Source organism: Onychostruthus taczanowskii, unplaced genomic scaffold, assembly GCF_017590055.1.
Source record: "Onychostruthus taczanowskii isolate IOZ18803 unplaced genomic scaffold, ASM1759005v1 scaffold36, whole genome shotgun sequence".
Lineage (NCBI taxonomy): Eukaryota > Metazoa > Chordata > Aves > Passeriformes > Passeridae > Onychostruthus > Onychostruthus taczanowskii.
The window spans coordinates 92,753-221,450 of NW_024501015.1; the positions used below are offsets into that span (position 1 = coordinate 92,753).

Below are 128,698 nucleotides of genomic sequence, written 5' to 3' on the forward strand. Positions count from 1 at the left end.
GGAAGCAGCTGGACTTCACAGCTGGGACACAGCAGTGAGTCAGGAAAATCTGGGCTTTGGGCTGCTGCCTTCACCCTTCCTGCCTTCATTTAGCAATCTGAGCATCTCGGTATGCAGTGATTTCTTATAAAGAGATATCATATCTCCTTGTGTAGGTGGGTTGGATTTAGATTGCACAGAAGAAATGGAAGTACAGATGACATTGTTGCCCTTTTTGGGAAGTGCTTTTTGGCACTGATCTTTTTACAGCAGCTCCTATTGTATGCTAAGTGAAACAGGATTGTGAAACACAGGTGAGCTCTCTAACATATACCATAGTTTGAATTCATGGTGACACAGACCTGGATCACCAGCTTTTCCACAGGAAAAAAAGAAAATGGGAGGAAGATATTCTGGCACCATAGCCTTATACTGTGTGGTGGTTTTAGAGGAAGACCCCTTCAAAAAGAGGATATACCCTTTAATAAATCATATGTTATCTTTTCAGAGAAATAGAGAAAGGGCACCAAAGCAATGGAGTGTGTTTCCAAGATGATTGCCTAACTTGACTTTCCACCTCATGGTGTGAAAAAAATATAGGAATAAGATTCATCCCCAAGAAAGACATTGTGAGGATAAGATACTATCCAAAAGTTCTCTCCCATGTGATTCCCTTAAGTGGTGCTGCAGAGCAATGAATGGTACCTGAGTACCAACTCATAACATGAGTTAAAAGAGTTTTTCAGAATTTTAGCCTGTCCTGCTCTCATTTTAGGAAAGGTTAATTTTGCCAAACCCTTCAGATGAATGTACAGTGGTTTTGTTTTCACTGTTTGATGTTACACAACAGTTCTGAAGACCCCAGCCAGAAGCAAATGTCAAATCTCTAACTCAATGTGAAGCTATAAAACTCATTAGAACTTCCACCCCCGCAACACCCTACCCTGATTTTATAACCCAAGATTCAGACAATAGGCAGCAGGTAAACAGGAAAGGGAACCTAAGTAAAATAAAGAGCCTAAATAAAACCTAAATATAACTAAATAGCAGAAAAGGGAAAGGTGACACACAATGACATTGAGGCAGCTGTGATTACATGACCAAGTCACAGCATAAACCTGGCTAATTGCAAGCTGTTTCTGGATCCTTTGTGTGACAGACAGCATGAAAAGGTAGAATTTGGTGAAGACAAAATGATGTTGTCATGAATTTGAAATAGTGTAATATGCAAAAAATGAGGTCTCTTATTTACTGGATATATTCATAGATCTACTGCAAGTCCATGAAACTCAAGCTGAGATTTGCAATGTCATTGTTATCAGTCATCGTGAACAATCACTTTCCTTGCTGCTGTATTTCTCTTTCAAGCCTCATTGCTCAGCACTCTGGTATTTTCTGAAATTAAAATGGGCAATGCAGGTGGGCTTTTCTCCTGAAAATTCTGCTGACAAACCCTGGTGACATCTTAGAACACCCTGCTGGTGTTGGGCCACTGACAAACCATGAGCCAAGAAACTGTCTGTGGGAAGTGTCGGCATTCCCTACAGATGAAATTAGAGGCATGAGTTAAATTCAGCTTCACAAGCACTAGGCATGCATAGTCACAGATGTAGCGAAGTCAGGCGCCTGGCTCAGGCCCTGTTTCTAATCTGCCTGAGCAACACAGTTTCCAACTGAGACTGCCAGAGGTCATCCGAGGACCACCATGACTTCACTGGTGTCTCTCCTGGGGATGGCTGTGCACGCAAGCTCCAAGCTGCACGTAGCTTCTCTTACGAGTCTGCTCTGAAAAGTAACCCCTTCTTCAGGGCTGGTTACAACACAGGTCACAGCTCACCATGTGTTAAGGAAAGATCTATGCCAAACCAGAAAAGTATGGCAGTAATCCTTCCTGTACCACATTGCTTATTCCCTATTCATCTCCTTCCCCCGCTCTTTTGCCTCCTCTCCAGCAGCAGCACAGGCATGAACCAGATCTGGAAACTGTTTTATCTGAAATCCATATTTCACCATGTATTTCTCTTTGTTGTGGGCTTACGGTTGGTTGAACACAAATCAAAATCCAGTCTAAGAAAAATTTAATAGGCTATTCACCAGTCTACCGACTTACTTGCACTGCCATTCCTTTGCTTTGATCCAAAGATATGACACTGCTCCCCAAAACTTCAACACGAACTGCAAGAAAATACCAAACAAACAAACAAAAAAACCCTGACCAACTCTATACAGACTTTTGTCTTATAGGTAGTTTGGAATCCATGTCCCTGTGTGGTTCCTCTCTGTCACACAAGGCTGCTATATTCCATATATCTCACAGGTTTGCTGATGGAAGTGGCTGTTCATAAATCCAGAAAAACATGCCAGATGGGAAGGGGAAGACTGACAAGCCAACTCAGAGGCTTCTGGAGGGTGACATGGAGGTGAGTGTATATGAGCTGTCCTGAGTAGCTCTAGTCTTTTATTTCACAATTTGATGTGAGGGTCAAATCTTTGAGGTCTTTCCTAATCATGACAACTATACCTGTAGAATGAGTTTGTGGTCCATCTGGGGAAGGACACTGGCAAAAGGGCACAACAGCAAAGCAGCAGGTCATAAGACTCAGAGGTAAAAGGGACAGTGGTGAGTTCAGGCTCCCAGTCAGCTCCTGGTCTTGCCCTGAGGGCAGATCACCCACACTCCTGGGCAAGAGTCTCACCTTCTCATCTGTGAGGTTTGTGAGACTGTGCCAAGGAGAGTGCTCATGGCTCTTACTGCCAGAGCTACCACATCAGCCTGAGCATCAGCATGGAGAAGAGCAAAGGAAGCAACTTGTCTTCAGAAATCCAGTCAACATGAGTTGTAAAAACCATGGCATATGGCCACATGGCTGTAATTTGAGCTTTTGAAAATCTCTCCCTACTAGTTCATTAATTCTCAAACACACCAGGAACATTAGGGAATGGAGAATCCCAGACTCCTCAGACAACCAAAGACTCTGAATGCAGCCAAGAAGAATTATATTTTCTTGAGATATTTTCAGTTCTTGAATGTTGTGTAACTTTCATCTATCCTTACCATGTATTAGTACTGTGAATGGCAGAAAGAGAAGAGAAACATTTGACATTTTACAGAGCAAAACCCAGCTATACTAGACTAATGACAGCAAAGATGTTTCCTCAGTTGAAATAGGACCTGAGGTCCTTACACAAGCTTGACAGGATGTTTAACTTTGCTTTGACAGTAATGTTCCCTGTAATTTTATTCTGAAATAAGCCAGCAGTTTTAACTGCCTTATGTTTTCCTCTTTAGGCAATTTATCTTCAGGCAAAATGACTGCAAACACACAGAGGGCAAGCATTTATTTGCAGTCTCACTCATTTTAGAGCCTCATGAGGTCCCATGACTTTATTGAGAATTCCAACATGTGTTATTAAAGCTGTAACATCTTTGGAGTCCTTAAAGTGGACTAGACTTCCACTAATAGTAATACTACTGATAATTATAATAAAGAAGCAATTGTCAAACCTTGTGTCCATAGATTAGTGCTATTGTATCCTCCTGATAAGGCTCATGCTGTGAAACCACCTGCAAGACACAACAGAAGTGGACAAATGGGATGAGCTGACTGAGTTCCCTTCTTTCAGAGGCTGAGAAACAAAGCAGAAAGGTGGTGAGAAGAAAGGAGGCTCCAGTGGAGAGGGAAAAACAGAGGTGAGGATCCTCTCACTCTTCCCATCTCTAGGCAGGCTCACCCCGACAGCCTCTTTGGCAGCTCCGCACACCCCAGCACCCAGACTGGTGCAGCAGCCTGCACTTCCACTGCCCTTCTCTCCTAAGGCATGGGTGGGTATTTTCTTCCCATCTTGGAGCAGTAGTAAAAAGAGCATTTCTTTATCTAACTTGCATGGTAGCTCCTTGCATGTTACTTGCATCTTCAAGTCCAAAGGAGGAGGCAATGAAATTCTTTTTCAAGGTAAGACCCATTCAGTGCAGGGCCTGAAGCCGGTCTTTTGTGCAGAGTGAGGGTCAGAGGGATATGTTGTCGCAAATCAAAGAAATACCAGGAAGTGTTTCCAGTAAACTTGCCTGAAATGACTGAAAATGGATGAAAGATAAAGCAGTTTAAAATGGGAAAGATTTAGCTTCTCCACATGCCAAGATCTTTTCTAAAGTTACGTAAGCAGCCAGGACAAAATGAGAATAGTTTGACTGAATTGTTTGACAGAGTTTTATCTTTTCTTTAAATTTCATTTTTAAAAATATGTATTAATTGACATTTAATGTTTATATATGTGTATATATGTGTGTATATATAAATATATATATATATATAAAATAAACAAACCTTGTTCTCTAAAACCATTTATACAAAAAAACTAGTAAGTCTGTTTCAGTTTTTTTCTTTTTAGGATTTAGGCCTGGAAACTGTGTTTTCTTTTGTCAGAAGACTTAGAAAACAATTCACATTCCAAAAGCAGCGACAAATTACAGCTTATCCTGTTTTTTTAAAAAAAAATATGAAGAAAACATGGCAAAAATAAGTTACCAACACAAATCACTAATTGCCAGATAAGAGCCATAGGCTGGTAACATTATTGTGGAGTCTGTATAAAGGATGCCATGAAAAATGCAGTATTATGTGGCTCATTTAGTTTACAGCTGTTCTGCATTCTTATCAAGCAGTATCCTGTGTCAAAGAATGACAGTTTTAATTTCCTTTGCTGGTTGCCCTGTTTAGATCACTTTGACGCAGATTATTGCTTTTACAAGAACATAGTCCAGCTGGAGGGCAAACATATCTCCTAATAATTTTTCTTTCTTTTTTTTCTCTGCTGCTCCTTCACTGTGTGCAGCAGCAGTGCAAAGCCAAGTTGTTTAACTTGGGTTTGTAATAGCTAATTTGATATTTTTAGACATTCAGGTGTGAAGTTTGGACCTTAAATTACAGGGCTGTGATACTAGCTCAATCCAGAGAAAAGGATTTCATAAGGTAATAAATGAAATGGTGACTGGATTAAGCAGTATCAAAGAAACATTTAAAGCACAAATACAATTTCAATTAATTTTAGGCATATATTTCACCTACTGTGTGTATTTAATTGCTGTCTTGAAGTAGAAGTTTCCCTGACCTTAGGCCTATGCTTCCAACCCTGGTAACTACATTGAAGCAACTGGTACTACTTTTATAACACCTGTCAACCAGAAATCTAGGCAGCAAAGCTGACCAAACAGCTGTAGCACTCATTTCAACTTCCACATCTGGCAATGGCCTGCTCAACTGGCCCCCTTTCACAATGGGATTTTGGTATAAAACTTCTTCCCTCTGTGCCATCTCAGACCTGACAGTCCTGAAAAGGCCCTGTGCAGCCAGGTTCCAAGATCTACACTGTCCCCTGCCTTCCTGTGCAGGAAGAGTGTCCTGCATCCTTCCTGCATGACAGTGCTTCCCCTGAGAAGTGTTTCTCTAAGGCAAAAGAAAGGACCAACCTGCCAGAGACCACTGGTGTTTTACCAACAGTATTGTTTTTCCAACAATAAAGACTTTAATGTCTCCAGTGTAAGCATGAGGCAACACAACAGAAGCGGGAGGTGACACAACGGAGGATTCACCTGGCACTTGGGGTGATGTAACCATGTCTCTGCTGGGGTGCATAAGAAAGGCAGGTCCCAGCGCTGTGTTCCAAACCTAACGCTGTGTATTCCAGTACTGAGCCTGGGCTAAGGGTCCTTGCTACACTGTGTCCTTGGAAAGCTGTGGGTACCAGCTGTATTTGGCACAACTGGTCAGAAAAACAAAGAAATGCTGTGGCAGTGCATGACAAAGGAGGTAAATAGAGATCTGGCTCTGGGTAATTACAAGGTAGGATCCAAAGTTATCACTCGGTGCAGTTAAATTGGCTCAACAGAATTACAGAATTATAGAATCAATTTAGTTGGAAAAGACCCTGATATCATCATGTTCAGCCTATAACCAAACACCACCATGTCAACTAGACCATGACACGGAGTGCCACACCTCCAGGGACAGTGACTCCACCATCTTCCTGAGCAACCCACTCCAATGCCCAATCACTCTATGTGAAGAAATTCTTCCTAATTTCCAACCTAAACCTCCCCTACTGCAGCTTAAGACCGTGTCCTCTCCTCCTGTCACCGGTTACCTGGGAGAAGAGGCCAACCCTCATCTGGCTGCAATCACCTTTCAGGCACTTGTAGAGAGTGATAAGGTCACCCCTGAGTTTCCTTTTCTCCAGGCTAAACAATCCTAGCTCCCTCAGCTGCTCTTCATAGGACTTGTGCTCCAGAGCTCTCACCAGTTTTGTTGCCCTTCTCTGGACAAGCTCCAGCCAAAAAACCTCCTTCTTGAAGGGCGCAGAACCGAACACAGGACTTCAGGTGTGGCCTCACCAGTGCCAAGTACAGAGGGACAATCGCTGCCCCGGTCGTGCTGGTCACTCCGTTGCTGACACACACCAGGATGCCATTGGCCTTCTTGGTCACCTGGCCACACACTGGCTCTTGCTCAGCTTCTGTCAGCCAGCACCCCGAGGTCCTTTTCTGCTGGGACACTTTCCAACCATTCTGCCCCCAGCTTGTAAGAACTTCATGCCCAGGATTTCCTATTCCTTAGGCAGGTTGGCCAGGATTTGCTTGCTCTGATTTATGTGCCAGAAACTTTACTAAATATCTAATGCTTCATCATTGCTACTGAATTGTGACTAAAACCATGCTCAGGCACTGAATCTCATATTCACATTATTAAAGTCTCTCACCTTCCAAACTAGATTGGGCACTCACAAACTACCTCTTAGGAGTGGCCATGGATTGGTCTTAACTCCCAAATCATGCCTAAAAACTGTTTTGGAGAGTGATATTTGTCTTAGGCCGAAGTGGGGACACGTATATTCTGATAACACAGAAGTCTGAGTGTCCTTGTCCAGGGACACCCCCGGCAGCCTCCAGTACCTTCACCAGTAGAGATACAGCTCGCCATTGATTAATTTCATTCATTTTCTTTCCCTCAGTACTTAAATCTCTCCTTCTCCTGAGCAATATTGGCCTCTCCCTACAGTGAGTGAACATCAGGAATACAACTGCCATTGTAGAAATTTATCCCTTCTTGTCAGATGTGCCTGAGGTCCCTGAGATCCATCCACCATACAGTCCACAAGAGGCTGGTGGTGCTGCCAATGACTGATTCTTCATATAGTTCTTGAGCTAAACCTGTCCCTGTCCCTGTGACCTCTCTTACAAACAGCTCCACAGTCACTTCCCATCCTTTGCTGCCTCCATACACACTAAGTTCAAATGAAACCCCTCCCTCTCTCTTCTTCTCTGTAGTGCTCCAGCCATGACCCTTACCTCCTGAGGTGGCACTGGCAGTCAGGTTCAGCACTGGATTCAAGTTGCTGAAGAGGAGACCTTGGTATCCTGGAGACACCACAGCTTTCTTTCCACTGTTTTTTGGGTGTGCTGCAGTAGCACTGCCTTCAAGTGACATTGCATCCTCCACTGAGACAGACAAGCCACAGCCAGACTGTCCACCAGAAAAGGTGGATCAGGTAAGGAAAAGTCTTTGAGATCCAAAACAGGAGACAGGCACAGAAACCACACTGCAAGAGATACATCCAAACGTGTGACTGAGTGCTCCTAAAGCTGAAAGGAGATATTAGAAGGCACAGTAGCAAAGATGTATTCAAGAGGCGATTCTCACAGACCAGAGAGTTTAGAAGGGGCTGCAGAGCAAATTTTCAGCCACTCAGAGTATCAATCCTACTCACTATAGCTGTGGTGAGAAAGACAGTGTGTCCTGAGAGGAAACATGCAATATAAAGACATTGTCAGAGGCACATATCTACAGCTGATTGAGGTAATTGCTTTTGAGACAGTTACTCCTTTTCGGCTGTAATGGAAAAGGGAAACTTGAGTATAAGAGAAGTGAACGAAAATATGTGAGAATCCCTCTTCCATACAAGCACAGACACATTTCAGTTTTCACTTGGCCTCTCTCACCAAGTGATCACATTTCTCTGTTGTCACATCCTCGGGTGCCAGGCAATACATTCAAAAGTGGGTGATGTGTTCCCCAGAATGACGTGATGCTTTTCCCAGCATGACACATCTTCCTTCAGCAAATGAGCCACGGAAGTCCTTGAGTCACTGGGGAGAAACCTGTCTATCCGCTGTTGTCTGCCTCTGGGCAATGAATGCAGAGCACTTCCAAACAATTAGAAATGTTTGTTTTTGTTTTTTTTTTCCCTGGGGAGATTTCTGTTTCAATTCTCAGAAGTGTGTCCCTGCCTATGGCTGTTCTGGGAGAGCAGAGCAACTGGCACCTCAGCAAGCAGCCCCTGTACATGCTCACACTCAGGTGATGTGTGCAGAGCTCCCAAGGCAGGCTGAGAGCAGCAGTGCTGGTGTGTGTGCTGCCAGCGACCTGCTGAGCCACCCAGCCCCCAGGATGGACACTGAGAGGCAGCACACTGCAGGGCAACAGGAGATTGAGAGCTGTGCCCTGGCTCTCGGTGTAAGGCTGAAACTATGCAAAATCTGAGAAAAGCTGAGGGAGAGGATGTAGAACCATACATATCTTGCATATACAGCTGTCCTGCACCTCACAGAGGCCAAGACTTGCTTGCCTGTACAAGGAGAATTGCATCATGAGTCAATGAAGGTTTATACTTATATTTTGGGTCCAGAGTTTAGGATAAGCTGAGCCTTAGCACCTCTTTACCACGAAAAATTACAGTTGTAGCTCAATCCTATTACCAAAAACACATTAAATTTTTCCTTTCAGATACAAAAAAATGCATTGAATAAGATAGCCTTTCACATAAAAATATCCTTTAAATTACTCATGTTTTCATGTTTGTATGTTTATTTTTTACCTGATACTTCAATGTTAAAAAAAAAAAAGTCATTAAAAAAATTCCTGGGCCTCAAATTATAATATTTCTATTTCCATTTAGCTCAGAAAAGCATCAGACTAGTCCCTGCACATGTGTTCCTGTGTTAGTGGCACATCTAATGGACTAAAAGCCAAATTGCCTGCATTTATTTCATTTGAAACTGGTAGAAAACTGAGTTACAAACAAGCAATGGATTTTTCCTGCTGGTCTCAGGAATGGATGGGCCTGAAGAAACAATTGCCTCTTTTCCTAGAGATGGTCCTACCAGCTCATATAGCCTTACTGGAGAAGATGAGGAGTTAGGGAGAGAGGACTGAGTAAAATTGTTGTTGCTGTCTCTGTCTCGGCTAGAGCCCCATCTTTTGCAAGCTCTGTAATTCCATGATGCAAAATAAAGGCCAGACCAATCTTCTTCCCCACTTAATTTCACTTTCTAAATTATTTAGGAGGGGCTGAACTACTGGACTTACCAAGCAAATTCAATTTTGCAGAACTCTTTAGCAAATCTGAGCATCTCCTGACTTTGTCTCTCTCCTTTCCTTTAATTCTCTTTTGATTCTTTCCTTTTCCTTCCACTCCTTTTCTATACCTGAATTCTGCCTCAGCTGTACTCTGTTTTATTGAAATATTAGATTTTTTTTCAGCTCTCCTCACCTCTTTTTTTTCATTACTTGGCCATTCTCTGCTCTCCAGTAAAATACTCTGCACTTTGTGGAACCTATATTGAGGCCTTTTGCTTCTTCCTCATGTGCTGTGGAAGGTATCTGGGAACTTTTTTGTTCTAATGCAGCATGGGATCATTCAGGTAGGAGGCACCCCTGGAGGCCAGCTAGGCCATCTCATTACTGAAATATCTATTTTGAAGCATGGTCAAGATGCAAAATGTCTTATCCAATCAAGTTTCACACACCTCCAAAGATGGAGATTCAGCAGCCTCTGGGCACTTTTGCCAGTGCTTGACCAGTCCCACTGTGTAACACTTTTCTGGTAAGAAAATTTGTTCCATGACTAGGAAGCACTTTCCTACTTGAAAAAGACATATTTCTGTTCAAGGCTAGATTAGTCCCATCAAATTGTTGGCATCCTCTCTGGTACACTGCTAATAAGAAGCAGTCTTTGTCCCATCTGAGGCTTTCTTTCACTAGACTAAACACAGTATCCACGTCCCACTTCCTTTCCAGCACAAAGCCCTCCATCCCTCTGACCACTATTGGCATCCTTCAGTTATAGTTCATGTTTGAAAGTTCATTGCTCTATGTTTGACATAGAGCAATCAGAAGCATATGCAAAACTGAAGTGAAATCTCACAAATGTCTTTGAATTAAAGCAGTAAAATTCTCCCTTTTCTACTGGATATAGCTCACCAGACTACTCTAAGGTCACCTTAGCAGCACACCTGCTATAGACACCAGCATCCTTCCCTTCCACAGTTATTTCCATAAAGTATATTTGCTGCCATTAGAGCACCCAGCTCATGAATTCCTTCCTCACCATCTGCTTATTAACACTCAGCAGTGCTCTCTCCCTTTCAGCCAGCTCCATGCACACCTAATTCCTGCTTCTCCCTGCTCCCTCCACACTGCATCTCACAATACTCCACAAAAAGGCTTAATTCCAATTTCCAGGAAGGAAACATGTTTTCTTTGTGTAGGAAATAGTTTCTCAGTGAGTGTATTGGGTCGACACAATCTAACATTGCAAAGTCATGTTCCATCTTATCCACCTCCCACCTCTATTTGCCTTTCATTCAAAATTTTCCTGAGAGCTTTGCATACTATTGCAACCAATCACTTAAGGCTGCCTGGGTCACTCCTCTCCCCACATTTTTAACTAAAGGGCCCAGGTTTGCTTTTCTTCATATGTGTATTACCATCCTTACATAAGAGGTCTGAAACTAGGAATACTTGCTACCAGAGCTGTGCTTTCATGTACTAGTCCTTGCCAAATTCAGATGCACACTTTGTCTCACAATAATCCAGGAGTTTTCTGGGGGAAAAAATGATACATTCGCTGCATCTTGAACAACAGAAGTGCCAGAAAGATAATCACAGAATCAGCTGAGTTGGAAGGGAACCCACAGGGCTCATTGAGTTCAAATCCTGGCCCTGCACAGCACCATCCTCAAGAATTACACCATGTGCCTATGGTATTGTTCAAATGCTTCTCAAACTCTCTTAGGTTTGTGCTGTGACCACTTCCCTGGGGAGCCCATTCCAGTGCCCAAACACCCTCTGGGTAAAGAACCTTTTCCTAATATTCCCCCTAAACCTCCCCTGATACAGCTTTGGCCCATTCCTTGTTGCTGGTCACCACAGAGAAGAGATCAGCATCTGCCCCCCTCTTCCCTCATGAGGAAGTTGTAACTGCACTGAGGTCTCCCCTCAGTCTCCTCTTCTCCAGGCTGATCAGCCCAAGTGCCCTCAGCTGCTCCTCAGCTTCCCCACAAGGCCCTGCACCATCTTCACAGCCCTCCTCTGCCTCTCTAACAGTTCAATGTCTTTCTTACATTGTGGCACCCAAAACTGCCCCCAGCACTCGAGGTGAGGCTGCCCCAGCTCAGAGCAGGACAATCCCCTCCATTGCCCGGCTGGGGATGCTGTGCCTGATGTACCCCAGGACAGGGTTGGCCCTCCTGGCTGCCAGGGCACTGCTGAGTCAGATTCACCTTGCCATCAACCAGGACCCCCAGGTCTCTTTCCATGACACTGCTCTCCAGCTTCTCATTCCCCAGACTGTACTTACATCCAGGACTGCCCCATCCCAGGTGCAGAATCTAGCATTTCCCTTGTTGCACTTCATGTGGTTGGTGACTGCTCAGGCCTCTCATTTGTTGAGGTCTCTCTGCAGGGCTTCACTGCCTTTGAAGCTCCTCCCAGTTTTGTATCAGCTGTGAACAGGCAGTCCTGCATCCAGGTCATGAATGAAGACATAGAAGAGAACAGAGCTGAGGGTGGAGCCCTGTGGAACCCCACTAGTGACACGTCCCTGGTCTGATGTTGCCCCATTCCCCACAACCCTTTGTGCCCAACCCATGAGCCACTTGCTCACCCTTCACATGACGTGTTTATCCACCTGTGTGCTGGACATTCCATCCAGAAGGATCCTGTGAGAAACAGTGTGGAAAGATTTACTGAATTCCAAAAGGATTACATCAACTGGCTTCCTTTGATCAACCAGGGGGGTTACCTTGTCATAAAGGAAATTAAGTTTGATAAGAAGGACTTTCCTCTCGTGAAGCTCTGCTGGCTGTGACTGATAATGAAATGATTGAGATCCAAATTTACTTATGATTATCCCAAAAGCATGCAACAAGACACAAACTGTACAATAGTTGGCACTATGTCCATAGCTGTGAAAGCAGGAATTTCTTCAACTACATTTCTATGATTAGAACTTATCTGTTAGGTTATGGAGATCCAAAATGTTGTGATATCTCTGCAGTTTCACTTTGAGTTACTAGTTGGAAAAACAATGATTAGAAGAGGCAAAATTATGAACAAGGAGTTAACCACCAGTAGGAGAGACTTCAATTTCCTTCTAATCCCTTTCTTTGTTGAGACATGATTATCCCCACTGTATTATCCTTTTCAATCACAATTCCCAGCAACATAATTACCAGCACTGCTTTTACAATACCCGTAATGAAAATAGTTTTGCAATATGGAGAATGTCAACAATATGCATTTTGTTGGCATCCCCTCAGTTTTACTGAATACTTCTTGAAGTGGCAAAACTCTATCCTATAATATTTAAAGAATCTCCTTGTAACAATAGATTTTTAAACAAGATGTAATGTAATATTCTACATTTAAACAGTTTCACTTTCTAAGTTCAAATAGAGTTGTGAATGAAATCCCTGATCCTCTGCTCAAAACATACTACAAGCATCTTAATTCTGAAATTTCATCCTAGTAATTTAAACCAGACCTAACTCTTTCACCGGTTTAGTCCTTTACAAAAACTTTATTAAAAAGCACCTAAAGCATCACATGAGAAAAACTGCCAACCTCAACTTCTTTGCAGCTCAATAGTAACAACACTTAGCTTAAAAGCTAAATTTTGTGGATACCACTATTAGTTTAGGAAAAAAACTGTATCCATATCGCATGAATGGTCAAAAATTAAATGTATCAGTACTGTACACTAACAGTGATAAATAAAATGCAGAAGACTGGAAAGTCTTACGTCAGCAGAAAGAAATGACACAAACCATTCATATGTGAATAGTTCTTTGTAAAGGGAATGAACTACATTATTTATGTAAAACAAATTATTTACTATGCCTAAATACGTTGTTATGTGCCAGAATATTGCACAGTTTTTTCTCCTAGTGCTCTATTGCTTAGTCTTCTGAAGTTTTCATTTGTTTTCAGGAAACATTTAACACATTCCTGCCATGTTGCACAAAATTGGCAAGGAAGGTAATTAGATCTGCCAGCTCCTTGTGTGCTGAAGCTGAAGGCTCCAAACAGCATTCCTTAAAAAAGCTTTGTTGGAGGACAAAGGCCCAGTAGCCATGCTCACCTGTCCTTCTGCTGTGTGACCCCATAGCCACCAGCACACAGGCTGGCTCAGGGACATGGGCCTAAGCACCCCTTTAGGCTGGCTCAGGGACATGGGCCTAAGCACCCCTTTAGGCTGGCTCAGGGACATGGGCCTAAGCACCTGTTTGAAGTTCTTCCTCAGCACCTAAGAGTACCCTGTGGAAGGAGCTGGGGAAATCAATCTGCAAACAGGGACACTTCAACAGTCAGGAACAATTCCAGGCCATATGAGTTGCCCAAGGCCTGCTCTGGCTCCTTTCAGAGCCAACACTGAAACTCACCTGGATACCCCATCCCTCTGCCAGAGTTTCCCCACTGCAGAGAGGAGTGTGATCACTGTGCTCTCGGTCTCACAGCAGGGAGAGGAGCTGCTTTGCCTTGGCTTGAGTCTGTAAAACACCACATGGAGTTTTCAGCAGCTTCGCTGTGAATCAGTGAAGGAAACTGGAACCCAAGCAGTAGGAATGCTTTCCCCTCCCAGAGGAAGAACCACCTCTGGCATCGGCTCATTCCTGTTACTCATTACAGCTGACATACAGTACATCTCACTACAGCACAGTTCAGCACAATGCTGTCCATAGAGAGGGTCTCGAACACAGCTGAAGAAATCATGCTCCTTTTTTTACATCAGGAAGAGGACAGCTGTGTCACTGAGGATGACATTACAGACTTCAGGAGCTGTGGTTCAGAAAGTCTGTCCCTGTGGCTTCTGAATCATCAGCTTTGTGGCAGCACTTGGTGCCAATCAGGCCCTGTGGCAATGCTGGCAGTCCCTTACCCGGGACATTTGTGTTTGAGGTGTAATATCATCACCTATCGGGGTACGCTGTCATTTGTCTCTGCCCCAATACGGGAAAAGTGGTTCTGGGTGGCCGCACTTTCAAAGGACGAGTCTGGACTCTCAGGTTTTTCGGTCTTCAATCTTGTTTATTAATTCTTATCTACAATATTTTCTCTTTGCCCAGCCAAGGTCTGTTCAGCAGGACAGCCGAATGCACTCTCCCTGCCTCTCGGGCTGGTGCTATCTTTTATACTAAAAACTACGTATACTATGTTTACAGTTACTTTCCAATACCTATCATCTATGTTACACAGTGACTTTCTACTCTAAACCAATCTGTGAATGCCAACATCATCCTGAACATGGATGCCAGGGAGAAGAAAGAAGAAGGACAGAGCACGCCCAAATCCCTCCATCTTGGAGCCTCTGACCCCCATGTACAGAATCACGAACACCCCTGTACAAAGTCCAGAACACCCCTATACAGTGCTCCAAAATTTTTCCCTTCACCCTGTGATTGCTACTGCTATGCTACTTAAACTTTTGTGACCTGTAATTCTTCATACAAAGCTGGTAATTTGCTCCATGGGTTGAGATCAAATTTCCAGGTGTCTTTGGCTTCCTATCAGGGTCTCTGAGCCCCTGCCAGGGCTTTGAGCCATCCAGGGCGTCCAGAGAGATGTCCTGGGTTCCAACAATCACTGAGCTCCAGAGCAAGGGACATCATGAGCCAGTGGCCCCCTGTAGTGATCACTTACATGTCACCTAATGTCTATTCAATTTGTAAATAGCCACCTCATTAAATATGCCCCATTTTAGCACCAAAAACCCCCATTCTAGATTCTCATTCCTAATTCACTTTGTGGTCAAGAAAAAAATCTCAGCAGCTATCACAGCTTTCCCACAATTTGGACATGCCAGGAGCCACGACTGATTTTTTAAGTCATCCACAGAGAAAAAGAAATATTTTCTATTTCATGTAAATAACTCATGATTTACTAAAAGTATTCCAGGTTACTGAAGGGAAGATGATGAAGGTAATGAAAACTCTTGCTGATATTTCCTTTGCAAGGCTGCAGAGTAGCCTTGGCTTGCAGTAGTGTAAGGATTTCATGTGACCTTGTTGACCTTATTGTTCAGGATAAACTCTTGGTGAGAATGACAAGTTGCAAATGCTGAAGCAAGAAGCAGAAGTGAAAAATACAGTAGCAAAGAGCAGAAAGTAGACAAAATATGTGCACGAGCTGCTCCAAAGGACTTCACTGGTGCTTTGTCAGGAAAATAAATATTATCTGAGGCTATCTGAGAAAATTATATTCCATGGCTTCTTCAGTCCAGGTCAAAGCCTAAAATTTTCTATACTTTTTATAGTGTAATGGTGTTTTAAGACTGAAAGAAAGACTATCACATGCAATACCGCAAAAAGGAATATCCTAGGCAAAAGGAGATTTTGGGGACAACACATTAGGTGAAGCTTAACCTATGTGCAGGGAAGGGGGTTGGGGATACAAAAAATGCATACAATATTAGTAGGGAACTAAGAGCAAACTTCAGAAGTATCAAGGGACTGTGGGATTACAGATTCCTACAGATGTCAGGGGGAGCTATTCAGGGAAAGGCCTGAACAAATTAGAAGTGTTAGAACCTTTTTTCCAAATTAAAAAAAAAAAAAGTAATCTATTTCAAAATGTTTAACAATAAGTATCACTTCTGGCAAGTGGCCACAGAAAATCTATTTCAAAATAAAAAGCTTGTTACTACAGAAAACCTGTGACTTCATTTTTGGAATTATGAAACGTCATGATCCTATCATGTACATTTAATCTTCACACTCTAAGAAGAGTTACTCCAGGCTACATCAAGATTACTACTGCTTAAGAGACCAACTTGAAGGGAGAAGTGGCAGAACAGGCAGAGTGACTTTGTTCCCTGGCAAAGAAGTGTCCTGCATCAATGGCAAGCAAAGGATTTCAAACAGATAACATCTAATAGTTGCAACTAGTAATTCCTCCTTTTCTGATATCATCTGACTTATTTTCCTCCTTGTGGTATAGCAAAAAAAAAAAAAAATAGTGCATCTCTTACTATGCTAGCCTTGGTTTTGATGGTGCTGCTTTTAGAAGAGTTTCCTCAAAGCCTGCTGAGAAGGAGCTCAGGCTCAGGAGAGAGTGAACAAATTATACAGATTTTAAGAGGGAAAGTAGGAGTCATTTCCTACTTTGTCTTTGCTTTTGCATATAAGACAGTGCCAGTTTCATAATTAATTCAATAGAAATGTTGCCATTGACTTCACCCTCATACAGTAATTTTACATTGCCTCTGTGACACTGATCTCACTCTTCTGAGAAGCAGATATTTTCATTACTCCTGTGAACTGATTCTCTGAAATGATTTACAAAAATTTTCTCAATAGAGACACAATAGGGAAACGTGGAGCAAAACATGAAATGTGGAACAAAAAGTAACGGAATTCTAGAAATGTTAAAGGAGCCTTCCAACCATTTTTTCCATCTTCATCATAAGCCAGGAAAGTCAGCTTTGTTTCCCTGATTGTTTGCAGGCTTTTGTTCTCTGTAGACCCAAGAGCACCGGGAGCTCTGGTTAAACCATATGGCCACACATCAATGCTCATTTCAAAAGCTGTGTTTCTAGGGGCTATCAGCTCTTGAAATTTGCTGTCTGAAGGGTCTTGCAACCTCAACACATTGCTTAGCAGAAAAAGTTGACAGTTGTGGACTTACCCATTCAGATAGCATGCACTGACAGTGGTCATGTGGCTGCATGACTCTCTTTGCTCTTTCATCAGGCAAGCGAAGTTCTATCAAAATCAGTGGAGTTATGACAGTTTATAACATGTGCAATAGCTTTCTGTGGGCAAGAGGGTAGAGCTGACCAAAAAGACCAGTAAGGGATTAATAATAATAATAATAATAATAACAACAACAATAACAATTTGTCCTAAGTATTGTCTGGAGTTGAAAGCAGGTGGGGAGACAAAAGTCCTTATGAATTCAAATTGACTTTAGCTACTAGCTTTGTTAATAAAAAGTGATGACCACATCAATGTCTTAAAAGTTTCTCCTTTTTAAATCTGTTTTCAAGAGTGTGCACTGCTTTGGAGGTGTGAGAGATGACATTTATTTTGAGACAAGGTATAACATTTTTCATGCTCAACAAAAATCCACAGTGATTTTTATTCATTTGTTCTTGATACTCTCCCATGAGTCAGGCACTGCAGCTTGCTCCACCATACTGACACAAGTGTTCAGGCAGGCAGGCAGAGTCACTCAGATCACAGACTGGATCCTAATGAAAACTAATAAAATTCCTTTGGTGTCTTATTTTCCAGCTACGTTTCCCCCCCGCCAGTCTGACATAATGGCTCAAACACCAGTGCTGACACACATGGAAGTGGTGAGAAAAAGTGACTCGTGGCAAAAGTCAGACTACAGACTGGCAGCCATATTCTTCCAGTAGCATCCTCCCCACATTTGTACCCATTTGATAGCATGTTCCCACTTCTTAGGAGTTAGCAGAGCTCCTTGAAAGAGTTGTAACTAAATTTGAATAATAAATAAGCCTGGAAGCAGCACACTAATGCATGATTCTGTTTCTGTATCAGCTTATAATAGTTGTCGAACTACATGCTAAATGTTATGCAGGAAGCAGCAGATTTCATTAAATAGTTGTGTGCTGCCCAGGCTGAATGGGAGATTTAATGTGAAATTGGTAACAGCATAGGAGTCTCCATGGAGTCTTCTATATGACTTTAAAAAAAAATAGTAGAACATCACATTTTAGAAAGTAGTTATTTTGCAAAACGTATAAAATATGCAACTTCCCACAAGAAAAATTGCATAGACTATTGCAAACAGATAATGAAAATGAAACACAAAATTTTAATTTACCCTTCCTTTAAAATGCCTGTAATTCTGACCAAGGCCTTTGCTCTCCGTTCATGTTTGCCAGTTGTTCCTGTATTCATAGGGAATAAAGACAGTACCCCTTGATGCCTTCACGTAGGAATGTTTTGAAAGTCTAGGCACTTTCAAAATACTGACAAGTCCAGACAAGGAGTATAAGAAAAAAATAGACCATAGAGATCTCAGTATTTGAGCATTTGTGAGCAACAATGAAAATCTAAGTAAGAGCAGCAGGGAGTGATGGTTGATGATACTGAGATAAAGTAAAAAGGGAGATTTTTAAGAAGTTCCCTCTCCACACCAAAACTGCCATTGTCACATGTACTGCAGCTGTAGAGAAGGGCAGGGTATAGCATCAGCTGTACAGAAGGGCTGGGGGGAAGGGGATGGTTTTGTATCAGAGCAGTTCAGCTTGACCACTTCTGGTTTTTATTTTTAACTTCTGGACTCACACAATTTTAACATCAGCAGGGGAAACTGAGTACATTCTGCATTTTTGACGTGCGATACCAGGGGACTTCTCAGTGAGCAGTGTCTGTCCCCAGCGGGCAGAGCTGTGGTGTTCCCCTGCCAGGCACATACAAAACCTCTGCCAAGGAAGGGGTATGTGAGAGCTGGTGTGTTGCTCTTGAGAAGCTCTTGCACCAGTACAAAAGAAACTCCAGGGAGAGGAGCTTTTTCCCCTCAGGACTCGGGTGTGACTCCCAGGTAGCCAGGACCCTTTGCCAGGGAGGACCTGCAAATCCTCCTCAATTTCACCATAGGAACCACCCAATCCTCCTCAATTTCACCATAGGAACCAGCTCTTCCTTCAAAAAGCAGCCCATGGAGGAAGTGAGGCCTTCACCTCCGCCCAGGCTTACTCAACAGCTCTGGGGTCAGAGTGTCCCTGGAAATCACTTTCTATTTCTGCCCAAGGTCTGAATTTTTTGTACTACATATTTGAGCAAACTTCCCTTGGAATCCACTAAGGTGGCACACAGGCTCCCTGATCCTTTCTTTCTGACCAAAAAGAAAATGGTTCACTTTAAGAGGAGCAATAGAAAAACATCTTGGCCAATATTCTTCTTGGGAGTTGGGAGACTTTCCTGTAAAGGAGTAAATCTGGATTCATGATCCATTTAAATAAGGAAGGGATATGATTCAACATCTCCCACATCCTGGTTGAGCAATCTAAACAAAAAAGCATCAGACCATCTAACTGGCCATCTGAAGGAAAAAATTAGCTGGACCTAGACCACTCAGATCTTCTGGTGATGGGACCAAAGTCTTTATAGATAACCTGGCTCCCCAGGACACTTTTGCTTCAAGAACAGCAGTGTGGGAAGAGTGACTATTACATATCCAGCACAATCTATTAACCCTATTATAGTGTGCAAGCATGTAATTAGAAGGGGCTCCTGCTACGGTCAGTAGGTTCCCTTTCACAAATTCAGTTTAGAATAATAAAGAAGTTTGCTAGAACTCACGCAGAAAGGAAGAAAGACTCAAATACCCCAACATGCAAGGCACTTTCTGAGTAGTGATACTCAGTTTTTCTTAACAAGATGGTGTGACCAAAGTGGCAAACTCCACAGCAGCTTCACTGCTTCACTACAGGATCCTTGAGCTAGAAAACCTTTATGAAAGCACACAACACTAATTGAAGGTGCACTCTGCATTTTGGTTTTCCAGTTACACATTCTGCTAAGAGAAATTTCCAACACATATAAAGTGCTATTGAAAAGTTATCTCCCAAAAGGACTGTACTGAAACTTTGCATCTCATTCTGACAATGGAGTTACAATGTTTTTATCACTTCTGTTCTCACTGCAGAGAGAAACCACTGCTTTCCAGGAAAAAAACATAAAAATTTTGTTAATGACTTGCCTTATGTGTAGGTAATTTGAAAGTCACAAAGGCAATCATCAGGAAAAGCAGAACAAGAACGCAAGAGAATGCACAGTTAAATGTCAAACCAAGTGAGATGATAGTCTGATAATGAGATTATGCGCACAAAAACATTGGGTGTGTACAAGGGTAAGCACAGTTAGATTTACAGATGTCTCATGGATCAACACATGAGCTTTTGTTTAAGAGTGAAACAGATCCTCTTTACTGAGGTGAGCTAGAGTTGGTATGCATTCATGAGTGGGATTATAAACATTGACACCCTTCAGTTTCCTTTGGCGTTGAGCAAGTTCCTTGGAGGGAAAACCCCCCTTTTGAATGCTTTGTAAAACACAATCTACATCTAATGTACCGTGTTAAAAATGGCAAACAATAAAGATAAATATTTACACCATTCAGTACCTCCCATACACTCAGGCTCCTCAGTGTTCTCTTTTCAGCTCTGTCATCTTTTCTGGTGACAGAAATACCTCACTCTTCTTTATCATATAACTTCTTTGAATTTTCATCTTTCATGCTTAGAAAGCAAGCTCAATGGGAAGTGAGAAGTTCCTTAAACACAAGTGGAACTTACAGTCAATTAATTTTTAAAAACAGAGATTTCTTTTAGAAGTACAGCCCTATAATAATTCAAAACACAATGCTGACAAAATGGGATCCCTGTCAAAACAGTGTGTTGTCCTCATGGGTGATGCTCACAAAACAAGTCAGATAACAGCATGCTGCTTGTGAAAGACCCACAGCCCTCAGTATTTCTAACTTGACCAGCCCTCTGTTCTGGTGTCTCAAGCAGCCCTAAAAGGGGCACCATCCACCCCACCAAGCACACTGTGCTGTGATGGAGAGAAAGCAACAGCTGCTTTCCTTCCATGAGAAAAGTTTGTCAAATTGGTTCCTGGTGCCATTTAACAGTGCAGCCACAGCAGCAGAGTGCTCCTAGTGAAAATCTAATTTCACTGTCAGGTGCCACAACATTCCCATTCCAGTATTAAAATGCCTGCAATAATTTTGACTTGAAGGACATGTACATTAGATGTGTCTTGCAGCATTCAGATATTTCCCAAGAACCATTATATTTAGGACCTCTTTCACCTAGGACTGCATGGCTGGAAGTTGTCTGCTGGAAGTTGTCTAGAGAAGACCATAGCATTATTTAGCTTTTTGAAGTTAATCAGATAAAGCTGAAAACCAGGATATAATTTAAAGGTAAGTAAAAAATTTTTCCTCTAAACATCTGATCTAGCTTAAGGCAAAGAAATTCATGGTACTTGCATATGATGCACTCAAGAAAAAAAAATTCAAGTCTTACTACACATCTTAGCCTTTTTTAGAATGATGCAAGTCTTCCTTTAGGAAAGAAAAATGAGCAATCCCCAAAGATTTTCACCAAAAAATCCCCAAAAAACTTTGAAGTTATTTGGCAAAAAAATAAGCGAGAAGGAAAAAACTTGCCAAGCCACAAAATCGATGGCCGTTAGTCAAGTGCACCAGTGCTCTTTGGTGACATGCAGCTTGTCAAAGCAATGTTTGCTTATGAGAGACATGAACACAGGGTATTACTGACCTGCTCAACCTGTTCACTTCAAATACAGCACAGGGAAGCTTGGTTTGACATTACAAAGCACTCTTTACAAGATCTGTAGGAATCGAGTTCCCTTGTTACAAGCTTTGAGGAATTCGACCAAAAATATGTCAGGGGAATCAGACATCAGCTTTCCTTCTCATTCAAAATATTTGGACATTATTTGTTTAGTGATTGTCATGATCCCAGTTCTGACAATTGGCATTTTCTTCCATACACAATCTAACACTTCTATAGAAAAACACCACATTTTCCAGTTGTATTTCTTTTCTTACTACCAACAGTACTATTTTAAGTCATAATCCCCAAATAAACATTACTGGTTTTCTTACTACTGTAAAGTAGTGGAGATTATTAGAAAGAAAAAGGCAGTCAAACCAAACACACAGATCAGAGTGGAACTTACTGCAACCCTAGTAATTCTGCTTCATTGAAAGACCTTATTTTTCCATGTAGGAATGCCAGTTATGTTTGACTCACAACACTCAGCAAGCAAGGTCTCCTGCTGCTGCCAATGGCACTGGGTTTTGCCCCTGCACATGGTGGGGCTCCTTGTAGACATGTGCCTGATGGCTGACAGAAGAGGGGAGACAAGCTTTGACCATGACAGCTCTGCAGTTTGTTGAATTCTTCAGTGGCAATAGCATTTCCATGTTGGTGCCACCCAGCTCTCCTGAAAACAGGCTTCTCTCTCCAAATCTCCCAGGTTATCAAGAGCAAAAGTGGCACAGATTTGCTCCCAGGCAGAGCAATTCTAGAAGAAAAATAACCTCTTCCAGAATGGGTCAGTGAGTTGCACATTGATCCCAGAAAACACACATGAGACAATCCTTGATTGGCTATAACTTGACTGGAACCTGGAACAATTTTCATGTGTGACAATCGGAGAGGAAAGATTTTTTTACCATTCAGAAATGGTCTCTCTGCTCCTACAGAAATGTGCAGTAGTAGTAACAATGTAAATGTGAATAGTGCTCATTTCTCAGACAGAAGAAAAAGTTGGTTAAACACTGAGAATTTCTGAAATCCTACCTTAGGAAGTTTTTACATACCAGGATGCAGCCATCTTGTTGATAGTATAAATGAAAAGAGAAAGAAAAAATTTGTACAGTGAAATGAAGTGCAATAGAAAATAAAGGATGCAAGAACAGTAATCTACAGTATTACAAAGATGCTATGCAGGAAAGAAATGCTCTGAGGCATCTAGAAACTATGCCTCAGAGTCTCAGTTATAATACTCCTACATTTTAAGTACCAGGATCTCCTGATCTGTAGGTAACTCATGAGCAAGTGCTGTTTTTTCAAAGCTTATTAAATTTTGAACAATGTGACTACTGATGAATCAGTGTAATTCAGTGTAGTACAGTGCCAACTAATTAGTAATACAGTGTGGATCTCCTTTAAACCCTCCCCAAAATTTAACCATTATTACAGATAGATCAGAGCAAAAGTATTTCTTCTATGTACAGTACCAATTAAATAAGTGATTTTCTGTAAGAAACTGTCCAAAGCAATAGAAGTATTTTAACGCTATTGTACAAATTCCAGTTCCTTCTTCCTTTGAATGCTACGCTTTGTCCTAGATTATCAAATGGAGTTTCTAAGGCATTAATGAGCACCTTTCACTGGAGCATGTAAGTATACTTTGTACTTCTGAAAAGTCACATGGACATTCATATAAAAAAAGTAAACAAAACCCCAAAATGAGAAAACAGTAACTGAAGGCTTAGAGACTTTTAGATGAGGAACAGTTGAAACTTGCTTTTATTTCACTCTGCAGATGCAACTACATACATCAGCAAGACTTTATAACAGTGACCAGCACAAAAATGTTCTCTAAAAATTTCTAAGGAATAGAGACTTTCACAATACAATGAGAAATTAATAAGTTTACGAAATTAAGAATTACAGAGCTACAGAGAAGACTAAATTACAAAATGCTTGCTGAAAAGATATTATTAAGAAAATACAGTCTTTTACCAAGTTTTCATCATTTTAAGAATAGTATTTTCACTTAGGTTAGGTAAAGGAAAAGTTTGACTGTCTGCAGGGAACAGCCTATGAGTCGCCTGGCAGCGGAAGGAAATCCCTGAGACGTACATCCATGTGCTATCGCAAGTGGAAAAAGAGGTAGGCAGGAGTTCCCTCCCTGATGTATCTGCCTCTGATGGTTATCCAAAAGCAAATACCAGGCTTTGAGCTCATCTGGCCTGGATGTTTTAATCCTTTAACACATTTCAGTTGGATCTTTTCATTGATAATAGTCAAACGTACTGCCGGTGGCATGCTTTCTTCTATGCCTAATGCCACAGACCTGACATTACAGCAAATACTGTTCTGGCAATATCCCCCCTGCTGCACTCAGGGACCTGGGCAGAAGTGGATTGCTGCTGTTGAAAACTGCTCTCTCACACTTGCGTTCCAGCTCTAACACCTCTCCACTGGGCAAAATTACCGCAGCAGTTTTTCTGCCACTGACAGAAAAAGACATTAAATAAAAACCAGTAGTACTCTGCTTCTTTCCTGAGGCTCTATTTTCAGGCTGTGCTTAGAAAATGAAGTATCTGGGGCATTTTTCAGTTTCTGTATTGTCTCTAACCCCTCTCTTATGCCACATGTTCTGTTCTCCCAACTCTGTACTCTCCTGTAAGGGGTTCCCAATGCAGACTCTGGTCTTCCTTATGTGAGAAAACATACACAAAAAAAAAAAAAAAAAAAAAAAAAAAGGCAGTTTGGCCAAGATCAGTTCAAGACATTCCACAAGTTCAATGTCAGCACGCCTTAAACAGTTTGACTCAGCCTGCATTCTACAAGATTGATCCCAACAGGCACACTTGCCCTGGGTGAAGAGTCCCTCTGAAAGGTTAAAATTCCTGCAACAGCTACCAGGTAGGCAGAAAGAGATAAGGCAGCAGATAACAGGGAACTTCGTGGCATTTCCTGCAGCCACCCTCCCGTAGGAGCTGGCTTTGGTCCATTTAAAGCATTTGATGTATTTAATCCTACCCACAAGTAGTTCACTCAGAAGGAGGCAACTTTCGACTTGTACTACCCAGCACCTAAACCGGGGCGTTTAGTTTCACATATACAAATAATAAAAATAGCTAAAATACAGAGATAAATATACACCATACGAAATCCATAAAACGTTCAACCACGTTAAAAGATTAAAACACACGGAAGCGTGTCGCATATATAAAGTACGCGTGGGTATAGGCAGGTATGCATGTATAATTTCCAGGAGTTTTTGTGCGGCTGGAGCTGGCAGGCTCCGAGGAAAGCCGGCCCGGGGGGCTCCAGCCCCGGCCGGGACCCCGCGGGGCAGGTGAGCCGGCGGTGCGGCGGGGGGCAGCCCGGACCTCAAGGAGTTACGGAGCACGATTACTTCATGTTCCCACCGGCCGCTTTCGGCTGCCCCCCCCGGCCCGTTTCACAATCCCGGCTCTCGAGCAGCCCTGTCAAGCCGGGCACGCTCCGAGAGCACACACCCCCCCGTGTTCTCATGCCGGATTTTCCCAAAGCCATGAATAATCTCGAAGCCCCCTCAATAAATACACGTTCAGGGATGCCCGGAGCTCATTCAACCCGCCAGCCTCGCCGACGAGAAGGGGCCAGGGCCGGAGCTGAGAAGAAGCCGCACCATGAAGTTTCCCCGGGACTGTGGCTGCGACCGTGCCCGCGCCGGCCGCCGCCGGCCGCCCGCCCTCCGCGCCGCGCTGCTGCTGCCGCCGCTGCTGCTGCTGCTGCTGGTGCCGCGGGCCGCCGCCGCCCCGCTGCCCAACGCAGACTCCTCGGGGGAGGCCGAGCTGGACGAGGCGGCGGCGCGGCGGGCGGCGCTGCCCGACAGCCTGCGGCTGGCGCGGCTGCTGCACGACCGGGCGGCACAGCTGCAGGACGAGGTGGGTACGGCCGCTCCGCGGGCTCGCACACGCTCGCTCACACGCCCGGCCCGGCCGCGGCTGCCTCCTGACAAGGTGCGACCAAATCTCTCCCTGTCTCTCCCCAGATGTGCGAGAAGTTTACCGTCTGCCAGAATAGCATGGAAATGCTCCTCCACAACAACCTCAACCTCCCCAAGGTGACGGAGGAAGATGGGTGTCTGCTCGCCGGCTTTAATGAGGCAAGGAACAGCTCTCCTTTTCCATCTAATCCTGTATTCCCGGGGCAGGTTTTGCCTGCTCAAAAGAACTGGGGAAGTTGACCTAAAGATTTGTACCAGCTCTAGCCAGTCCTCCACACTATAAGAGCATCATCTGCTGATCTGCACACAGCATTGAGATCAAGGCACTTTGAACTCTTAGTGACTTTCTCACCTTCCTCTCATTTCAGGATAAATGCTTGAGAAAAATCTCCAGTGGACTTTATACATTTCAGACATACCTCAAATACATACAAGAAACTTTTATTAGTGAAAACCAAAACGTTGAATCGCTATCCTATAGTACAGAGCACCTGGCACGTACCATAAGACGGATGGTGAGTTGGTTTTAAATTTCCTCTGATGATTTTTGTGGCTTAATGCTGATGTGAAGTCAGAAATAGAAGATGCTATGTGAAATGTTTCTGCTAGGGGCTGCTATGTTTCAGTTCCTTGAAAAAACAGGTACCAGTTCCTTATGCTCAGATCTTACCCTTATGACTTAGAGGTTTTACAAAGTTTTGCTTTCTTTTCTTAGAGAAACAACTCTTCTTCCTAATTTCTATTGTTGGTTATAATTTCCAAATCACCTAAATGCATCATTGTTAAGAACAAATATACGAAACTGGCTGATAGAAGTAAGATTTCTCAGCTTGTTTATAATTGCAGAACTGCAATTCAGCCTGTACTAATGTTGGAACCCACTGAGAAGTAGAAGTCAGCAACTTTTTTTTCAAGCCCACATTAAAAAAAAAAAAAAAAAAGAAAAAGCCACGTGTATTTTTACAATATTATTCATTTTTAAAACTCTACAAACCAAACTTTTAAGCCAAGCTGTATGGTATATTGAGATATTGCTGTCAATATACCAGATAGCTTCCTAGTGAAAAACACATTTTTTTTCTTGCAAAAAAATCTTCTTTCATAAAAATACCAATTTCTCTCTTGATTTGGTAAACTAAAATGCTATTAATTTCTGGCAGACACTTTTCGTGTTTTTGGAGAGCTTTGAAAGATCACAGTTTAAAATTTTACTTAATTACTGCAGTTCTTGCTCATTTTTGTAATCCTTAATATGAACACTTCCTTTTGTCTTTGGGGATAGCATTTGCCTGATTAAGGCAGAAGTCTTGGGGCATTATTTCCTCCCAGGCAATTTTTGGCATGTGAAAAGCCTATTGTGTATTGTGTGTTTGCCATACTTTTCCTAACATATTTACTTATGCCCATCATTCTTTATGTGAAAGGAAGCTGAACTGCTTTTTTTCACACTGTGCTAGCTGAGAATAATAGTCCTGTCATAAGACAGCAACTGATTATTGACTTCCAGCTTGATACATGAGTTTGCAGAAAGTTTGTTTCATAACTGAGAGAGACTAGGTTTGTTGGGTTTAGGGCTTTGGATTTTTTTTTTTTTAACCAAGATAATCAAAACAGGCAGAATTAAACACAGTGATCAAAAGCAAAAATTGAACTTGTAGAAACTGTGGGGTTTTTGAGAAAAGGCCTTGAACTTCACAATGTAAATTTTTCTTTGTGAGAGAAAAATCTGCTATTTAAGGCAAGGACAGCAAAGCTAGAATCCATCACTTGTGGTTAAATAGATCCACCAGCATGATACCCATGTCTGGATATCCAGATACAAACTTTAACAGAGTACAAAAAGGAGCTGGGCATACCAGGAGAAGCGGATGTGACCAGAACACAGACTCAAGCAGCCTGGATAGGAAGAATATTTCTCTCTTATATCTCACAAAAAAGATGTTCCAGAAGGAGGTTTGCATCCTTTTGCCACCTGTTAAAGGGTAGGAGGGATCCTAAACATAGGATTAGGCAGATATTTGCTAGAATTTTGGACTCCAAATCACCTAAAACAGCTCCATTATTTGGGTATCTGACTTCCATTTTCAGAAGTCCCACTTCTTGGGACAAGTTCTTCAAAGGCCTTTAGGAAGTGGGTGCACAGTGCTGTGAGTCAGCATTAGATAAATAACTCATTAGATAAATAACTCTTACTCATCTTGTAGTTATGCTCTCACACATCAGTGAAAGTGGTGGCACTTAGTCTCACATGTGACTAAATGCCTGGAAAGTAAGAATTAAACAGCTAAACAAGCCTGACATCTTTGGAAACTTGTTAATCTGTTACAAAATGTGAGAATACTCCAGTGTCAGACAATTAATTTATGACTCACAATGGAGCAGTGCAGGTTAAGACAAACCATGATCAGCATCTCCCTACCTAACCAACCACGTGACTGCCAAAGAGCAGGAGGGGTGTAGTGATCTGCTCAGAGCCTGTTGGACCACCATGCCAGAGGCTGCACTCAAACCATAACACTATAGCCCAGATTCCTACGCAGGAGTCATAGCAGGCAACAGCATTCCTCACACCTCTCCACAGAAACAGGGCTGGAGGAAAGCACGGGTCCCAGGGAGGGCTGGTGTCTGCAGTACAGAGAAAGTGGATAAGCAGCAGGTTGGGAAAATACAAACGGATGGATGCTCTCCAACAGGCTCAGTGACAGTGCTTTAACCAAGGCCCCCAATATTGTCTTTCTCACAGGTGATCAATCCCGAAGAAGTGATCATCCCAGATGCAGCCACCCAGGAATCCCTCCGCACAAAGCTGAAGTCCACTAAGGCCTGGACAGAGAAAATCACCATCCATCTCATCCTCCGAGATTTTACTTCATTTATGGAGAAGACAGTGAGGGCCGTGCGCTATTTGAAAAACACCAGGAGTTTCAGTGCTTGAATGTTTTAGTTCAGGCACAATCCTTTTGTTACAAATCTGTCAGGTGGCAGATAACAGTGTTGTTCTGTTTTAAGAACTAGAAATAGTAACAATGGTTTGCATCTATATACATTCCCATTTCCTTCTAGGAACTTATTTATTCTATTTAAGATATTTATTAGTTTTTAATATTTCTTATTTATATTGTCAATATTTAGAAATAATTTAAACAAATTATGTATTTTATTTCCTTTCTAATGGTACTATTCAGATTTAAACTTATTTAATATGTATTCAAAAAAACCATTTTCAGAACCCAGAAAAATTTTTGTATAACTTATGTTTTTATATATTTCAGAGATGGTATTTATGACTTTTTTATATTTCTAAGACAAATAAAAGCCAATTTTTAAAAAAAGCTTGTATAACCCCTGTGAATTTTAAGTAAGACTAAAGCACTCTAATATATCCAGGTTTTAATACCTGCAATTATCAGAATAACCATATTCAAGAACTTCTCTGTATAATTAGGCCAGTTCTCTACACAGCACATATGTACACACGTAGACAACTTGATTACTGTATAATTCTTAAACTGGGATATGAAGGAACCAGATGCACTTAAAAGGGCACTTAAGAATGAACAAGATAATCCATCAGTGCTCCTGAGAAACAAATGGAGAAGTGCCTTATATTTAATAAGGAACACCCAATAAAATTGTTCGTACGTATCTTCTTACAAGTCAAATAATCTCTTAAATAAATAAAGTGGTGAGACAACCACATTAACCACTTTGACATGAATACTATCCTCTGATTAGTTTTACTGCTGTCATCCAGGGGAATTTTCCAAGTTTGGTTAAACAGTTCTGGCCCCTACCACAAGAAATAGAAAAAAAAGAAATTTAGGTTATTTCCTTAAGCAATATAAATCAACATATTGCTGCTGAGCAATGCAGCAACATGCATTTGTCTTTTATAATTTATATTTCACTAGTACGGACAAGCCACATACCATGAATGCATTTTCTTGAATACTTGTGTGAAAAAAAAGAAAAAACCAAAACAGAACAGGAATTAAGCCTGAGTACCAAACCACTGAAACTTTCCTTGGCTGCATCATCTGCATACTGTAGCTGTGCAGATACCTCTTATACCCAAACTCAGACAAATTCACAGACCACACAGGGGATGCAGGCAGCAGAAGTCCCTCAAGCTTTGTCCTTAAAAATGGTAGATTATTAATTACCTTCACTTTTCCTTCTGGCAGCGGTGAAGATGCACAGATGAAAGGCATGCCTTGGAATGTGGATAAGGATGTCAGTAAACTCTCCTCTTCCTCTGAGTGATCTGATTGTCCACATATGCATTCCACCACTGGGGATGCCAAAACAGTGACCAGTCCACCCACTGCTCGCATCTCAGATGCTCAAAACAAAACAAGCCACTGCTTTGCCCAATATGGTAAAACTGTCATCTCAAGTTGAGCAACATCTGGAGAAGGAATGAGGAGATCTCAAGGAGATCTTGAAAGATGTCTGTGGTGAATGGGTTTTCTAACAGCATGTAAGATCCTACTTCAACTGTCCTGGCACACGCTCAGGAAACATAGGAAAGCCTGGCTTGGCCTTTTCACTGCTTACCTTCACAGGAATTTTCTTTTAGTGACCATTTGTTTAGAGACCCTTCCGGCCTTTATTATGCCAATAACAGCTGTAAGACCAAAGTGGACCTAACTACTTTGTAAGAACAGAGAGGGAAAAAAAAAAAAAGGAAAAAAAAAAAGCTGACCAAAAGGAAAGGCATTTCCTGGTTTCACTTCTCCGGTAGAGAGGGGCTGCCAGAGATCACCATTAGTTACTATGTACACTGCATCTAACAAACTCACACTGATGTCCTGAAACACTAAAAATCGTGTACGAATTGGAGTGCTGAAATCCCTTGCAACAACTGACAGACAAGCACCGACACTTCCACCCGCACCCTTCAGCTGATGGCTACCCCAGGCTGTCCGCAATTCTAGTAAGTATGTAAATGCTGCCACACTTTAGGGTGCAGAAGATGAGCAAAGATTACCCCTTGTTGGGTGGAGAGGTCAACTTTCAAGTCCTTCCTGGAGGAAAGTGTTATCCCTGATGGTGTCACTGAGCTGCCATTACTTCATTTGTGGCTCCTCCACAGTTCTGAGGGCCCTTCAGTGCAGCAGCTGCTTTGCTGGCCGTCAGTCTCCTGTCACAGTGGCAGCTTCAGGGACTGCTCTCAGGATCAGCAGCACTTGCTGAAACCAACACTCACTGGTGCTTCTGACACACAAATATTTGCAGTAGGGAATTGAGATGAAATCAGAGAAGACCTAAACACTGCTAAGCGTGTTACCGGGCCTCTCAAATGAACCAACTTCTCATTCTTTTTCTAATTTGCTGTGTAGGCTATTTTACATTAGTAAAACACACAAAGGCATGTATTTTAGTTGGCAGACCAGCAAAAACACATTAAAAAAACTAGAACAATAGTAAAAAGTGAGCAGCCCTAACTACACTCAGCAACAATGCCTCAACACTTCTATTGAAGAGAACTCCTCCTGACAGCCAACTCACTGAGCAAAGAAAACTCAAAGAAACAAAACAAGAAAAAAAAAACCCACTAACACAACCCAATAAAAAAAGACCTGCTAATAATGACCTAAAAAATACAAAATTACCCACCAAAGCAGCATTTTGGCTGCTGCTGTACAAGACCAGCCTCGCCCTGCACATCCCAGCTAGCCTTTCCCCACATTTCCATTCAGCCTTAGTCGTTAACCTCACACTGAGATTCTGGAATGCTTCACAGATTACTAGCTCCCTTCATCCTGATTTTAAATTCCCAAAGAAGGAAAAAGGTAAAGCTATGTTGAAAAGCATGCATACAGTATGCAAGAAAAGCCCACAGTATTCAGCCCAGAATATTCAGTGTTTAAGATGAGAAACAAAATATCCCCAACAGCAGCTGCTGTAACACCAGAATGCTGGACAAGAGAGAAAAAAACCCAAAACAACCCCCAAAAAACCCAAAAGACAGAATTCAACCTAATATTAAAGTCATCTGTAATAGAAAAGTGGAGGGGTGGGCGTAAGGGATAGTCTCTGAAGTACCATCTTTCTATTTTTTAACCATACTTTACTGTGTAAGAAACTCTAAAGGAAAAAAAAAATTGAAAACATTTCAATCTGACCAATTTCCCAGGTTGCAGTACCATTCCCCACCCGGTACTGGTGTAAACACTAAATTTTGGCAGAAAGAACAACTACTTGAATGAGACTGCATGCATCTCTAGAGCTTCTACAGATTTTATCAACAGCTGATGCTACAAGAGATAGAAGAGTTACACCACCAGTAAAGCACAGCAACAGCATTACTTTTCAGCAGTATGGAGCCAATAGGTCGGCTCAGCTTGATGGGAAACTTCCCCCTATGCTTGCCATTCTTATTTGTAACTAATAATATTTCCCAATTTCAATTTCAAACAAAAAATGATGGAAATATAAGTATGCAGTAGTATACATCGAAGTCCTCATGGTCAAGGCATTGGCAAAAAGAAAAGAGCATATATGTAACAAGAAACCTTGTGACTAAGTCCTTGCTTTTCAAGTCATATGATTAGACAACAATTTCCAACCTCTCTCAATGAATTTCTCCCCTCTTATTGACAAGGGGAAAAACAAAACCTACCTACCTCCTTGCTCCCAAAAAATGCAACCTCTGCAGGCTTCAACCTTGAAGTACTACCTCCATGAATTACTAGCAAAATCAACCAATCAACCAATTACTAGCAAAATCAAGCAATCAAATATGCAATTAAACATATTTAACCAAATTCTCCTATATGCTCACGACTGACTTTGGCAGTCATCAGAAAACACTCTACAGAAATTTTGCAATCTGGATTTCTATTCAGTGACCAGAATCTAAGCTTCACTCTTTCCTGAGAAAATCATTCCTGAGAAAATGTTTAAAACAAACATACCTTCACCACTGGAATCAAAACACTGAGATTTGATTTGCCCTGCCATAGTCTTTTCCTCACAGCACACATTCCCCTCCAGCTAACCCATCCTCTAATCCTGAATTAACATAATCACAACCAAGAAACAATGTATGTAACCCACAAGATTAACCAAGAAATGGCTATTGCATCACACACCATCATGGAAAAGTATTTAGAAATTGCAATTAAGTCGTTATTTGTAAAAAATAAATAAGTCATATGACATTTAACAGGATGTGGTCTCTCCTCCTGTGGTGAAAACAGATGTAATGAGTTCTAATTTCCAAATATCATCAGTATCATCATAGCTTAAATTCCAAGACTGTAAGAAAATATTTCCAAAAACATCCAGGGTATATACAGTTTGATTTAGCAATTCTCCTGATAAAAACCATTATGTTAGATGTGTGTTTCATTTACCACACAATGCAAGAAGATGAGATCTGAAGCAGCTCTTTGTCACCTACAGCCATTTTGGAAGACAGCCGTACAAGTAGCAAAAGACAAGTTTTATACTTCAGCAAAATGGGCCTGTTGTGACAAAATTGTGAACATTGATTCAGTCTGCAGACTGAGTGTGTCTAAATGTTATAGTTCAACTAATAGGAGCTTTGCTGATGAATTCATTCAAGGAAAAAAAAAAAACACACAGCCTCTGTTTTTCATCTATGAGATACAACACAGTTACTTTGTACCAGTTGTGTCTACACCAGGAGTTTGTAGCAAAATTAAAAGCCTGTGACAAATTCCCGATCACCTTAATTTTACCTCACAACTGGCCAGGCCTTGAAAAGTTTATGGAGCACACAGATAGGTTTCTTAAAGATTAAATTATTCAGAATGAAATTATACTGAAAGCCAATTTTTTTTTTCCCTTTAGTGATGACACTAAACTCACCATCCTTTTTCTACCCTGCTAAGCAGGAGACCCACAGTCCATACACCAAGACCAAGAAAACCACCAAACTCACAAGACTCCCTCTCGGTCCCTTGCACAATTGCTTGGCACCAGGCCCAACAGGCTCCGGTGACAGGTGGCATTTCCCTGACACCAAGGCAACAACAAGCACACTCCACATCCCTCCACTTTGAAGGCACAAAGTAAAAAGCAACAACAATCCCTATCTCCAGGCTACGATCAACAGGATACCTCAAAGTCAGTACAATCTCCACCAAACTCAGGAAGGCAATCAAGGATTTTATTTCACACACCTAAACTGTAGCCTTGAGCTCAAATCAAGCGCTAGCCAGAGCCCATTTTTCAGTAAACTGCTCACTGGCTTTATTCCAACACTAAGAGTTCACAGGACTCCACCACAAACCCCATCACAGAAAATAATCTGCACCTGGCTGCAGAAGGCACTGATTCAATGACAGAGCTCAAAAGTCAAGCAGGAAAACTCGTATTTGCTCTTTTCTATGTGTCTCCCATGTGACAGTAAAATAAAATTTTCTCAAGTTCTACTGAGAAAAACAGAAAGGAGAAAATCAAAAATTAGAACACTTGAAATTAATAACACCTAATTACAGTCCCCAGCATTGACAAACATAAGAGTTCTTCCACCCCACTCCTTAGACCTGCTCTCTTCTCCCTAGCACCACCAAAACAACCCCAGTCTTGCTGAAATGAGCATACTTCCTGACCTTACTTAAGGAAATTAAGATTCTTCATAGGAATCTCTTCAATGTATAACTTCCCAAATCTTCTTTAATGTATAACTTTCCAAACCACTAATCTGCTCTTACAAACACAACCAAATTTTGTGAAAATGACAAAAACTGCACAGTAACTTCACAACATCGATACCAAAGATTTCTTCATTTTCAAACTTGAAGAAAAATACCTCCAATTTTTTTTTTTTTTTGCTACCTTACAATTAATCACCAAGATTTAGTGATTAATACTTGTTCTTTTCTTTTTTTCTTCCCACCAGGGAAGAATATAATTGTTCATTTAAGGAGAAGTTTCACTCACCTTTTAATTTCAGTAAGAACACTATTTGGAATGAAAGTCTGGACACATAAACAAAAAACATTATACAGCATACTGGCATTCAATTTAACCTGACTTGAAGGTACTATAAAAGACTTTTTCCCGCCAATCTGAAAACCCAAGATTTCTATGCTAATAACTTTACTGAAACATACTTCAGTAGCAGTGAATTACCAAAAATTTCCTATCCAATGTATTAAAAGTAAGAATTTCATAAGCAATATTTATCCAGTAATGCCAAGTCGCAAAAAATCTGAAATTAAACTATTTTTAAGAAAAACTTTCAGCATCACAGAGAGACGTCACAGAATCTTGCCTGTGCTTGACATATGCCTGCTTTTGTAAAACTTTTAATGAAAGAGGAAACACTTCCCTATTTCTCTACCTCTTGCCAAATACTATAATTCTTGGAAAGCAGCCAGAACAACCATGTGGCGGTTACCACCCACAAACCACATCCCCAAATGTCAGACACACAACAGGGCACATGAAATACACTTCTACAGGTGTTTAGGTCCATCCACCCACTGCTGCATTTTGGGTATTGTACACCCATGAGAAATGTAAAATCTGATTAAGAAATACAAGTTACTTCACACCGAATACTGTATCTCTTAGTATTTGAATATCTCAGGCTACTGCACAAAATTCAACAGAAGAAAAATGTTCCTAATCATGATTAAAGCCACTACCAAGTACCAACAGATTATTTCATTACTATTACCATTAGGATCAGTCAATAAAAATAATCAACAATTTAATTTCTTTCATAATATAAGACTGTGAGCAGTTACATTGATCTCAAGTTACTGTAGGAGAAAAGGCACTAGAAAGGCTGCACTAGCAAAAGGATACATGGTCACGAGACACTGTTCTGCATTCAGCCCTTGCACTGTTCCACTGTCAGCAGTCTATCAGCAATAGCCATGCCAGTGTTCCATGACATTTGGCTGAGTTATCATGATTAATGGAATTTTAAAGAACATGCTCGTTTGCATTAGCTCTCAAACATTTTCACTTTTTTCTTTCTAATTCTTGTCCTTCATTTTAAGTTTTTTCCCTTGGTTCATTTCTCTCTGATTCTCCAATCAGAGTCCTTGAACACAGTAGCATTTTACCACGAATTGCTGTGGCAGATTAAAAACAGAGGAATCTCCTATTCTTAAACATTTAATTAATGTTAAAAAAGCCTGAAAAATCTGTGGGGTTAAAAAGAAGCCATGCCATAATCTAGAATACCTTTGTTGCAGTGCTAATTTAGGGCCAATAAACACAATAAAATCACGGCAGAGATACAAACTACCCTGCACAGTTCTGGAAGGGAGAGCAATCTACCCAAAACAGCTTCTATTTAACAGAAACCAAACAGTCACCATTTTAAGTGCTTGAACTTCAGTGTTAAAAGGGAGAAAACCAATTGAAACCAAAACAACCATGGTCCAAAGAGCAAGACTTCAGCATAACAATGAAGCACATACCTTGTTTAGTGTACTTGTTTTCTTCCTTCAGTTATACATTAGCAACTTTCTCTTACAGCAAGAGCAATTTATACACATGCACACAAAGCACTCAACTGTTGTGTCCTCCCACCCCATCCTAAATCCCAGAAAACACAGGGATCATTTAAAGGTAAGTTCAGCAGGAAAGTACACTTTTTTAGTATCTGACTGTGCTAGAAAACACAAACATACACATCCCTCAATCCTTAGTGTATCCACGGATAAAAGAATCCAGAAGATGATAAACCTGAAGTGGATCAGCACAGTAACCATCCATTGAGGCTTACCAACATTTGGGCAAGGAACTTTTGAGGAATATTGAAGTATTTAAAATATTAGCTTGATTTTCTGGTTACTGTGAAGATAAAGAGGAATCTTTACCCAAAAGGCAATCGTTAATAAGGATAAGTATGGGAGTTAAATATCATCATATTCTGGAAAAATAACGCAACAAAACAAAACCCCCACCATGGCTTTCTGTAAATAAATAAACCACTACATTATATTATGTAAAGACTTAAAAACAATATGCATCCATTCAAACAGTATTTATTTAATTACACCGTAATGCAAATAAGTTAGGTCCATATAAACTTCATTTTGTTGTATGTACAACCTATGGCATTAGCAAGCTGATTGAGCCAGCTGGTCTAAGTGTCGGCCTCATCCTCTGGAATGTACGCATCTTCTGACACTCTGTCTGTCCATCGGCTGCGTCTACAACAGGACCACCACAGCCTTCATCCCCAAAGTAGACTGAAAGGGGAGGGGGGAGGAAATCAAAGTCAGATTTGCAGCAGGTACTTCTCTTTAAATCGATATTTGTAAAACACAAGCCTGGAGGAACAGCCCTACAAATGTACACTGAATAAACACTAGCCCCCAAAATACTGAAATAATGCCACCTTTAAAGTAAAATTTAAGGCTACAGAGCACCATGTGCTCACAAAAATGAGCATCTGTAAAGCTCAGATTAGATGAAACATCTGTTCATAGTATCTACACACATATACTCTGGTATAAAGCACATCTTTTACACTGTACAGATGCACACCAAAATAAGAAGTCTCAAACCACCAGTGAAGCTAAACATAGAAACACTGTCAGCAAGCAAACAACTGCAGCGACTTGGTTATTAAGACAACAGTAGATTCCACTGAAATTGTAATATGATCTTACTACTTTTTTCCCACATTTTCTACTGAATCACTGAATCCTAAAAATGGGATTTCTATCACTGTAACTATGTAAATCAAAAAGAGTTAATCTATGACTTTGCAAACAATACAGTCCATCAATTATTTGTTTTAGGAATACCTGGTCCTGCACAGTAATCAAAGGCATTTCTTGAAAAACAGAAGAACCACCCTCTCTCCAAAACTTTAATCAGTTAGACCCAAGGAAGCCCTTCAATAACACTTAAATGTCACTAGAACATAAGCATTACTAATGCCGTAACAATGCAGCATAACAAAGAGCCCCACAAGAACGAGGCAACATGAACCAAAGCCACTTTGGCTCATGACAGTGACTAATACTGAAAGATACAGCCCTTTATTTCATGCACCTTTTATGCAGTGTTATTCCCTCATTTGCAAAGGCAGAAGGAGATTAGATTTTGGTTTCAATTTGTGCTAGAAATCTGAGAAGTTATTGTTCAGTGCAGAAACTTGTACAAACTAGCTCTACAACAGATTAGAAGGGCCGCTGTCATGCAAAAGACACAGGAAGTTCCATATCGTAAAAACTATGCAAGATTAAGAGAAAAGTCTTCCCAAGAACTAGAACTTCGCTAATTTGTCATGTGAATTTCCAAAGAAACAAGAACCACAAAAATAAAAAACAAGGGATGGAAGCATCATTCACAACTGTTGCTGGCTAGAGGTAACACCCAAACCAGTAACTATCTGCACTGGGTTTGTACGTACATTTGGAACCAATACATACCTCCAGATAGTTGGCTCAGGCATTCCAGGATCTGCACCTCTTTTAAAACCTGAAGTGAAACATACATTACATTACATATATAAAAATAAAGAAGTATGTGCAGATTCCTACACAGTTAAATCTCTATGAGGTTATTTCAGCCCATTAAATAGCAATAAGAAAGAAAACTACTGAACAGAGAACTGTGATTCAGCTGTGCACTAACCTGAATAAAAAAATGCACATTTTTACAAGGGTTAGAAAGCAAAGAAAATAAATATCAGTGTACATTTTTCTTTTTTTAAAAAGTCTTACCTGCATCTTTATCTGACCTTAAATTCAGGATCACCTAAATGCATGAGATGAAGGAAGTCATCTATGCCAGAGATCAAGACATACATACTTTTACACACACAAACCCACAGATGTTAAATGTTGTTCAGAAAGCAACCTAGCAGGGCTCTACCAACAAAGACACCTAAAACTGGTGTAGAGTAAGCACCTTGAGGCCTAGCAGACAACTCTACAATGACATCTGACACACAAAAGAAGTATTTAAGAAGCAGTTCACCCAATTTAGCATGACAGAATGCTAAGTGTTAAATCAATTTAACCTCAAATCTTTTATTCTGATTGGCACTCTTTGGAGAAAGTTACATACAATTAAAGCCTGCAAACCAATACATACAATTAAAGCCTGCAAACCAACAAGCTGTTTTTTAATACCCGAGAAAATGAAATGAAAGCTAACTACAAAGAGTTCATCCCCAGCTCCCAATGACTCAAATTTACCAATTGACTAAAGTATATGTATACTAGGGAAGCAGCTGAAGGTTTAGTATATGAAGTACCTTTGCTCTCTGGACTGTAAAATAAAAGTCTTGAAAAAGAATCATGCAATTCAGGCACTGTTCAACATTACACTGGCTATCTAGAAGTGAATGTTTCAGGAAAAGTATATTATTTCCCTCGTTTACAGAAAATAAATAATTAATGTCATGTTGCCTGAAACACAGGCCACAAAGGTTAATGGAAAAACTTCCATTAACTTCACAGGCACTGGAAAAGCTCTTTGAAGATAACCCTGAATGATCTGAGACTACTAGACATCCTGACCTAAGTGCTTTGGCTGCCATGCTGTCCAGCAACCCAGCTTAAAAATTCATCAATTGCAGCCACACTCTGTGTCTGTGAATGTTTCTCCCTCCTCCCCTCACCCCCAGTAATTTTAAATAAGCAAACCACGGTTGACATAACTGCATTGGTCTAATTTACTGACTTAAAACCAGGACAGCCACTTTAAAGAAAGTCTAAAAAAAATACAACAAAACACCACCAATGACCCATAACTGCACATTCTCATACTGGGTTCCTTGTACATGCCTGAGCTAGAAAGCCTTACAGAGAAAGCTACAGGCTCAAATTTGCTGACCAATTCCTTGCCTATTTTTAGTTCAGCATGTATTTGATACACACGGGGTCACACCTTCCCTCCCAGATTAAAAAGTAATCCTAGCAGAGAAGAGGTTCTTCCAATCCTGCAGACTCTGAGTACATGCCACCTCCAAACGTCTATGGCAAACAAGGTGGCATCCGCACTTCCCCTTCCCATCTGCTTATACTTTCATTACTGCAGATAAATTTACAAGAAGGCAATGTAGATGTGGTACAGCACACTTATTTTCTGGAGATATGAACCTAAACTACTACAGCTTAAATTTCTCACTGCTACATAACAAAAAATATACTAGGTACCCTGATGTTAGTGCAACTGTAAATACAGTAAGTAACTAAGTGGCTTTATACAATTTGAAGTAACTCATTTAATGTCACCAATGTAACTTACTAGTGTCACTAGTGTGACACTCTGATGTCACCAAGAAGAAAGACCATCTTTCCAACATCCACAGACACTGTCATGGAAGTAAAATCTAAAGAAAACTTCAACAACCAATCAGGTCACAAAACACTACTGAAATTCCACCCAAAACTTACTAATTTAAAATAATTTATAATCTGAAAATGTAAATGCAATTAAAGTTAAGACCTAATAATGCTAATTAGCTTTTTCCATAGTTTTTGAAGTGACTTCTTTTGCTTGCAGTTGTTAAAGCACATCTGTAACAGCTGAAGAGACTAACATTTTCCCAGTTATTATCTATAAACAATCAAACCCCTTCAAACCAGGCACTGCACTCCCTTCAATTAATCAAAATAACCTCTCAGATTTGACTGGATCAAGATCCCAGCCCTCCTTCATGTTTGCATTCAGTGCAAAGATGCCTGCCTGGTTTAGGTGCTTTTCCCAAAAGGCCCAACAGAAAGTAAGCCAAATGAATTGCAGGGATCAGCCTTCCTGGGCCCCCCGTTATAAAGAAAAGTGAACAAAAGTGTCCGACCTCTCTTTAACAAGGACGGCTGATGGCATACAGCTCTAACTCAGCAGGAGAACTACCCTGTGGTAGTGATGCCCGGCCAGCCTGATGACAGGAGCAAGGAAAATATATCCTGGGCACCAGCACAACATCAAGGCATCCCCTTAACATTCCACAGCAGCTTGGAAACAGGAGCCACACTATTTTTGGAGGGAGAGACTGTAACCTGTATTCCTGTTGCTGGAAAGTCAATCTCAGCCAGAGGCTGGCGATGTCCTCAGTGCCATGAAGCAGAGCTCCCAGCGTTCTGCTCACCACAGACTCCCCAGAGCACAAAGCACAGCCTTGACTACGACAGCAGGCAGTCACGGACACAGGGTTAAATGGCAGCCCCATTTACTGTTTGGCTGCTTCGGTGCTCTGCCCACTCCCCAGAGGGGCACTCACACAGGATTATCCTCCAGGGAGGAAAAGAGGCAAAAACCTCTTTATAACAGAACCACAGAATCGTTAGGGTTGGAAGGGACCTCTGGAGATTCCCTAGTCCACCCCTGCCCAGGCAGGGTCACCTAGAGCAGGTGACACAGGAATGTGTCTAGCTGGGTTTTGAATGTCTTCACGACCTCCCCGTGCAGCCTGTTCCAGTGCTTTGCCACCCTCAATGTGAAGAACTTCTTCCTCATGTTGAGGTGGAAATTCCTGTGTTACAGTTTATGGTCATTGCTCCCCATCCTGTACCTGCACACCATTAAAGAGTCTGCCTCCAATCTCTTGGCACTTGCCTTTAAGATATTTGTATGCTTTAATGATCCCCTCCCAGCCTTCTCTTCTCTGGACTAAACTGGCCCAGCACCCGCAATCTCTGCTCATAGGAGAGATGTTTCAGTCCCTTAATCATCTTCGTGGCCTTGTGCTGGACCCGCTCCAGGAGCTCCTCATCTTTCCTGTACTGAGGAGCCCAGAACTCCACAGCACTCCAGATGTGGCCTCGCTAGGGCCGAGTAGAGTGGGGAAGATCAAATACTTCTTCTTTACAAAAAAAGGGGGAAAACAAATAAAAACCATACAAACACACAAACAAAAAAACCAACTATAACAAAAAAGCCACCCCGTCTCAGTTCTGCCAAGGGCAACCCCGCCTCCCCTCCGCACATGCGCGACGATGGCCGCGGGCGGCGAGGGCAGCGCGGCGGGGCGGCCCTGGGCCCCCGGGTCCTTCCCTCGGCCCCGCTGCTCCCCGGCAGCGTCCGGACGGGCCAGGGGGAGGAGGGCGGCCATCGGAGCCGGCCACCCCAGACCCGGCCTCGGCAATGGCCGCCGAGGGCCCCCGCGCGTCCCCCGCCCGGCACTGACCGAGATAGAGCACTACGGGGATGAAGCCCCAGCGGATGGCGAACTGGCCGCCCTTGAAGAGCTGCTGTAGCCGCTGCTTGGCCTCCTTGCTAAGCTTCGGCATCCCGGCGGCGGGGCAGAGAGGAGGAGGAAGAGGAGGAGATGGAGGAGGAGCGCAGCCGCGCTCGTAACAGCGCCGTGCGCTGGGCGGGACCCATCGCTGGGCTGCGGGGCGGGGACGGGGGCTGACCGTCCCCTCGGGCGGCCGAGGAAATGGCGGCTGCAGGCGTCCGCCGGGTGTTCTCTGCCCGCCACGACCCCAGCGGGCTTGTCCCGCCCGCCTTCCAGCGCCGCAGGCTGAGGGATCGGCAGCGGGATCGGGATCAGCCCAGCGGGGCTGGCGGCTGTGGGGGGGCGCGGGGGCTACAGGCGCTGTGGGTTTCCCTGCCCGCCTTGGCTCCTGCCGCGCTCTTGTGCTTGTTCTTCCCCGGAGCTCTCGAGGTGTTGCTCACACGCCGCCTCTGCAGGGTAGGAAGTGCCTTTGGTAAGTGGAGGGTAGAGATGGAGTGATAAGAAAAGGTGTTCCTGGAGGAAACTGGAAATGCCTCTCCATGAAGCTCTCCATGAGGCTGTGTCAAGGAATGTTTAGGCTTGATGTTAGAAAAAGGTTCTTCACCAAGGGGGTGGCTGGGCACTGGAACAGGTTCTCCAGGGAGGTGGTCACAGCACGAACATAACAGAGCTCAAGAAGTGTTTGGACAGTGCTCTCAGGCACATGGTGTGACTCTTGGCATGCCCTGTGCAGGGCCAGGAGTTAAGACTTCGATGATCCTTGTGGGTCCCCTCCAACTCAGGATGTTCTGTGATCTTTGATACCAGGCTGTGTGATATATCCAATCCATGGAAACAAGGAGTTCAGGGGGTGAAAACTTGCCTAGAAATATGGGGAGAGACCTGATACCTAAAAACTGCCAGTACAGCACTTGGAGCTTGTTGTCCTAAAAAACCTCAGAGCCCAGATAAGCACTAAGGCATTTTGGTTTTTAACTAATAAATGAGTGACCTCTGTCCATGCAGTGCCCTAACCACCAAGCTACTGTTTACTTGATACAACTTACATGACATCTTGCTGTGTCGTGTCTATGCCTTTGACTCAATCATTTATATCATGTTTTTACCATGTTCTCATTCTTTCTCAGGTAACCTCCTGCCTTTTGCTGTAATGCCAGATCCAAGCCAGATGCAGGTCTTCAGGTTCTGCTATTACTAATGCAGTTGCAGCAGCTAACACCATCAGGCTGTATCATGTCTGCTACCTGTAGCAATGTTTTGTATGTCATATATTGGTTTGCCTACAGCAGTTACTTGAAGTTCTGTAGCCATTTTGTCACACTAACAGCAAGTCAGTGCTTTTTAGAGACAAGAAAAAATCCAGGGATATAATAAATCTTGCTTATTCATATATACCATTTACTCTTCCAGTGTGTGGGTGCCTGTTCTGCCATTTGAAGATGATAAAAATAGGAGATTTTAGCTCACTACTTGCCCTCCAGGTACAGGCAGGTAGCAAACTGCAGGCAACATGAGGGGTTCTGGCAGCCCATGGCTTGCTTTTGCCATGGTCTCTCAATTATGAAAGTATGGGGGATGAAAGAATATTTTGGTGAGGTCATGGCACAAACGTGCAGTCATGTTACAGAATGCACAGCCTTTCCTGCTCTACACCAGCCCAGTGCCCTGTGCTTCCATACACATTAAATATGGGATACACCCATATTTCTGGTCATAGGACTGACACATTTAATGATATCTGACAAGTAAAATAGAGGCTTAGATTTTGTGAGTGTCTGAATAACTTAGCCCTATGGAAAAGTTAGGCACTAGTGCTGTCTGTATTCAACATGAACATCAATATGAAGTTCATAGGACTATAAGCCTACACCTTTCCCAAAAGAATATGCCTTTGGTGGGGAAATTCTAGGAATTCTAACTGAAAATTGAGAGAACGAGTCTTTCTATCCATAGGTTTGTGTTGGATTTCAGTATTTTTGGTATATCTTGTCAAACTTTTCAAATTACTATGCATAAGTAGAATTGTACAAACTTTCAAAATTACAAATTTACTCTTATGAACCAGTGTAATGCAAGAGGCACATTCAGTAATCAGTAATGGCTTGTCACACTCAAAAGAAAACGCAAACCATTGAACCTGGTTTTTTGACTTGCAGGAACCTATTTTTCAGCAGTTCGTATTAAATTGGTTTTCCTTTGTAGATGAGGCCAAGTAAGATGTGTTTTCACACTGTGGTTACTGTTACACCTCATTCTTTCTAAACGTACAAAACCAACCGTTTATTACAGCACACAGCTTATTAATAATCTCTTACAAAATATGGCAATAAAATATGACCCACTGTGGTGAAATGGAATTCAAAAGGTATTTTTCCTTCCTGTAATTTTAGTGCAAGTGGGATTCAGAAGGTCGAATGTACAGATCACCTGATAGGAAGGGTTGAACTGTTGCTCTGTCTCCTTGGAGAATTGGTTTAACAGTATCACATGACACAGTGCATATAATGTTATTGTGGGTGTTCTTGAGAAAGGATACTCACCAAAGTGTGCCACATGTGCCAGATCTTCTCTTCTTCCCGTCACACTTTGAGTCAAGAAGTAATTTTCAGAGCACAGAAACATGTTAGCTCCTATTTCTCATGTCTGCCAATTTGAATGTTTGACTAAAAGCTTGCAGGCTATTTCATTAACTACAGAAGACAGGAAATTAATAGCAAGAAAGTTAGTATTACTTTGCCAGTTTTCTCACAAGCAAAATCGGTGCTAGAAGAGCACAAGGGTGTGTGTTGGTATGCAGATAAACCAGTGTTGATTCTGTGTAGTTACCGGTCTGGATCTACATAGTCTTATGTACTGAAGCTGTGAAAGGATGTCTGTAAACTAAGAATTTTGACTGGAGAAGAGCACTTATTTCATCATAACACACATCCATAGTCTCAAACTGTCCAACATAACATATTTGCACTAAAAGACCTCAACTAGCTAGACAGCCAACCAACAAACCCACAAAACACCAAAAAAACAAATCCACCAAAATAAAAAAAAAACAAAAACCAACCCAGTAAATGGTCGTGTGGACTCCAGAAGTTTTCCATGCCTTTGTTTGGCTCTTGTGTCACCCAGGATGTTAGACAGTCTAAGAGTCCTTCGGTGATCTGCTCACTCAGACAAGGGGGAAGGAGAGCAGCAGTCATCCTCCCTGCAAGTTCATGGGATTGCACTAGTCACATAAATAATTGGCAATTAGCCTCTAAAAGCAAATGTGCCTGTGATGGGGCATGAAACAATGAGCTGTTTTGAAGGGAGAAAACCTGATACCCAAAGAAATGGGTAGTGTAAGATGGAGGTGACTCTGCCTGGGGAAGATGGAAGTGGGATTTTATGGGTGTGTTTTGAGTATTCATGTTTGTAAGTTACTGTGGTAACACTTCTGTGAAGGATTTTATTTGATTTTTTTCTTGTGGCTGATAATGAAGACAAAACCACTTGGAATGGTGTATCCATTAACTAAGGAGAGCAAGAGCCCCAATTGCTGGAGTGACAAAAGAAAATTAGTGATACCATAGATGTTGAAAGTCTTTTGTTACAAAAAAAAAAATCTCTTTGAATTTATTTTGCCTTGTAGCTTCATGTGATCAGCAATAACAATAAAATCAGAAACAAAATTGCAGAGGTTTCAACTGGGACAACAAGAACATGAATCCCTACTGTTTTATTAACTCAATAAGCAATCATTCCACAAGTGTTTTCACAGCAAATAAATATCACTAGTACTCATGGTAAAATGGCCTAATATTTCCATTTTTATTGGTAAATGAGGGAATTGAGATTCTCATAGACATGGCTGAATTTCTGAAGTATCAGATTCAGGGAATAATGTCACTGGATCAGATGGCTTTAACATGTCTTTTTGAGTGCAAAGGATACCCTTCAGGTTAAAGAATTCCAGACCTCTAAAGCTTTATCTCAGCAAACCACAAAGTAAAGCTACATGCAACAGTAAACAGTACATGCAACTCAGAGGCTGATGAAGGAGACAAAGTGCAGTGACACACTGAAGTCTGTGAAAAATCACTGTAAACTTTGTAGGAAATCCCTGCAGGCCTCCATTATGCATTTACCAGTCTCACTTTTGAGATTTCCCCAATTTACTGACAAGAAGTTGCATTAAATTCATCTGCTTGGGAACAAAGTTTGAGTTTGACCCTATTTAGGAGGAACTTAGATTTCAAAGACTATGGTGGATGCTTCATACTTCAGTATTATACCATAAATCAGTATAAATAGCACAAGAAATAAGGAAGAACTTTTCAACAGATTTCCACTGCAGGCTGAATCTTTATGATGTCAGTAAAAACAGTAGTATATTATGACTAGGCATTCTATTTCACTTCATTGTTACAACTAAACTTCCTATTTTTATTGTGCCCTAATAATGATGTACCTTCTATTCCATTTTAGTATTCCTGTTCATTTAGTCTAATAAATCCCTGCTTCTCTGCAGTACCACTGATATAGGAAATGTTCCTTTTCATTTCACAAAGACAAGAAAAGACAGAGACAAAGAGAAATGGAAAGTACTATGGTTAAAAGAGCAAAGACTTAGGCTGTCCAGTTAGGTCATGTGCAAAATAAGCACAATTCTAAAATGTCTCCTGAATGTTATTGAGACCTAGATTAGTTTGGGGTGAGTATATTTGAGTTCCTGCATTTGGCATAGTTTCCAAACATGCTTGGAAAGCAGAGCTGTAATGCATATAAAAATTTTCTGTCCAAATTAGAATCTTCTTATGATTTTCTATATGATACTTGTTGGATATACTCTGGTCACTGTCTGATATGGGATATTTCCAAGAAAAGTGATATTGTCAGTTGCTGTGCAGGTTTCAGCTGGGGTAGAGTTAATTTTCTTCATGGTGGCTGCTATGGGGCTGTATTTTCTACTCATGCTGAACACAGTGTTGATAATATAGAGAAGTTCTGTTATTGCTGAGCAGGGCTCACACAGAGCCAAGGCCTTTTCTGCCTTTTGTACTGCCATGCTGGTGTGGGGTCTGGGGATGCATGAGAGGCTGGGAGGAGACACAGCCAGGACAGGTGACCCCAGCTGACCAAAAGGATATTCCAGACCATGGGACATCGTGCTCTGTATATAAAGTGGAGGGAAGAAGGAGGAAGGGGAGACATTTTGGGTGATGGTGTTTGTCTTCCCAAGTAACTGTTAGATGTGATGGGGCCCTGCTCTCCTGGGGATGGCCTGCCCATGGGCAGCAATGAATTAATTCCTTGTTTTGCTTTGCTTGTGTGCACAGCTTTTGCTTTCCCTGTTAACTTGTCTTTATCTCAACCCATGAGTTTTCTGGCTTTCACTTTTCTGAATTTCTCCTGATCCCAGTGTTTGTGAGGCATAGTGAGCAGGTGGCTGTGTGGGGCTTGGCTGCTGGCTGAAAATTGCTGAAAATTAGTAGAATGATCAGAGTGGCAGGAACAAACAGCAAAGTGTAGTAATTTTGTATATTTATTACAGTAACTGTACAATTTATTTACTTAAACCAAAACTGAGTGGTGACATGGAGTTATAATTTCATTATTTTTCATTACAGCTTCGGAGTCCAGGGAAGGAGAAACAGCAGTCTGAGGTGAGACAGCATTGAAAGAACCTCATCAAAAGCTTTTAGAGACCTCTGAGAAGAACTGTTGATGTGCTTAAAAATTGAATATTACCTGCTTCAGAACTATAGTGTTGTTTGAAGCGTGACTTTCCCATTCTGCACATCTTTGCTTAATAATGAAAATTAAATGTTACACTTAGACATGCTGCTACCTTTTACCATATGTAGTTTTTCTAAAAGTGCAACAGTTCTTCAGTGCATGTTTTTGTGATTGCAATATTTGGCCAAGGATGAAAACAATAATCTGATTCCTTACATACTTTCAATGATACGCAAAAATCTGATGGATAAAAGGATTTTCTGAGGCCAAAATTAATACCCATATTTACTCATTAATTGTTTTTTTTTAATTAAGCTCTTTTTTAAGCAGCTGAGCAGCAAAGGTTTTGATAACTCTAGGAGGATTTTCCTCTAAAGGTGTTTTATTAATGTAAACCTTTTCTTTGTAGACAGATCTCAAATAGATTTTTGTTGCTGAAGAATATGTTGTTTTAACAGCACATATTTATAAAGATTTTAAAGTACTTAAAAGATGCTTATTTTAGGCAAATTTTTACTGTGATTTAAACAAGGTGAGGAAAACAAATAATGTATTCTATAAAAAGATTTTAAAGGACTTAAAATATGCTTATTTTAGGCATATTTTTACTATTTTACTGATTTAAACAAGGTGAGGAAAACAAATAATGTATTCTGATTTTCCAAAGTCTTTGCTTATATACTTGCCTTTATATCAATTCCAACCTTAATAAATTGTAAAGTGGTGAAGCAACCATGAAACTGATAACATAAGTCTTTGCAGAGAAAAGTGAAGTATTCCTCTCTGATACAGGACATAGAATTGCAGCATTTGAAAAATAATGATTCTAACTATAAGTCATATTCTGCTTTCTCTCGTCAATGAGTGTTAATAGTCTTTCTTAGCATCCAACTACAAAAAAAGTGCTGCTGAAACAACTTTTTCTGACGGTGCAATATTTGAAAATATAACTGATTGATGCACAGCACTTGCTTCACTGATGTACAAATACAGCTTTCATATGCACGCTCAGATTTTGCAAGAGAAAGGTGTACAACAAGCTACTAATTAACTCTGGTTGTAAGCTAAGAGAAAACATGCAGTAAAGCAAAAAGAAGAACTCTGAGTTGAAATATGCCAGGTAGACCTGAAACAGGTCGGTGTGGGTTTTTTGCCAGTTTGTTCTGGGTTTTGTCTTAAGTCCCAGTAAAACAAATTATATGTAATTTCAGTTACTGTATATATCCTTAAGTATAATTTTTTGTTGTAACTAACTTCCAATACAAGAAGGGTGTTTGTTGAAACTAAATTTTTTTTTGAAGTGTAAATTAAAGTTTAATTCAGTATAGCTTTTATTTTAATAGAATTAAAAGCATAGCACAATCTAGTGCTGTCATTATTATAGTTTTTAACAACCTGTAATGCAAATTACGTAGTCCAGATCATAAAAGGAAAGGTAAAAATATGTGTATTTTCAGATCTTGAATAAGACTGCCCAGTCAACAAAGAAAATGAGTCATGTGTGTGAACAAATAGAATAATTTGTAGTAAATCTAAATGTTGAACTAATTATTTAAACTGAACATAGGTATTAATTTATCTTCATTGTTCACTTTGGGTGATTTGACTTCAGAAACTTAAGGACAAACCTATTATCATATTCCTAATTCAGCAGGGCCTAACCATGCCCAGCAAGGTGAGGAGCAGCTCACACATCCCCTGGCAGAGCCCCGTGCTGCCTGAGCTTCCTGAGCAAGAGCTGCCTTTCACAAACTGGAAACTCTACCAGCACAGAGGAAAGTATCAACGTTTATGTCTGTCTTTAGTTTTTGCATTCCAGTAGTTCAGATTTCACTGCAAATTCTTTAAGATCTCCAGCACATGGAAGATTAGAATCAGTAATTTAGTATCATAATGAAGAGTAATTAAGGCCTTTCCTAGATACCAGAAGGTGATCAAGGAAAGTTCTTTTCTTTCTTTCCAAGTCTCATCTGCTGCTATCAAGATTAAATGAAGCACAACTCATGGTTAATGAAGTTTTTCCTATCCTACTAAAATAAGACTTAGTCTCTTAAAGTGCTTCCCCTTTGCCTTTCTTACACAATTTCTGTCCATACTTTGTCTGTTTTAGTGGAGTGATATGACATATTTAGCCCAGACAAATGTTTTTAGATTTTACTAATTTCAAAACATTGTCAAGTAGACACACTACTGTGTCTTCTCTATATATTGTCAGCCTGATTCACGTGCCTGTAAGTTCATCTAAGACTCTTTCCACTGTTGCACAGAAAACAAATGATCTTTCAGGGAAATACCTATCAGTATTTCAACCACTGCTGCTGCTTTTCAGTTAGGATTATTAAAAATCTCAAACTTTATTCTCCTAGAAGTGCAGAACAACTGCATTTTAGTAATTTTAGATGCTAGAGTCCAGTTTAAGAGGGTGATGTGTAGCAGTAGGCACTGCAGTGATTAATGAGATTTCAGTAGCTTTTCGAGAGCTTCCTGCCTATAGCAAAAAACAAAAAAGAAAAAAGAAAATCAACAAACAAACCAAGCAACCTCAAACCCATAACAGCAGATTAGTTGTGTGCCTTTCACTGCTTCTTGTAAAATGTTAATGGACTCCTAAAGGTTTCATTTTTGAATGAGAACCATTTCAGGAAGAATTTTAGCAGATTCAGAGGACATTCAAGGAACTTGTGAAAATTGCTTATGTTCTGCTTTATAAAGTCTATTAGGCACATTTGGCACAAGCTGTGAATCTGACACTGATTTCCAAGCATTTAAATGGTCCAAATAAAATGCCATTTCTGTAATACTTTTATATTTTCCCTTTTTTCCAAGTGTATATTAAGTACACATCTGAAGAAACAATATTGTACTCCTTTATTTTAGATGTAGGTAGCAGTCACAAGAGATTAAATGCTGTTATGTGTAACGAAGCATGACGATGACAAGATATATGAACCAGAGGTTTTTCAGCTCAATCACATCATCCAGCACATAATTATACAGATTTTGTATTTCAGACACCCATGTCACCTTGGGGTAGAAATCATTCTGGATGAATCTGTGTGAGTAAGTATAAATAAGATAGTTCCGCACATCCCAATTACCTTCCTACTTTAAAAATAGAAAGGAAAATGAGCCGTCCTGAGTTTAGAGATGAGTTATTTGTGTCTGGTATTTGTGATGGAAAATTCTTTCTAAAATAAACACAGTAATAAATGGTCTTCTTTTTTCCTCTCATATTTTAAGGGGACAGCCTGCTTCTAGTGACAGAGTACTAGACCAGATTTATCCTGGTCTCTTTTAGACCTTACTAATACTTACAGCAGTATCTGAGTCATTAATTGTATCGAGCAAAATATTTTTCTGTAGTTTTTCTATTAAATTTCTTTAAAGCTACATGCAGAATGATACCTCCCATGCTGTATTTTAGTTCCAGTGACTCTAATATGGATGATATACTGATGGTCTTTTGAAATCCTGAGAAACATGAATGTGACAAGGAAGCCTAGATGAGACTTCAGAAAATATTACAAGTCACGTAACTACTATTACAAAATTTTTATAAATGAATAAAGGTGTCAATTAATAAATGTATCAGCCTCTATTAATTTAGTTCCTTCACTCCATTACAGAAAGACACTATTGATCCAAAATTTATTAGCAGTGTTCTGGTAAAGCCAGCGGAGGGCAGACTTGAACTGGAAACTCTTTTTGCTACTGCAGTTACTTGAAGTTAAAATACCAGATATATCGTGTCTTCAGCTCAAAGTCTCATCACTTCTCTACTATTCTAATTACACTTGTGCTGGATAAAAGCCTCTTTGCAGTTGCTGTTTGACAAAATGAGTGTTTTGCAAATGTTTAAATAAAGATGCTAATATGAAAGTGAATAAGTCAGTGTATTAGCAGCTGTGTGTTACGCATCAGGGATAATCCACACTGCTTAATCCCTAACCATGTATATCTTGAAATGTTTGTTAAAAGCCAGTGAATATAATTATCGCTGTTTTACAGATAAAGAAACCGAGGAATAGAGTGGTAACCTTGCAGATTACCCATCTGGGTGACCTACAGAAACAAGAATAAAGTCCATTTTTTTTGAGATCTAATCCAGTGCTTTGCAACATAAACTATTTTAACTCTTGCAAACATTATGGAAATGATTGCTAGGATCCCAAATTGAGGAGACTGAGGAGCTTACACTGATGAAATAGCAGGCAACCTGACAGTCAGGTTGTAGATCTTAAGAAGAATATTCTTCCCAAGAAGATGGGTGGCAGTCAGATCAAAGGCCTAAAGATCCACTATAAAGTAGTATTTTATTATTAAAACGAGTACTTCTCATTTTTAGGTGTATTTGTTATTCATTATGTTAGGTTGTAGTCTTTCCAAAAACCTTTATGATAGCCTGTGTCTAACTCTTGTTATGTAGAATGCATTATGACTTCACACATTTTTAAGTTTTGTGTGAAGTTTTGTAAGAATATATTATAAAAGAGGCCACTTTAATCTTCTTGGTCATTTCTCCTTGTACCTTGTGCCTCACAAAAAGTTCTCACCTCCAAATTCATTTTCCATAATTCACAGAGGCCTGAATATGCAATTACCTCAAAAGGGAAAAGATTCATTTACTCTTCTGCAGAACATAAACTCTCCTGAAAATAACCACCAATTGAAGGCATTTGTATACAGGCTCCTTTTATAATAAACCACTGAGTGCCTCAGCTCCAGAAGCAGCAAGAAAGATAACAATTCAATTAACAAAAACTGCTGCTTTGAGAAATGTGGTTTCCATCTCAAAGTTACTTTATTCATCCCTAATTATACATTGCTGAAAACTGTTAACCATTATTAGAGGCAAATAAGTCTGAGATTTGGGGGTTTGGCTGGTTTTGCTTGCTGTAAGCTTCACAGGTATACACCTCCACCTCCATAATGATCTTTTCTTTCACTAATCCTAGATGGTGTATATTTTGTTTGTACCCAACTTTCCCTTTTATTTGTAAAATAATGTGTGAAATGTTCAAAGCATTAGTGATTTAGGAGCAGTTAAGATATTAATTCCTCAGAAACACGTCATTGTTACATACAGTTGTGTTTGTTGTGCTGAGCAGGCCCAGCTGAGTTACAGAGGAAGTTATAAATAAGGCAAAATAACTGTATTAGAGCAGGTTGACCAAAAGCTTGTAGCTGTATTTCTTTACATGGAAGATAAAAGATAGATGTATGTACTGTCTGAATAGAGAACATGATGTGCCAAAATAAATCCAATAGTATTTTATTGGAAAAGTAAACTTAATTTTGGATTTTTAAAAAATGGAACATGCCATGTATAAAATACATATTTGATCAAGATCATTTCCTCTGGTAATGTTCCTTCTGAGGTGAGAGTTTTAATGACAAGGAAAAGATACTTCTACATCTATGGAATTTAAAGCCTGCTGCTGTCAAGTGGCCAGGACCCGTGTTGAAGTGTCCTACTCTTAGTAAATTTAAAATGTTTATACTTTCTGTCTCAAGTAGTAGAAAGAACACCAGCAACTGCTTCCATGTTTAGAATTCTGTGGAGTCTGCTACCTGTGAGCAGACTCCACTTAAATAAAGTCTCTGGAATTACTAATTGCTAACCTCATTCTTGACATACTTCAGCCTCCAACAGCCTGCTGCAACTTCTGTTACACCTTCTGGAATTCTATCTATAGCAATTGCTTTCTCTCCCCAGTTGGCTCCAAGCCAGAAATATATCCATTTGCACAAATGCTTCTTAACCTTGTTCACACTGGGATGGGGGGAGAAGGGGGGAGTCATATTTTTTCTTTCTGCTTGTCTAGTTGGTGGATACTTTTATAGTAAATTCAGTACTTGCCATGTTCACTGTGTAATGGCCAAGTGGTTACAATGCCTTTTCCAAACTACTGTTTGTTTCACTTTAAGTGCACTGAATAAAACTATTTCTCTGTGGTCATTTCGTGGGCATCTTACTGTAACATGGGAGTCTTAAGCAAATACATGTAATCAATTTTCTGATAAGGCTGTATTCTTCCCTCTCAGAAAGGGCATTCTCAGTTGACAGAGAAAGCCTTCAAGACTTGCAGAGTAACCAGCATTTCTGGAGGCTGAAGAAAACGCTAAGGCACAAACATTTCTCAGCAGCTACCTGGCAAGTTCCAGTGTCCCTGTCCTGAAGAAATTGGTTTATAACTGACAGGGAAGATTGTGCTTACCACAGGAATGCTACTGGTACCCAAACCCACTTGTCAAAACCTGCAGCTCACACACATACATGTACAGCATCCAGCGCTGGGGTCCTGAGTGCAGGAAGGACCTGAATCTGTTGGAACAAGTCCAGAGGAGGCACCAAGATAATTAGAGGGATAGAACACATCTCCTACAAGGAAAGATTAAGAGAATTGGGATTGTTCAGCCTAGAGAGGGGAAGGCTTCAGGGTGACCTAATTGTGGCCTTTCAGCACCTGAAGGGAGCCTACAGGACAGATGGAGATTGCATGTAGTGACAGGACAAGAGGGAATGGATTCAAACTGACAGAGTAGGCTTACATTAGATATTAGGAAAAAATTCTTTGCTGTGAGGGTGGTGAGGCACTGGAACGGTTTGCGCAGATAAGTTGTGGATGCCCCATCCGTGGAAGTGTTTAAGATCAGGTTGGATGGGGTTCTGAGTAACCTGGTCTAGTGAAAGGTGTCTCTGCCCATGGCAGGAGGGTTGGAACAAGATGGTCTTTAAGGTCCCTTCCTACCCAGACAACTCTATGATTCTGTGTACATGTGTATAGACACTTCTACATTATATGTATATAAATGTACATAGAACTGCAGGTTTATCAGAATTAATTGAAAATGAGCCAGCTTGGATATCAATACCAGCACCATTTCTGAGGATATAATGTATAGACACATATAGGAAACTTCAGCTGCAGCTTTGAAGTCCTCAGCATTTCAGCTACCTAGAACTACTTATGCAAATATTTGACATTAGAAAATTAGGAGCACTTTGATTGGAATAATTAGATTGATACATAGGAGTTCTATGGTAGAAGCAGGAACAGATAGTCCTGATTTTTCTGACTCAAATTTCTACAATGAATTTTTTTAAAAAATGTTTTCATACACTTCTGTACAGTTGTGGTGAATGTTGTACCAGAGTCCAGTCCAAGCTCTGAAAAATACAAAAAGGGTGTGGTTACAAAAATAGTCACAGACCATGGCTCTGTGTTTGCATGCTAGATCACAAACAAGGATTCTGCATTAAGATTGTACATAGGACAGTGTGTGGCATCTCTCACTGCATTCTTCTGTGGCATCTTAACCATATTTAACTTCCATTTTTATTAGATCTCAATGTTAGGGGGAAAAAAAGCCAATTCTATCTTGTGCAAAATTTATTTCCAGCTCTAATAAATCCAGCCTTGCAACTTCCAGTCCTCTTGGGTGTCCAAATACCTGTGCCTAGAAAACATTCCTCTGCATTAGAACTCATAGGGTAAAGTGCTGGATCAGTAAAGTTCTGTTCTCTCTAAGGTACAGCATCATGCATTTGCAATTTTGTTCTCCCCTTTAATGCAGCTGGAGTTTCAGGCTATCCCATTTAACTGGGCCCGTGCTGCAAGTCACTGACACAGAAACACATTTTAGCCTCAGTGTCACAAGTTAATCGAGTTACAGAAAGAAGAATAAGGTTACTAAAAGAACAGGTTTTAAGATTCTACTTTCAAATAATAGTGAGTAGCTAAAAAACACTAAAAGCCAGGGGCATGCAAGCTTCTACTGGTCAGTTTTCAGTTGACCAGCTTTTAATAACTACCTGCAAAAGACTAATTAGTGACTTCACTGTGCTATCCTACATTTCAAAGTGTCTAATTGCTGTCACGTAGCTGCACACCTAACACTGACTGCTAACGTGATTTCATACCCAGTACTGGTCAGCACTAGCAAACCTCAGCTTCAAGGTTTAAGGTAGAGTCAGCATTTTGCCTCCTGTCAGCAATAATCTGTAACTTCCCTTGCTGGGAACAAGCAAAAAGATATTAAACCAGGAATGGTTTGGTTTTCACCTTCTAACAGTAAATTTAGCGCAGTAACTTCATGACATCAGTGGGAGCAGTCTGTGCAAATCTTCCACCGCGTCATGGGAAATACAGACTATCAATTTTCCATTCCTATTTTGGCAGGCATATATTTTGTTATTTTTAAAGCTGTTGATATTGGCCACCCCAGTGTTTTCATTATTTCACACATATTTTGGCATTTCAAGGAGTCTGTGCTTCAGCAGATAGAGGGGATATAGTGTGTGTGTCCCCTGATTTAAAGTTTCTTTCACCAAGTATGATATATTACATTTACAAGCTGCATTTGCACTTCAACAGAGCATTCATCTGCGTGCTGTCAAAGACTGATGGGGGGGACATTAAATTAGTTATTTTAGAGAGATTATGAATTCTAATAAAAGGGCATCAGGACTGTCTACAGCAGTTGCAGTGATCTGTAATAGCAAAACAAAGGATGATGGGAGTTAAGAATGAATGAAAATGTGCGAAGGCAGCAGCAGGGACAGCAGAACAAAGGGTTAAAAGGATGGACACTTGTTAACACAGAAAACCATTCCCAGCAGAAAAGTTCAGGAATTGCTCTGTTTATGTCAAGGCCAAAGACCTGCACTTTGAAAACGGCCACAACACAGAGACCTGTCAGCAAAAGACCCAGGATCCTGGTCCCAGGAGGATGGTACCAAGGCTGCAGTGTCAGATATGCCTTGCCTTTCCTGTTGTCCTGTCTGGAAAACACACGTGTTGAAAACAGGGAAAAACAGGCAATGGGCAGCATCCTGGCCTATCATTTGTGGAGAACAAAGTAAACAGGATTCTGAGGTAAAAGATACCAGCTGATGCCTCCTAAGGGAAATGACAGATCTGTCCAGAAACCACTTTGTTGTCCCTAGTCAAGGGCTTGTAGTGAGGGTGTGGCAGCAGCATTCCCGTTCCTTTGTGTCGAGCTCAAGGGATCCTGGCCAGGCCACTGGGATTCTATGGGTTGGTGATCAAGAATGTACAAGTATCAGAGTGTCAGAGAATTAACTCTACAGCAGAATGAGTGTGAGTGCATAAAATCAACTTGCTTAAAGATTCTGTAAATAAATACCTTCCATAAGATCTCACACTGAACTTTCTCACACTGATTCCTGTGTTGCAGCAATTTCCCACTGTTACACAAATGAACAGTCAAGCTTGCTGATGACCATATCATAATTCCCCAAGAGAGGGACAGAGATGCTCATGATTTGCTCTAATTCTTGCATTCCTTCCTAGCTGTGGCATAGTAACAAACTCTGTGGCAATTTATCTACAAGTACAGAGATGATAATTTCCTCCTAGAGCTTTTCCAGAAGGTTGGTTTGCCCAACACAGATGGATTTTGTATAGCATTTCAATGGCATGGAATTTAAGCTTCTTTGAGGAAACCCATGTACTACTGGAGTAAAATAATCATCAAATCATAGCTGAATAGTTATTGATAAAAAACAAATTACTCCATGGAAAGCCACATGAAAAACAAAGGGTTGGAAAGAAAGTGAAGGAGGAAGGCTGAAAAAGTGTGCTGTGTAAGACCTGAAACAATAAAAATGAGGAAATAATGTGTTAGCCTGATACAAGGACAATATGGACTTAGCCAGAGTCACAGTATTACTCAAAGCTGGTAGGACATGTGAATAATGCCTTCCAACACCCCACACTATTCTGGATCTGTAGTGCCAGAGGAGAAGACTGCTAGAAGGGCTCAGTTACAACAAGGCTGGGCTGTAGCATGCAGAAAGGGAGATTTGGATTTGTTTTCTTTCACGATCTTTGATAGGGTTCACATATCAACTTCTGTAAACAATGAGATTAGGGCAGCAGACTGCATGGCCCTTTGCACCTCCAGTAAAAACCTCATGGAGAAATAAATATCTTTGTCCTTCTCCCTCACCACAGTAACACTAAAATAAGCTACAATATGTATGTCCATTAACCTTGTCAGCCAGATGTCAGTGAGGCTCAAAGTCCTTGTGTTAAGTACTGCAAAAACCTTTTCCCAGAGGACTAATCAGATGTTACCTGGGAGCTGGCTGTCTTTGATCTTAGACACGTATCATGTTTGTTCTGACACAATGATATATTTATTCTTTCAAATTTCTTTTGCAGAAAGTAGAAAGTCTATTGGTAGCTCACCAGCCAGTTGGTCTCTGCTGTAACCTTGAGCTGGTCTTTTCTTTCTAAATGTATTGAGAATGTTCCAGCTGCTAATTTAGCAAGGAGCAGTGACATGCTCAGTGCTGCATAAAAGAGCTGCTCCCTCACAGCAACTGAAGGGAAAGAGGGCAGGTACTATAAGGAATTGATGCTACTTAGAGATCAATGCCTGGCAATGCTAAGTGTGAAATCTTTGAGACACTAAGTTTGTGTCCAAACATTCAAATGTTTTATCATTAATGACATCACAAACAGGATTTTCTACTCAAGTAAAATGTCTTAAATCCAGCAGTCTCATAATTGCCCTCTCTGGAATGCCTCTAGATCTGTAGAGCTCAAGAGCAGAAATTCTCTCTGTATTTCTTCTCTTACAATCAATCCTAGAAGGCTTGCCAAGCTTCTGCTTCATAAATATTTGCCACTCAAATCAAAAAATGAGCTCTGGGGAGGGGGAAAGCCTGGTTTGCTAAGAACTGTGTCTGCCACAAAATAAACTCTGTATTTGAGGGGTGAAAAAAGTGATTTGCAAAAATAGGTTTAAACCAAATTTGCTCCCTCACACAGCTGGACCAAGGTAGGTGACCTGAGGTATAGTCTCAGTTGACTACCAAGACCTGCTGGAGGAAGGAGGTGACCTGACTGGAAGATGTCCAGCCTAGCCTGGAGTGACAACGAAAGCTGCTCCACTGGGAGTGCTCAGGATGTCCATGCTCATAGCCAACAACATCAACTTCTGACTTGTCAGGCAAGACAGGTCACCAGAGCTCAGCACAATGAATAATCCACTTGCTAGATAATCTTCAAGGATAAAGAGTCTTAATTCGGATATTACTAAATTACAGAGCTTCAAAACAACACTGCTGAAATTTAATTAAGCTGTGAAAGCTGCCAGGCACTGGGTACTGACAGTAATTCAGCCACACCACAAGCCCTCAGTCTCAGTTCTGCTGCAGCTCCATAGTAGGCAGCAAGGCAATAACCAGGAGATCAAAAAGAGATGCATGAGCCACTGCCAAAATGCAATGAGCCTCATTCAGCTGTGTAACAACTGTTTTGAAGCCATTACATAAGCATTGTCATTAAAATATAAAGAAGCTCATTGGAAAACTCTAAAAAAAAAAAAAAAAAAAACCTGATGAACCTGCCTGAATAGAAGCACAATGTAAAGAGGCCAGCCCAGGCACCACTTGCAAATGAAGCTCAGACTATCAAGTCTCCAAGAAAAAGAGGCACATGCTGAGGAAAAGGTTTGGTGTGTTACTCTGGCTACAGAGGGACAGGCTGCTCTATCATCTGCTGATAGGTACGTGGTAAATACTGCTTTGCTTAACTAACTGCAAGAGAAAATCTGAGGGGAGCTGACTGAAAGGCTGGCACCTCTGACAGTTGTCTTGTGAAGTTTATGTGACAGTAATACAAAAACAGATCTTTGACCATGAGGGCAGAATTCAGCTCTGTGCACAGTCTTTGGAAGCCATCAGGAGTGGACATGATATGGAATAGGATCATAGAATCATAGAACAGTTTCGGTTGGAAGGATCTTTACAGATTTCCTAGTCTCACCCCCTCTGCCATAGGCAGGGGTGCCTTCCACTAGACCAGGCTCCTCAAAGTCCCATCCAGACTCACTGAGATAATTTCCTTCTATGTATTTTATATACAACACGTAGACAAACAATGAAAAAGACACATACTAGTGCTTCTAACATGCTTTCCTAGTAAAATTCCCATTTAGGAACAGAGTATTTTAAAATGCTGGCATTTCTGTGTAAGAAAATCTCATGTCTCCTTCCAGGCCTGTATAGATAGTGTTTCTCTGATTGCAAGGTCATGATTATGTCTAGCAAGTGAAACACAAAACACTAGAAAAATCACAGTGCTGTTCAACAAGCAACTCTGTCTGCCCTGACCAGCCCATTGAGAAGACACTGAAATTATGGAATAAATGCTTTGACACCTAAACTATAGGATACTTTTAAACAGTGGGATAGGCTCCCTTCCTCCAGAGGCAGGTTTGCACTACTGTCAGAAAATCTGGTTTGTTCTCGCTCACCTCAGGACAGCTGAGTTTCTGTTAACACAGAGGAAAGGTGAAAAATCTGATAAACACTGTTAGAAGACTATCTTATCTGAAAACATGCAGTTCATCATGCAAGGACGACAAACAAATTCCATTACCTCCAGCTGTAACACTTTGATGTCTGTGTAGGCTGCCAGTGGTATCAGTGCTGTTGGGTCTTTTTTGACTCTTTGACAGAGATATTCCATTTTCCTCCTTCACAGGAATCATAAATGGTAGCTGTTCCTTATGCAGAAGGACTCCTTATTTCTTACACTGCAAAACACCCTCTGACTAAAAGGGAGAAAATGGAATGGTATTTTTGTTTCTGCCTGGAAAAGCAGATCCATACCATAACTGCACAGACAAATGCAGGAAGTGGGGTTTATAAACATATTTTCAACCCAAATGCCAACATCTCTGGGCATGCTGCCCCAAACAGTCTGGTGTTTGAGTAGATACTAGCTCTTGGATAGATTTCTGCACTTTGAGAAGTAAAAGTACCTCTCAGAAATGCCATTCCTCTTGGCCCTTTGGAGCAGGGAGACCCAGAGTGATACCCACTTGCTTTTCTGCTCATGTGCTCCTAAGAGGGCCAAGGTGAGAGGGGGCAACCCAAGGTTTGGTCAAATTAGAGAGGGCTCTTATGCCACAGAGGCACACATGACTGATACACCTTTCGAGCAGACACCATGTGTATGACTGAAGGATGATCTCTAGAGATGCTCCAAAACCAGGGCCACAGCACTAAAGACCTAGGACCAAACAGAGCAAGTCACCACAGAAGCTCAGAGTTCGTGTGTTGAAAGCTCTGGTTCCATGAAACATCTTGGTCTTGGCCCGGAAAAAACAAATTTGAAAGCCATTGACTTTCAAGTAATAACCTGCATGCAAGTCTTGTTCTTCTAGGAAACTGTGGACCTGAAAAAGGATGTTTAAGGTAGGTGCAATAAAAACACAGTCTAAGATGAAGGAGGACATTCTTCTCTCAGAGGCACCAACACTGCCATTCTTACTCCATTCAGAAGTCAAGATGTTTGCTGATAGAATACAGAACATCCACCTTCATTCCTGGTAAGAGGAAATATTTTGAAAGGATGCTGGAGCCTCCCATGAAGTGCTGTGAATAGTGACAGAAGAAAGCAGTACTGTAGCTGGTCTATTGAAATCTAATCAATGCTGTGCTCTGATTTGGGAGCAAGCCTTTTTGGCTGTCACGAGGAGGAAGTGACATCAAAAGCTCAAATCTAAGTGGGCAAATTATTAATTACCCTTTAATCTTCCTTTAATTTTTTTTTTTTTATCCATGCTTTGGAGTCCTTAATGTAAGTAAGAGCAGATATTCAGGCAGATACTCAATTCCCCGTTTTCCAGACACAGGTGAATAAATGGGATACTTTCTCATTTTCAAACAACTAAATGTTGTAAAGACTCAACCCCCTTTTTCAACACGTTTCTCACTTTTTTTTTTTCTGTTTTAATGTTATTAGGGAAGAAAAATTATTAAACACACTGGCTAATGCACAGTCTAATAAACTGGACTAATAATGGTTTTCCTGCCATCATAAAACATGTTATTTTTCCATCCCATTTTCCAGCCTGAAGCAGAATGGAAGAGATAATCGATCTGGGTAGGAAAGTGCCTCCCTTTCACTGTTTGCCTGACCAGGTTCATTAAGGCACCTTCTCTACTGTGCTGAATTGCTCTTCCTACCTCGTACGCATTGTTAGATTCTGCCTGATCCTCACAGATGAAAAGGGCTTACTCAGGGGAAACTTTGAGGAATGTTTGTCAGTGTATTGTAGTGCATATTTCTTATTAACTTTTTAAATTGTGATGATTATATCATCATCTCCAGTTCCAGGGGCTGCAGGTTACAAGTTTGGGCTCTACTGTACCCAGCACTCAGCCTCTGAGGTTTAAGCCTTTGTCTTCATTCCCATGGTCATTTTTGCTATCTGCACCTACATAGGCCAGTCCTCAAGCCTGAAAATCCATCAGAACAGGAGAGATAGAAGATCAGTTTCTATGGGACACTAATTTGCAAACCAAGCTTGGTTTCTATGCCGTGCTGTAGAGCAGGCACAAGTAAACGATCAAAGAGACAATAAACTTTTAAGAAAAGCAGTCCTTTAGACAACTCTGCATTTTTTAGTGGACAACCAAAGTTGTTATAGATTAAAAGTAGTCAATTTCCAGATACCCAGGAACCTTAAATCAGTTTTGGGCAGTGCTGCTTAGTTTCAAGGAGTCTACAGAAAAATTGCACTTGGCAATAGCCAACTTTGGTTTTCAGTCCAAAGAAGGGCAGCGAAGCTGGTAAGAGGTCTAGAACACAAATCTCACAAGGAGGAGCTGAGGGAGATGGGAGTGTTAAGCCTGAAGAAAATGAAGCTCAGAGGGGACCTTACTGCTCTCCAGAGTAAAGGTGGGGGCCAGTCTCTTCTCTCAGGTGACAAGTGACAGGAAAGGAGGAAATGGCCTCAGGCTGTGTCAGGGGAGGTGTGGATAGGGTCTTAGAAAAAAATTCTTCCCTGAAAGGGCTGTCAAGCACTGGAACAGGCTGCACAGGGAAGTGGTGGAGTCACCATCCCTGGAGGTACTTAAAAGATGTGTAGATGTGGCACCTGGGAACGTGGTTTGGTGGTGGGCTTGGCAGTGTCAGGTTAGTGGCTGGATTCAATGATCTGAAAGATTCTTTCCAACCTCAATGATTCTTTGATTTTTTACATCTATTTATCACTCAAAAATCAGACTAATACAATGTACTACACATGTTAGAATCTGGTTGGATATATAGCTTAATTTTAATCCCTACACTTAGAATGAAGATTAATTTTATGCAATACTGAAAGCAGTCACCTCTCAGTAAGGCATTTAGCACAGGGGAATAGCAGCTCCAGCTCCTCCAGTGCAGTGATCAATAACAGTGACACGTTGCTCTTATGCCACAGCAAGTGACATATGGCCATGTAGCTGCACATTATAATTAACCACTGATTAACAACAGAAAGAGGATTGACTGTTACATTCAATTAACTTGCCTTCCTTTCAGCTGACAAGCAGCTGAGTGCTGAACATTTAATATACTTTTTGCAAATTTCCTTCTCTGCAAGTGTTATAATTGCAGTAATTAGCACAGATCACGTACGACAGCAAAACTCTCATTTCATCTATACAATGCAGTAGCTTAGAAAAAGTTAGGTTTTATCTGTTTTATTAACTAACCAGTATTTCTCTTCTAACACAAATTCTCATAGAATTCAATGTAGTTTTTCAGATAATTCAGTCAACTTCTAAAAAAGTTTCCCAAGAAATATGATTGGGGTTGTCATCATTTGATGACAGTCGTGCATATCTACAAAGAGGTACATCTGTGTACCTGTGTGAAAAATGATCCAGGTGTCTCACATTTACTGTTGAAATGAGTAGGTATTTTCTCTCATGCTGTTTCCTTTCCTTTGGACTGGATATTATTAGTCCATAGGGAAAAGGCTGCCAAGGCATCCTGAACCTCCTTTTTTACTTTCTTCTGTTTTCCATATGGTGGCCTGCTCATAATCCGTAATAGGGACTCAATGTTTTATTTGAGTTGACATTTTGATTTGCCTGTCAGGATAGCGTAGAGGTTAGAAGAAGTGACTGGCAAGACTAGAGAGCAGTTTATGCTGGCTAATAACCTGCCCACTGAGAAGATATTGAGAAATTCGAGCCAAAGTTGTCAAGTCAGATCACACTTCTGACAAAAGGACCCACAAAGTGCCTTCAGGAGTGTAACCCTGCTGAGCTCCATGTCATCCATTCAGGCAAGGAAAGGCACAAAGAGAAAGGTTAATGCAAGTACTTTGTATAGCACAGTCCCACAATCCTCAAGGAAACTTTATCTGCTGTGAGAACTGAGAGCAGATCAGGCACTGACCTTGTGAGTCACCGGGTCGTTCCTCCTGGCACAGAGTCCCCTCTGTTCAGAGGGTGGTGCCACGCAAGGGCAGCTGTGGGGTCACCAGGGAATGAAGCACAGCTCAGGCTGGCGCTGCCCGGGGTGCCTGGCCTCCCGCTGGCATTTCCAAGGAGCAGCGCTGAGCGACACCGACCACAGGAACAGCTCTGCCTTCGGATGTGCATCACTCTGTATTGTAGCACGGGTGAGTCCCAACCAAGGGGAGAGAATGACAAGGCATCTGTCTCCATCATCAGAAGGCTAAAAAATTACTTGATTATTCTGGACTATATACATTGCATCTAAAGTGAATCTGCCTTGCACACCCCTTGCTCACAACTTCACAGCACTGCACTCATCCTCTGACTCTCTCGTGACTGTCTCGTGACAGTCTGGACTCCCACGCACACTTGGTCTTGATAGGCCAAGAGAGCAAAACATCCTCACTTTGGGTAAACAATCTCTATATTGCATTCTACTTTGGCAAAGCAAGCGAGATAAGAATTATGTTTTCCTTCTCTGCTTGTCTCACAATTTCTCTCTGTTCAGAGGGCATGTGAATACCACATCTCCCCCTGTTTACTATAGTAAAAAGAAAAGGAGCTGCATTTGCAACTGTTCTGCTGGGCCCTTGCAGAAGAGAGAGCAAACACATCTCAAGAGGTTCATCGGTGGCCAATCGAAACCTCAATCAAATGCTGATGTAGAATGGTCAAGGAGATTCTTTACCTGTAGAATATCTACTCCTATTATATCACTAAAACAAGGTTTACAATATCAGAAAACCCAACACTGCAAAGAATGTTCATTGTTTCAAGTGCAAACAAGTCCTGAGTTTCAGGAGAAAGTCCATTCTTTGGAGATGTTGCTCTTTGACATCCCTGAAGGTCCTTCCTGGTTCTGAAACAACTCTGTGCTTGTACTGACTGGCCATGGGGTGGCAACATCAATCTTCCAAAAAATACCTTCTTACACTTGCTTCCTGCTCCTCCCCCTTTGTTTTTTCCCTTGTTCTCTTTTTATAGTGAAGGAATCTGTACTTACATTTTAATTTCCTTGCAGAAGTTGGATTCTGCTTCTTCTTCCAGCAATATTTCACCACGAAGACTTTCTGATCTCACTAGGCTAGACATTCTCTTCTGCTCCCTCTTCATTCAGTTCCTTGCAGGTGCTCAAGTATATTCCTTAAATTAATTTTATGTTAAATGCCAACTTTCCACACAATTTTCCTCTCATTCTTAAGGTGGCAAATGCCAGAGACTCTATCCTTTGGCTAAATCTTCTTTGAGCATTTCATTTTGTGCTTTCCAAAAGGTTCCAGCCATGCATTTCTTGACAAACAACAAAGCAAACCATGACAAGAAAATCAGCAGCGCCTAAACTTATGAAGAGGAGTGCAGCCACCACTGCTGCCCACAAGTGTTCTAGTCCCGTGGTAGGTTGTTTCAGGACTAAAATCCCTGAATTTGTTACTGTAGTGGTTCCAGCACTTCGCTTCCCCTCCAAGAAGGAAGCAGAGGCAGGGAAGGGGCAGAATGCCACAGCACAAGTTCTGCCTGATGGGAAGAAGCCTGCCCTTGCAGTCAGGCGGGAGCCAGGGGAGAAGAGATTTCTTCCAAAAGCTCTCAGCTTTATGTGTGTCTCATTTTGTGCAGTTTCCTCATTCATACAAAACTGCCCCCAGAAAGAGGCAGAGAGGAAGTGACATTTTGAACTGCTCTTAGGGCTTCTGGTTTCGCCTCCCATTCACCTCTTTTCCCACAGCTCAGTACAAAGTGCGCTTTGTATGACACGTTCCTCCTTTCAGGCATGAAACAGAACTGTCCCTCAGCCCTTGTGCTGTACACTGCCTACTCTTATTGGAGTAGGAAGGAATAATTACAGGGATTATGAACGTGGTACTGAATGTCAAGGCATATTAAAACTCTTCAGTATCTCAAGAGCAAATCAAGATTCTTCCAAGGGACTGTTTTTCTGCCTGAAATTGAATTACAGCATCGAGTACCTTATAAGTAGATCTACCTAGTAACTAATTTTGTTGGTGTACTTAAGAAGTTACTCATCTCACCATTACCAGAATGTGTCAAAACTCTTTATGCTCCCAAACATCACCATTTTTCCTGCAGCATGGCTCCTCAGCTACAGTAACACCCTGTCATTCATGGAGAATGGGGCCCACGTGTGGTGCTGCAGTCTGTACGTGTCAGGTTTTAAGAAAAAGGTGGATCATACAGTCTGCATCTTGGAGAAATCCATTGCTTAGTAATTTCGTATTTGACCACAAGCACATTTTATTTTGTGCAATGATGCCAAAGCAGGGAACTAGCAGGAATTGTTCAATGTTTTTGTAGCATGGCTTCCTATGCTGGCAGCAGGAAAAAGCAAGTTCTCATGGATAACCAAGGAAGCTTGAAGATATGAATTTGGTACAGTATGCAAGACAGTCAAGAGGCTCTTTCCCAACCCAAATAGTTAAGAATCAAGATTTGCCAGAGGACTCAGCTACAGCTGAACACAAATTATCCACTTATAAAGAAGCTTTAACAGCCTTGCTGCTATTCCACCTTAAAATTCAAAAGTTGGTAAAGGTATTGCATACTTCTAAGTGGGATCATAAAGCAATAGCTTTGTGAGAAATGAGAACAAAATACATGAAATAAAGAAATGAGAATGATAGAGAGAGATTTGTGCGCTATTTCTTTCCTCCTTCCCTACTTTAGATATTTGAAAATGGTTGAAAATGCAACTACTTCATGATTAGTCATACAATCTGAACAGATGCAGTTTGAATGCTAAATCCCAGCACCTGTCCACATTATTTCAAGCTGATCTTTACAGCCTGGCCAGAAAACCACGAAACCAGATCTATTCTTCCTAGACATCTGCCTGCTTGTAAGGCCTTTAGCAAAGGGGACAGCTGCTGACATTCAGAGCTCTGCTGAAGCCACTGATGCTGTGCTAAAGCTTCTTTGGGCTTAATTCAGCAAGAAAGGGAATGTAGGGATTCAATTCAGCCAGAATCAGAAGGAAGGCAGCAATGCTAAGCCAGTTGTTCAGGGTGAAAAGGGAGGAAGACATGGGATAAACACCTCGTGGGTGTCAGAAAGGATTTTCCTAGCTCAGGATGCCCTGATTCAGTTTGACAGTGCCTGTATCTTTCTCCAGGGAGAGATGAAACCAGTTCTTTTGCTAAAGAGCAGTTGGACTGGTATTTTCTAATGTCTGAAATGAGGAATATAAATTTCAGTGAACTAATAAGTAAACAAGTAAACTAAATATCAATGATGTTACCTTGTGAAAGTAGTTATACTGATTTATTATAGCACATTTCTTAAACACCAACATTTGAGGGGCAAAACAGTCTGCTGAAAGATGACATTTGGTATGACAGTTGGTTCACAAAATGTTATCATATACAATACTATCTTGATTCCCTCCCAATTATTATTGAAGTCTGAACTGCAGGTTATTAACAACAATGAAAGCACAATGCAATTTAGCAACTAAAAAAGCAAAAGGAAAAAATAGGAGTATTGTGATTTTTTTAAAAAAAGAAAGTATCTTTAAGGAATAACTTCAAGAGCCTTTACAGTTTATACTCAAATCAATTTACTGCTGGCAGATAAAACCACAAGGAAAATACATGAATGACAATACAACCTTTCACTGCCCAGCTACATCTACTTTACATGGTATCCTAGGTCATTGACACCAGTGCTGGTCCAAGGTTTTGCCAGCTCCAGCAGTCTCCATGGCAGTTCTACAATCTCCATACCTTGATAGCTGAAGAGGAAAATAATATGGGTAAAATACACACACACACACAAATACGTTTTATATGTATTTTTTTAATTAGTGATTCAGTGGAATTGAAGGTGATGTACAAGAGAATGTAGTGGCATGACACGGGATAATGGATTCAAACTGAGAGTAAGTTTACATTAGGAAAAAATTCTTTACTGTGAGAGTGGTGAGGCACTGGAATAGGTTGCCCCAAGAAGCTGTAGATGCCTCATCCTGGAAGTGCTCAAGGCCAGGTTAGATGGGGCTCTGAGCAACCTGCTCTAGTGAGTGGCATCCCTGCCCACAGCAAGGGAACTGAAACCAGGTGATCTTTAAGGTCCTTTCCAACCCAAACCATTTTGTGATTCCATGACTTCATGCATGAAGAAAGTATCTTTCCAGAGAAAGCACTGAGCATTCATTATTCTGCTTGACTATTTGTATTGCAGAAATGACACCAAGGACAAATGACACTGAATCCACACCAAGGACTTCTTACGCCAATACGTGACACACCTTCATTTACTTTGTTGTGCGTTGTGGAGGCAGAAGCTGACATTTCTTATCCCCTCTGAAATGTGCCCTCTCACAGCACAAAACCTCCCCTCATGCTCCAGACCAAGCAAGTCTGTGTGGGGGACTGCCAGGATTAGTCAGCACTGCTGATGAGAACAACAAGCAGGCAGCTTGTCAGAAGTGCTGTGTGACTCAGACTGACTTCCACCAGTCCTTCCGCACCATTACATTTCTGTATTGTCCCTGCACATGCAGAGTAGCAGCATTTAATGACTAAACACCTCCTTATTTTAGGAATCAAGCTAACGAAGCGAGCGCTGTACGATGTGAGGGCTTGCTTCACAAAGGCTTCTGGAGTTTCACAGTGACATTCTTCCCACTTCCTTGAATTAGCAGGTGTATTTATTACCTGGCAGCTGTGGGCTGGGAGAAAACCCCCATACTGAAGTCATCTTTAACACAGAGCCAGATTAACATAAAACATGAAAAACAACTATTACAAGCTCAGTGCAGGCAACCAGCTGTGAAGTCTGTAGGAACAAATGTGACTTCTGTAACTTGTTACTAATTGCCTGTAATACCTTTATACACCCCCTTTCCCCAAGAATTGTCCAGCAGGCTCTCAACTATATTCTCATCTTCAAATACACACAGTATTTTGAAGTAACACATTTTGGGAAGTTTTGAAATTTTGAAATTCATGTTGTCTTTCACTAATCAATAGCTATTTGACCCTGAAACGACATAAGAGCCCATTTTAAGCACTGCCTTTCACTCACTGTAACTGAAATTGCAAATCCTACACACTTACAGGACAATCACAGCATCAAGTCTAATTTGTACCTTTTGCGAAGGAAAACTTTTACCTACTCCAATGCTTGGAATCAGAAATTGAGTTTTGTCCTTTCAAGAGACACAGTTAAACACCGACATCCAAAAAATAGGAAACTATGCAGTGAGATCTCCCACTGTTGCCCTCTACTACAGCTCTTTCATTCATCCAGCTTTCTCTACAGCATTGCACCAGAGACTACATTGGTGAGGGCAAAGGAAAAAAAACCCTGAACTAAACGCAGGATCACAACCTTGGACCTACAGAACAGAGCTTGCATTGCACAGGAATTTCTCTGCTGATGGCCATGGGAGACCATCCTAGAGAGAAAAGCCCAGGAGAGCTGGAGGATGTTCAAGAACCATCTCTACCAGGTCTAAGAATGGTCTATGGCTACACACAGAAAAGCAAGCAGAGGTGGCAGAAGGCATGGAAGCATGAAGCAGGAGCACCTGACTAGACATGAAAAAGCACCATACAGGAGGTGGAAGTAAGAGCAGGCGAACTGGGGAGATGCACCATCCAAGCATGCACAGGTGGGGTTAGCAAAGACAAACCCCAAATGAAGTGGAATATGGAAGGTGGAAGGCAAGGGAAAAAAGATTTAGCAGAGAGATCATCAGCAACAGAAAGACTAGGGGAAAAAAAGGCGCCACAGCTGAGTGGGGCAGAGGAGCTGCTGACAGAAAAGGCCAAAGCACTGACTGCCACCTTTGCTCCTGTTGTTACCAGCAAGAACAGCCCCCAGAGCTATCCTGGACACAGGACAGATAATGGTATCAAACCACTGTTAATATCCACACCAGCAAAACTACCAATCTGCCCAGGTAGTGCTGCTTTACTGACAGGATCACCATCTGCTTCTGCCAATTTGCAACTCATGTGCTTGAACTCGCCCTTCACCCATCAGCGTTCCTCAGCCACGGTGTCCCTCCTGACAGGGCTGCATTTGCACACCCTATGTTGTATAAAATCGGTACTCAGCATATTTTAAGTAATGCAGTCAACTTGACTATGACTTCTGGATGTGTAGGATGAAAACTGAAAAAATATGTAGCTATGTAATGTGTATTTCAACAAAGTCTGTAAAGAGGCAACATTTTCTGCTGTACAAAGTACTTACAAAAGCATACAACTTCAAAAAAACCAAATTTATTTTACAGCCAAAATTATTAAACATTAAAAAGACAATCCTGTAGCCTATACATTAGGAATGTAAGTTTTCATGTACAATCAAGAGAACACTTCACTGCAAAAAAGGTGAAAAACTGTTTCTAAAACAGTGTCACATAATGAGCTGAAGAATGAAAGTGTGGCAGTTGCTTAAATTCAGGTTCTCATGTGAAAGACATACATCTATAGACTGATGCAGATGTTCCACAGACTTCAGGGAATATCAAATATGCACATCTAGTCTTAGAAGTAGAATTATACAAATACAAAAGGCAATATATTATACATCTATATACAGCACAGTAAGCCTCAAAGACCAACAAAAGGTATTGGACAATTACATTAGAAATTTCTAGAATTTCTCATAGGAAACCTCCTTAGAGAGAAGTGTGGCTAAAAGAGCTCTATTTCTGTACCTTTCAAATTTGTTAGGTAATCAAGGCAATTCAAGACATTTAAATCCATTCAGAAAAGTCACTGCAGCTCTACAGCAAGTGGTCAGAGGCCATACGCTTTTTGCACAAATGTTACATATTCTCACAACAAAAATAATTCTTCTCAGCTTCAGTAAGTTTTGCAACTGTTGCTGTTCAAAGCCATCCTTGGAAAACAGTGTGTCCTCTGATTTGGAACAGTAAGGTCAGTTATAAACGTCAGCATTGAAACAACTTCTCTTATTACAATGTGAGATGATTCACTCCCACATAACATTTTCCCTGCAGAATGGTGCAGCTGTGTATGTTTGGAAGGTATTCATCAGAACTACCCACTCCTGGGCAGACTAATGTGTGGTGTCTTAATGGGTTTCCTTTACACTGTTAGCAGACATTTACTTCTTTAACAAAGATTTTCCATCTGACAGTCTGAAGTGATTGGATAATGCTCAAACCCCCAGAGTGTGACAATTTTAGAAATATCTGCTTCCTGCCCAACTTCCCTCATCACTCTTCCCACCCCTCTCCCAGTCCTGCACACCATGGATATTTGGTCAACAAATAATTCTGCCCTCACTCCCCTTGTGCCTTTTTTTTTTTTTAACTGTTCAATTTTTAAGAAAAAAAAAGAAGCACAACTCAAAGTTTTGGTACTCCGGAAAGAAATTCTTTAGACTCGATCAGTATGAAGGTGTGATGCCAGCTCACAAAAACACACTCCTCACTGGGTAAGTTACTCCAGAGACCAATACAAACGTGTTGATATGAAGCCACATGTGTATGGACAGAATAGTCTTTAGTACCAAGAACCTTTCCTTTTATAATTTTCTCAAAAAAAGTGTGAAGATTGATGTTATTTCAGTTGTACCAATATGAGCCCATGTCTTGGGTTCAAGCCAGACCAGCTGGATAAAAAAGGATAAACAAACTTCATTTCAACACCATTTGGCTTGTAGTCAGGAGTACTGGAAACATTATGTCACATATCTACACTTTATGGCATTTTAGATCCTAATTTGAAATCCTAATTATTTAGAGCTAAATCTTCCCAGTACAATAAATATCTTTTATGTCAATACCCAGCTTGAAAGAGTGTCTACCACGGAGGTAACAAACAATTATGAAATAAACCAGCAGAATTCTCAAAAATTCTAGCCCCTCAACACTACCTCACAACTAATACCACAACAACAAATATTTGTCTACTGCAATTTTATTTATCTATCCTAGTTTCATGTCAATTTAAATTACTGCAAATTTTTTCTAATGCATTCTTTAGATCCTACACTGCAAAAGTGGATTAGGAAACTGCTGTAAGTTTTGCAGGTTATTTCTTTGAAACACCTAGATCAAATTTCAAGGGAAGGAAGAGCTCTACATTCATTTGGTGTAGAGACAGCCAATGCCAACTATCAGCTGCTAACACCCTGCTGCTGCTGGTGGCCATGCATGTCCAGCAGCCAGACAGATGCATCAGTCAATGTGAAACACGTGTCCTGTCTAATGTGTATTGCAGAAAAGCCTATAAAAAAGAGGCTAAATTTTCTGCTGTAGAAAGTATTTACAAAAACAACCTCAAAGAACCAGTTTTTCTCATTGGTCAGTATTAAAAAATAAACAGGACAAATTTGTATTTTATCCATTAGGAATATAAGTTTTCATGTAAAAAGGTGAAGTACTGCATTACTAGAATAGAATAGTGTCACACAACAAAATGAAGAATGAGAAATTGTGGCATACTCCTTTAAATTCAGGCTCTTGGGTAAATATGAACACCTACAGACTGATGGGGTTGTTCTGCATACTTTGGTGCATTCTCAGGAATCTACACATCCAGCGTGTGGTCTTATTAGTACAATTATACAACTTACTTACTCTTTTCATTCATTAACCAGCTTATTAACTGCTATAAACCTGAATAACATTAGCAGTTTAAAAGTTACTTGTGCTTCAGTTTAAGTCAAAAGTATCTAAACTTATCTCCAAGCAAATGGGAAAGTCTACCAGAACTTTAGTGTTTGTTTTTTCACAATGTTCTTGACAAGAAGGGATTATCAGCTGCAGAAATCTGGACAGTTGGGAGCAACTATGCCTTAGATCTTCATCTTACTTCTCCACTCATAATGATATATTGTCTGTTCATCAGCTAGTAACTGCTACTGGAGTGGCTTTGTCAGCAGCTGCTTCTTCAGATTTCTGCATAAGAAGTTTTAATGTCCATTTTTAATTAAAAGCTTAACATTACAAAAGTTGTTGTCAAAGTCACTGAAGGCTAAAGGTTAGGTAAAACCTTGAACAGGTTGCTGGTTTAGAATTTTGAACTAGAAAAATAACAGGTATAAAAAACCTTAGGAATTACAGTGCTACTTATATTTACATTATAGTTCCCCTTTGTGCTTGCAAGTTACTGAAAGTACACATCCTTTGGTAGTGTTCTCTTAGTCTCAAGTATGAAATTCCTGTTAAGCACATTCACACTCCTGATTTGCTTAAGACAGTGCAGAGGGCTCGTATTTCTACATAACATTGGTACACAAGAACATCTCTTCCCCACAGACAATAAAAATACTGATGACTGGCTTTTCAGTTGAGTAGTTTTGGAACTGATTTTAAGAATCTTAAAGAAAGAGTCTGTCACATAATTTTTAAGTCTTAAGAGTAACTACTACAGCAATAATTCCCAGCCACAAGCTCTGCTGCTGTATTACTTCAGGCCCAGTTTCAAAGACATACAGATAAACCAAAATGCATCTAAAATTGGACTTACACAGGCATAAAGAAGTATGAACATTGCTACGTGTACTAACTACCAATACAAAAGCCACCAGAACACCAAACACTGAAGTGATGTTTCTAGTTTATATTTACACGTAAGCACAGCTCACATGTAAGACAATGTTCTTACAATGCTCTTCCAAAATTGCATGACGATACAGCAAGACTCCTCCTAAAAAAACCCCAAGTACTTGCAGTTTTGCCAAAGCCAAGTGGAAGACAAAAAGTAGAATCTGGGAGAGACACTCTATTTGCTCCCACATTGTACATCTGTAAGAAGCCACACACCGTGGCCAGTGACAACCAACCAATTAACGCTTGTTCAGCTGGTGAAGGTATAAACTTTCCATAAAGCTGTAAAGATAGCAGAAGCTGACTTAAAATAATTATAACTGTTGTCTATTCACTGTTACTGTCACACATCAGCCAAGTAAGAATTTACAGGTTTGAGACTTAAGGAAGTAAGGTATGGCATATTAAGAGCTTAATGTACCAATATCAGGATAAAGTCTCAGTAATTTATTTTTTATACTGGCCAATTTAATATCAATCTGTTGACAAAGTTATGCTAATACTAGGAGGTCGCTGCTGATTAGGTTGCTTGCTTAAAATAGGAAGATCTGTTCTTTCTGTTCCATATATCAATTTTTCCTCCTGAAGACTGCAAGCTGAAAACCTGTTTGCCTCTGTACCAGAGACACCACCACGATTATTTGGAACTGGGACACCACTGACCTGTTCAAAGGATTTACTAAACACAGTAGTGGTCGTTCTGGCCAGGCTATGGCTGCCAGGCTTAGGCAGGGACTGACTGGTTGTCAGTGTCAGTCTCTTCAGAGAGACAAGCTCTAGATTCTCACTCATGGCTCTCTGAGTTTGTTTCCGTGATAAATGCTCTCTGCAGGTTTCCCCTTCTTTTTCTTTTCCTCCGGGTTTGCTTCCTCCAGACCTTCGCTGGCTCTTCCCTAAGAGGTTCTTGCTGCTCATGGTGCTGCTGTTAGATAGGGCAGACTGACTTGTACCAGAAGTAGCCCTAGAGTAAAACCCTTCATCGGTTTCAGACACTTCTATCAGTTCTTCTTCAATTGCTAAGTCAGAATTATCTGCATGAGAGAAACAGAAATAAAAAATTAGCAATTGATTGTCTCACATTCGCTGAATTTACATATTGTTCAATTTTGATATTTATAAGCATGAAGCCATACAGCAGTAGAACAGAGAAGAGAAGACAACGCTTACCTATTCCATGACATTTTGGAATTAAGGTTCATTTGGATATAGAGTTACAGCAAGTAATGCCACATTAACTACATCAAAAAGCATGCCCCCAATCTCATTTTGTTGTGATTTTGAAGGAAAAAAAAATGCAGTCTTGTTAATTCATGCAGGAAATTAGAAACTTAGGGATTAGAAAGTACCATACAGAACAAAACAACAGTGTAAATTTTATTTTGAGCAAGTGATCCACTACAGGATTTGGCCAAGCTTTTTAATTACAGAGGTATGTGATCAATGCCCCAGGACACCCTATGGCACCTGCATGTTTAGCAACCCAAGAATGCTTTAGGACTGAAAGGTCACTTTCTGCATCACAGGTCTGGTGGTAGGAGTTACAGAGTTGGAAACTCAAGCACAACATGAGATCTGCAGTACACCATGAAAGGTAGAATTTGGGAAATCTGAGTTACAGAGCAAGATACTTTTAACATCCATTTTGATGGATTTTTCATACCATTGATCACTGGATTTTGTAAACTCTCATAAATATGCTCAATAAACACAAAGGTATGTTGAGTCTCGGTGTATTTTCTCCAGATTAACTGGTAGGTCTCCAGATCTACTTGTATGTCATCATTCTCTGTGGCATAGGCACAGCTGTGTGCAATACATGCAACTGTGTTATTACACATGCAAATATATTAACTGCATACTTTAATTCTTGAAACATGCAGCAGTGACCCTTTCAATCAACAGCGGTACCTTACAGTGCAGCTACAAGTGCTCTGCTAAAACTGCACTCTGCCAGATGAGTTTATTCCATCCTCCATCATTTTTCTTACAGATTTTTGCCTCCTGATTTCTGGCATGCCTTTGCTGTCAGTTCTAGGTTCTGTAGCTGTTTCCTGTACTCCCTGTAAATGCTGAACATCATTCTCTGCTAGAGCTCTGCTCTTTTCCCCATTCCCGGTCCTCTCTCCAGTCACACTTGTGACACTAATCTCAGGTATGATAAAGTTGCCCAATTCAGTAGCATCATTACCATTCTCTGGTTGTTCTAGAATTAAAGATGGATAAAAAAAAAAACAAAAATAAACAAAAGATGTTTGAAACAAAACATGAAACAAAAGCCAATAGATACAGATGACTTAAGCATTATAAATTAAAGCAGATGTAAACATATTAACCTCTTGTTAATTAGCAACATTAGCAGGTATGGAATTTTGCTTTATTTCTAAAATGGCAGTCTTCAATCTTCCAGTTACTGGCCTGCACCACATACTGGAAAGGCCCATGCTTGATCTTTCAAAACTGAAATTTCTGAGGATCATGAAACAGATTATCAGAAACCAAAGAACAGTTCATAACTCCCTTTTATGACTATATTCTCCATATCACCACGCTAGAGTGACAGTTACTTTTACAATTAAATGGCATATCAACTTCATACATTATCAAGACTATTTTCAAGACTAGAAAATCTACACATACAATGTCATGATGTGCACCTTGGTCAGCTTGAAAACTAACAGTGAAACAACAAAGCCAACTCAAGCACACTTTGATATCAATTTTCTTCCTTCATTTAAAAAAAACTGTTTTCAACTGGAAAGGTATTTCTGGATACCCCAGGAAAACTAGTGGAGAAGAGCACTGTGGCACAGAAACTTGATGAGACTAAAAATGCACTAAAAGCACAGCTCAGAATAAAGCTCAAGTGAGTCTCTATTTTATTTGTAATGCAGCTCTTTCAGCCCTGAGGATTAAGTAAGAACCACCCAGACCATACTGCCAGTCTGCCACTGCACATGACAGAAGCTGGCAGCATCCTGAACTGACAGTATGAAGTCCAAAACCAGAGGAATTTGCAATGAGATGATTTTTCACAGTGGCAGCTCCAATGCTCTTTAGTTCAAGGGGATCCCCTCTTCCTTCTGTCCCCTCCCTGAAGACTCTTGTGCAGGTACAATGCACTTTTAGGTCAGGTGGCTCCAGCACTGGGCTTTTCACTACCATTTGTGCACTGATCACTACTGAGCCAGAAGGTTATTCTGGCAGGGATGAACATCAGTGTCCCCTGGTGTAACAGCTATCCCTCATTTTACTTGAAAATTCTAATAATCATAAGTCTTTCTAACTAATCAATGACCAATCAAAGTATCTATTTAACAAGCTGCACCACCCAAAGGAAATGGCATTAATAACTGATGCTATTCCTCACTAAATTGCTGATATTTGGGAGGAAACTCAGAACCATTCACTTGTAACAGCACTTTCTGTAAAAGTCTTCTATTTCCAGTAGCAAAGGTGGCAACGAGCTCCATGGACTGGAATAGTAATAACAATAAATAAACAATTGTCATAATGAAAGCACCATCAAATATAGCCCTTTTTTTTCTAAAAACACAGAAGCAGAAAGATTAGTAAGAAGACCAATGCTCTGATTGGCCTCAGTGCTCTAACTTCACTGGAGTGAGGAACTTGTGCCTCTCCAATGGCAATCTGAAACTCCTTCCTGCTGCCCCAGTGAGAGAAAAGGACAGAACAGAGCCTAGCTGTCAGAAAAGCACTGATTATCCAACTCCAAAGAAAGAAGACTCAAAGTACACAGCAGAAATCAGAAAAACAGAGGAAGATTTTTTTCTTTTTTTTTTTTTAAAGGTTCTGTATAAAAGCATTACCCAGTTATGGTTATTTGGTGGTGTGCACTTCTAAATGTAACATCCAGCTGTGATATCAGCACTTCAACCAATACTGCTGCATTCCCACAGCTGAGTAACCCTTACTAAAACAAACTGAGGGAAAAAAAACCCAAAAAGTTAAGAGTTTTACTCATTATATGATGCCTAAACGAAATATAACTTTCTCTGAATTTAACTGACTACAGGAGGAAACTAATGGAAAAAATAGTATATGGGATATCTCAACTCCCATTAACACTGTCTACCATAGCAGCTACAGGCTTGGGCCAGGGATAAGAGTACACAATCCTCATCCTCCACAGCAGCACACCCTCCTTATTTTACAGCTTTTAAGGACACCCAAACCTTCAGCTTCATAGTGCTTGGTGGTGAAGATAATACTGCTTAAAAGCTGGACAGCTCTGGGGGCCTAGCCTTTGAGAGAGAGAGCTATTAATACCCAGTGCACAAGGTAATGTAACAAAAGAGAAAACCAAGGACACTGCTGAACAGTGTAGAGATGGAAATGAATAATTACATCAGTTTGATTGTTACCCATAGAAGTTAAAGGAAAATGTACTTGGTGTCAATTTCTGAAAGCTTTGAGTAGTACAACCAACTCTGATAAATGCATTTAATGTTTACTAATTGCTAAAACTTAATTCAAAATTATAGTTGACCGTATTACAGTTGCCCAGATAATTTACCTCAGACAGCACAGGCAAACTGACCATTCAGAATGTAATTCAATTTTAACCCCCACAAGCTCAAACCGCAAGTCCTCCACAACTGTGTTAGCATATTTAATTAGTCATAAAAGGACCAGGCTCATACCCTAAAATTAGCATTAACTTCAGATTCTTGCAAGTTACAATTATTTCAGGAATTAATTAAAAAAAAAAAAAAAAAAAAAAAAAAAAAAAAAAAAAAAAAGGCAAGAAAATTCTTTCCACAGAGAGAATTCAAAGACTAGTATTTCTAAACTACATGAAAGTCAATTTCTGCAGTGAAGAAAAAAGTAACTTCTTGTCCTTCCTCGCTAGCTGATGTCTTTGTTCTTGTGTTATGTATCCCACCAAGATCTGGTCACCTCTTCTCTGTCTGTTCCATCAGAGTATTTCTCTTACACACACCTCTACACACAAGAGCTAATGCTCCCCTTCAGGTGTGATAATTTAAAGGCAATCTAATCCAACAGCACTATATAATTTGTTGCTACGTAGTGGTTAGTATCAGCTCACTCCATAAACAATACCCATTTGTGATTAGATGGATCTATTTTACAAACCACCCTCACATTTAGTACCCCTAAAGTACCTATCTGTGAAGTCCAAATTCACATTACTGATAGAATTTTAAAAGTTCTTCTAAGTAACTGCTCCTAATGAACAAATTACAGGGTTAAGTATCACAAGAAGATTCAATGTTAAGTCAACCTTTATTCAAAACTGACTTCAAGAGTTCTAGCAAAGGCTAGCAAGATCTAATGTCTGAAAACTTTTATAGTAAAATTAATTTTTTAAAACATAAAGAAAATAAAGCCCATGCTTCTCAGCTGGAAATGTGATTCACTGGGTTTCTTCTATTTTATTTTACACACGTAAGTAGTGATTGAAAGTTGCTGCCCTTGCTTCCCCAAGAGATAATTTGCATCATCAGTCCATGTAAAGTATAACATCAAATACCTCTCAGCTGTCTCCTCTGACTTCCGAATCCATTTACACTAATTTTTATTATAATGAAAATAAAAATAATACTTTTTTCCTCTTACATTGTGAGAGAGTTAGAAAGAATAATGGTCAAGAGGTACAAGGTTTGTCATCTAATTTCTACCAATTCCAGTATTCACTTTAATTTAAACAAGCATGTGTAAGCACAGCCTTGTTATTCTTTCTGCACACCAGTCATGAAGATGTATTTCATATCTTCCTTTCCTCAGGAAATGTGTGGCACTGAATTAGTTTGGTAAGAATTTTGAAAATGGGAGACCATCCACTCTGACTTTAAAAGGGCTGTCCAAGTCACAAACAAAAGGTTTGTTAGGATTTTATAACGAGAATTTTGAGATCATCAGCTGAAGTGATTCATGCATGGAATATTTACCATTTAAAAGAACACAACTAGCAGTCACTTAGCTAGATACCACAGATTCAGCTTTGGACTCTTAATCAGCCTAGTCTTTGCATAGCCTTCAAATTTACAATTACTCCCACAGCCTGCCACGTATTCCATTCCAACCCACCTTACACCACGTGATTTTCTTCCTCTTCATTAAATCCTGTATTGTTGAGAAAAATCCAACATTTCCACAGAAACCCAAACAAAATGTTGGCATGAGCTGTTTTGAAAAAGTCCTTAATCTTTCAGTCTTCATCTCTGAACACTGACTACTCACTCCTTGCTTAGATTGCACTGACTAGATTATTGCTGTTTCTCTCAATTTGTCCTACTTTATAAGACTCTCATAAAACACAGCATTCCACTCCACTTCTGAGTTCAATTGGTATTTTTATTTCCCTTTCACCTTACTGTTATCTGCTGCAGGGCACACCTGTCACACACTTTTTTCCTTGAACTTCACCAAGCCAGACTCCCTGCAAGGAGGCAATAACTGTAGAAACTTCTCTATTTCTGTATTTGCTGAAAATTTTGCATTCTTATAAGGACGTATCCAATACTCATTTTGTACTACTTTGGTCTCCTGTATTTTCTCCTGTAAACACAAAGGGAATGTTTATTTTAATACACTTTCAATTTCTCTGTATGACCTAGCACTAAGTATCCTTAATCTATGTTACTCTCCACCATCTCATTTGTACAAGCATCAAAACCCCTCAAAAATAATAGCTAACAAAATTGCCAAGCTTCAGAGGGCATTTGTCCATTTAAAAGCTAAGATATCATATAGTTTTCTTGCATCTGGTCAATAATCCATGCTTAATAACTTTAAGGCTGAAGAAAGAAAGCACCCTTGAGATGTCAGTAATGTCCTGCTACTCCATCTCACTAAAGACACTAATGTTTTGCTCCTCAGGTTTGTCTGATGGTTTTAAGTAGTTTTTAATCAACTGCAATGAAATTTAGTTAGTTTATCTTTCTTCTCTGCCCTTCACCGTCTCTGGCAGCTTACTATTGGTGCAAGTACCACAAATGTGCTCTACCACCAAGTGCTTCTCAACACTTACCTGAATTACCTCTTGGCCAATTCATGACAAGTAACTTTGCAAAAAATTTCTAACTGTCCATATACTACAAAAGCTCACTTAGTAACATGATACAGAAATTTTAAAGGTACTACAAATTCTTCAGTGAACCTATTAGAAAAGCACTCTTATCTACACTCATGCTCTTAGCTTGTTACCAGGATTACAATCCCAACAGAACAATTGCCAATTCTGGTCCAGTGGCTCTTCCCTCATCTGAAGATGGCCAAGGTGAAGGAATACAACATTTAGACTCACAGAATCTCTTGCTGGTACTGCTACTTCTGCAGTACATTTAGCACCACTTTTTCCTACTTTTTAGCCCAGACGTGTTGTGCTTTGTGGAAGCCCTTAAACTAGAGTCTGCCCAAATCTACAGGTTTTGGCTGGAACAGAGACAATTTTCTTCACAGCAGCTGGTACGGGGCTGTGTTTTGGATTTGAGGTGGAAATGTTGATATTTTATTGATACAGGGGTATTTTTGTTATTGCTTTTGTTATGGCACTGCTTGCAGAGAGCCAAGGCCTTTTCTGCTCCTCACCCCACCAGCCAGCAGGCTGGGGGTGCACAAAAAGATGGGAGGGGACACAGCTGGGACAGCTGTTCCCAACTGACCCAAAGGGTATCCCAGATCATGTAACATCATACTCAGTATGCAAAGCTGGGGGAAGAAGGAGAAAAGGGGGGATATTTAGTGTTTGTCCTCCCAAGTAACTGTTAGGAGTGATGGAGCTCTGCTTCCCTGGGCATGGCTGAACTCCTGCCTGCCCATGGGAAGCAGTGAATGAATTCCCTGTTTTGCTTTGCTTGCAGGCACAGCTTTTGCTGTATCTCATTAACTGGCTTTATTTCAACAAGATCTTCCACTTTTACTCTTCCAGTTCTCTCCTCCATCCCACTGTAGGGAGTGTGTGAGCAGCTGTATGGGGCTTACTTGTTGTGTGGGCTTAAACCATAACACCAAAACATAGTAGTTTACCCCTCTATCCTTAAATCCAATTTTTATTTAAGTACTTTAAGACAGATGAGGTTCTGTGGTAAAGTTCTTAAATATTTATTTTGCTTCAGATACTAGAAACTAGTTTTCAGAAGAAAGCAGGAACATAATTTTCTGAGGGAGCACTAATTGTGTACAACTCCCTTTAACAAAAAGGGTTTGTGTGTGCTGTGTTTTTATTAAAACATGGTTAAGGAAATAAAGCATATACTTCATCTGAATTGTGCTGAGATTCCCATTCACCAGTCAAGAAAATAAGAACCTCCAAATTGCTCCTTGCCTATATGCAATAAATATGTGAAATAATAAAATTCTCAATATTATTTAAAAACATGGAAAAACTAAGAATTCATTGCAAAATGTGTTTCTTACCATGCCTTTTCCATCTGTGCCCTCTTATAGACATGCTAGTCACAGCATTTCTTGATATTCTGGATGAAGTAGGTGTAATTTCAACCTGAATGCATCTTGTACCTTCTTTACTAGATTTCATGGCACCCTGAGGCAGTGAAGCTTTTATTGCATTAGCAACCTAGAACAGAAATGATGCACTTAAGTTCTTATCACAAAGGTACAATTTTAGAAGAATTCTGACGGGGATTCTTCCTATTTCAAGAAGGATACTGTATACAATTCCAATTTATGGTCAAAAAGCATGCCACCTTTTTGCACTGGCCTATAAAGAATGCCAGTTTGCAATTAGCTCTCAGAACTTATACTTGCCACTTCCTTAAAACAAAGTTTCCAGTTTCAAGATGTGGCTATTCCTTCTGCTGCACCACTATGTTGGTTCTGAAGACTTAGAAGTGTTCTGTTGAAAACAGCTTGGTCACAAGGAAACGTGACACCACGACTGAGGGCAGTGAGAAGCCCTGCGTAGTGTGTGCACTAACCGATCGAGATGTCTGCACAAGCACACACACAGCTTCAGGCTCCTGGTATCATCTTGTATCATGCATGCTCACAGCAAGAATCTCCCAGGTTAAAAATTCTACTGAACAAACTGTTGAGTAGAAAATAAAATACCTACCAGCAGAGGTTCTGGATACAGCTCAAGCTGTGCTCTATACAAAACGTCATCCATAGCTTTACGAGCCAGATCCCATTCTCCATTATAACTGCAAAGGTAAAATTATGTGTAATAATAAGCATCTGTGTCAACAGACGAAACTTCTTGGTCACCTAACCTTCACAGCTCTGGTGTTCCTTAAGAGTTCAGTTTAGAGAATTGGAACTGCTTGTGTTTGTTAGCAGTAAGCCTGCTAATTAGAGAACACTGAAGTAGCATCTATGGAGACAAAGATTTATTTTCATTGGCCACCCCAAGCAGTTGAAAAATTATATCATTAGCTGTTGATCAGCTAGTCACGAAATATTCTGAAATACAATCAGGATTTTTTAATATTACTCCACCTTTTGAGTATTCCTGTATTACTAGTCTCCAATTATTTCAGTTACTGAGTAAGCTTCACACATGAATATGACTTTCAAAGGGTAGATTACATCAGCATTTCAGAGAAAAAATATAACCTCTTCTCCTTAACTAGACTGATGTCAAAACCAACCATGCAAAAATGTGATGGCTGGAAAAGTTTTTACAGTATTTTCTTCCCATCAGCAGTTACACCTATCAAGTGCTGCTCCAGTAATCTTTCCCCAGTATGACACAGGTAACTTCATCCAACTACTTGAAGAACTGTCTCTTCCCAAGGACCTTACTGCTACACACAACATCTGCCCATAGAAAATGAAGTGCCTCCAAGGTAGTGTGTCTGAACAAGTACACAAATTAGGCTGGCATTTTGTTTGCATATTAGAAAAAAAAAAACCCAAACAACTTACAAGGCATAATAGATCCCTGTTAGCAATTGTACCATGAATTCAGATGAAACTGGAATTCTACTGTTGACTCCCTTGTACTTTCTCACTTGTTGGCGAGGATATCCACAGACACAAATTCTAAAGAAATACATTTGTCATTAGTAAATGATGTGGAACTACCCTTGTAGGTTATAGACTTTCAATATTTCACCAGTACTGATCAGTTTTTAGAAGCCCTGAGTTACTTCTTCTAAAAATGCAAGAATGACATCCAACTAAGGTAAGTTTATGAAGAGAGACTTAGTAACTGCCCAGATGCAAAAAATCTGGATTTGCAACTTGAGATCAGCACAACCATTACACAAAAATATTTTGTGCTGTAATTTTCACATTTACAATCCATATTTGTAATTTAAGAAAGTGATAAAAATTGAATTAGACTTACTAGAAAAAAACACATTTATTGTAGATCCTAAAGAAAACCCCCTAATTTCCCATTGCTCAAACCAATTAAAGGAGTTATTCCAAATATCCAAGTAGCAGAATATAGATTCCACTACATCCAAACAGGACACTGAAAGATATTCAGGGCTTCAGATGCATATTCCCAGTATTCTAACATGTTGTCTATTCTAAATTGCTGTCAGGGTAAGATTTTCAGTAAGCAGACGAATGACAAAACCAGTCAGGAATGAAGAACAATGAAAGAAATTAAATTGTACAACATTAAATAATTCAGTATCCAGACATTCACCATTTTGAAGCAGAAAGACTTGCTTGCATCTACTGGTAACTTGCTTGGGTTTTTTTTTTGGATGCTTTAAAAATTATTTATTCCAAATACAATCAAAACCTAATCAAGCAGAATAAGCAACATCAGTCTCCTTTCCACAATCCTTAGCTTCTAAGTATTTTTACCTGCTATATTAAAGCAGTTTATCTAACAAAGATCTCATAATTACTCTTGTAAATATTGCCAGGTGCTTCAAACTCCAAAGTCTCTTGCCTCCTTTGAAGAGAAGGAAATCTTACAGGCATCCATTATCATTTTTTTAGTTTTGAGAGAAGCCCTAGGAACTATCCTAGAAAAAAGCTGCTGCAGATGACTTCTCGGCCTCTTGGGTTTCCTGGGTTAAGGAGAGCATTCTAATTTTTCCCTTAACATACAGTCCACTTTTGAAAATCCACAGACAAACATGTTTACTATCCATTTCTCTTATTTGAAAAAAGGTACTGATCAAAAAATAGACACTGTAATTAAAGCTGAAGTAGGCTTTCTTTTGTTTTGAGGTCAGGAGGGGTGTGTTGGCATTGTTATTTTGGTTTTTTGAAGCAACAGCTGATTTTGGAAATGCTGAATGTATCCATAAAAATGGGTGTATGTCAAGTTTCAACACCTACTATAATTACAAGAAAGTTTAAACCTGTACAGCATCTGAATTTATTTAGTAAATCTGCAATGCAAAATATACCACACTTCTAAAAGACACTTCTGGTTTTCTTTAGTTAACACAACTACAACTACTGTTATTAAATACAAACAGCTCCCTTTGACTTCTCTTAAAGGAGAAGCTTAACCTGCACATAAGCCAGGTTACTGTTCCCCATTTTGAGATTTCAACCTAAAGTTATATAAGAGATACTTTAAAAGCAAATAATGCAGCTGTAAACACATATGAGAAGAAGTCAAGTTTAAAAGCGGCCCTTGGGAACTCAAAGCTTGTTTTTATTAAAAAAGTCCAAACTGACTGCACTTCAATTTGGTAATGCCATTTCAAGAGTAAAGAACCTACAGAAATTACCTTGAAGAAATTTGACACAATGACTGAAGAGACATTGCAGGCATGTAGCTTAAGGCAGCATTGTAACAGAGCAGAAGGAAAGTCAGCACTTCAAACCTGAGATTTGAAAGAAACATTGGAATTCCATTACCAACTTTATTTTGTAAAAGAAAACAAATTTACAGGGAAATTTTTAAGAATTATTTGAACAGATCTGGCATTGTATTTCAATTTCATCAACAACTGAGTAAGCTTTTCCCCTACATTATCAGCAGTAATATGCCCTGCTGATCTTTCTGCATCTACATTTGCACGTGTTTAGGAACAAAAAAACACATGACAAAACATAACATATACCTATCCTCTTTCAGTCTGCAACTATACTAAAAATCAGAAGCTCAGATCCATTAGGGACTCTCAAGCTAAATCCCATGATACAATTTCACCTGTTCTGGGCTGTCAGCATCTCCCTCTGAGGATGAGGTCCACTGTACACAACCCTGGACAAACCGTGCTGCGACAAAGCTCCTTCCGTGAGAGCCATGGAGCCAATGCTGGAAGGCTGAAGGAAAAAAGGGTCATTCAGAGCATAACAATCTCAAATCTTGCTAGAATGCAAGTGAAAATAGACAACAATAAGCATCATCATATTTATATATTAATTTTCAACAGGCTTGGTGTTATCTGATTGTTCAGATGTTATCTGTTCATTTTACACCAATAAGGCATATGGCTTCAGAAAAGAAAAAAAAATACATAGTTGCTGCATGGGTATCATACAATTATGACTATTCCACCTTGACAAGGCCTCAGAGACCAGTTAGCAGTACTCAGAAATCTCAGAAGTATGTTCTTATGTCATCATACAACGTGTTAAAACTACTCTTCACTTTTGCTCTTAACAACCAGGCCCCCAAAGCACATAAGGCATTTGAAAGATCCAGTCTGGATGCTCTCATTGGTTTGAACTCCACTCCCCTTCAGGTTCTGGCCAGTGAGATGCCTCCAGCCTTGGGAGATATTTGATTGGGCAAGACCCCTGACAATCATGGTAACACTGCCCTTCTCAATCCGGAATTTCACTTTGTAGGTGTCACTTACTTCATGATAGACCGAAGGTTTGGACAAAGATGGAATTGTGAAACTCAGCACTTTGTTATGTCCCTCTTTGTCAACTATCTCCTGAAAAAGACAGAGGATATCAATGGTTACACTCTACTACAGAAAACAGACATCCTCAAGTGTTAAATACTATTTATTATACTATTATACTATTTATTATAGGGACTGATAGAAATTATCTCTCTATTTGCTTTCCATCACATTTTGTTTGTTTATGAAAACTCTTCAAATAACTTAGCCAAGGGCACATCCATTTGCATACATAACCCACATGAAAACACTAAGAGGAAACATCATGTTTAAAACAGCATTATCTTTTTTTAATGATACACTATTTGCTAGTTGTGAAGGTTAATGATCAATAATTCTGTTCTGAAAACTATTAACCATCAAGTAAGCACTCAACAAGTAATTTGTTTTGGAAATATTACAGCTCTGGAATGACTGCACCCTCACGTGGTTTGACAGCAGCAGACCACAGCACCTGCAAGAGCCCAAGTATGATAACTCACTCTATGGAATTAAAAGAAGCATGGATGCAAAGCTTTAGAGAAGCTACTTTCCTGAAAGATACCACCACAGCAGTAGCTGGCAGACTTCTTGCTCCTGTCAGTTAACAGAAGACTAATGGGTAAAGCAAAACAAGATGTGGTTTTGTACCACAGAAGAGCACTGGAGTATTTAAAATAAATATAAAAATTAAAGATCCAAAGCAGACTTGACCAAAACAAACACCACACACTAGATTTTACTTCCCTCTTTTCTAAATTTCAGCAGCTGATTTCATATATCCAGAAGTAATAATCAGAGAGAAGTTTCAGTGTCTCCTAACACCCATGAGTTGCAAGGCTGAAGGTCTAACTTCACATAGCAATTATCAAAACTTCTGTCTTAAAATCAAAGACAAAGCGGTAAAGGAGACTGAAAAGGATCAAAAGGGCACACAGAGCTGCTCCACTCTCCACATAAACCACTGATACTTTAATTTTTATATTGCTCTTGGATAAATGTGCTTCCTCAATGTGTTCCTCAATATACAGGAGAAAGGGAAAGAAAATGGCTACATCCAAACTTCTAAATTCTAAAAATATTAATATTTGTGTTCCTCATTATAATCAGATTTGTAATTAAGTTTCAGGAGTACATTTCAAGATGTATTTGTAGTGTATGATGTGTATTAAAGCTTATGAAGTGTATTAAAAACATCCCTGATGACTACAGCTAGGAAAGCAAAAAATTTCAACTCTATGCACTACCACTGTACATCCCTAAGCTGAAGGTAGAACAATCCAGTTCATGGTCTCAAGGTTCAGCCACAATAATTCCACAGCCCTCACAATGCAGCCAATTTAAAATTATTCTGAGCAATATTTTTCATTTTCCTTCAGTAAGAAACTGCAGGGCTCCTCCTGAACATGTTAAGTTTCCAAGAGTCCACTGTACATATTTACATAGCAATTACTTTTATATTAGGCTTCATATTTCCTCTTGGTTTTGAATACATAAAGTTGTTGGTTGAAGAGAAAATAAGTATCTAAGCAGGTCACCTACTACCTTTTCAAGCTGTATACTAAACAATACTATCTTGATTGTTTCAGTTATAAAAAATTTTATGCAACACCAACAGCAGCAGGGAAAAAGTCAGTGTGACTACAAGGCACTGTTTTACCATAAGCATTCCTTATGTCTTAAAGCAAAACAGGGAAAAAAGTTCCCAAAAGTCATGATGATCTACAGCTTCCTAGAGAAACTTGCTGTGAAATTCTTATGACCCCAGGCAGCTGGAAACGGAAAGCCAAGTTACTAATTGAGAAAGAAACTCTTCACAGCTAAGAGAGGATGTTACCAGACTGGTTTGGAGCTTAACTTAAATGTAATCTCTTCTGGAGAAAAACAAGTGATTACAGCCACATCCATGAACCACATCTTAAATTACTTCATCATGGATATAAAGGAGTGAATTGCCTTAAGGCAGAAGATAAGAGCAAATGCTTTTCAGGAATGTTCTTCTTGTCAGATACAACTAAGCATACAAAAAAGGCAGCAAGCTTGTACTCTGCCTCACCAGGAGTGGAACATAAGGGCTCAGGTCTTTTTAATTAGACTCCTGGGTGAAAAAGACATTTCCACTTGCTTGGTGAAGACACCTATGATTATTTCTAGGAGATAGATAGCAGCTGCCTTCTCCAGATTTTCAGATGAAGAGACGTGAAGTTCATCACTATTTCACTTCACAAAAAGCCTTCCTAAAACAACCAGAAAAAACTACACAGACAAGAATCCCAACAGACATAATAAAACACTAAGTTATTCAAAATTGCCATAAAAAGACTAAAAAATTAAGCCCTTTTAAGGGCTTCTTAGTAATGCAAAGCATAGATATAGCAACAAACAGGATATTTTCATAAGAAGTATTTTTAAAATGTCAAGGTTATTTCCAAATGGACACCTTTAATTTCTCAAAGCTAAGCAAGCTGTTCAGCAGTCAAGCATTAAGTTGAAAGTAATTTTTTTTGGTGGTTTCAGTCCAGATAGTCAAAATACAGGCAACAATTTCAAAAGCAGTGCCTCAAAAAGTTCTCAAGCAGAATGTGAGTTTAATCACCATACCAAGAAATAAGTAACAAAAAAAGAACTGCATAAAGAGCAGAGAAAATTTTGACCAAAGAATGAAAGTTCATGTTGTAGATTTCTGACAGACACCGATTTGAAGAGCTGAGATTGAAATAATCAATTCATTTTAATTCCAAAACAAAATGTTGAAATACAAACCAGGTTATAAACTCCCAGGAGAAGAGCCTCTATGCATCCACTGCTCTGCAAATCTCTGCTGGCTGAGACAGCAAGATAGCACCACATCAATTCTGGCAGAAACTGCAGCGTAAACCGCAGCAATTGTTCCTCACCGCTGCGGTAGAACTCAAAGAGCTGGTGGCAAACTGGCTCCAGAAGCTGAAATACAAGTTACAATCATGAATAAACAAAACATTAAATAAAAATAAATAAATATCTGCAACTTTGCCTGGATCAATCCTTTAGCCAAAACTGTACACTGATAAAAATGACATTTTAGTTATCACCGCATGACTGTAACTGCTCAAGTCACCTTACACTTTCATGCCTATAAAACACTTTTGTATGATAAAAGTAGAGCCATTCATCCTACATGAATAAAAAAATTCCAGTGGCTGCTTTGCCTTGTTTTTGGCTCACTTCCTCCAGCCTCAAAGGCAAACAATAAAGGATAGCAATCACATCCTTCATACCCCTCAGTATCTCTAATATACAGGCAAAGAACCTGAACAAAAGGCCTTGTTATTCTACAACTCCAACAGCATACACAAAATGAAGCTAGAAGCCTTATCCATCTAGTGAGAAGAGCTGTATAACACTTAAATTCCAAGTATTACAAAAACTTAGTACACAATAGAATCAATTTATTTTCCCACTTTTGTTATAAGCTTCTAGAAGCTTCCATCTATTTATACATTTGAGAGAGAAATGGGAAGCCTCAAGAGTAATTTTAGAATCAAATTTGTTAAGCTGATACAAATGGATGTAAAACACTGAACTGGAAGTAATACACTGAGCTAGATCAAGTTAAAAAAAGATTTTAAAACAATGAAGTTATCAGCCTGCCTGTGTTCCTGGATTTAATGTGCCTTCTTGTGCTACCACCTACCTCTGATATAAGGATGAAACACTGTGTTAAGCACCACCTGCCAATGTATGGAAATAAGGAGATTTCTTAATTTTCTCCAATTAGAAAATATTGTCAAAATCAGCAGGCACTTTCAAAGCCAGCTGAACTACTAAATTCAGTTCTGCTATTTGTCTAGATCACAGCTTTAGTTTTAGTAAAGTTTTCAGAAAAATAAGAAAGCCAATTCTATATTCAACCCTGTATTGAAGCAAAGGAGGCAAAATCACCAGGGAGACAATGCTAGAAAAATACCTGCTTGCTTTCCTAAGCTTTTCCTCCTGAACATGGAAAAAAGTCAAGTCAAAATTTCTTACCTCCCAAAGCTACTTCTGAAACTGAAAGATCTTAGCAGATTTGTGTTCTTTTTTAAGAAGTTATCTGGGACAATCTGATCCATTCTAAAAAAGAGGAACTTTTAGCTTCTGAGAGATACAGCTTCACTTTGGAAAAATCATCCCTGAAAAATCTGCAGTAAAGGCAAAAAAGCCATGCCAAGCTAAACTTGTCATCAGTTTTAAGAGCAGTACAGCAAAGATCCTTCTAGAAAACCTTACCAGCAGAACTGTGTTCCATATTCAGCTTATATTTTTTACACAATTCGCATCCTTCCCATAATGAAGTATCAGTTCTGAATGATGCGCTTGAACTTTAAGAGGTCCAAAAATAGCTGTGACAGGTATCCGTGTTTACATCCTTATCTCACTTGAGACAGCTTTGTATCAGCACATTTAAATGCATAATCAGTACAAAACCAGATTTTCTTCTTCAAAATGCCACCACATGCTACAACCTAATATCAAAATGCACTAATGACTGTTGCTGCTTCAAAATATCAAAAACTAAACAGTTCTAAAAGAACTAGACTGAGACATTTCTTAATGCTGGAACAGAAGAACATCCAAGCAACTTCATCCCTCTTCCTTTTAAGCTGCACCCAAGTGTGTTAGACACTCCAAACGCTTGCTATTTCCTAATGCAAGTGCCTGTTTGGCTCCTATCTAAAAAGACAGCAAGAGTGTTTTAAGTAAAAAGCAAAAGAACTTCAATCTTAAAAAAAAACCCCATCACATATTTATTTAATTATTTTTGACCACTGGACATCTTTAGTGAATTTTAAGTCCTTTAAATCTACACATCTTCTGGACTCTCCTTTCACTGGACTACATTTTTCACCTAGAAAATGGCCCAGGAACCTCAAAAGTAACTAACAAAGTCTTTACTAACACATCTACTACGAAGTGGATGTTAAACAAGTAGTCCATTTATCTTACAAATGGCTAATTAATTTTTTGGAAAAGCAAATCAAAACAACCCATATAAAAAGCAAACATGAACCAGCAGGAAAATGCAGTTACAGATGCCAGTACTCATGATTACTTTCCAAATGCTTAAAAAAACCCCACATCTATCCTGCAAAGCAAGATTAATCACAATTTTACGGTACGGATAATTATTACAAGCACATATATTCAGAGGTGTACAGATGGGGTTGTTTGTCCATTTTTAAACTCTGCAGTATTTGTAGTGTTGAAGCATTAACCCTTCCCCTTTGCATTACACCCGTGAGACAGGAGAGGACAGTGCATACCCTCCACAGTACAGCAAGCTGACATTACACAAGGCAGCTAACAGCTCTCAAACAGCAGTTGAAAGCTACTACTTTTCTTTTTAACTGCTGGTTTGTAATTATTTTCATGATGTGGAAAGCTCCAAGTAGCCTCTCCCACAAAGCAATGACTGGTTCTCTTTTGGAGAACAGTCCAAAAAAGATTTAGGACTTTTTCTCAAGGCAGCACAACACTCAGTGTCAGCACTAACTTTTCATTTCAATTCAAAGTCTCACTAACAGGGGAAAAAAAAGTTTCACTAACAGGGAAATCTTCAATACCTTGCCCCTGGAATTATCCCAACAACCTTTTCAAGCAGAAGTTGCAGCAGCACCCTGCTACTAAGGCCCCTGAGAAACCTAGTGATAGTCAGAAGAAGTAAGAAATCAAAGAACTTATGAAAGTATTAATTAGACTATCAACAAGGAGAATCATCAGATTAATTTACAGTTTTATATGAATTCTGAAGACCAGACAGGCTTGACTCAGTAGTTGGAATGACTCAGAATGCCTTTCTGAGCAGCAAATTAAAATTGCATTTGTTCTTTGCTGGACAAGCTGGGAGTTTCATTATCAGCATTCTCTAAAAGCATATATATGAAAGCATTTTATCCTCTGACCTTTACTACTGGCATAATCTCAAACTTTGGGAAGATGCCTTATTTCTGGGTCATTTCAGAAGAATTAAGGATTTGGTGCAGTATTAAAATAATGCACAAAAGGATTTCTGGATGGTACAAGACAGTTACACACAATTAAACCCAGATCAGGATGTTCTGAACATACCTGGACATTTTAAAACAAGGACAGTCACGGGGTACTGAGAAAAACTGCCCCCCTTCCCCAGAATTTTTTTCATATTTTGTCCTCATTTCAGTAAGAGTACATTCACTGTACAAATCCATGTCTTTATGTCGTATGCATTTCAAATAAAAAACCTACAAAAACCTAAGCAACAATTTAAAAAGGATGGCTAACCTAACTTTGTTCTCTTGCATTGTATAGACAAGGTTCTGACACCAAGAGATTCACATTCAAGTGGTATTACAGAAAGAATTCTGTCAGACACAAACATCTTTTCAATTCCTTCATGCATTTCTCAATTCTACATCCAAGTCCTGAAGCCCATGAATGTGACCTTAACTATGATCAGTAGGTTGCAAAACTTATAATTTTTTTTTCCATGATAGTATGTCATTGCTAAGAACAAACTTTTTGAAGCAGACTCTACATCAACTACTAGCATGCAAGGTCTTGGTTTCATTCTGCCAGTGTTATGTCAGACATTTTGGGTGAGAGATTCAAACTACTGACCTCACTCTGTGGCTCCTGAATTACTTTGTAAAGAGATGAAATCAAAGCAGTCTTGTCTTTCAAGCTGGAAGCATAGCTGGATATGGATGCTTCTGGCAGTGTCTGAAATAAAAATATTATAACAATTTATATCATTAAAATATAACAGCTATTTCAAGAAACAATTTTCCATTACAACTCACTGTTTATCAGAGTTTACTATAAACTAAACCTTGTTTCACAAAGAAATCCCCACTCTTCAGACCATGGCCAGAAGACACACTGCACTCTATCACTTTGCAATTTCATACGGAATGTAACAACAGCAGAGGGGAAATTGATTTTAAAAAAGTTACAAAAAATGCAACAGCCACTGAAATTTCACTGTGAGATGTCAGTCTCGTGAAACTTTTACAGTTTTCAGATCCATACTTCATGAAGTTCTCAAAACTAACTGTACACAGGTAGTGAACATTATTACCAGATACAGTATTACTATGGAAAAGCACAAATTCCAGTTAATAAAATTCCATCTCTTCTCTAACACTAAACATATTTTCTGCCAATACTTAAGAAGGTAAAAATCTAATGTTTTTAACAACTCTTTTAGAAGATGTACTTTAAATGTATGTAAGTCTTACAGTAATTCTCATCTCCAGTCCTTCAAAGGACTCCACTCTACAGACAGGAAAACATATTTCCAGTGTATCTAAGCAGACAGGAGCAAAACCTACAGTCATGTCTGGTACTCAAACCAATAAAATCATTCATCTATGATATACATTTTCACTGCTCTCTGTCAGGAAGCATGTAGCCCCAAAGAGGCAAGGGAAAAAATCCCTTCAAGCAGACATTTGTATTTATCCCATGATCTCGGCAAAACCCAAGGTTACTATCTTTCATTTTCTACAGGATGCAAGCGCTCCTGTCTACTTCACCAGCAGTGATTCAACACTTCTGGCTGTATACTGGAGAGTGTATTACCTTGAACTCTGATAACCACTCCTCCACAACCCCAGTATCCACAGCTAACATCTTCCAACATCTGCTTCAAAACCTTCAGCCTGAAAGAACAAGCAAACACAGTTTGTGAATATTCCAGTCACTGCATTAAGTCAATGATGAAAATTAAGTCTCTGTGAATATTTAAAGAATCTCATCATGCTTTTACTTGTTAACATTTTACATGCTGACATTACTTTGAACTTTTATTGTACCTCACTTATGCACGCTGCTGGAAGCATTAAGCACAGGAGTCTTCACATACAGCAGTTTAATAAATTCCAACTATGTATTGCGTGGGAAGTAAGTCAAAGATTTTCAGAAATGGAATTCTGAAAACAGAAAATATTACCTCCTCAATTTCAATTTATTTTTCAGCTTACAAGACTCGAGAGGAAACTGTATGGACTCACTGAAGAGAAAGGACTGTTCAGGGTTTTCCAAGTCAACCGCTATTCCCAGCCTGGAAAAGGTCAGTGAAATAAAGGCGGATGGAAAACCTTTCAGTCCTCCCCCACCATGGCAACTGCTGGACAATGAGCCTGCTGCCTCTGCATGGAGCCTAAGACAGAGCTCCCAGCCCAACATTCTGCCCAGTCTCAGACAGAGAGGGGTCATCAGCAATAGGGTTTGAACGCATGAGATGCAGAATGGCTACTGAAATTAATTTCTGATTTCTCTTCAATTTTGAGAAACCACTTAAAAATAACTGTCCCTTGGAGCAGCTTATTCTGACACAAAAGACCAAATATCATTAAGATACAAAACTACTATAAGTTAAAAGAGCATGGTGTTAGCTTATCCAAATTGTGCCCATGGATTTCAACCAGTGACAAAATTGAATACTCATCTGAGGAAAAAATTAACACTGTCTTGGTAAAATCTTCAGTCATGGGAGACATCCCATCAATTTTTACTTTGCCAGTTTAAAATTAATTTTGAAGTATTGATATCCAAGTATGGGCTTGTCCAGGAAGACAAGGATAAGGATGGGAGGTAAGAACTGCCTTTTATAACACAAGTATTTTGTTCTGAAATTCAGACAGGAGTAGAGCATATACAGACTATATACAGTATATTTTAAGAAGCCTGAAGGGAGAGGAACTAGATACGATAATAGCAAGAGCACACTATAACCCTCCAAAGCAAGGGGAGTGGGGAAAGCCCAAACTTAAATTAGGTTTTAAGTAGTGACCAAGATATTTCAATGCACAGACAGGGATGTGAGGAAATTACTATTCAGATATGAACGGCAAAAGGAACAAAACCGAATACGCTGTCCAGCAACTACATTTTCAGAATCATTTTAATACACAATAATAACATATGGCAACCAGAGACTTTTGTGCCCCTTCTCCTAACTTGCATGATAATAAAATAACTAAATAATGGACTGGGACAGGTGAAATCCCAGGGAAGCAGCTGGGGCAATGTCCTCTCACAACCCTAGAGAGACACACAAGTCTGCACAAAGCTTACAGAACTCTGCCTTTGGAGGATGAGACAACAACAGGGAAGAGTAAGCCAAGGAAGAGTAAGCATTTAATTTTTGGAGACCAGACCACTGCCATGGCTGGATATGGGCTCTTCAAGGATTGTGGGGGAGGAAAGCTGTTCTTTATTTGGGAGAGCAGCAGGACGCATGGAGCTCAGCCCTGCTGTGGACAATGAGACAGCTGGGAGCTTATGGGTCACAGATGAAAGGGCAGAACAATATGAGTGACATGATGGCAGGTGTTTGCTACTCATCATCAGAGCAAGACAAAACACAGGAACTGCTCTTCATATACAGCAGAAGCAGCCTTGCATTACAGGCACCTGGTCCTCACATGGAACATGAACTACCCTCTTATCTCCTGGAGGGCAAAGAGAAGAGGGAACAAGTGCATTGGTTACTACTTCCTCAAACAGGGGACTGAGGAGCCAAAGGCAGGCCCTCTGCTAAACATAGAAAACTACAAACATGGAAAAACTGGCTAGGGACACCAAGGTCAGGACAGACACCGTTGCGATGACCACAACAAAGTAGATCACAGAATCCCAGTAAGAAGGATCAAAGCAAGAAGGAGGATCAAGAATGTTCTAGAATGGTTCATGGGCTATTGCAAAAATAGCAGCAGTAGCAACAGGAAAGCTAGGGTTCCACAACTGAATTAGCAGGGATCTGCTGAGAGAAGATACAGAAAAGGCCCAGGTACTCACTGTCACTTTACTTCTGTTGTTACCAGCAAGAGCAGCCCCCAGGAACCCTGAATGTCAGAGCACAGAAAATTGCCTCAAGTGCCAGAGTGGCTGAGGAGTCTGCAATCAGAGCCACTGAAAACCCAGTTTGATAAGATCCTGAGCAGCCAGACACTTGTTCCAATTTTCACTACTCTGAGCAAAGGAGGCTGGACTTCATGATCACCAAAGATCCATTTAAACCTCATCCATTCTGTCGTCCTGTACCAACAAAGAAGTGGCAAGGACTGTCATGTATATTAATTTAGCTAAATACCAAGTCTTTCTGATCAGCACTGACAGTCTCTGAAGGCGCAACAATGAAAATACAGAGGAGCAGCCTCAGCATAGGTTGTGTGTGAGACCTGCTGTGAAGTGAGGCTTTGAAGGATGACACCATGTTCTAATAAACACAAAGACTAGTCCTACTACAGTCATTGAAGCAACCACCTTGCCAGTTCCTACAGAATCCCGCAACTTACTAGCCCTACTTTTATTCCTGTGAAGGTGGACAAAGGTTTTTGCAGCATCCCATGGTTCAGCACAGCTGACAATAGCAACCATTCCCTACTGAGCCCCATTAATAGCACAAATACCTGTCCTAATACTGATTGCTCAAAGCAAAAATCCCCATTTTTTAAAGGAGCAAAGAGGAGTTCTGGATACACCAAGTCCATAGTTGATACAACATATCCAAAAGATTCAATTTTTTTCTCACCCTACTCTAGTGACCCATCAAGCATTATTTTCAGATTAAAGGTTCCCAGAGAACAGAGGCTTCATTTCACCAATAAAAACAGTAAGAGCATCCTTGGCTGGCATTATTCATTGGAATAATACTTTAAGTTTTTATGACTAATTTCATGACTAAGTATTTAAAGATGACTCTTTTTTTTTTTTTTTTGCAACAGCATGAACTTTTGAAATTACACTTGTAGAAAAGAAATAGGACAAAGTTTTTGCTGATCAGATCTTTTATATTTATTTTTAAAGTAGCAGAGGCATTTCACAGAGAAATATGGCAGTAGAAACATACAGGGGATGGACTGTCCTTATTTTACCTTCATACTTAAAAAAATCCATATATATCTGCTTAAACCACAGCAATACACATTTGAGTATCACAAATAAGAACTCTTAACTTTACAATTATTTTGCATGACGGCAAGGATTATGTGTTCAATTGATATCCCCCAGAAGGAAAAAAAAAGCTTTAATTCCACATATCAGCTGTGTGGGATCTATTTAAACAGGCAGACAAGCTACTGCTTTACTGAGGATTGCCTCATTTTGTTCTAGTTACATAACAGATCAAGTTGGACTGAGCACAATATTTGGAATGAGTTGGAAAACCCAAGACTTTTCCAAAAGAAGGATTAACAAGTTTCAGTTAACAACACAATTTTTTGCTGAAGCCCACAAAAAGTTTTTAAAAAGTAACTCCAGAATGGCATTTTTAACACTTAAGTGCACCAAAATAAGGCTTAATTTATAGCATCTGTTAAACTTTTACAGAAAAAAATACCCAGAGGATTAAAAAAAAAGCATGCCTTAATTACAGCTTTGTTTCAGCGGATATAACTGCAAGATACAGGAGACTGTAAACATGAGATGTCCCAGCCACTCCAGAATTAAAGCAACATAAAGTGGATAAAGTAAATACCTGCTACTTTGAGGATAAAAAAAAACAGGGAAAAAAGTGTAAAATTGCATTAAGAATGTACTTTATAAATACCAAAACTGGAAATTCAAATAACACAGCAAACACTACACAGAATTTTTCACAAAAAAGTCTTACTTTAAGGTACATCAGTATGTAATTCTCTTTAAATGAATTTTTTTTGGTCTCTTCCTACTAAGTCCTTGCAAAGCTTTCCAATGAGTCGAGTTTGAGAACTTCCTTAGAAACAACTTTTGTCACGATAAATCAAACAATATTTTGATTAAATGTGAAGAGGAGCTTCAAATGTCCCCATGCTCCTCGTTCATTTGGATCTCCTGACGAAGACTGTTACAGGAAAGAGAAGTCTCAATTATTTATATGCCACAAAACTACCTGTGATGGAGCTCAGTAACAGCCAGGTGGTTCAGGACTGCTGAATTTTTATTAGACAATATATATTCTTAGTTTATCTCACACATGAAGTTAAGCTACTTTAGGTAATATTCTTGCATTGCAGGTCTTATCTTCATATTTGCCACATGAAAGCAAGCATACCTTATGCAGTCTAGCTAACACATGGCTAATTGTCTGTATTTATGTGGCTAATATAACCTGTATTCTTGTGCCTTGTGAGTTAAAAGCACTTTTATTTTTCCACAAGACTCCCAACTTGGATCAGCCGCCAAAGACAGGATTTAAAATAAATAATAATTAACAAGTTCCCAAGACCTCAGCAGCCTCTAACAGCTGTTAATTGGTCTTGCTCTATTCTAATACAATAATGTAAGTCTCCTTCCTTTGGAAATTACAATTTTTCTTTTGTTTCAAGGTGAGTAGTGTAACTTGAATAAGACACCAAAGAAATTTATCAGACAAAAGTAAGTCTCACTTACAAGAGACTTCTACAAAGGCCCTAAATAGGTAATTTTCCCTTCCTCACCCTTTACAGCACAAATATATCAGGAACTTACTGAATTTCCTGTTTTTAATAGAGGAGGGAGAAAAAGTCACAGGCACTGAGTTGGTGGAGGGCCAGCCAAGACAAATTAAGACATTCTCTGGGAAATTTACTAATGCATCCATCTACTTGGATTTTCATACCTGTCACACAAGACTTTAATTTAATAATATCAAATTGTGTCTTTGAATGAAATCACAGACAACACATGCACAGGTTTTTCTTTAAAAAAAAATTCTCACAATAGGTGGTTTTCTTGCTCTTTACAGCTACCCAGCATTTGTGGAATGCATCCACAGAATGCACGTGTGTAAATGCAATCTGGAATGACTGGACTTGGATAAAGAACGAATGCTTGAGTTCTGCAGAACTGACCTTCTGAAACCACAGTATTAGACATTTGCTAGGGAAAGTCACAGAGCTGGAAAAAACAAAAACAGGAGCCAAAAACTGCTCACGTCTCATCGTCTGGGGATTGCTGGAAGAGTAGAGTAAGCGTATACTGTGTCTTTACCTAATCTGTAAAGTATCTGCTTGGAAGGCTGCATTATTTGCTAAAAAAAAAGAAAAAAAATTAGCTAAAAGGGAAACATGAAGCAGAAAGTTAAGCTATTTATGAACCATCAGCGAAAATGTGTCAACTCACCCCAAAACAGGAACAAAGTAAACTTGTGAGCATTCCAGCATTCCATTAGGATGCATCAGACCCATAAGCATAAGAGATCAAGCCCCCAGTAAATGTTCATCTTCTGTTCTATAGTAGTTAGCACACAGAAGTAGAGATGGGTCAATGAGGACTCAACTTTTCTTCCCTTTTGAAGCGGTACAAGAAATATTAAAAACCTTTTAGTCAGCTCTTACTTGATTCATCAAGCTCATTTAAAGGACTACAGTCTACATGTAAAATTCACATTGCAGAACCCTTTCTTCTCCCTCACTTCAGAGACAAAGACACAATCCTTGGAAAGCCACAGAACAGGAAAGAACACTCAGGCAAGTGTATTCTTGATTCAATTGCCAAAGAACAGAATGTATTTTCCTGATGTTAATGCACAACTCAGTGATACAGTGATCTGTTCATCTTCTATACAATTTTGAATATGGTCAAGCTGTTCTGTTCAGATACTTGTAGGTGCAATAACGGCCAGCAAAACACTTGAAGTCTCTTGAGAAAAGAAACAGATGCTACTGTGGACTCCAAAAGCACTCTGACAGGTTTCAGAAACCACAAAGGTCAGGCCTGACTTCTTGATTTTTTTCAAACTTCCACAAAGAAACAAACACCACATTGTGCTAAGCCTGAAACAGTCACATGTTCTATTCAAATATACAACTGCAAACAGTGCTCAGAGACTAAGTATCAAATATTCTCTGATAATTGCCATCTTCAGCTTAAAACAGGACAGCTATGGTGCAAGCATCACTGACTTAGGCTCAGGCAAATTCCTAAAATGGTTACTTCAGCATCTTCTAACAAGAGAAATAACAAGTTGTAGATGACACTAGAGGTGGCGGGCTCAAAACAAGAATTACCAAAAACAATGTAGGAAGGAAGTATGCACTGAGGTCGAGGTAGATGAACTTTACATAAGTGCACAGAAAAAAAACCCACTGGGACATATGCATGGAAAATCTACCCAGAGCCACTAAATATATAAACACTTCTATTCAGAAAGCTGGAGCCAAAGGTAGCTCCCCCAGCACACTCTTCCAGTTTTCTCTCAGTTCCTTTCTTGGCCTCTATTAACAGCCACTGCTAGACAATAAGGTTTCAGAAATTCTCATCTGGTTTGCTATGGTCATTCTGCAGTCTTCTGCATAATAAAGTAGTGAACACTCAAAAATAACTGTTCTGAACATTGGTTTCCAGTGGTTTGTAAAGATTACTGAATCATAGGAAGAGAAATCGCAGTCAATTTTAATTTCATCTTGCCAAAGGCATTATTCAGTTTTGCTTCTCATTTTCCCCTCCCCTCTGTCAGTGACAGAAGCAACCATAGACAGAAGCTCTTATCTAGAGTTCACACTTTGTATCACAATGTGGAACATCAGCCTTAAAGAGTCAGGAGTCAGTGGACTCTTCCATAATATATATTTAAAAAATACTTCCTGATCCTGTGCACATATGCTTCTCCAACAATTTAACACTTGGAATATGACAAAGTGATAGATATTTGTCCACCAAATGGAAAAGTCCTCCTGAATGATATCCATTACAATTAAAAAAAACCCCACATGTATTAATATTCAGCCACAGATGACAGACCTCAATTAGGTTTTGGTGCCAGCAATTAAGGAAAAAAGTAGTCTATAGAAAGCAACCATACATCAGCGAGACCATACAGAAACTATAAGTAACTGTCTTAAATGCAGTTGTTTCTTGTGCAAAGTATCTAGTACCACAGAATACTGTGTGGAGGTTTCTGGGCTGTAAAGCATCAAATGCTTGATGTATCAAACTGTAACTCAGTCTTCTACAACCTTTCAATTCTGTCAAGAGAGGAAAAAAAACCAAAAACCAACAAACCTGTGGTTGAAGTCATGAAACCACAAGGCCATTTACATTGCTGGTAAACAGTCACACAGGCACACATGACCCAAAACACTCATGATTAAAGCTTTCTAAAAAGTCTCAAGCAGAAGGTAAGACTCCTAATAGGACAGGCTTTTGAAGATTTTAATCCTGATCTTTGACTCCTGGCAAATTTATTTGTTCAATTTCAGATTAGCAATCAATTACAAACCACATTTGTACTCAACTAATCTTGTACTCAACCTTTCCTACCAAGGGGAATTGTTTCCCAAGAAAACAAAATTACTCATGCCAGTCAAGCAGGTCACCAGGATAGAGATAAGAGACTACAAGCACTGATATATTCACCTGAATTTACACAAGCCATAGTAAATCAGACCTATATTGTTTAGGCAGGGCAAAAGCAGCCCTAACAGTACAGTGCCAAAATGAAGCAAGACGAAATAACTTCCACAGCTTGAATTTTATTTTTTCTTTGTCCTCTACTACTTCTTCCTTGCTACCTTTTTTAATCCTGCTTTACTATTTCTTCCCTGTTGCCTACTGCACAAATGCACACTCTAAGTACATCTGCCATGTAGAAAACCATAGTCAGCCAAAACTGACCGCCTGTAAGTTACACCCCATTCTCTGGCATGCAGAATCCCTACTCTTCCAAACGATTTCATCTGCAGCATATCCTCAAATGTTAGCTTTTCTATCATCTGTAATTCATCAGTAGTTTCATTACAGGGAAATGAAGTAAGATTTAAACTTTCAAAGCAGTTTTTTTAGCAGCTAAAATATACTTGCTTCCACTTTTATTTCATGCAAACATTACTGTTTACATCTTATTGACTCTTTAAGAAAGAACAGATATATAAACAGCATGATCTTAGACAGAATAAAACACACATAATTGAAAAATCTTGTCTTAATTATCCTTATGTTTTCTGGATTAATATACTTAACTGTTCCAACACACACAAAGAAAAATCAAGATAATAACTATGTGCATCATACAGAAATAGAATTTAAATTAAGCCACATGAGTACAAGCACAAGCTTAACCAAATAAATGAACTAGAAAGCTTTAGAAATCTTGTCTGTTTTCAATGTATCAAGACTTCCATAACTCGTATCAGTGAACTGGCAATTAATTCCAGAGTACATGACACAGTGCTCTTATCAGTTCAGTAAGGAAAAGCGATGCTGTACAAGTTCACCACAGACAAGAAACATTCTGTACAGAACCCCAAACATACGTACTGTTCTTTTACACCTTAGTTCTCTAAGCCCAAAGTACACTACATCCCTATGAAGTTAGGAAGCTTTCTCAAAACCAAAGGCAAATTTAAAACAGTGAAATATAATAAACTAGAGGGAAAATAATTGTGTTGCAGCTTTAATTTTAGTATTGCATTTAAGTCTTGAACTAAGCAGTGGTCTTCTCAAAAGCATGGAGCACTATTTTGGTAGCAATGCTGTGACATGTAGTTCCTTGCTCCTCAACCTTCAATGCTACCACAGTATTACTTTTACAGGCAGTTATTCATCTATTTGCAAAGTCAATTTGCTGCAAGCTAATTTTAAAAACCAAGTTTTGTTTTCTAAGTGAAAATTGCAAGTCATCTCATGTTAGAGTTTGTTCAGAACATTCAGCCATATGAAAAGAAAGGTGTTGGGTAATTCAGCTGCTGAAAGGCTCTCAGTGCAAAGCATGCACAGGCAGATGCTGCACAATAGCTTGAGTATGACTAAAAAACATGTGGAGAACTGAGCAGTGCCTGAACCCCGTCTCTGAGCATAGATTGTAAAAGACACAATTTTAACACCTTCTACCATTACAGCACACAGTTTCAGGTAGTACAAATCCAGAAGCATTCATCTGGCAAGTAGTTTAGCAGTGACCTAGGAGAAGGAAAAAGACACAGTTCCCAAAGCAGGACAGGAGTTTGAGAGATTCTTCACCTACTTTTTAGCAGCAACATTAAGAATGCAAGACTTTTGACCAAAACTTTGCAATTCTGCTGGCTAAGAGTGAGATTTTTGGAGATTGCCTATTTTCAACCCTGCTCTAGGTATCTGCACCTCATTCAATTTGGAAAGCAGAGATGTCTGCCTGTAAAACCATGACAACCTGCAAGCCAGACACTAACTTTAGAAGATCCTACACAAGCCACACAAGGAAGAAATTTTGTAGCAGCTCTTGGGACTTCATTTCAACTGAGTCGCCCTTCTGCCTCCATAAAACGCAAGGAGCTCCACAAACTGAAAATTGGACTGCAAAAGTCCCTGGTGCTTAAGTGACTTATGACAGGTCCAGGGCAGGCCAGGGTTCATTTCTGCAGTAGCCAGGAAGGGCATAGCAAGGATCCAGATGCTATTTTATATCACCTCATCATTGCCAGGGGAAGCACTCTGGGTAGCCAGCTCTGCATGGTGAGCGATCACATGTGAATTGTTTGCCTATTTTGTGCACGTTGTTATTGATAGTGTAGCTGTTACTGTTCACTTTCTTATTCCATTTCTGTTTCCAGTAAATTGTTCTTATCTCAACCTGTAATCTTTACTTTCTGTGCCCCTAATGCTCCTCTCTATCCCTACGCAGGAGAGGCAGAGGGGGAAAGGGAGACTGAGCGAGTAGTTGCGGTTTGGAAGGTTTCTGTGGGAACATTAAATTGGGGAATACCATTGCTAAGCAAGGACAGCCTCATCTGGTAAAGCACAGGCCTCTTTCAGGCCAAACCTATTCCAGGGCACCCAGCCCTTCACAAAGAAAAGAGAACTTTCCCCAGGGCTCCCAGCGACTTCCCCGGATCGGTTGTATCACGAACTGGGCTACCCAGGAAAGATCTACAATGTAGCATAATATCACACATGATCCAATACAAGGGCAATGGAAAGGTTTCATTTTGACTCCAGAGCCTTTATTTTAAGTGCTATGATACATCCCATCACCCTAACCCTACCAATACAGCAGCCTTAGCAGTCCTGATAGCTTTCTATCTGCAAAATATTATCTCCAGTGTACCATTCTACCATTTCCTCAAAGACCATCAAAGAAAAGCAGGAACCTTGCTATCAGGAATATACCCAGATTTTATAGCAAAAAGTGGTTTATTATAGTCTACTGACAGGTGTTTTAGTAGCTCATTTTCACAGGGGAAAAAAAAACCCCAGTCTATACCAAGGTATATTTTCTGGAAGAGGGGTGCATCAATACTGCAAATAACCTTAGGACTTAGTTTTAGTGGTGGATAACTGCTCCCTGTTAAATTACAGAATTAAAATTATCCATCTACATATGCATGCAATGCATGTATTTGGCTGTGTTAAACAGTTTCAGGAGAAACATGCTTTATCTCTTCATGACAGTTCTCTTATTCTTCCTCATTCCTTCACATTCCCCCACCCCCACAACAGCCCGTCTGCGTACACTCACAAGACTAGACACATTCACTTGAAAAACATTTCAGAGCAACTAAGAACAATTTTGTGGGTTTTTACATACTTTGCAAGCTACAGAAAAACATGACTTCTCAACTAAAATTTTTAGAGGCAGGACCCACACTTCTGTCTCATTCAGAATCCAATACATTAAATGCTCTACTGTCACATATAAATGCTGTAGTACAGACAAAATATATGCAACTCAAAGTCTCAAGAGAATTTACTACCCTGTATGTCTTGCTCTGCACTGTAATTTTTTTTTAAGTCAAATCCCAAAAGCATAATACTGTCAAAGAAGAAAAGGATTATAATTCTCTTACACTAAGAGATGTATTAATTTAGATTGAATTCATGTTAGATGAAAAAGCTTTTAAAATAAAAAGTTCCCATTTCATGAAAGCACCTAAAGGTCAGAATATTAATTACTCCAAGAAATAGAAAGCTAATAAAACTCAAATTATACAGGTTCTGGAAGGACTCTTTGTTTGAGTTCAGATTTCCAAGTTAATTGGTATTATCAAGTAATCTGCCATTATTCCAAAGTCACAACAACAGAAAGTTTCTAAAGAATTTATATTGTTACCACTTCAGTAGCAGAAAACAGTTTAAGATTTAAAATAACAAAGCATGCATTCATTTTCTTTTTCTCTTTTATTTTCATTCTCATTAAATCACACAATGTCTTCTGCTCAAGACAGGCCTGACTTTTAAGAGCATTATTACATATCCCACGTATCTAGTAGTTCTAGAAGAAGTGCGTGGTGCTTCTATAATCAGTAATCAATTCAGAGTTCTGGCTTAGAGTACAAATCTGATGATTTAGAGCCAGGCAAATATTTCTGTAGCCTAACTACAAAGTGATCAAAATTTATTTCTGTAATAACCTCAGGTCTGTGAACTTGAGAACTTGATTTAGAGTACTGTGCTTACAAGCTGTGTCTGAGAAGTCACTTGAATGGCAGACACAGTTGTGACAATACATGGAAATTGGTCATTGACTGCACATGTGTTTGGGGCATAGTGGACTGGATGAACCCCAGCCAAAGGACATCAATACAGTCTAACAACCCTTGGACACAACATGTTCTGCTTGTAAAAACTGTCATAAGCATATGAAAGAAGTGCTGCAATGAACCAAGAGCAAAGCAAACTCCATCACACTGGATGAAAAAAACCTAAATAAAATCTAAGTGAATGGTGACTTTTCAAACCATATGACATTTGAGGGGTGAGGGTTAATAGCACAAAACAAAAAGGTCACACACCTATCATTTAACATCAATAGAAAAATTTAAGGAACTTCTTCAAGGGTGTGGCATCATTTGGTTCCTGTTTCATCACTCAGTTAACTTTCTTCACCCACTTTTGTCAGTTCCTCTATTTACTGTACAAGCAGGACCTTTATCTAGGTGCTCCTTCTTCCCTTGACATCAAATGTATCCACATCCTTCTCCACCTACTGAATTTATACAGGACTTTTATTCCACCACACCGAGAAGCAGCTGTAAATGGTTAAGGCAGTCTCTGCCACTGTTTCACAGAACTGGAGCGGCTTTGTGAGCACAGGTGAACTAGCATCCACTTCTTTACCAAAACAGGACAAAACCTAAGCCACTTTTGAATACCACTAAATTAGGAATGAACTAAAGATTTCCATTACTTCCTTAAGGAATGAATGAATGAATGAATGAATGTGTGTGCTATGTACACAAGGGAACGGCACAGTTTAGAGATTTCCTGTGACTATGTTGTTTTGGGTAGAAAATCATTATCATTCTTCCCAGTGCAGCTACACTTTGCCAGTAACAGTCTGGAAGAAATTATCACTGCACAAATAACAATTCCATTCTAGTAAAAACCCTTGGTAACCAATGCAAATGCATATGCTTTACATATTCTTAAATTTCAGCCTAAGAACAAAGAGAATGAGATTGAAAATATATATACCAAACTAAAGTAAGGCAGCAAAAGAATTAAAAGTAGCAGAGACTGCAAATTTACTCAGCCAATCCCCAGCATGATGCAGAAGTGCTGGAAGAGTAGATCTGCTATATTTGTAGATGTTACTGAAGTCAACAAAACTTCAACCAATTCCAGCTGAGACAACAGAATCCTGTTACTCCAAGCTGTATCGTTACAGACTAAGCAAAACAGATGTTTCCTTTTTTGTGTTTCACTGAGTAACAGAACAAATTTGATTGTCTGAAGTGTCTCATCACAACATGACTGTTGCAAAAATACCCCTAATTTACAGTGCTGACACATAATGCTGAGAAAACAGGGAGAGGGGTAAAGAAACTCAAAATTTTTTCCTCAGCTTTACAGTTAAATATAAATCACATTCTCTTTAAGTCAGGCAGAAATTCGTAATTATTATACCAGCACTCACAAAGCTGCAGACGCACGTGTAAGCAGATGAGCAGAATTACTGTCACAAGCCTCTCACCTGCTCCTCTGGCTGCTGCACTGGGAATTTAGTTCAAAGCAGGGGGAAAAATGCAGGAGCCAATTAGTCTTTCTACAGCTGACATACGGAGTCAATACAATTAGGAACGTAAGAGATGTGAGTGGAAAGACTTCAGCTTATTGAGCCTAAAAGCTGTAACTGAGTAAAAACAGTAGCACGTCCGCAGCATGTGACATGAACCAGGCAGGTGTTTTGGCACAGCCTAAAGGAAGTCAATGAGAAATGTATTCTTTTAACTGGGTATATAGTAATTGGTTTAACCAGATGTGCTATTAAACACAAACCGTAGGATAATACTCAGCATTTCACTGGCAAAACGAGTCTAAATTGACTGTAAGGAACATAAAATTGTTGCTTTAGCACCAAGTACCAAGAGCTAAGGAACTCCCCAACCCTGCTCCTTCCCCCTACTTTGATCACACTGCTCTCCCCTTCATCAGCCTAACACCAAATACATGATGCTGCAGTCTACCTACTTCAAATCTGAAAGAAACACAATTTTCTTCAGCCAGGAAATACTGCAAAGAAGTATTTACCAGAAGAAAAAAAAAATCCTTTTTATACCTGAAGATCCTTTAGTCTGCTTCCTCAGGTAAAGATGCAACTGTAGCATACCTGATGTGTTTTGCACAGTACACTGAAAATATTCACAGTACCCTAACAGAGAAGGTAGCTGGTGTTAAAACTTGTCAAATACAATTTTAAAAAATTTACTAGGTCAGCTTAATGCTTTTACACATATTCCAGTCGTCTCCTTTAATACAGAAAATAGTACTAAAGGATTGAAAAGAATTAATAGAAAATAATTGCTTTTACAAATCACTACATAGTACAGCCTTGTCCATCAACCAGATGCTCATGGAGATCTTATATTATCCAGCACTAGCTCCTGTACAATACTCAGACTACTAGACAGGTGAATTGTTGAGTATTATATCTAATTTCCTACCACATATTTAAAGAGTAATGGGATTTTTTCCTCCTTTCCTAAAAAAAAAAAAAAAAAGAACTGCAATAAAATATAGCAAAAGGAGTGAATCATGGTGTTTAGTATTAGCAAAATATTAAAGGTGTATGCACTGTTTGTCAGGTTGAAATTAATGCCTTGCTGAAGCATAAATATTTATCCAGTGCAAACAGCAGGAAACCTTAGGAGACAGCATGGCTTTAAGCACTGAAGTGTGTTAATTAGTACCCAGTGCAGCTTCAGAGCATGCTATGCTATTTTTAAATAAAGGTTAGATTCCAAATAGAGAAAAGTAACAAAATGTAAAGGTATGAGATAAGATAGCCTAACAAAGCTGTATTTAATAGCTATCAAAAGTGCCCCAAGTATACATTTTTTGTCACAAAGTTTAGAATGAGAGCTCTTATGCCAATCAGGATGGAATACAGATACTTAGCAACTTTTGCATCAGCAACAAGCATGTTTTACTAGTATTACTTTCACCTACATTTATTTGCTATGCTTCAGTTGCTACACAGCATTTCATATCATCAGAGGTTAGAAATGGAGAAACAAAAACATACATCTGTTTTGGAGAGATAACCCATTTCTAAGTCTCCATCTCAACACTCAGATGATTCTTCAGCATTGCTGGTCATTTATAAATTAAGAAACGTTTCATGCACACCCTCACTTTCCATGGCATTCTCCATATACAAGAGTGATGATAATTAAATATCTGTCCAAATTCCATGTCCTTTATTGATTCCAGTTCTAATAAATAATGCTACTAATAAATACTGTTTATTGAACCCATCTGTTTTACATTTGTACACCATTTAGAAGTTAAACTGAAGCCTTATAAACAGAACCCTTAATTCACTGCACAAACACCTACACCAACATCCTCCCCTTTCTGGCACAACAGGACAAAATAGTGTCACATTCAGACAATTTCAGGACTCACTTGGCTGTAAGTTATACTGCTTTCACTCACTGTCTTTCCAGTTGTTAGCAAAGCATGTAAGTTCATGTGGGGATGTGACCAAAGAAATTGCCATAAATAACAGCTGCCCTCACAGACTCAGCCAAGATGCTATTTTTATTCTGCTCCTCTTGAACATGGTCCTGATTAGGGCAAAGGCTTCAAAACAGTTTCACCACAAGTATAAGAAAATACTCCACATCCAGCACTAATTTAGAAGTGCTATAAGCTGAAAACTATTACAGTTCTTCGATCTTTCAGAAGTTGGTTTTGGTGTTTTGTATTTTGTTGGATTGGTTTTTTTTTTTTTTTTTTTGGTATCTAATACAAGAGTATTTGAGTTTTCATGCGAGCAAAGTTCCAACACAAATTCTGATAGAAATCTGATTTACAGAAAGAAAAAATGCAGAAGCATTTTTCACCTTTCAGCCTTTAGCACAACTTTTTTAAAGTTTTCAAATAACTTTAAGTAATTCAAGTGTCAGTTGTTTATAGAAAAAATCTCAAGTTCATGCAGAAGCACTTAGTCTAAAAAGTGTAGGCATACACTTACATGTTATAGAGTAGAGTCTGGCCATTGCAGGAATAAACATTTTAATGGCATGCAGAGCTGGAGCAGCAGCTTTAAACACAGCCTAGCAGCAATATGCAGTTGCTACACATTAAAAACATTTTCATACTTTAGTACTCCTTGTCTTCAACAACACTGACGCAGATTTCTGTCCTTATCCTGACACCTTGTTGCTGCCTTCCAAGATGATCCCACAAAGCATTTCGAATAAACTAATCCAATTTAAGTTTCTAAATAACTGATGCTAATAAAAAATGCTTTAATTCCAACACATTCTCCACTTCCAAATGTGCATTTTATACATCACCATTTCAATTCTAGCAACTGAGAACAGCAAACACCAAAAGGGCTATTTTTCCTGGAACAGAAAGAAAACACAGATTTAAAGAAAATATCTCAGGCCTAAAGTTCTAATTTAAGTGGTCTTATATATATATACATATCCTTGCATAATTAAACAGAACAGCATTAACAAAACAAAAGCTGTAATTCTCCTAAGCAGGGAAACTACAAGATTCCAGTAAATCAACAACCTATCTCAACTACATCCTACCAAGTACAAACCAACACACTGAAAGACACTGCATATAAACTGCAGGTTTTAAGCATGCTGTATTTCCATAATCCCATGGAAGTCTCAGAGATTAGACAGGGTCACTCCAGTCAAACTCTTTAACCTCAGAATATAATTACAGATGGGCAGTCTTCAGTTTTTCTGAAGTGTACAAGATTTGGACTCTAGTTCTCTTCAAAGAAAATAGAGTATGCAGGCAGGGAAGGTCAGACTGGCAGGCTTTTCATTTCCTACACAGCCAGATCAGATCTCCTGCTTAAGTTTCATGCACCTTGCTCTTGGAAGCCTCACTGCTGGGTAACACTGGCCGTACCGCACGCGAGTGCAGTGATTCACAGGTGTAACGTCCACTTCTGCTAACAAAACTACCCACACAGTCCTATGGGAGACCTAAGGATAGATCAGCTTTCTACCCAGCCTTCCATTTGTGAGAGAGGAAGCGTGCTAGGTTATGCAGAGAGCACATCTGTCAAAGGCAAGGGCTGGGAATGAAACCTGACCTGGCAATTCACCTAACGGATTTAAGTCTAAGCTCTTCCTGACGGAGGCTTTGTGTGTTTGCTGAGTGCACAGGTGATCTTTGTTAAGAGCACAAGAGCTACTACATTTTCATATTCTCATCAACATAAACATTTATGCCTCATGAAAGTTTCATCCTAAAACCTCAAATACTCCACAAGCTCTTAGTCCCAAAGGGAAACCTGGGAACTGTGACTTTTCTCTTAAGAAATAATTTTGCAAACCATGCATTCTCCATACAATCTGACAAAACCACAGTGTCACATCAGACCATTTATTTTCTAATTAAAATAACCAGACATTAGCCAACACTTTATAACTAATAATTTATACCTCCAGAATGAACAAGATGATTTTCACATTGCATGCATTAAAGTCAGTGACAGGTTAAGAAGACAACCTAATATGTACCTTAAGGCAGGCTTTAATGAAAATCAATTTCCATGAGGAAGGTTCAAGATGCTGGGGTTTTAGAGGAACGTGTACTATGAATGAGACTTCAACCCATTATTATGACTTATTATTAGGTTTGACCCAGTCACATGCATCAGCAAATGGGCTTGTCTCCCATTTTAGAGCCAGCCCCAGTGTGCTAAGTAAAACACAGATGACACACACCACTTGTAGTGCCCAGCCTTACAATATCTCACGTACATGCTTGTGATACAAGTCCTCACAAAATCAGAATCCAAGTGACTTAACTACCCAGCTATGCCTGGGAACATGTCTCCCATGGACTCTCTCAAGTGAAAGCAAACCCGCCCATTCAGGAGACTACAGCAAAATTTCAATGTGATCCTGCCTCTGACAGCCTTTTTCCTTGGAAGAAGCTTTCTGATTAAATATAACACGTCCCTTTAAAACAGCTCACCACTGCAAGGAAGTGAATTGTTACAGTTAATAAATCATCGCAAGTAGTATACAACTTCCCCAAAAATATCATCCCTCTGATAAAAGGCCTATAGAAGTGCCTTGCCTCACAAAGAGATTATTACAGAACAGAAGCAGTCAGGTTTTGTATTTCAAAATTAGCAGCTTTGTATTTTTTCCTACTCTGGAGGAAAAAATACACCCAAAAACACTGCCAGAAGGATCTAAAATTCAACTTCAAAGTATACTACTTTTACCAAAACTATTTCACTGATGAAACTACAATAGATTGCAAATTAATTTGACCACATTACACAACATTACTTAATTTTTGTAACATAAAATAACTTGTTGAAAGGTGGAGAGTACAAAAGCAAGATGCCATTAGAGGCATGAAACTATATGAACTTTAAGGTCCCTTCTAACCCCAACTTTTCAATGATATTGTGGAAAGCACAAACTTCTGAAAAACCACTGTAGCATGTAAGTCCATCATTGGAGGGAAAAACTGCAGAAAAGCCTTTCAGACACAACAAAATGCAGTCATCAATGTCACTCTACACTTTAGTCCATAACATGGCTTCTTGCAGCTTTGCAGTGCAATTTGCTCAGCTTGCCTTAAAAAAAGTCACTAAATCTGAATTTGCAGCTAAGGATCCCAACACCAACCACGTAACAGAAATTTTAGTATCTGGCTCTTCCACAGTCATCTCCTCACACACTGGCAGTGTAGGTTAAAACTCCTGAAAGGTCCATACTAGCAGGACTTCATAAGCTTCAAGCACACAAATCTGCTCCCTGTGAACCTAAGGCTGGGGAGCTTTTTCGGCAGAGAGCTAGAATTCAATTGGACGGGAAACAAACGTGATGGCTGTCGGGATTACACGGGACAGGACAAATCCACGGGCACTACCTCTGCTTTCATCCTTACCTTTGACACACAAAGGCCACTTCGATTTAAGGCGCTCCAAGTTAAAGCAGGAAGCCCGCGGAGGCGCAAGCCCTGCGGCGCTGCCCGCTGGGATTCCCCAACTCCGCGATCCTAACTGTTGCTGCCACCTCCCGCATCCCCGCGGCGGGCACCAACTCACGGCGGCGGCGGCGCCGAACACACCCACAGCACGGGTCAGCACCAAGGCGTTCCGCAGCACGCCGCCAACTCTGCCCCAAACCTCCCCACGAGGCTCCGCGCCGGCACCGGGAAGCCGCGGCCAGGCACCGCGCCGCCTGCCCTGCTCCGGGGACGCCGCGGGAGCAGCTCCTTTGTCTCTCCCGCAGCCCCGGCCGCCTTCTCCCGGCGGCACAAGGCGCCGCTGCCCCGCCGGCCCCCAGACGCCCGGGCGATGCCGCCGCTTGCCCGCCGTGCCCTGCCGCGGCCGGACTCACCCCCCGCCGCCCCAGCCGCGCGCCGCCGGCTGCCCCAGGGTGGGGCGCGGGACCCGCAGCCTGGGGGGGCTCCGCTCATTCGGCCGCGAGTTGCCCGACGGCCGCGGCCGCCCCGTCGAGATGCGCCAGCCCCGCGCGGGAAAAAAAAAAGTTGTCCCCGCGGGAGCGGCCGGGAATCGAACTCACCCTCCCGCCCGGCGGCTCCGCCGCGGCCGCGACTCAAACTCACCCTCCCGCCGGGAGCGGCAGCGGCGGGCGGACACAGCCCGGCCCCGCCGCTGCCTGGCGGCCGCCGCAGCCAACCGGAGCGCGCAGCGCGGTCACGCCAGCCAATAGCGCGGCAGAGCGGGCCGTGCGCGCGCCCCGCTCCCCATGGGCGGGGCCGGCCCGCTCTGAGGCCGGGCGGGAGCGGGGGGCGCGCTGTGAGGGCGCCCCGGGAGCGGGCGCGGGGACCGGGCATGGAGGCCGGACAGGTCATGGGCTCCGTGCCGCGGCTGGGCCGGGAGCGTGGACCTGGGGGAAGCTCAAGCGGAGTCCGGAGCTCCGGGCAGGGTCGTGCCCTGCGGGGAGATGCGCCCTTCGGGGCAGCGCCCGCTCCCGAAACTGCCCTGCGAGCGCGGGGGGCGGCGGGCTCTCGGAACTAAACGGGCGGCAGCGCTCGGGATGCGCTCGGGAGAGCGGCACCAGAGCTGCGAGTGCTCTGCCGCTGCCCCAAGTCACTCGTTCCCCCCGGCCTGTCACTTGGAAATAAAACCAAAGCTGGAGGCAGGAGCAGGGGCAGGCAGGCAGGTCTGACAGTGCCCCAGCCCAGCCAAGGTACGGCTGACAGCTCCGCAGGAGATGCCTGCAGGCACCCTGATGGGAAGGACGCGCAATTGAATGCCTCTTAATTTTCATCAGCCGTGTCTTAATCATTATTTAGATACTGGATTCTTACGAGCCTTCCCCAAGTGAAGCAATTGTGGGCAATTCTCATTCCACAGCACTCCAAGGCCTTTTCAAATACAAGTACTATTTTTTCCCCTATTTTTTCCTACTGACATCCTTGCACTGCTCTGAAGAACAATCTTGAAATAATGTGGTTGCATGTCCCACAAATAGCTAGTTTTTATTTTAAATTTTTTTTTGTTACCACCAGAGTTTCTTTTTAAGTATGCTTTCAGGACGTAAGTTTTATTCCTCAGAAGCATGCACTTCTGGTAATCCTCTGGATTAATAAAAATTAAGTTAATCGGTAATCTAATTGCTGTGTGCTGAAATCAAGGCAAGGAGGCTGTGATTTGGTCCATGTCAAATATCACTGAATTAACACAACCAACACTGTCACAAAGTGCTGTCCCATATGATTACTCATTTAAAAGCCATGGTCTTCTATGCCTTGCGCGTGTTAATTTCCTCAGTTACTCTGTAGAGGTAGGTAATGTGTTCCCACACAAGTTTATTGACTTCTGTGGAGCCTTGAACCTGAGAAAATACCAGGTTCAATGCACTTCTTCTTTTTTGGCCAGCCTGCATAGGGACATCAGTACCATTCTCTCTGAGCTGTTTTTAGACTTATGCTATTGAACCGTTCATTTCCATATGTATATAGTATACTAATTTGTTGACAATAAAATATGTGTTATTTTCAAGGACCTTTTATAATATAAACCATAATAGATAAAAATTGCTTTTCGAATATAAATGTCTTACTAAGGCATTTGTCTTTAGAATACTCCCACTGTGTTATGGTCTAAATTCATTCTGTCATCAGTTTCTATGACACTGGATAAAATAGGTCTGTTTTCCTGACAAGATAGATATTAATTCCAACAAAGGTTTATAAAAGCTGTATTATTTCACTAAGATGAAGAGAGACAGTTGAATGCCATAATCTTAGGAACAACCAAATGGAACTTTTAAAGGGAGATAATAAACTTCTACCTTTGAAAGAATATACATCTGTATCGCAGCAAGAATACTTAACAGTTTGGAGGTTTTGGTTTTTTTAAGCTCTTTACCTGACTGCCTTTCTCTGCACTCCCATCACTCTTTCTGCCAACGGCATTGCGGGCATACACAGCCTCCATCACAGTGTCTTTCCCACCTGCTGCCTCTAGCTATTCCTCAGACCCTCCTGGTTTTTGTGACCCAATAGCTACAAAAAAGGCCAAGTCAATTCAGGCTGAAGAGAACCAAGTAGAAAAACCCAAGTATTTTCAAACACAACTCTGTCCCCTGAGGTGGTTTACTGCTAGTTCTGCAGCTCTGAGAGCAGCAGTTTCGAGAGGACCAAAGATCAAGCAGGGGAAGCAGAGATAATAGCAGTGCAGAGGGAGTTTATTAGCCTGCGTGCTCAGAGCCAGTGTCAGGAGGGACACTGCCTACTGATGTGGCTTGTGACATACTAAGTGACCCTGATAATTGCAAACAGAGGAGCTGAGATCATGCTATCATTAGTTATTAATTTTACTGTTATTAATGTGTTATATCTCTAATGATTATCAAAAGTAATGAATCATGTGAAAACAAAAGGCAGGCAAATTATTTTCATGCAGCACATAACTGTTCTTCAATGTCAGGTCACTTTAGCAAAAGAAAATAGTTCAGCTTATATTACTTTCGCAGATTTTATTTTTCTAACTCCTAAATTATTTTACTGTTTTCAGTCATTCTTAGCACATTAGCCTTAAATATTCTAGATGCACAAAAAATAAATTTTGTTTTTAATGTGTTTAGATTTTTGTGCAGAGATGTACACATCATTTAGTGCAGTTTAGGTTTAGGGCAGAGTTTTTTGCCATTAGCAATCCATTTCAAACTGCCCTCTCAGAGGAAGGCCACAAAGAATCAGAAGTTTTGTTCCACTTTCACAGAAGTCAGGACTGCTCAGTGCTCTTTCACAAACAGTGTTTCCAGGAAGAAGATATCTTCAGATTTCATAAAACATTCTCGATTCTCAGAAATATAATTTGGAACTAGAGCTTCTGCCTGCTTCATAATTTTCAATCTCTGCCTATTCATTACAAGTTCTTATATTTAGATATATAATGGAGTTGTAAGCTTCTTTAAAAATAGAAATCCGTGATAAATAAATACTTAACAACCTTAATCTCTGTCATATGACCATGTCCTTAAAGCTCAATTCAACACAGAGACCATTTTTAAAAGATAATGCATCCGGACCATGGGAATAAAATAGCAGTTATTCCAGTCATCTGTTCTCAGAACAAATCTGTAGCCTATGAGATACCAAGAAGGGCATGTTTAGGGAGAGAGACAGAATTCCAGAAGGGACAATTTCTTGGCCCTCTGTCCCAGTGCCAGCCTAGGCCAGGCTGGCTGTGACCACAGTGACAGCACGTGCTGCTGCTCCATGGATGGGAGCACCACTGTGGAGCAGCCCTTCTGTTTTGATTAGGATGGAGCAACACTCGCTGCAGAATTAAGAGCAGTCAGTGCTCTTGATTAGAAATTCAGAGAGGATTTTCCAAGATGCCCAGAACTCACACTGCACTCCTACAGAGCCTTTGATTAACTCCCCTAATTGGGTCTACAAGGAAGCATCAAGTCATTCTTCAAATCAGCAGTGGTCCAAGAGCTTTGTATCAAATGCAGAAGGCTCTGGAGGTTCCTGGTCTGGCATTCTTCGTGAAAACAATTTCAGTAAACAAAGCATGTAAAAAGTCAGGGAGAAAAAAAGTAAGAAAATCATGCTGAACTAGGAAGTAAAAACAGATATTCCGAAATTTCCTTTCTAATAAAAAGAAGATGACAGCACTTTTTGTAAAAAATCCCCACAGATTCTACAATTTTTATTTTAGGGCCTCTGAAACCACTGGCTATGATATTTTAACAGTGTCAGATGTTCAGTTTTGACTTATGGTTTTCTTCTTTTTGTTCTTGTTTCAACCATAAATAAAATATTTCTATAGTTTTCTCATGAAAACATAAAAGAAATCAATATCTGCCTACAAAATGTTACATTTTATCAAATCCATGTTTTGACAGAAAATTACTCTAGCAGAAAGCTCTTTACCAGATCTTTCCAGAAAGTGAAAAATCACTAGCTAACATCTGTTTGACTCTGAAACACTGAATATCTCACAGTCGCAGATTTCTCATATTATCACAAAGCATTTTAAAGGAAACTGTTCAGGAAGGAAGGATTCTACAACAATTTTGTTGGTCAATTTTTTGAATAAAGTCCTTTTACTGGAACTTCAAATTAAAAATAAAAATCATACATTAGCATAGAACTATAAAGCAGTATCCTTTATATAATATTATAATTATATAATATTATATTTATAAATATTATAATTATAAAACTTATAATTTGTGGTAAGTTTTATATATTCTAAATAAAGACAGCTTTTATCTGGCACTTCTTAGTAGCTGGGAGTTCTCCTGACAGCCTGGAGTTCTCCTTACTGCACTTTTCATGACAAAGCTTACACGGAGGCACAACACTACTGTGGCTTGATTTGCTAATATTGCAAAGAAATATTTATTACAAAACCACTACAGTAGAATCAAAACCAAAATAGTTAATTTATTGTACTATGCAAAGGCTTTCCAAAAGTTTAAATTCATGTAACTCAAGTTTAAAACTGCATCTGACTTGATGTTGAAGGCCATTTATCTAAATAGTATGTTCCATATCAATATTTTGCACTGAGAAGATGCTTACAATACCTGAAAATACAAGATAATAGATTCTGATTTTTATTAAACTTTGAGGAGAAAATACTATAACGATTTGATAACAGAAAAAGCTTTTCCTTACTATACCACTAACATAAGGCAATATTTAAAAACATAGCAACCAAATCATCATAAACATAAATAATATATAAACTATCCTCACTACACAAGAGCTAGGATATCCATTACTTTTTCTTCCTCACACTTAAAAAGCAGAGGTTAAAAGCATGTAGGTTTGTAAGCACAGCAGTTCACAAGACTAATTGTTTGAGTGGAAAGACACAAGCATTGCATCAAAGCTTGCGTAGTCCAAAATCTTAGAAATGAGCCCTCAAGGTAAGGGAGGGGAAGAGAGGAACAGCGTGGAGATTGCTGCTATGAGAAGTACAGTCAAACATAGAGCAGCATGAGAGAACTGACAGCAGGACAGGCTGTCTTTGGGAGGGGGAAGCTAGAAGGAAGAGATAAGGATCTGCTACAGCAGAGCATCTCCTGTGCGCCCTGTGGCACACTGCCCACGCTCTCAGCACCGCGGTCCTTCCTGCTCTGCAAAGGACTGAAAGAAAAGCTGCTACCCACAGGCCTTCTAGGCAACACCTCTGCCTTGGTATTAGCAGCTCAATTAAAGTATCACAGCTATTCTAATTGTCACGGCTGAGCTGGGTTTCCTCTCCCTAGCCACAACTGTTTGTAGAGCCTGACTGGGATCTGCTCCTCGCTGTATACACAAGGAGGAACAGGGAGGGCTGGCAAGGATGCTGTGAGAGACACGCGGAAAAATGCTGCAAAGCAATTCAGGGATGTTTGAGTTTTCGTGGTTCTTCAGATGCTTGCTAATTGTTACTCCTACAGAAAATTCCTCTCCCACCCCTCTGTGCCTGGGCACGTATTCCGAATGTGTGTATTTATTATCTTGCCGCTGGACTAGAGAAAATTAGCAGCTCGGTTTCCAAGGGCGGTCAGACACCCTGGCCGCCCATGAGCTGCATGTTCTTTTGGTGAGAAACTTGCAGTGACGGGATGTTGGGCAGGGAGCGAGCCCAGCCGTGTCCCGGGGCAGCGATGCCGGGTGTGTGCGAGGCTGCCCGCCTGCGCTCAGCGCTTCCTCCCTCGGCGTGCCCTGAGCTCACCACGGGGCTGTGGCTGTGCTCAGAGCTGTACTCAGCTGACATTTCACTGCTTGCTCTTCGGTCACGCTCGTCAGCTTTGCCTTTGAGTCCCAAGAGCTGGAAACACATGCACACGTTGTTATGTAGGAAGCTCTCCCTCCTGATGTAAGCCCATTAGCCCCAAAGTTAGGGTGCTAGAGCCAAGCCTACAAAGTTCATGGGTCCTCTGCTAATCCAGAGAAGAAGCCTGGACACCCTGACACCCAGCCAGTGTTAGGAAGTCCTCAGGCAATGTACTGTGGTAGGCTCCACACAGAAGTGTGGAAGCAGCCCTGAAAAGCAGCATCAGTGTGTCTGCACAGAAGCGTCTTTTTGGTCTGACCCGACCCCACTGCCATGGCCACATCCTCTGTCAGCTGTAGCTCTTCCAGTGCACAAGAACCAGCACTGGCTCAGAGACTTGCATTTCAAGCAATTCCCCCAGGAAAAGTTAAGGCTTCAATTACGTTGCTAAGTTTCATAATCCTGAGAGAGATTAATGTTTATTTTAAAGCAGATCGGATGATAAATTGCAAGCTAAGCTGCAAGGGAGACAGAAGGTTAGAATTAGGAAATCATAGAATCATACAACAGTTTGGATTGGAAGGGACCTTTAAAGGTCATCTTGTCCAGCACCCCTGCAGCGAGCAGGGACATCTGCAACTAGATTGTGTTGCTCAGAGTCCCATCCAGCCTGACCCTGAGTGTTTCCAGGGATGGGATGTTCACCACCTATCTGGGCAATCTGTTCCAGTGTTTAACCACCCTCATTATAAGAAATTTCTTCCTTATATCTAGTCTCAATCACACTCTTTTACTGTAAACCATTAAACTTTGCCCTATTGCTACAGGCCTGAGTGAAAAGTTTGCCTCCATATTTCCTGTATGCCTGCTCTAACTGTGCTGATAGCACTGCAGCTGCTGATCCCTGGAGAAAACTGTGGAATTACCATCAGCTCAGGTTTTTAAGAAGAGTTTGGGCATATTTGACCCTGCCAAGAGAGAGATACAGAGAACTGAGGGATGTCTCTTTATGGTTACCTTTTGGAGCTTCTGGGTTTCTATCTGTGATGCTTATTCTCTCCTCTCAAAGCAAAGAGTTAGAGACTGAATATTTTAAGACTTATGTGAAATTAAATTACAGTGCTATGAAATGTTTTTAGAAAAGGTATGGGAACACTGTTAATGGGAACATAAGTATTCTTAAACGGGTCAATATATCTAAAAAATATTTGAGGCAAAATACAGGTGAACATGAGCAATGTAGTTATCTTTGTTACCTTTTCTGACAGATTACAGCTAAGTTTGTCTCCTGCTTTTATAGTTAATAGCTATATCTTCACAGTTCTTAAAATGTTACTGTAGGGGTTTTTTTACAATTTGCTTTCACTGTTAACTTCGATACTATAACATCCTACATTTCCTGAGGATAAAAGACATACTTTTTTTCCCCACATTTTTTGACAGTTCCCACATGAGGTGATAACTTATAAACAAGTGCATTCTTTGCAACACTTTCATTACCCCATTTATTTTAATAGAATTTTAGGGGGCTTTTCTGCTATTTTTGCTTACTCAGAACAGCCAGACAGATGTCTGTTCTTGTTCTGTCAAAAGCATCAGTTGCTTTGTTTTTATTAAATACATTGTTCTCCTGCCAGCAGAGAGCCTTCCCACTTGGTCAAGGACAAAATTCCAGCCAACATTTTTTTTAAGATCATGAACAATGACAAAAATCTTGCCAATAAGAATTGCTTTCCTCTTAGTTTTGAGAGGTCATGAATTTGTTCTAGTTATCTGGCCATTTCCCCTAGAATTTATGTTAGTCACAGAGACTTGCTTCAGTCTCAAAGACTGGAGTAATGAGGAGAAGCAGACTCTTAAGTTAATCAGGCCATTAGTGCTCTGCTTTCTTGCTATCTGCTTCCCCAAAGCCTGCCATTTTAAAAAATAAAAACTTATTGTTCATAGGGCTATTATCTAGACAAAAGAGAACATTCAAATTATGTACTTATTATTTGATATAGCTGCACCCTGTTGATTTTCAGAAAGTGACATTTCAGCTCAGCAGCTTGCTTCACTCAGCTCAGCTTGTGCTCTATTTTATCTGATGACATCTTACATATTGTCAGTCTGTCGTGAAGAACACAGACATAGCACTGTCTAAAATTAAAAAGGGACAACATTAAACACATATCACATGTTCAAACAAAACTGTTGGGACTTCCAAGGTCGAGAAAGGTGTCTGATATTTTTTTCTAATCCTGAACTTCATGACCTTTGTGAGAAAATCAGATCAGCTATTGAACAATAGGTAAACATATTTTCAATTAATCAATATATGTTCAATATGTTTTTCGAATTATATAGATGTGTATGCTGGAGCCTTGCAGCCCTTGTGCAAGTAAAACTGCCAGTGGCTGACTTGTCTCTTGGCTTTTCTGGGGATTTGTTCTCTGTTGGAGAGATTAAAATGATACCTGGTAATAATTCAGGGTTGTGTGTTTACTCCTTGCTCAACGACGCACTGAGGCAGCCACGAACCTTAAAACTGATTGGGCACCCAGCAGCTCAGCGCCAATGGGTGTAGAGAGATTCACTCTGGTAAAAATGAAATAGGAGGATCTCGGTTTTCCTTTGGAGAAATTATTTCTAAAGAGGAATAGGGCAGGCAGGGTGAAGTAGAACAGAAAGGATATGATGGCTTTGAGCAAGACAAGAAACTGTATACCCACAAGAAACTGTAGAGTTGTGGGAAGAAAAACCGCAAAATCAAAGAATCTACAAACTGAGTATTGCACGTGCATTTCTTCCCATATACATCGATGTGGTAATCACATATCCTCTGAACAGAGAGAGACATAGCTCTGCCAGGATTTTCCTGGGAAGCTGTGTCTCTGTTCAGAGGATATGTAATTACCTGACATTTATACTTACAACCATCTTCAGAGCATGTGGACACCACTGCCATGGACCACGGCCTGGTGTTTTACTAGTAAACATGTTTTTCAAAGCATTATGGAAAGGAGAGGCTCTCCATAAATGCAAAGCGTTGAGAGAATTGCCTTGTTTTGACAGAAACGAAGTCTATTACTGCAAAGCTTTCTTCCTGCCTTGGCAGAGATGTCATTCCCGGTATCCCCGGCAGTATTCTCCATTGCCACGATGACATCTACTGGAGGGGATAGGGCTGAACAAGGATTTTGCTGTCCAGGTGTGAAGGCTTCTAACATCAGCAGGGTTGGTGTAATTTCGCTCACTGAGAACTACTACAGTACTGAAACGTGTGAAGAGCAACATGACCATGTCAGAGTTCTGGATATTTTAAATTGCAACTCCCTCAAGAGACACATGAGAAAAAAGGATTAGAAGAAACAATTCAAACCTCATCTAATACGGGTAAATAAAACTGGCTCATTCAGATAATTTTATATTATTATATGAAAAGAAACTTGTTAAATATCGCTTGAAAATTCAAATATGCATTAACTGTAACGTAATATGTGTTATTGTGGACTCAAAGATATGCTAACCTGAAGCACAGGTTTGTTAAAACAAAGGAAATGTTCGAAATCAGTTTTGCAAAACAGTATAAATTAAAAAGAAAATAGATGCAATGCTTTGCATATCAGTTTTTTTGTTTTCTCCACAATAAAAATACCAGATGTTGGCTAGAAAAAATAGTGTATATTCTTGCTACATTTTCACTTCATATTTGCAAATGCAAATAGATCTTCACAATAACTGAAAAGGAGAATTAATATGTTTCCTGAAGCATCATATCTAACTTCTTTTGTTGGAAATTAGTTTCTGCAATTTGTTTGAATGAAACTGAAGTCACTGTTCATTGTAGATGTTTTCTCAAAATAAAATTTTGCAGGGAAGCACACTTATTTTCCTTTAAGCCCATTCCACTGCCAGACTATGGCTGCACCTTGGCTGCCTCCTTCCAGCCTCCAGAGGTCCACCACCTGCAAGAGGGGTGGCATGTGCCAAGTAATTCTATTGTCCTTTTGTTCACTCCATTCTGTTCCTTTTCGATGGACAGGAGCAGAGAATAATGATGTGGGGCAAGAGCAGGTGGTGTCTGCAGGCTCACTCTGTGTCTGGGATGGAGAGGGTGTGTGTGGATTCTGGCTCTTGCTTCTGAGTAGGTTTATGGAGGAATTTCCCAGGAAAAGGAGTGCACACAACAGGCCAGATTTTGCCATGAAACCAAAGCAAACAAAACTATTCCTGATCAAATAAATTTGCAAATAAATAACCCAAATCCTCCTGATGAAATAAACTTGCAAAGAAGTCTGCACTAACACAGATTCACTATAAAAGAGGGCTTTAATTAACAAAAGACTTTGTTTGCCTCCTGGAGCTCCCGTTGTTTTTCTTGTACAGGAAGAGAAACAGTAATGGGAGCCTGCAGATGAGGAGGTAGTCTGAAATTAATTAATTCTTCAGAAAAATCACTATATACAAAATGAGAACATTTTTTCCACATGAAGAAAATTCACTGTAATAAGGGTGAGAGGTGAGGACAGAAGAATAACACAAAGGAATCCTTGTTGTGGAAGCAAGAAGAGAAAAAATGAGACTAGAGTATCACAAGAGTCTTTGACAGCAAGGCCTTGAATCTCAAATTAGGCAATACTTAAAGAGACACTGAAAGCTTCAAAGCAAAATTAGATCTTGGTACTGACAGCAGTGTGAGATAATGCAGGATAAACTGGGATGAAGCAGTGTTGTGACCAGCAGGCCAGCAAGGGACAGCACCATGTATGATATGTGCTGAGCAGTTGCTTGGTCTACAAATGGGTAGGAATCCTGTTGTGCCCTTTATCAAACTTCCTGAGCACGCCTGTCCTGCACTTCAACTTGTCTAGAAATCAGAAGTGCCTTGGCAAAGGAACTTGGCAGCAGACAACTGCTGCTAAAAGCAGCCATCTACTGCCAAAGGTATTTGGGTTGGCAGGCTGGGAATGTGCTGTCAGTGCCTGGCAGCTTAGGAACCAGTCACAAGCTGAAAAAAGCCCAGAAAATATTATACCTCTATCAAAAAGATAAGAAGATACTTTAAAGATTTTACAAAAGGCTTTTTCAAACTACTCCACTTAATGGGCAATGATGTTGTTTCTATGCACTAGTGCATAGAAACACTAAATACCCTAGTGTTTCCTAGAAGTGTGATGTTAAATCATACTTCTAGGAAACATTAGCACATTTTCTTTGAAGGATATCACCTACATAGCTGGAGGAATAGTTACAAGAACTACTAGTACATGCAACTATCTAACAGGCTCATTCATAAATGCTACCCTTAGGAGGATTATACATATCAAAAAGGAGAAGACAGCAAAAGATAAAATCACAGATATGGAGTAGGAAAAAGACATGAAGGGAAGAGTATAGTTCTTTCTTTCTTTCTTTCTTTCTTTCTTTCTTTCTTTCTTTCTTTCTTTCTTTCTTTCTTTCCTTATTATTATTGCTATACTTGAAAAATACCTCTGACCCCAATCTGAGCAGGTTTCTTCCCACATCCCAAGCCTTGAGTTATCATCTTTTTTTGTGTGTGTGATGAAATATCATGATGCTTTTTCCTGCTGGGGTCTGTCTGCACTTCCAGACTATTAGTTACAGCTATGTTAGTCCTTCACACATGACTGTGCTTCTGTTTTCTCCAGTGTCAATGACAGACATAATGAATGTCCAGCTTAAATCCAGGTCTATGACTTACATATGAAAGATAAAAATATCTCTAAAACTGTGAAACTGCCCACATGTACAACTGGCAGGTTTGCTGTCCTCCTGGCCCCGGGAGGCTGTGTTGAGGGAGAATGCCTGAGCATTCTCACACCATTCAAGGAGCTGCACACACATGACCCAGCACTTGAACTGACAGGACTGGAGCTCCTTTACCGAGGGCAGCTCCAGTGAGCTAGTGGATGATCCCTTTTGACTCCTTGTTCACACACACATTCATTCTCGGGTGTGTTTCCTTCTCCTTCAGTCTCAACCCTAAGTTTCTTGCAGAGTTTTGTCTTTGGATTTTTTAAGAATAAATCATTTAATATAGTGATATTAAATCAGCAGAGTCAGCTGGATCTGGGTGTCTCCAGAAAGGGACTGCAAACAAAGACATCCCTGGGCAATTACACCCTTATTATTTATGGACCCATGCCTCATGTGCCCTGCACATGACTTTTTAGTTCAATGGTGATTTGTGGTCTGGGGTGTTCTAACACCATATGGGATTCTTTCTTCATCTCCACACAGGCAGGCCATTAACTGTTCTTATTTCCTCCAGTTGCATCTTCTGCTGCCAGCTGTATCCTCTTTCTCTTCTGGCTTGTGCTTCTTGTGCACCTGCTCACCAATAAACCATGGGAAACTAAAAAAGTCCAAGACCTAGAAAAAACATTAATAAGCAAAAACTGAATCATTAGTGTGTGTTCAATATTATTCTCATACTGAATCCCAAACACAGCACTGTACAAACTACTAGGAAAATTAGTAAGAAAACAAATTTATTCCAGCCAAAAGCATAGATGTCAGAGAAAGTTCACAGCTTGTGGCCTAAGGCTTCAACAAATCCAGTTACTCATGGTAAGAAAGTAGAACTAAGCAAGTAGCATATTAAATCATACAACATCATAACTCTAATTGACTCATTCTATTTAAAACTTATTTAATCTAAACAACTAGCATCTCTCCACTGTTGGATATATTTAAATTCTCTTTGCAATCTCTCTCCTTCAGTTTGTCTCCACAGGGAACTTCTGAAAGGTTATCTTCCTCTCCTGTGTCTTCTCAAATGGTTTATAAGTCTTTCAACTCCTTTTGATATTCAAGGTCTCAGACTGAAGTTTGTTTCTCCTTGGAGATTGCGTGCCATGTCCCTGAATCCTGCTATTTTCATTATCTTTATCTTTTCAATGTAGGCTTGTCTGTTCTTGTGTGGGAACAATTACATGTCCTTTGTTTACTCTTCCCACAGCCTCAGGCTAAGTAAGATGAAGATGGGACACTCGGAATCCATCCTGTACATGCAGTGTTTTCCCTCAGTGATTCAGATCTGTATCTTTCACCACATCATTGCATCTTAGTGCTAATAATTTTATTACATATCCTCATTTTTTTTTAGTAACCCATTGTAAGCATCCCAAACTGCTGTCATTCACACTGCTGGGATCAAAGATCAGCCTAAACGTGGCTCTGCACAAAGAACATCATCAATGGATCCTCGTTGCTGATGTTGCATTATGCACGTCAGCCTCTGAAAGTCCTCCTGAGTAATGTGGAAATACTTCATTGTATAACTTAAATGAAAGTTAGAACTGTGAGCATTCTTGCACTGCCAGAGTTTCTTAGTTGTACAAATGTCCATACAGAAAGTCATTTTGACTAAATTATAAGCAGCCATATTTTCACTTCCCCTGAGAAGTCCTGTTTACTTATCTGTCATTTCAACACTAAGAACACAAACTCCTGAGAAAGATGAAAGTTCAGTGGGAAGAACTGGAGTGAACTCCCATGCAGCTGCTCTGAATAGGGAATGGGATCAGCACAATCTAATCTAATCTAATCTAATGTAGACACAGCCTATTGGAAGTAATTTCTTGTCCCAAAGGTCAAACAACTTGCTCCACTGTGATTCAGACACAGCACTGTTGTTCTGGAAGTTGTTGCTGAAACCAGTGGAGATCATTACGCCCTTCCAGCACTTTCTCCATTCCCATGTGGATTTTCCCTTCTTCTCAAGAAAACAGAAAAAATTAGTCCTTGCAATCAGCAGTGACTGCTCTGAAGCTCCAGCTTCTGCAGTGCTGGTTCCCTGCTTCACTCCAGATTTGTGTAACTCAAGGTTAATGGGGCTAATGTTTTTAGACACTTGGCAAGATCAAGCCATAGTGACTGCCACTTGTAAAATTACTACCATTTTGAGCAGCCCTTTGAACATTACAGTCATGCTTCTTGCTGGCCATGTAGTGCCTACACTTCTCTGCTATACTCCTTAGATCCTGCATTGGGATATCATGTTTATTGGGCCCTTGAGATCAGAAGTGTTATTTCTCCTCTTACAATCTCATACCTCTCCACGATGTAGCCAGTTCATCCAGCCAGTCTTTAATCTGCTTCGTAGAGGACTGCAAGAATCACTTCCACGAGAAGCTAGCACACTCCTGCACTAAACAGAACAGGAAAAAACATATCCATCTAAAGAAAAACTGAGGAGAATTTTAGATAGATAGATAGATAGATGATAGATAGATAGATAGATAGATAGATAGATAGATGATAGATAGATAGATGGATGCAATTTTTGCACTGAAATTCATCCAAAGACCCACCATGAGCTGGACTCCCTGTTTTACTAAGTGGATACAGCTCTGCTGACGTCAGTGGATTTGCAGCTGTTCACAACAACATGAATTTGGCCTTGGATCTAACAATCTTATTGTTTTCAGGGAGGAGAGAGAAGGATTGTTTGTTTCAGATAAAACTGGGTCAGTGATTGTGTCATAGCCCTGCTCGCTGCCCGGTGGAAACCAGTAAAGCCTTTATTATATCCCAGTAGCACCGGGGAGACACCAACACACTGCCACAACTGAATAAGGGAGATATCGTAGGTCAGTGTGTATCAGGCACTGACTTTTACATTCTCATAAAGACTTTTATTAATTTCCTTGAATTTCAGATGATTTTATAAAGGGATAATACACTACTGAAAGCAGCTGTACCATTCCCGTCATCCGTGCAGCACATACTCGGCATCATCTGGGCTTGGATACAGACAGATTACTGCATCCTGTAACCTCCTGTCTAGTGAGACTTTCAACCCTCTCTTGGTCACCTCCTCTGTCAGCCTCCAGCTATCTGTGTCAAGGATCAGGTCCAGCATGTGCTAGATGCATAATCTTGGCTCGTACTTTTGAGAGAATTGTGAGGTTGTGAACAAAAGCTGTGAGACAGTTCAGGCAAAAGGAAGGGAAAATTACAGGTAGAGGTGCTGAATAGGGGTAATTAAGAGGTCTAAGAAAATCCAAGAGGAAGGACACTAAAAAGGAAAGGCATAAAATATTATAGGTAGGGAAATATAGAGGTTCCACTGTCACTGGAGGGCTCAGTGGCAATCTAGCCACCCTCGTGATTGCTCAGAAAGCAACTGACTGCAGAGCAGCTTCTTTTAATCACCATTAATTGTTTCTTTCAAAACCAGCTTCTTCCTACTCACAAAACAAATGTGCAGTCAAATGAACATGACAAATACATCAGTGTCATTATAAGATAATTTCTCAAAGCTAGTTTCTCCCACTAGCACATGCCAATGTGCTAGTGGGATCAACACCAATGATCCCTACTCCTCCAGGAGTCATTCAGCATCCAGGCTACTCCCAGGTTCTCAAGGTCCCCCACCTCTGTCCTATGGCAAACCTTCAAAAACCTCAGCCTGATGAGTGACTGGAGAGAGAAGAGTTGGAGGGGCTAGGTATTTCATTTTCTTCAGGTAAATGCTGAAATGACAGAACTTGCCTGTATAGTGCCTTCACTTTGCTATCCAACCAGTGTTTTCTGGGTTTCCTTCCAGAGCCCTTATTCACCCTGGGAACTGTTAATTCCCAGGAGAGTGGATGAAGTTCAGCTCACTCTTGTGCCAGCCCCACATGGCACAGGCGTGTTAGCCCAGGAATGATGAGACCAACAGGACCTACTCCAGCAGTAGGATGGAACAACAGGAATAACAAGAAAGCTTTAGCACTGTACAGAGTCCTGCTGGCTGTAGGATGGATCCACAGTCCTTCAGTTGATGCATTGGGTCACACAAAAGGATCTTTCTCCTTGTGAGCAAGGTGTACCCTCGTTTCTATTTTGTGAGACCCTCTATCCCTCACCTGTAACTAACAGGCTCTAGCACATACTTACCTCTTCTCAAAGCTTTCTTGTCTTGCATTAGTTCTCCCATACCATTCAGAGTGGGAGAACTCAAAACTAGAGCCAAGGATTTGAGACAGACAACAAGCAATAAGCCCACGTATCACTGGGAATTTGTGAAAACCTATTTTATAATAGTATTTTCATAATACAGAAAGGTACACAGAAAAAAAGAACAATCTGCACAAGTTTGTGAGTGTTATCTTACCTGCCAAGTCCACAGATGAGTTCTTCATC

The 128,698-nt window shown here is 40.2% G+C and overlaps 4 protein-coding genes and 1 non-coding gene across 14 annotated transcripts; 3 read left to right on the forward strand and 2 right to left on the reverse strand.

The window, feature by feature from the left end:
- Positions 1-24,809: 24,809 nt before the first annotated feature.
- On the forward strand, positions 24,810-28,533 carry IL6 (interleukin 6). The gene is made up of 4 exons (XM_041411520.1): positions 24,810-25,487; positions 25,595-25,708; positions 25,918-26,064; positions 28,293-28,533. The coding sequence occupies exons 1-4, from the start codon at positions 25,230-25,232 to the stop codon at positions 28,482-28,484; spliced, it is 711 nt and encodes a 236-aa protein (XP_041267454.1). The 5' UTR covers positions 24,810-25,229; the 3' UTR covers positions 28,485-28,533.
- Positions 28,534-36,515: 7,982 nt separating this feature from the next.
- Positions 36,516-41,810, reverse strand: TOMM7 (translocase of outer mitochondrial membrane 7). Its single transcript, XM_041411530.1, has 3 exons — positions 41,637-41,810; positions 37,930-37,978; positions 36,516-36,738 (listed from the first exon to the last, which is right to left on the reverse strand). Exons 1-3 carry the CDS (start codon positions 41,737-41,739, stop codon positions 36,723-36,725), a joined length of 168 nt encoding a protein of 55 aa, XP_041267464.1. The 5' UTR covers positions 41,740-41,810; the 3' UTR covers positions 36,516-36,722.
- Positions 41,811-41,835: 25 nt separating this feature from the next.
- Positions 41,836-53,352, forward strand: LOC121339598. Of its 6 annotated transcripts, XM_041411529.1 has the most exons (6): positions 41,889-42,159; positions 42,815-42,861; positions 47,291-47,326; positions 49,054-49,074; positions 50,411-50,459; positions 51,408-53,352. In XM_041411529.1, exons 1-5 carry the CDS (start codon positions 41,889-41,891, stop codon positions 50,447-50,449), a joined length of 414 nt encoding a protein of 137 aa, XP_041267463.1. In that variant the 3' UTR covers positions 50,450-50,459; positions 51,408-53,352. The 6 variants fall into 6 exon arrangements, 4 of the variants coding, with proteins under 4 accessions (XP_041267463.1, XP_041267460.1, XP_041267461.1 ...); XM_041411526.1 differs by lacking the exons at positions 50,411-50,459; positions 51,408-53,352 and having other exon boundaries at positions 49,051-49,454; XM_041411527.1 differs by lacking the exons at positions 50,411-50,459; positions 51,408-53,352 and having other exon boundaries at positions 49,054-49,454.
- On the forward strand, positions 47,581-47,668 carry LOC121339643. The gene has a single exon (XR_005953205.1). It is a non-coding gene; the product is annotated as a small nucleolar RNA SNORD93 (small nucleolar RNA).
- A 16,552-nt stretch (positions 53,353-69,904) lies between the features above and the next one.
- Positions 69,905-112,961, reverse strand: FAM126A (family with sequence similarity 126 member A). Of its 5 annotated transcripts, XM_041411481.1 has the most exons (12): positions 112,890-112,961; positions 93,562-93,641; positions 92,599-92,700; positions 88,747-88,926; positions 85,954-86,034; positions 85,299-85,414; positions 84,874-84,969; positions 83,093-83,209; positions 82,281-82,368; positions 81,623-81,782; positions 75,131-75,425; positions 74,117-74,253 (listed from the first exon to the last, which is right to left on the reverse strand). In XM_041411481.1, the coding sequence occupies exons 2-11, from the start codon at positions 93,610-93,612 to the stop codon at positions 75,157-75,159; spliced, it is 1,260 nt and encodes a 419-aa protein (XP_041267415.1). In that variant the 5' UTR covers positions 93,613-93,641; positions 112,890-112,961; the 3' UTR covers positions 74,117-74,253; positions 75,131-75,156. The 5 variants fall into 5 exon arrangements, with proteins under 5 accessions (XP_041267413.1, XP_041267411.1, XP_041267412.1 ...); XM_041411479.1 differs by lacking the exon at positions 75,131-75,425 and having other exon boundaries at positions 69,905-74,253; positions 112,933-112,961; XM_041411477.1 differs by lacking the exon at positions 75,131-75,425 and having other exon boundaries at positions 69,905-74,253.
- Between the last annotated feature and the right edge of the window lie 15,737 nt (positions 112,962-128,698).

Coding starts and splice junctions, on each gene's coding strand:
- TOMM7 (XM_041411530.1), bottom strand. CDS start 41,739: ATGCCGAAGCTTAGCAAGGAGGCCAAGCAGCGGCTACAGCAGCTCTTC. Junction 37,979..41,636: donor CCCCGTAGTGCTCTATCTCG/GTCAGTGCCGGG, acceptor GTTTCACTTCAG/GTTTTAAAAGAGGTGCAGAT.
- FAM126A (XM_041411479.1), bottom strand. CDS start 93,612: ATGTTAGCTGTGGATACTGGGGTTGTGGAGGAGTGGTTATCAGAGTTC. Junction 92,701..93,561: donor AGTGGTTATCAGAGTTCAAG/GTAATACACTCT, acceptor TTTTTATTTCAG/ACACTGCCAGAAGCATCCAT. Junction 84,970..85,298: donor ATGCTGACAGCCCAGAACAG/GTGAAATTGTAT, acceptor TTCAAATCTCAG/GTTTGAAGTGCTGACTTTCC.
- IL6 (XM_041411520.1), top strand. CDS start 25,230: ATGAAGTTTCCCCGGGACTGTGGCTGCGACCGTGCCCGCGCCGGCCGC. Junction 25,488..25,594: donor CGGCACAGCTGCAGGACGAG/GTGGGTACGGCC, acceptor GTCTCTCCCCAG/ATGTGCGAGAAGTTTACCGT. Junction 25,709..25,917: donor TGCTCGCCGGCTTTAATGAG/GCAAGGAACAGC, acceptor CTCTCATTTCAG/GATAAATGCTTGAGAAAAAT.
- LOC121339598 (XM_041411526.1), top strand. CDS start 41,889: ATGGCGGCTGCAGGCGTCCGCCGGGTGTTCTCTGCCCGCCACGACCCC. Junction 42,160..42,814: donor CAGGGTAGGAAGTGCCTTTG/GTAAGTGGAGGG, acceptor ATTCTTTCTCAG/GTAACCTCCTGCCTTTTGCT. Junction 47,327..49,050: donor AGGAGAAACAGCAGTCTGAG/GTGAGACAGCAT, acceptor TTCCTAATTCAG/CAGGGCCTAACCATGCCCAG.